This window comes from Volvox carteri, assembly GCF_000143455.1.
Source record: "Volvox carteri f. nagariensis unplaced genomic scaffold VOLCAscaffold_1, whole genome shotgun sequence".
NCBI lineage: Eukaryota > Viridiplantae > Chlorophyta > Chlorophyceae > Chlamydomonadales > Volvocaceae > Volvox > Volvox carteri.
This window is the reverse complement of record NW_003307545.1, coordinates 1410540-1534182: the sequence shown is the minus strand read 5'-3', so window position 1 is coordinate 1534182 and position 123643 is coordinate 1410540. Positions and strand designations below refer to the sequence as shown.

The 123643-nt window shown below is 56.6% G+C and overlaps 19 protein-coding genes across 19 annotated transcripts in view; 8 read left to right on the top strand and 11 right to left on the bottom strand.

The window, feature by feature from the left end:
• Positions 1–4115: 4115 nt before the first annotated feature.
• On the bottom strand, positions 4116–12596 carry drp3 (dynamin-related GTPase; the record flags this gene model as incomplete). Its single annotated transcript, XM_002945656.1, has 17 exons — positions 4116–4608; positions 4818–4897; positions 5348–5464; positions 5766–6143; positions 6541–6714; positions 7418–7589; positions 7763–7890; positions 8147–8211; positions 8242–8393; positions 8982–9043; positions 9383–9539; positions 9747–9900; positions 10154–10368; positions 10779–10874; positions 11510–11670; positions 12234–12320; positions 12513–12596. The coding sequence occupies 17 exons, from the start codon at positions 12594–12596 to the stop codon at positions 4116–4118; spliced, it is 2775 nt and encodes a 924-aa protein (XP_002945702.1).
• A 462-nt stretch (positions 12597–13058) lies between these two features.
• Positions 13059–18991, top strand: VOLCADRAFT_120167 (uncharacterized protein; the record flags this gene model as incomplete). The annotated part of the gene is made up of 11 exons (XM_002946014.1): positions 13059–13103; positions 13263–13341; positions 13585–13637; positions 14112–14231; positions 14614–14826; positions 15443–15550; positions 15967–16206; positions 16550–16733; positions 17014–17117; positions 17548–17715; positions 18965–18991. 11 exons carry the CDS (start codon positions 13059–13061, stop codon positions 18989–18991), a joined length of 1341 nt encoding a protein of 446 aa, XP_002946060.1.
• A 103-nt stretch (positions 18992–19094) lies between these two features.
• Positions 19095–22332, bottom strand: poa5 (20S proteasome alpha subunit E). Its single transcript, XM_002945655.1, has 7 exons — positions 22163–22332; positions 21996–22076; positions 21804–21917; positions 21292–21423; positions 20798–20856; positions 19893–20067; positions 19095–19662 (listed from the first exon to the last, which is right to left on the bottom strand). Exons 1-7 carry the CDS (start codon positions 22256–22258, stop codon positions 19570–19572), a joined length of 750 nt encoding a protein of 249 aa, XP_002945701.1. The 5' UTR covers positions 22259–22332; the 3' UTR covers positions 19095–19569.
• Positions 22333–24411: 2079 nt separating this feature from the next.
• psaK (photosystem I reaction center subunit psaK, chloroplast precursor) lies at positions 24412–25751 on the top strand. Its single transcript, XM_002946013.1, has 4 exons — positions 24412–24508; positions 24786–24851; positions 25076–25214; positions 25385–25751. The coding sequence occupies exons 1-4, from the start codon at positions 24461–24463 to the stop codon at positions 25477–25479; spliced, it is 348 nt and encodes a 115-aa protein (XP_002946059.1). The 5' UTR covers positions 24412–24460; the 3' UTR covers positions 25480–25751.
• Positions 25752–26128: 377 nt separating this feature from the next.
• VOLCADRAFT_120166 (uncharacterized protein) lies at positions 26129–32063 on the bottom strand. The gene is made up of 10 exons (XM_002945654.1): positions 31795–32063; positions 31025–31327; positions 30381–30492; positions 30064–30326; positions 28374–28517; positions 28174–28237; positions 27578–27840; positions 27289–27535; positions 26568–26620; positions 26129–26405 (listed from the first exon to the last, which is right to left on the bottom strand). The coding sequence occupies exons 1-10, from the start codon at positions 31960–31962 to the stop codon at positions 26199–26201; spliced, it is 1824 nt and encodes a 607-aa protein (XP_002945700.1). The 5' UTR covers positions 31963–32063; the 3' UTR covers positions 26129–26198.
• Positions 32064–35394: 3331 nt separating this feature from the next.
• VOLCADRAFT_120165 (uncharacterized protein) lies at positions 35395–44020 on the bottom strand (the record flags this gene model as incomplete). The annotated part of the gene is made up of 10 exons (XM_002945653.1): positions 35395–36143; positions 36556–36912; positions 38145–38444; positions 38792–38941; positions 39242–40723; positions 41032–41320; positions 41816–42058; positions 42542–42960; positions 43324–43482; positions 43958–44020. 10 exons carry the CDS (start codon positions 44018–44020, stop codon positions 35841–35843), a joined length of 3765 nt encoding a protein of 1254 aa, XP_002945699.1. The 3' UTR covers positions 35395–35840.
• Positions 44021–44370: 350 nt separating this feature from the next.
• Positions 44371–46304, top strand: VOLCADRAFT_109535 (uncharacterized protein). The gene is made up of 3 exons (XM_002946012.1): positions 44371–44491; positions 44589–44728; positions 45439–46304. Exons 1-3 carry the CDS (start codon positions 44440–44442, stop codon positions 45580–45582), a joined length of 336 nt encoding a protein of 111 aa, XP_002946058.1. The 5' UTR covers positions 44371–44439; the 3' UTR covers positions 45583–46304.
• Positions 46305–48737: 2433 nt separating this feature from the next.
• VOLCADRAFT_102669 (uncharacterized protein) lies at positions 48738–58438 on the bottom strand (the record flags this gene model as incomplete). The annotated part of the gene is made up of 18 exons (XM_002945652.1): positions 58037–58438; positions 57865–57965; positions 57674–57756; positions 57243–57286; positions 57021–57043; positions 56730–56884; positions 56235–56285; positions 55711–55862; positions 55334–55384; positions 54491–54614; positions 52856–52948; positions 51994–52013; positions 51533–51633; positions 51042–51169; positions 50266–50366; positions 49695–49842; positions 49077–49201; positions 48738–48995 (listed from the first exon to the last, which is right to left on the bottom strand). The coding sequence occupies exons 1-18, from the start codon at positions 58310–58312 to the stop codon at positions 48738–48740; spliced, it is 2034 nt and encodes a 677-aa protein (XP_002945698.1). The 5' UTR covers positions 58313–58438.
• Positions 58439–59878: 1440 nt separating this feature from the next.
• VOLCADRAFT_115641 (uncharacterized protein) lies at positions 59879–67356 on the bottom strand (the record flags this gene model as incomplete). The annotated part of the gene is made up of 15 exons (XM_002945651.1): positions 59879–59962; positions 60329–60475; positions 60805–60929; positions 61302–61409; positions 61715–61826; positions 62101–62171; positions 62561–62600; positions 63139–63243; positions 63764–63905; positions 64264–64311; positions 64795–64955; positions 65211–65299; positions 65992–66109; positions 66348–66483; positions 67334–67356. The coding sequence occupies 15 exons, from the start codon at positions 67354–67356 to the stop codon at positions 59879–59881; spliced, it is 1509 nt and encodes a 502-aa protein (XP_002945697.1).
• Positions 67357–69113: 1757 nt separating this feature from the next.
• On the top strand, positions 69114–73096 carry VOLCADRAFT_78678 (uncharacterized protein; the record flags this gene model as incomplete). Its single annotated transcript, XM_002946011.1, has 6 exons — positions 69114–69270; positions 69469–69615; positions 69974–70128; positions 70288–70528; positions 71300–71874; positions 72055–73096. 6 exons carry the CDS (start codon positions 69114–69116, stop codon positions 72394–72396), a joined length of 1617 nt encoding a protein of 538 aa, XP_002946057.1. The 3' UTR covers positions 72397–73096.
• A 1372-nt stretch (positions 73097–74468) lies between these two features.
• Positions 74469–82343, bottom strand: VOLCADRAFT_102667 (uncharacterized protein; the record flags this gene model as incomplete). Its single annotated transcript, XM_002945650.1, has 15 exons — positions 81843–82343; positions 81365–81454; positions 80963–81083; positions 80527–80634; positions 79959–80173; positions 79621–79632; positions 79328–79459; positions 78777–78914; positions 78390–78539; positions 77686–77995; positions 76768–77406; positions 76411–76472; positions 75777–75959; positions 75345–75381; positions 74469–74611 (listed from the first exon to the last, which is right to left on the bottom strand). The coding sequence occupies exons 1-15, from the start codon at positions 82179–82181 to the stop codon at positions 74469–74471; spliced, it is 2679 nt and encodes an 892-aa protein (XP_002945696.1). The 5' UTR covers positions 82182–82343.
• A 354-nt stretch (positions 82344–82697) lies between these two features.
• Positions 82698–86809, top strand: VOLCADRAFT_85926 (uncharacterized protein; the record flags this gene model as incomplete). The annotated part of the gene is made up of 10 exons (XM_002946010.1): positions 82698–82746; positions 83085–83277; positions 83494–83584; positions 83709–83819; positions 84211–84275; positions 84823–84949; positions 85253–85418; positions 85692–85840; positions 86040–86213; positions 86645–86809. The coding sequence occupies 10 exons, from the start codon at positions 82698–82700 to the stop codon at positions 86807–86809; spliced, it is 1290 nt and encodes a 429-aa protein (XP_002946056.1).
• Positions 86810–88614: 1805 nt separating this feature from the next.
• VOLCADRAFT_85925 (uncharacterized protein) lies at positions 88615–90763 on the bottom strand (the record flags this gene model as incomplete). Its single annotated transcript, XM_002945649.1, has 5 exons — positions 88615–88770; positions 89045–89286; positions 89598–89913; positions 90368–90534; positions 90694–90763. Coding segments are annotated over 5 exons (951 nt in total), but the record flags the coding sequence as incomplete, so codon positions are not given.
• A 77-nt stretch (positions 90764–90840) lies between these two features.
• Positions 90841–94398, top strand: VOLCADRAFT_78675 (uncharacterized protein). The gene is made up of 6 exons (XM_002946009.1): positions 90841–91706; positions 91952–92041; positions 92413–92612; positions 92941–93109; positions 93234–93384; positions 93565–94398. Exons 1-6 carry the CDS (start codon positions 91029–91031, stop codon positions 93861–93863), a joined length of 1587 nt encoding a protein of 528 aa, XP_002946055.1. The 5' UTR covers positions 90841–91028; the 3' UTR covers positions 93864–94398.
• A 41-nt stretch (positions 94399–94439) lies between these two features.
• Positions 94440–96198, bottom strand: VOLCADRAFT_115637 (uncharacterized protein; the record flags this gene model as incomplete). Its single annotated transcript, XM_002945648.1, has 5 exons — positions 94440–94558; positions 94868–94925; positions 95116–95208; positions 95467–95640; positions 95980–96198. Coding segments are annotated over 5 exons (663 nt in total), but the record flags the coding sequence as incomplete, so codon positions are not given.
• Positions 96199–98218: 2020 nt separating this feature from the next.
• Positions 98219–104771, top strand: VOLCADRAFT_115636 (uncharacterized protein; the record flags this gene model as incomplete). Its single annotated transcript, XM_002946008.1, has 14 exons — positions 98219–98281; positions 98400–98516; positions 99179–99268; positions 99543–99587; positions 99802–99912; positions 100333–100451; positions 100655–100820; positions 101966–102076; positions 102329–102377; positions 102565–102714; positions 103203–103396; positions 103649–103836; positions 104112–104247; positions 104571–104771. The coding sequence occupies 14 exons, from the start codon at positions 98219–98221 to the stop codon at positions 104769–104771; spliced, it is 1740 nt and encodes a 579-aa protein (XP_002946054.1).
• Positions 104772–105797: 1026 nt separating this feature from the next.
• Positions 105798–110947, bottom strand: VOLCADRAFT_85921 (uncharacterized protein; the record flags this gene model as incomplete). Its single annotated transcript, XM_002945647.1, has 11 exons — positions 105798–106016; positions 106183–106350; positions 106670–106861; positions 107194–107295; positions 107821–108057; positions 108206–108367; positions 109068–109383; positions 109803–109883; positions 110137–110227; positions 110470–110530; positions 110807–110947. The coding sequence occupies 11 exons, from the start codon at positions 110945–110947 to the stop codon at positions 105798–105800; spliced, it is 1770 nt and encodes a 589-aa protein (XP_002945693.1).
• Positions 110948–111720: 773 nt separating this feature from the next.
• VOLCADRAFT_120161 (uncharacterized protein) lies at positions 111721–114320 on the bottom strand. Its single transcript, XM_002945646.1, has 5 exons — positions 114167–114320; positions 114007–114087; positions 113465–113499; positions 113201–113306; positions 111721–112936 (listed from the first exon to the last, which is right to left on the bottom strand). Exons 1-5 carry the CDS (start codon positions 114235–114237, stop codon positions 112681–112683), a joined length of 549 nt encoding a protein of 182 aa, XP_002945692.1. The 5' UTR covers positions 114238–114320; the 3' UTR covers positions 111721–112680.
• Positions 114321–114826: 506 nt separating this feature from the next.
• VOLCADRAFT_85920 (uncharacterized protein) overlaps positions 114827–123643 on the top strand; it is a gene marked incomplete at both ends in the record, with an annotated part of 11280 nt that continues 2463 nt past the window's right edge. The window contains 15 exons of the mRNA XM_002946007.1: positions 114827–114995; positions 115264–115382; positions 115689–115791; positions 116113–116207; positions 116369–116565; positions 116691–117858; positions 118128–118256; positions 118636–119271; positions 119472–119601; positions 119917–120010; positions 120375–120501; positions 120625–122115; positions 122272–122320; positions 122612–123030; positions 123348–123643. The exon at positions 123348–123643 is cut by the window's right edge and continues 108 nt beyond it. Of these exons, the coding sequence (XP_002946053.1) occupies positions 114827–114995; positions 115264–115382; positions 115689–115791; positions 116113–116207; positions 116369–116565; positions 116691–117858; positions 118128–118256; positions 118636–119271; positions 119472–119601; positions 119917–120010; positions 120375–120501; positions 120625–122115; positions 122272–122320; positions 122612–123030; positions 123348–123643 (5222 nt within the window). The remainder of the gene's footprint in view (positions 114996–115263; positions 115383–115688; positions 115792–116112; positions 116208–116368; positions 116566–116690; positions 117859–118127; positions 118257–118635; positions 119272–119471; positions 119602–119916; positions 120011–120374; positions 120502–120624; positions 122116–122271; positions 122321–122611; positions 123031–123347) is intronic.

The window sequence follows — 123643 nt, the reverse complement described above, 5'->3', positions numbered from 1 at the left end:
ATCCCATTTCGGACCATGGTATGATAGGGATGACGGAGGAAATAGATGAAACCCTAAGCTATGCAAGCAGGACGACTCCAATGCGCGGGTGGGGCCACTGGTGGTGACGGTGACGGTGATGGTGACGGTGATGGTGACGGTGATGGTGACGGTTATGGTGACGGTGATGGTGGCAGTGATGGTGACGGTGATGGTGACGGTTATGGTGACGGTGATGGTGACGGTGATGGTGACGGTGATGGTGACGGTTATGGTGACGGGGATGGTGACGGTGATGGTGACGGTGATGGTGACGGTGATGGTGACGGTGGCGGCGATGGTGGCGGCGATGGTGGCGGCGATGGTGGCTGTGACGGGGGTGGAAAACGGTCTTGTCTTTTGCGCCGTTCCTGCTGTGGCCAGTGCACACAGCGCGCAGAGCTCACCCCTTGTCGCCGGTGCTGTGGCGAAGTACCACCGCGCCGTCGTGTGCCCGGTGGTGAAGGTCTTGATCTGCAGCACCAAAGCGGCGCTCCATACTAAGTACACCGCCGCCGCTGCGGAATACGCCAAGGCCCAGTCGGACGTCACGAAGATGCAGCACGGGATGCTGTCCGCCGGCGTGAGTTGCGGGAGCAAGGATTGGCGGGAGCAGGGGTGGTAGGTGTATCGCAGTAGCAGCAGTAGCAGTAGCAGTAGCAGTAGCAGTAGCAGCAGCAGTAGCAGCAGTAGCAGCAGCAGCTTTAGCGGGGAAAGGAGGGAGGGTCAATAGTAAGCGAGGTCAGTTCAGACCATTTAGCAATGAGGCTGCGTTGGAATCCTCGTGTCTTTGCATGAGTGCTTGCATTTGCATGGCACTGGGATAACCTACCGTTGCTGGGCTGAATTCACGCAAAAGCCGTTCTCGTCCCCCACTGCGTATCGCTGTACGGCATCCCAGTTCCGGGAAACATAGCCGTAGTTTATAGCGGAAAAGAAGGCCCCGAAGCCGTACGCCAGTACGAGCAAGCCTGCCAACTTGACGCTAAGAGCCCCCGGCACCAGCCATGGGTTCCTACAGAGAATGTCCGCTGCAGATTTCATTAGGGGGTTTTGTTCGGTAAGGGCCTTAAAAATGAAGTTAGGATTTCTCAGTGTGGGAAGCTTGGAAGCATGGGCGGTCAAGGTCATGGCCTTGGCGTTCCAGTGTCTAAGCAGGGGCGGAGGCGGACCGTAAACCAGGACGAGCCAGCCGCAGCTCCCACTGCCTTAATGCACGTAAGACACTATCTCCCCGCGTACCCCCGTAGGATGCGCATGGCCCCCGGATACGTCACCTCATTCAACCACTCAGATAACCAGCCATCCACCTACCCCGCTTCCTTCCCGCAGCTGCCACGCCGCCTACCTACCCCTTTGTCACCTACACACGCACACGCAACCACCACCACCACACACACACACACACCCCTACACACGCACCTGCAGTTGCCAGCAACTCCGAAGACGTACGCGCCCAGCGCCCCAGCCAAAGGAAGATACCCGTCGTCAGGATGGTGCAGGTCATGAGCACAATACCGGCTGGCCGGCCGAACCGGCCCTGGGTGAAGCACAGCACGGACATGCCGCATCCTGCCAACAGCGACCCAAGGGTGATAATGCCAAGCGTGGTCTGCATAGCAGCCCCAGAGGTTGGGTTCCATTAGTCGGTGACATTGGAAATGGATTTGGCTTGACTTGAATTCGTATGGATTTGGATTGCCATTCGGGTGGACATTAAGAAGTGCAGCGAGCAGTTGAGGTAAATTGGTCGTACAGTGCTTGTTTGCCTACCTACCCGCGGGAAGCGACTGAAAAGAAACAGGTACAGCGCCGACCAGATAAATGCAAGGCCCGCGGTGACCGGCAGCCACATGGCTATCTGTGCCTTAAATCTCCGCATGAAGGTGGGGTCGTATTCAGAGTCATTGTACATCCACGCCACTTGCTGAAGCACTCCCGTTACATCAGGCGCAGCGGATGTCGATCGGTGTGGGGACGTATGGAATTTGGGGGGAAAAGGTACGAGTGAGGATGCGAGGGTGGCAGACGTATCGTAAGGAAATGGGGGTAAGTGGAAAACAAACCTGAAGGAGGGGAGTCAGCAGCTTCATGAGGAGCTAGGAGCCGGGGGACAGGGCGACTAAGGGGGCCGAGCCGTGAGGGGCCGCACCTGGTACCTCCGCACATCGCAGGAAGTGCTGTTATTGAAGAACCTGTTACTGTAGAGTCCGGTATTGGGGTCCCTAGGGCGGTACGGGGGTGTGATCGTACGTGTGCAGGGGATTGTGCAACATTAAGGCTCGTGTAACATTAGTACCCGGAGATTTACTTAGGAAGCTCGCCACCTTCTCGAACTTACGTACGAAGGAAGACGGGAATGCTCCCAGCGAGGGTGAGCGCTGCTAACAGACAATACGCGATTGTCCAAAATACGTCACGCCGTGATCGCTTGTCTGTGTTGTAGTTGACTGCACTTGGATCATGGAGGTAGGCTGAAACGGACGCTGTATTAAAGCCGCCTTCGAACTGGACTTCGTTGTTCATAACGACCCAACCTGGTGCTAGGTAATTAGTAGATTAAGCTAAAGAAACTTTGTAATAAACGTTTAATAAACGCTTTATGAGTTGCAGTTATAACATCATAACCTCGGATTGGGCCTCTATCGCTGGTTACGGTTCCCTACGTGGTTACTTCACGTGTTTACTCTAATAGTTTTAGGAGGTAATCCCGGTTACGAGTGCTATGCTTTATTTCTGCTTGGATGATCAACTAGGAGCCTGATTTAGGTCTTCAACGGTCAGTAAATGGTAACGACAATAACCACTTACGGGGTGTTTCCACTTGGCCGAATTCGGGCCGCTGCGTGGAAACACCTCTCCACTAACCACACACAAAGTCAACATCAAAGATAATGCTGAAAGGTTAATGTGCGCCCAAGCGGAAACACACTGTTAAGCCGTAACCGTATTTCCGCAGTGAAGTTAATTTAATGTGCGTGACATTGGTCCTTGCTTTTAGTGTATAAAATGCAGGACAATGGAAGGTATCCTGCAGAACTTGAGAACTAAAAGCGCGGATTTCCATGAAGGCCATCACGCCCACCACCTGTTGTCCTACATTTCACTCTTCAGGGTAGGAAGTCCTTCGCATTACGGTCTGAAAATGCCAAGTGACGTCATCTTCGCCAAGGCCGCCGCTTCCCTTTTTTCCTATTGAATCGTCCGACAATTTACGACTGCGACGGGCTCGAGCCCCAAAGCAGAGCTGACCGCACCGAATTGGTGCCCCATCCTTACAAGAGGCGACAGCGCTTGATATCGCAGGACCACAACACCGTCACAGGATCTTCCACCACGACCAATGCGGCCACACCCGCCGCAACCCAACAAAGAGCAGCCCTAACGTCCTGGACAGACGCCGCATAACTGCCTATGCTGCAGCACTACTGCCGTCCGTGCCCTACCTATATCCGCTCGGTTCACCATGGACACAACACGTCCTTATACCCCTAGCATGCCCTTGACACCCGCCAGCCGAGCAGAAACTAGTAAAGTATTTCTCTGCTTTCTGCCTACTCTCACGCGCCCAAAGGCAACAAAGGTAAAATGATTAACGCTAAGGGCCAAACGTCTTTAATGCACTCCTCTCAAGCCTAACCGGTTTTCTTTTACCTGCCAATGCGGCGTGGGGGTACAAACGCAAAGGAGACTTACTCGCTGCGTGATGGCGCTTTTTCCTCAAGACAGGTCTAGTCACCAGACTTGTCTTACCGGCCAGTTTGCGCCTGTAGCCCAAACGAGGTAGCCGTGGCCACTGTGATGCTTTAGACATATGGATAATTAACATTTCTGTCCGTACCTGGCGGCCTCAACCTGCCCAAAACCTGCCTAAGTATGCACAGAAACAACCATCCCACTTCCATTTCCAATCCAAAACCATGCCACGCATTTACACTCTGCGTCCTGCGCACGCTCCGCTACACCCTTGTAACATGTCCCAATATAATCAGCAAAACGCCAGGGACTGTTCTCACTCTGGTTTGCAACCTCCCGAGCACTTCCGCGATACACTCCAACACGCGTCATGCGGGCTTCTCTTCCTCAAGCTTCCTCACTTACAAGCCCTCGAGCGTCCGCAGCGCTGTTGGCTGAAGCTGGGAGGTAGCCACAACCGCCATGTGCGCAGCCGCTACCATCGACTGGCTACGATCGATGCCGTCACCGCCGTACCCTGGGCTCCCAAAGCCGCCAGTGTACGGCACCGGCGGTAGCGACCCGTGCCCCGTGCCCATCACGCCGACACCGTTCCCAAGAAGGTAGCCCGGCATGCCCTCGGAATGCGTGCTGGCGGCAGCAGCGACGGCAGCGTCTGCCGCCGCCGCCACGGCCGCCGTGAACGGGTTGGCACTCAGCCCTCCGCTGCCGCTGCCGGCGGCAGCGGAGGGACCATTGGAGGTGCCATGGCCGCCTGCGCCCATCAGCATTTCGTTTGGCACCTCCTCTAACGCCGCCACTGCCGCCCGCAGCACCGCTACTGCCTCCTTGGCCGCAGAACGCCGTGCCACTACATCGTCGGCCTCGGTCAGCACCGAGTCAAGCAGGTCATCCCTGCAGCGGGGAGCGTGTGGCGGCAAGCGACATGGACCTGGACCGCAATGGCGCCTGCATGGTCGCTACCAGGGCCCGCATGACTCCTCTGCCCCTGTAAAGCGCACGACTCTCTCGCCACCAGCATCTCCCATGGACTCCCTGTTCCCCAATCCACACAGTCAAGGCGACCCCCATGAAGCCATAAAACCACGCATCCGCGCACCCACCTGTAGAGCGCCTTGATGAGATGCTGCTGAAGACCGCGCTTCGTATAGTGTACCATGAAGTGCATGATGGTCTTGGGGACCTGGTGGTGGTTGAGGTAGTTAGAAAGGGGAGGGGAGGTTGGAAAGGCCACACACCCCTTGGCGGAATAGGGAGCTCCGGACAGCCTGTCTATACTGAGTATAATCCGTTTGGGCTTCCTTCTTTCTTTCCTTCTTTCTTTCCTTCCTTCCTTCACGCCAAGCCTCCCCTGCAGCTGTGCGCCATCACGGATCCTGACGTGCACTCAAAAAATAATCACTATCGGCGCAATGGCAACGCCCGGCCGGTTGCCATGACGGTCAGCACGTCATTCGGTGTACGATGGAGCATCTCACCAACGCTTGGCTTTCCGCAAGGAGTATTATTGAACAGGTTTTTCTTATATAGATACATTTGGAAACATATTTTATCAATTTTCGGGGTTCCTAGATTTTGCTTGCCCCTGGAGAGAAGCGGTCTCCTCCAGTGTCCCGCGCTACCTCCCACGCACCAGGTCCGATAAGTTCTTCCGCGAGATGGCAAAGTAGGAATCCACCAGCCGCCGCACTACCTCCACCTCGGCCAATTCACTGTCCGTAAGCCGGGAGCGGCCCGACCCACCCGCCAGCTGTCGCCGACGCCGTGAAGAGGCCAAGGAAGAATGCGGTCAGTCATGGAAATACAAAAAAAAAACACAGGACCGCAACGAAAGACCCGACGATTGCTAATCCCAAGGGTTGCAAAGCCCCCTAGGTCTTGCCTTAGTGCTGCTGCTGGAAGGCTTCGTGCGGCTGCTCAGCATACGTCCCATATAGCAGCGGCAAATTCCATTAACGCTTCCTTTCCGAATCCCCAAACGTGATGCCGTGCTCAGATAAAAAATGATACCTAGAAAGGTCTTCCATTCCTTCCCAAGCGCTGTATCGTACCTGTCTCGCCAGCAAGGCAGGCAGCGGTCCTAAGCTCCCGCCCGCCGCCGCCGCCGCTACAGCCAGACCCTCGTCGCCACCGCGCCCCATGCCCATCACCATTGCAGACCCGCCTCCGCCGACGCCGCCAGCTCCACCACCGCCGACGCCACCCATCCCTGAAGCACTCCCACCCGCGTGCGCGCCGATGCCGCTTTCCGGCCGGTCTCGGAGCAGCCAACTGAACCAGCCCGATGATAGGGTGCCGGCGGCTGCAGCGGATGAGCCGCTGCCTCCGGCGCCCATGGCGACGATGTCCGACTCGCTCTCGCTGCGACGCCGCCGGCCGACCGTGGGCAACAGCATATCATCCAATGAGTTGCCTGGATCCGGCAGTCCCTGATTGCCGTATGGACATACATTTGCATGGCGGAGCACAGCGTGTTGTGTGTATGTGTGTGTGCCAGCGCGGCGGTGTGGACTAGCTGTACCCATGTGCTTGTTTCGCCCTCATGGACGCATCCCAAGCCATTTCGCCAGCTGCTGTGGCATCTGGAGAGTTAAAGCGGGTGGAGATTCCTCCCTTCCCAAATTCAAAATCCATGGAGGACCCAGACCAGGTAATGGATGCCCAGCCCTGCCTAAAGCCAGTGCGACCTGCGTGAGCCCCGCGCCGCTCCGGTCCGAGTGCACATGTTCCTTACGGCACCTACAGAGGCCTATGCGCCATAGCGAGTGCCACAACGTCCCCACAGCGCCGCACGCCACAATCACCGCCATCGCGGCAGGCCAGTACCTTGAGCCCTATCGCCGGCGAGGTCAGCCGGTTGCCGTTTTCCAGCGCCGTCAGGGCCTTGCGTGGCAGGATGCCAGACACGGCCCCGCCCGCGGCGCCGGCTGCGGCCGGTCCCGATCCCTCGGCCGCCTCCTTGCGCTGCCCGGAGCTGGCAGCCTGGCGAGCGGCGCGATCCTACGCAAGGCGTATGAACAGAAGAAGAAGGGACGAATGGAAGAAGGGCATAAAACAGGCTAGGATGGAAATCAGGATGAACACGGAACGATAAGAACAGGAGAAAACGTAAGGGTCCTGACGCACGGCAACATTTCCATGATCGGCGCCGTCACAGCAGACGCCGAGGCCGCCAAAGCTGCACCTCGGCCCGTATCTCTACGCCTTTTAACACGTTTCGGCCAAGATGTGCGTGTGTGGGGGGGGGGGGAAAGACGAACCACGAGCGAGTGAAGCCGCTGCCAGGGCATGAGTGTACCAGAAATAGAACTGACCAAAAGGCGTCCTTGAAGATGCGGCGACCTCCGGATGATGTAGTGAAGATGATGTCGGAGAACTACCTACCTAGCCGCCAAGACTATAAAAGCGCGGAAGAAAAGCAGCAATGCCAAGCCGTAAAGAAGTAAAGGTAGGTGTAGAGGCGGCGGAAAAGTAGTAAAACACTGCTGACGTGAAGCTGGAATAAAGTTTGCCGCCAGCCTGGCGGCGGCATTGACGAGGTTTGGCGAAGAACTGGCTGATTAGCTGGTAATATAAAGCTGGTGGTATGCAAGTGCTCCTCCCAAACCCCCAAAGCGCGCGACCGACCCGACTGACCCGACGTGTGTGTGGGGGGGGTGTGCGCCCGCTTCCCAGCATCCCCAATCCTACTCGCACTGCGCACCTGCAGCACCGCCCGGATTGCTCCGCGCCCGCCAATAAAATCCGGGTGGTCGCAGTTGATGTAGTCGCACTCGCACTCCACCAGCGAGCGGATCATGGCCTCCGCGGGGGCAGCTCCCGATCGAATGAAGTCCACGACCGCGTGAGCCAAGTGCCGTTGAAGCTGAGGGAACCTGCGTACGGGAAAATACACAAGATTGTTGAGAAGGGCAAGTGAAGAAGGTGGAGAAGGAGAAGGCGGAGATAAAGAAGAAGAAGAACGAGCGCAGCACGGCGCAGATTCGCAGGCGGCATGGGTGTGAGATGCGTTGCGTTGCGTTGCGGGGAACTGGAGAGGGACACGCACCGGGACGTCTCCAGCGGGCAGGCCGCCTCTGCAATGCGCACTAGCTCCTCGTGAACCCGTTCCTTGCAGGACAGCGACGGCCCCATGAGCTGCTGCACCGCCCGTCGCGCAAGCAGCTCAAATGGCTCCTGCGAAAGGAAATAAACGACCCATGGGTCATATCTCCATCACCACATAGAGTAAGGTAATGGGTATGGCCTTTACACACGCACATCACCTTCCCCCCCTGCACTTTAGGGCTAAGTGGCGACAGAAATTTCGGTGCCCTCAGCTACTAGAGCCGCCCGTCCACATAGCCCGACAATTCCCCTGCCTTTCCTCCCAAAAGCCACTGAGACGCACAAACACACATACCGCGCAAGCACGCCCAGTCCCCACCCCCACCTGCGGCACCATGAGGCTGCCCGACACGCCCGCCCCGTTGCGAATGACGGTCGAGACCTCCGCGTCTGTGAGGTCCCGGGCCGGGTCCAGCCTACCCAGCGCCGGCAGGAACTGCTCCGTGAACACTGCCCGCACGCGCGCTCCTCCGCTGAGCTGTTGGGCCATGTTGAGATCCAGATGACGGCCGTCAAGCATAGCGGCATAGCGCTCGGCATAGTCGCACAGAAGCTGCAGCAGGTACGCGCCCCTGGAGTGAACGTGGGGCGTGAGTGGCCCGAGGACACATGCCCAGAAGTTCATAAGTGTTCTCATAGGTATAGTAGGCATTTCCAACCCACACAGCAGACCTCCAAACAACCAAGCAGACGTACGGGGCCAAAAGCACGCAAGGAGGTAAAGCGAGTTGCAGAAGTTACTTGTAAAGGACAGCACGGCGCGGTGCTAGCCAAGGTGAGGTGTATGTGGGGCGTGGCAGGCGAGGGATTGTGAACGTGGGTGAGAGACAAGGAACAGGAGGCCTGGCACAGGGCGCTGCGGGGACGACAGCGCCCAGATGAACGAGTGGAAAATGCAGAAAGCATTCCATCATCCTCGAGCAAGCAATTCTGGGTCCACATATCAATTCCGGCAGCCTCCTCAATCCCTCAACGGTAAATCCGTAACCAGTAGCAAGGGCTGTACCAAGTGCGCGTCCCTCCCCTTAAGGGACGCCAATGCGACTTGGCTCTCCGCTATCACCCAACTAAATGTTGTGCCTTGTCACCGGGCAAAAGCCCCAACCCCCTCCCACTTTGGGCCTTTCCCCCTCCCTGCAGCCAGCCCCCGGGGGCCTCACTTGGCACTCCTGCTCTGCACAGGCTCCGGATCCCCGAGCGTCCGCAGCTCCCCTAGCCGAGCCTGCCGCAAGCCAAGGGGTGCGGCATGGGGCCACGGAGAAGTGGAGAACGAGTTCATTGACAGGAGGGAAAACTCAGAGACTAAGGGGCTGCTGGTTGAGGGGTATGGCCACGTACTTCATGGATTCCGCGCGAGACAGAGAGATAGAGCTCCAGCTTACAGCTCTGCGAGCCAGTGGCCTAACCTTCTCCAATTCTTTTTCCCTCCCCCTCCAGCGCGCTCTACCTGTCGTCCTTTCCCTCCGACGACAACGTCGTCCTCGCTTTCCCACCTCGAGCCCCTTATCCCCGCCGAGCCCTTCCCCATCTCCGTCAAGTCCCGCTCTGCCACCTCACCCACCTCAAGCGCCTCATGTATGCGGCGACGCAGCCCCGGCAGCAGCCCCCGGATGTGCTCGATCAGGATGACGTTCAGGCGACGCGCCAGGTTACCCACACCACAGTGCGCCGCCACGTCGCGGTACTCAGGATGGGACGCGAAGAAAGCCTCCTCGCGCCTGCAAAGGCACCCCGGCGAAGGGAAACAATGCATGTCCGGAAGTTAGCGTTGTTCCTTTCACGCAGGGTCAAGAACGCCAAGCTGGATGATGTAGCACAGTCTTCAGGGCTTGTCTTGCCAATCCCTACGCTACTTGGCCAGTAATATGTTGCAGCCCCGTGGTCACCATGAGGAAGCAACCATGAGGCCGCATTTGCGTACTTACTTCCTGCACTCGGGCATGGGCAGCCCCGCGGCAATATCCGCCTGCGCCCGGAGCACCACTCCGATGTAGCCCAACCGCAGGGGAATGTGCGCGTTGCGAAGGATGTGCGCGGCGTCGGTGCCTCGATCCATGATATCCAGCTTGGTAAGAACACCTAGCCAGGAAAGGCGCGTGTTGAGAAACAAAAGCCAGCAAAAACAAAAAGAGGTCGCCATGGCTGCGCGATGTTCTTGGCAACGCCAAGACAGTCTGAAATCACTCGAAATATTGCACTACATGCGTGATGTTTCGTTTCGTTTCATCCTCATTCCCAACCCCCATCGCACCTCTCACCCCAAGCCCATCCTCATCACCACACCAACCCCTGCCGCCTCTCCCTGGCCCTGGACATCATGCCAGTGCCTTACCAATGGTCCGCACTCCTTCAGGATCTGCCACTTGCGCCAGCTGCAGAGCATCCGACGTGGCCAGATCGACATTGGCAGGAGAGACGGCCAGGATGACGCAGTTGGGTCGTCGGACATACTCGAGCGCCATCTCCCGAATGCGCGCTTCAATGTCCCCTGGCTGGTCGCCCACTGGAATGCGTGTCAAGCCCGGCAAGTCTACCAATGTCATGGTGCTGAAGAGCGAAAAAAGGGACGGGGATGGAAGGAAATTGGCGAGGAGGGATGTAACTTCAACAACCGTGAAAAAAGGAAAGAGGGAGACATTCCCCTTTCAGTCTTTTCGGTGGTGCGCGGCGTATACGCGGACAGGAATGCCCCCCCCCTCAGTTTATCGCCCTGTTCAAAAGCCATGACACTTAATATGATGCTGTTGTCAACACTCCCCAACCGTTCCATCCATCCTCCCGTCCAAAGCAGCCCCAAATCCACAGCCTTCAACATAACCTTCAGAAGCGATAACGTACTCCAGCCCCAAATAGGACTCCAGGGTGGTTCGCACTTCGGTCTTATGCAGGCCGGGCCTTCCTTTCAACTCCCATCCCCCCAAGGTCCCCCCTTCCCGCGGGCTCCTTAACCCACGTACAGGACGCGCGGGCTGAAAATTTTGAGGCGAATGGGTTTGTCGGACACGTTCTTGTTGGCTCCCACCAGCCTGTCCGTCTCCTGCTGGATCTCCTGCCTGGGGACGTTGGGAGTTGGAGGATGGCATCCGTTGTACGGCAGAGACGAAGATGTTGGTGAGACGAACATATTTTAAAGTTAACCACCAACCAGGGCAACATGGAATCCTGGCTATCGCCATTTGTAGTGTGGTGATGTTTTAAGTGGGGATGAAAAGGCATTCCTAGAAACCCAAATTCCTAGAAAAACCCAAAACGGACCAGTAATGTGACGGGCAACAGACAAAAAGAGACAGACAGACAGACAGACTCCTGGCCACAAAAGGCATGAAAGACACAGGTAAGAGGCTAGCCGTCGGTTCTGCCGCCAATGCCGTAAATCAGGTTTGAAAAAAGGTTTCGTAGGCGGCCCTCAGGTCCCCGGTTGAACTGCTTCACCGTGCGCTGAACCTAGCAAGGCGAATGCTGGGAATGAAAACATGGGACACCTTAAGCTATATCCAGTCCCTTTTGTCAATATGCTCTTTTACTTCAACACATAAGCACGACGAGCTGAGTGAGGCACCGGGCATGCTTCCAAAAAAGCCAGCAATGACCTGACGGGCTAAATTGTGTGCGAAGGTAGCCCACCACCACCACATCTGATACAAGTCCTGTTCACAAGCAAAGCCTGCAAGGCCGCGCAGTCCTGTACCTGATGCGGTCGAAGTCATAAAACATCTTTCCAGGGGCGTGGAGGAACTCGCCCCACTCGGACGGCCGACCGGAGGGGCCTGGAGCGGTCTTGATGAGCTGCAAAAGCAGCGGCCGTCGCGTGACGATGTCATTTCCACGGGGGAGAAAGTCCCGGCCGACCTGTAGCAGGAACGCGGAAGGCAGGTGGGGGAATTATTAAGCCCGGACCACGCACATGAGAAAGCAAACCAGCCAGAAGGGATTGGGTTGTAAAGGGAATGGCATGAGCTGCCAAGGGAACGAGATGCGAAAGGATTGAGTTGCAAAGGTTACGGACTGGCTTCAAATAAGTACTGAGGCTACACCTCCCTGCGATGGAGCAGCGTGCACCAGTCGCAGGTACATAGAGCCTGACAACAACGCAGAGAACGGACAACGAATGTTGCCAAAGCGTATAACCAAGTGAAGCGTGTTGGAATCGTATCAATGCCCAGGACAGATTTGCCGAGGTGAAGCAGTCTGGAGCTGATGAGGTGGATGTAGAGCGAGAAGTCTCCAGTGTTGGCGCCGCGGGATGGGATGCGGCCATAGCAATAGCTTGCTGCCTGGCACAACCCCGTCTAGGCTCAGTGTTTATGTCGAAGGTGGATACCCCTTCTGCTTTGGGCACTGTTCGCATGTGAAGCGAAATCGGACGCTGGGGTTTGCCACTCCATTTGCTGGGGTTTGCACTCATCGCTTACCAGGGCCTCCAGAACGCTGCTTTTCCCGCTGCTTTGGCTGCCCACCACAGCAACTTGCGGCAGGTCGAGTTTCAGGTCCACCGTCACCTACAGAGCAGGCAAGACTGCAGGTAAGCTCATGGTAAGGAAGTCAGCTCATAGTAAGGAGCAATATCAAGACCCGGGAGGGAGCTTTCAGCTACTGCAAGGAAGTTTAAACATTTTCATAAAAGCGATGGCACGCCAGTCCGCAGTTTCTGCAAAACGTAGAGAATAGCAGCGCGATGGGTACTGACGCACTTGAGTGAAGATGTCTTGCAACTTGTTGACAATAGGAATTAAACTGTTCCCAAGGGTGTCGTCCGGTGATGGATCAGGCGCCATCGCTGCTTACACGTCGCTGGGCCCCGCTCGAACGAGGTAAACCCGCTAAAGCTGACGAAACTTTTTTTATAGTGCAAAGCTAAAGCTAAAGAACACTTTAAAAATGCTACACTTTCCTTTTTAAGGTGAGTTGATTCACCCCACCGCCCACTTGTAGGCTTCACCAAACCCGAAAAGGATGGGGTAACAATTGCCTTCAAATTTCTGCGTTGGAAAGGTGGATCACACGAGTAAAACAGAAATGTCGTTGCGCCATTTCAGGTGCTTGTGAAACCAAGGATTGCAGTCCGAGTGTCGGCCAACTGAACTCGGTACGGCAATGGTGGAAACTTTCTGCTAGCAGAATGTATGCCCAAAACATGACTTCTGATAAGTATATCTTGAACTCGTGGTATCGAAGTTGAGCTTGACGTGTCTCGCTCTTAATCGACAGTACCGACAGGGTCTTGAGCTTCCGCAAACATGGCTCCTCTTGACGACACAGTCAAGGCAAAGGTGCTACGGCAGGTCTGTCAACTCGCGTGGCCAACGTTGTAATGTCGCAGCGGCTTTCCGTGTCCCTCAAAAACTCTATACTGCTGCCGCCGGCTGCCGCCGCCTTGTTGTCGAGGCCAGCCGCTGTGCAATGCTTTAATTTACGCGTTAACTTCCTCCGGATGTTTGCAGGTCGAGTTTTACTTCTCAGACAGCAACTTGCCGAAGGACAAGTTTTTGAAGGAGCGCATGGCGGAGGACCCGGAAGGCTGTAGGTGCTCTGTGCTGGGCGTCGATTTTGGGCAGGGCGTCAATAAAGAATCATGTCGCTGTGGCACAGGCATACCATTTATTTGTGTTCCGCTGGGCTGGGCCGCTAACCGGGCAGCCAGCCCCAGCCTCCAGTCCAGCCGCGCTGCACACAGGCCGTTCACGCAGCCCTGCATGCCCCCGCACCTGCAGCTGGGGTTAAATTCCAGTACTTAAGCTATTATCGCGGTTTCCGGTGTTGCAGATGTCAAGCTGAACGTCATCATCGCTTTCCAGCGCATGCGCGACATGCTACAGGTACGGGTTTCGTATGGGTGGTATTTCCCCATGGAGCTTATCCGCCAGCAGCTTGCTGGCCTCAATGGGGCCGCCTGTGGCGTTGCAGTTTGGAAAAATTGGTTCATTAGCCCACCGATACAGACAGAACACGCTGTTGGGCGTCTTTTTACCATTCGGTGTTTGGGCCCCTATGTATTGCCCCGGCGAAACTGCACTACCAGCGCTCCTCTTGCCTGAGAGCTCTTTTCGATAAGAGACAACCTCTGCGGTTGTCTCTGGCAACCCCCGCCTGTGCTGCCAGGCCCCGTGACAAACCTAGCCCATATTCATATTTTAAAGGTGATAATGACAGTGCTTCAGTTGTTGCTTGCTTTGCAGGTCCTGAAAAGCCTCCTTGTACTGAAATAAGCGGTTATTTTCTACGCGAACCCTCACTGTCTACGCTCTTAATTGCGGATCTCTCACGCGAGCGAGTTGCGGGCTTCTCCGCAGGTGTCATCTGCAGATCCCGCGTCCGTGCCCGCGGAGGCAATAGAAACCGTGGCGGAGATCCTGGCAAACTCGTCTGCGCTTCAGCTAGACGAGACCAAGACGAAGATCAAGCGAACCACGGTGAGGCGAAGCGCACAGGACAACAACATGACCTCTGACCCTCCTGCCGCGTGCTCCTCTACTCCAAAATACCGTGTAACACTCCAGGTTCGCTGGCCCCTTTCGTTCGAACTGCCACATCAACAACGCTGCGGCCTGGCGCTTGGACGCCTGGAACGCAGACACGTTGCCATTTTGCGCCGCTGATATCTAGATATTTACGACGGGTTTCTTTTTCAAAGACTGAATTCCTCACAGTCTTTTGCCTACACCGCGTCTGTCTTCTAACCCAAGCGCCTTCACGCCCCGAAGTTTCCTTTGTTGTACCTTTGCATTGCATTGCAATGCTGGTTATTTTTTTATATGACTGCACCCACACCCACGAACATTGCATTGTTTGCAGCCCCTGGCCAACGAGAGCGAGGTTGCACGCGCTGTGGACGCCCGCAGCATCTACGCGCGGCCGTTTCCCATAGACACGAACGTAGACTCCATCACGGACTTCTTTACTAAACACGCACCGGTGAACTGCGTGCGCATGAGGCGCCACGTTCGCTCCAAGGCCTTTAAGGGCTCGGTCTTTGTGGAGTTTGCCAGCGTAGAGGATGCTGACAAGGTGGGGACCTGGTTGAGGCTGGGTGGCATATAGGAGAGGGAGGTGCAGGGATACCGATACAAGCAGAATCGACCTCCTTTTTTTAAAAGGAATAGTTTAGGTGCGTGGTAAGGGGAAGCTTGTTGATGGTTTGGAGTTGTGTTGGGCATTGGACATGGCCGAGCGGGCATGAGGTGATGTGCTAAGAGATTCTTGTTGCATCACGGGGCAATCAGCTGCGCAACATCCGGATCATTGCGCCGGATGACTCGCTGGGAGAGCCTTGCGCCCCGCCTTGGCCCATACAACAGACACGTCAGACTCTTTTTTTGTTTTTCAATCACCGTTGGTTCTCCGATGGTCTGCGGGTAGTCGTCTGCCTAAAGACAGGTGACCATCCCGCCTTTTTATTGTGAGGTTGGTGGCCAAGTAGCGAAGCGACTCCAGTCCACTGAAGCTCTTGTGCTTGCCGCGGGTCGGATGGATGTACACGTATACATGTCCGCGGCAGCTGCAACATTCCATCCCACCAAACTATGTTATTCTTCTTTTTCGTCAATCGTCTGTGCACACTTGTCGTAGTAACACCCCCCCCCCAAAACCTTGGGTCTCTCCACTTCACCCAATTCCCTGAAAGGTATTGGGTATGTCTTTGGAGTTCGATGGAGCACCCCTTCGAATGCAAAAGAAGCTCGAGTTCGTCGAGGGGAAGAGGGCTGCTCGGAAGAACCGCGCGGCTGGACGGGTGAGCGAGGAGGGTGGAAGAGTAGTCGTGGCTGCGTGTCTGCGTTGTTAAAGCTCTGGCTTGTTGTTAGGGTGGAATGGCCTTGGGAGAAGGTGTTTCGACTCTGGAAAGGCAGGCAGGGGGGCCCGGGCACCTCGTGACGGGGAGGGTGGCTGCCTTCGGGGCTTAGCTGGGCTGGGCCGGGGTACGTGGGAAATCTTAATATAGCCTACCGGGTGCTTAAGTCACAACTGTTGTTAGCAGCGACCCGTGAATGGAGATTGCTCGGGAGCCCAGGATTACAACTCGTGGTAAACGGCAAACACATCACAACCCCTGGAAATGCCCACAGAGATCCGCTTCCGTTTGCACGATGCCCCGTAAGCGTAGAGTAGCTCTATGCTCCTTTCTTACCTCAGCTATTGTTCTCTCCGCAGCATGACGGTGATATGTCGGATGACAGCAACGTCGGTCAGGGTCTTCCGGACGGTGTGGGCGGTGTGGTGGACGCCGACGGGGTGGTGATGTCCAAGGTGGGCTCCCCCGGGAAGCCATTTAGCTCCAGCCCCAGGGAGAGGCACGGAGGCCAGCAAGCGCATGGCCAGGGACGGGGGCAAGGCCGCTTCCAAAACCAGAATAATGCCAGCGGCAACAAGCGGGGGCCGAAGCGGAAGCAGGTGCGACGGGTTGGTCGTTTTGGCGAAGCAACCCTCTCAACGCTGTTATGAGCCAATTTTTGTGGGTGTTGCTCACCTATTCACAGCAAAAGGACAGATAGTACAGACCAGTAGTGTGGCTGTTGTAGGTGATCATCCGCGCAGTAGCCCTGTTGGGAACTTCGGGTTAAAGTTGGCGGCCATTGTTGTTGGAATCCTTGGGGTTAGCAGGTTAGATGACGCCATTCACACATCATTCGGGCCGCGTCAGGTTGCTGGATGTCAAGTTAACTCCCCCTTCCGCAATAATTATCTCTCGTCGTGGCGTCACAACTGCTTTGGGCATGTCACCGCGTGTGAGCAGGATGAGGAGCTGGAGTACGACGAGGGAGACCTCGGTGATGCCCCCGCTTCGAAGCGCACTAAGCCTCAACAAGGCGAGAATGGTGGCGAGGCGGATGAGGAAGCTGAGAACGGTCACGAATGCGGTATGGGCGAGGGCGAGGAGGAGGGTGGGGCCCCATCGCCCGAGCCCGTCTACACCCCAGGTTTGTGGGGCTGAAGCCTTTTTCAATGGAGGGATTGCGGGGCAGCAGTGTCAAGCAGGAGGGGCAGCGGCGGCAGGGAATTGCAACGCCTGGAAGCCTCCGCTTGATTGTCTGGGACGCGTTGGTCGAGACACTTCAACAATGACACCCCGCCGCGGGGTACACGCGAGCCCGAAGCCGATGGCCTCGATGGCTGATCAACTTAAGACTCGTGCGGACCTTGTGGGACTGCAGTAGTTGTTGGATCCTCCTGCGACTGAGCCATGGTGGTTTAACGCAGGATGCGTCGTGAGCTTCACACTTGAAACGGAGCTTCCGGAGCTCACAGGCCCATACGTCATTTCCGACATCTTTGGCGGACGCGAGAAGGTCAAGTACGTAGAGGTAGGTGAAGGTGGATGGGGATAAACAGGGCTGGCGTCAGAGGTTTCTCGCGGTGAACAGGACGAAAACTTTCAAGGGAAAATACGTTAATAGCTGTCAAGGGGATCGGTTTCGGTTCATTACATACATCGTAGGCAAGGCAGAGCGCCTCAATACGACCTGCTAATCATCGACATCGTATGTAGTCGTGGTGAGGAGTGGGAAGCAGTCTGTCAGGAGCATGTGGGATGTCAACAGCTCAGTAGCAGGTGTGGTCAATCTGGGGAAGGTGTTACGGTTCGTCGGTTGCATCGTTTTGGGAAGTCATCCCGTGTCGTGCATGTCCATACAAAGCATCCATGTGCGAACCGAAACTGCAATGAACTTTTGGAACTCGTTGTTCGTTGACGCCGTTTGGGTTACCTGTCGTGCACGTCGTCCCCTTGAGCAGTTGTCGGAGGGACGCAAGGGAGCGTACCTCCGCTTTGCGTCGCCAGAGCTCGCGGCGGCAGCACTGGCGGACTTTGAGGCGCATGACGAGGACTCTCGGACGGTTGCGGGCATTAAGGGGACTATGAAGAAGGTGGAGGGCGAGGAGGAGGCCAACTACCACAAGCGGGTGAGTTTGAGAGCGTCTTAAGAGTGCTCGTATGTGTTCAGGAAGGAACATCTTAGCGCTGTATAGGTTCGCGCAGTGTAGATTCGTGGAAGGGTGAGATATGTTGCGTTCGTCTGTTTGTCTGAGGCGGCGGCAGCGGGAGCAGGTAAGGACTCGGGGGATTCTTGTGGCCATGCAAGTGTGCGGGGCAAGCTGACAGTCCGGAGTAGTAGTATGGGGAAGCGAGAGATAGGACGTCTCCATACATAACTTTGAACTACAAAACACGCCACCATGGTTGGATTCCAGCACGACGCTCCTCCTCTTGCAATTTGGACAAGTTCTTTCTTCATCAGTTGCAAGTTATCCCACAGTTCAGTGGTCTGAAATCTATCTAAAACCACGTGGTGTTGGCGTAACCGAAATCAACCGGGTATTTTTTCCTTGCAGGCGGCGGCGGCGGCGGCGGCCAGGGAGGCTCGGGGCGGACGCGGTGGGGGCTGGGGTGGAGGCCGGGGCGGACGTGGGGGCCGGGGGTTCCGCGGGGGTGGTCGGGGAGGCTTCCGGGGCGGGCGAGGTGGTCGGACAGGCCGGGGAGGGCGGCATTGAGTGTAGCATGATGGTGGTCTTAATCTCGTTACCAGCCTTGGGTGGACGGAGGGGACGGTGGACGAGGGGACGGAGAGGTGAACTAGCGGTAACGACCTTGCGTACGCAGCCTCGTACCTTCAGCTTTTGGTGTGTCGTCGCATGTGTCACTTTTAGCGTTTGATTAGTATGTTCATTGGATTGATGTTGGCAGGTGGTTTGCAGCAGTGAGCATTTAGTAGTAAATACTGCTCTTTACGTTTTGTGAGGCAAAAGTCGAGATGCAGGAGGGAAGAGACAAGATGTGTTATTAATAGTAAGGGAGTCGAAATAGGGGGGATTTTGAATAGCCTTGTTAACTTGGCACATGATCCTGTGGATTAATCGCGCTGGGGTAGCGTTGTACGCAGACGTAATCCGTTATTTGATGAAGTTGTGTTGAAGCAGCCCGGGATGGGGGAAGCGATGCGATGGTGAAAGCCGTGAAACATGTGCAACATGTTGAAAGGACGCGCATATTTGCATTTCTCTTGTCCTTGGGGTTTGTAACTGCTCAGGGAGAGGATGATGACTTTGTCGGATGAATGCAGCATACTACTATATATAAGTTGCCAGTACAGTACGGAACCTATGCTGCAGGCCAACGTGTTTGTGAAATCCAAAATCTGTTCGCCATCTGTAGGTCATAACCTACATTAACCTACATTAATGTTGTACAAGAAAAATACTTGTGCGGATTGGTAGCTAGGGAGTCTCTGGAGGGTCACCTCGCATGGCGTCTGGCTGACTCTATGGATTTCGTAACGCGAGCTGACCTATCTAATTATCAAAGCCGGAGGCGCAGAGCCGCAGTTTCCACGCCATACTCAATAGATGGGCGAGAACAATCGTGGCAAAACTCAAACCACCATATCAAGAGCTGTATACTCGGCTCGCACAAAAGCCGCAGCTTCAGCACCCATTGACTGACTTGGCATATCGTGTCGGAAATGCCGCCAACCTCCGTCCACCGCCCATAGCGGATCCCAATGGAAGAGGTATCACAGCCGCCTTAAGTCACCTACCCCCATCCACTGCCAGAGACTTGCAAGCTTCCCATCGACGAACCCGCTTCCTCCACCATCGCGCTAGCAACAGCAGGCAGTCCTACCGACCTAGGGTTTTCGGGTTACAGAAGCAGCACACACAAACCCTCAAAACTACCCCAGATGGAAACGGCGAAGCTCGTTGACGTTCTCATCGCTTCCTCCTGCCCGCAACAACGTTACTAGAAAGAGGGCCCCTCTCTCAGAGGCGGCCGATGAGCGCCTGCACCTCGTCTTCCGTGAAGATGTGGTACTTCGGCGCAACCCTGGCCACATCCACGTTCGTGGCCGTCACCTGAAGGGCGCACCCAAATGAAAAACGAGTTTCGGGAAAAAAAAGTGGGCGAGGGAGAGACAGACGAACCACGGACCAGTGAAGAAGCAGATACCATATATGGAGGCCAGGAAAGGAGTAGTCGAGGAAAGGGGTAGTCGAGGAAAGGAGTAGTCGAGGAAAACGAAACGCAATTCACAGGCTGGCAGCGGGCTGTGTACGGACACCAGGCCAGGCCTTGCCTTGCCTACCTTCTCCTCCATGACCTGTTTGAGGGTGGACAGCGCCAACACCTCAGCCTCAGCTAGCGTCATGTCCGGCTTGGCCTTCAGGGCCTCCTCCAAGCTGGTTTGCGCGCCCTCGCTGCCGCTGCCTATAGCTTTGGCAGAATACTTGATGTATGTGCCCGTGGGGTCGGTGTGGTAGCTGCGAGGGAAGAGAAAAGGGCCCCAGTGTGAGACGTGTCTCGAGCAGGTCATTCAGCGCACCCGTTCATGACCCAATGCCCTAACTCCCAGGAACCTTGGCACACAGGCGCACACCCATGGGAAGAAGCTATCGGCGACAAGTGCGCGGCGTGGTAATAGGATGGGGTCATTGCAGCAGGTGCCTGAGCCTGGGGAAGGCCCAGTTCCCTAAACACATACCCACGCTAAGTTGGGGAAGGCCGGGCTGAGCGTGATGGTGTGAGCAGGTGCGTGTGCTGATGCTGAGGACGCCCCGGAACGCGGGGACTTGACCTTCACCGGTGTGCGAGAGGCCGTACTACACCCCGACCCTTACGCGACAGCGCCTGGTCAGCATAAGACCACGATGACGTCACAGTGAAGACTGCGCAAGGCAAACCCACAGACCACCTCCCATGCGCGTGCGCGTGGAGATTGCTACCTCTTACCGCCGTGGGCTTGCATTGCTACCTCCGTGCAACCTAAAGCACGATTCACGCAACTGCCCGTTCAGACACGAATACTGATCATAATCCATTGATTTTGCAGGGGACAGGAGCCCGACCGACTGATGTCCGCTTGCATACCGTGGTCAGTTACTGTCAGGCATTCGCCGCAAGTCCAGAGGACTGTGAAAGTCCCGTGAAGGGGTATATGCGCAGCACCAATACTTTCGGCAAGATCCCCAAAGTTCAAAATCTGTGACTTACAGGGAGGGCCCGTTGTCATCCCAACCAGCGATCAGCAGCGCGATACCAAAAGGGCGGCTCTGCAGCAGTGCAAACACAAATAAGCGACGAAATAAAGGACAAGGAGGGAGCCACAGAATTGGTCAAGTCCCGGAAAACCGCAGGTTGGGGGATGTTGGCAATAGTGATGGCACTCGTTGTTGTAAACTTCGTGCAAGGAGGGCCTCGCCCCAAGATTGTCCATTGGCCCGGCTACCACGCCAAAGCCCTAAACCATCAACCAACAATACACCGATCATCGATCCAATCGACCTGTGCAGCACCATGGCACCTGGAGCCTCCGTACGAGGAAGCTACCTCGCCAAGACAGGCAATTTGTATCCTCATGTATCCGCACCAGTGCGAGGAACGGCCATGGCCATGCTCGCCATTTCAGTGCACGACTGACGACGCACATAGTTTCGTAATGGCTCCTCATGCAGCAGAGCTAGGTCATTCATGCACTGTGCACTCACCATGCCGCCACCCTCGTCGGAACCCTCTCCAAATTGCAGCGCCAGATCACATAGAGACTGTGTCGTTGACTCCACTGGCATGGGCTCGTTGTAGGAGAAACGGTGTTGCTGTGATTGCATAGGGGTAAAACACTGGCTTGAGGCAAGAGCGCTGAACCGCCGGAGATGCGGTAGCCTGATCAGGAGTGCTGCGTGGGTTGCGTTCTTAGTTGCGCGTCGAAGGTGCATGTTGAGTGCTGGGAATTCGTTCAGTAGGCTGGAGGTGAGCAGGCATAGATGACCCGCGCGCCAGGAGCAACCCTCAAGATGCGATTTAGTGCCCATTGATACATCACTTAGTTGCAAGAGATCAGGATGCAGTTGGGCTGAAGTTTTCGATACGCGTGTGCGGGTATGTTGTACGTAGCGGCTGGGGCTGAGGGCTATGCCCCAACGTGGAAACCCACAGGCTATGAGGCATTATGCACAGACACATGCTTCCCTCTGAGGTTTCCCTCCATTTCAATGCTGACCTGGGTGTCCGCTCGTGCATGATCTATCAGCGTCTTTGCATCTGCAGTGAGCCCGCTCATAGCGCACGCCATGTGCTCGTCTATCTCCATAATCTTCTCAATGCTGCTCGGTTCCTGCATGACCGGGTACATCAACCAGGTGTCCAGGAGCTGTCGATGGGAAAATGGCTTTCGGAAGGATGCCTTCCTCACCAGAAGCGGGGATGTAACGCGTTTCTCCACAGCCAGAACGACCCCTTCCTTGGTGCAAATACCGATAGCTGTCGATCCGAGCTGCAAAGTATACAGGCAATACGTTTAACCTTCCCCTTGCAGGCCTGCCATTCGTTCCGTGCTGGATCTAACTTGCGCGCCCTGACCTTAATGGCTTCTAAAGCATACTCGACTTGAAAAAGACGACCTTCTGGGCTAAATGTGTTGACACCTCGATCATACTCACTTCGTGTGAGAAACATTGCGCTCACAAAGACTACAAATGAGAAGTATCCAAGGAACTACAGACCGCAAATGACCTTAAGTACAGGCTTATTACCGCATATAATATTGTTTCCTGAAACCAAAGGAATTAGGTGAGGGAAACAGCCCCGTACAACCGGCAACGCAATCGTACAAATGCAATACTCCGTTATACTGCATTTCCGATATAGTGGATGGCTCCACCGCGCTTAAGTTGCTTTTAACCTCCTCATGTGTTTCTCGCCAAGAGAAGCGATATTGTGTGCCAAATGATTGCGAACCTAAGTACATACAGAATTTCCGGTATCTAAGCTCCTATCAGATTTACTACTGTATTAAATAAATGGGGGTATAACAACTTAGAGGCGGGGCTGGAGGGTGGACAGTTTAGTACTGTGCATGTGTGCGTTCCAATCGATTAGTTGACGCACGACTAACAGAGACCACAGCAGCTCGAGTAGCAGCTGACTGAGCAAAATCAACACCCTTGTGATGTAAGTGGTCTACGTCTTTGCTGTCCATTAGTGGCGTCATGCACCGGAAAGTCGCCCAATTGCAGGCTGGCCGCAAGCCCTGACTTCTCTCTCTCCCGGTACACCTTTTACTTTTCCAGCGCCCGCCATATCAGGCGCCTACATTGACATATGTGATTGTGTGCGATATAGGACCCGTGGCCACTAGCCTGGCAGTCTCTACCTTCCCCGACGTTTCGGGGCACCCTCATCCCTCTCAGCCATGCCGACTTCTCCAAAGTCAAAAGCTTGTTAGGGTTCAGCACCCACCAGTAGCGCCCAGTGGAATCTGCCGGATCAACGGGGGCGACAACCCAGCTTGCATTCCTGGTCGATTCGCTGTCGAAACTAAAACCGGGTCCATCACAATCCATGGACATGGGAGCGCATTAACCCTCAACATATCGGCTGTGTCCGGAGTATAAGTGCCATCCAGGCTTGTTTGGTTCCCCACTCTGCTGACATGCTGAAGATCGTGTGGGATGTAATGCCCCTACCTCCGCTGCGGCTGTCAAACCCAAGCAAATAACCAGTTATTCTGGTCTCCTGATTCCTCCTAAGATCTGGATGTCCGAGTCCTCCCAAGAGTTGGGCAGGTGCTGGCTTACCCGGCCACTTTTCCTTAGCCGCTGCCACCAGCATATGCGGGTCTGTGGAGTTATCAGGATATAAGGATACCACACACTAACCTTGCTAACGATTATGTCACGCTACAGTTCACTAAACGAATGGTCCTTGTAATTCTAGCGCCCTACCAGTGAGGACTCACGGCCAAAACAATGGACGCTACGTGATGACATGACTCCACCTGTTTACTGGAGTCATAACACGCATAGTTCGTTTGGATGGCCCAATGTTCTGCTTTGGAGCCACGTGCATGCGCTAGCCACACAGGCTTCTCCGAAATTGGCAACTATTCACCCGCGCTGCTGAAGCCAAGTGGGACCCTACGTCGGTTTGAAACGTGGGCTAAGCTAGATTAAAATTGCCATGGCATTCATAGTACAACCGAAAAGGATGGAGTGGAAGGGACAGTGGCTAACGTCCGTTTCGGGGCTATGTAGCAAAGATGACTTTAGCTGCGCACCCTCGTGACAGGTCCAAGTGTGCCGTATCAGGCGCTTGAATATGTAATTATCATATTTTGAAAGGACAGCGCTCGCAGCTGCCTTGGCGCACGCCTACAGCATCACTGTGCAAGTAGTTTTGGGGCATGGAAGGAAATCGAGCCCCGACGCCTGAAACCTTTAAGCAAAAACGCGATGAACTCGTGAAATGGCTCTTTTACACAGGTGAGAAGACGCTCTTCAAGGAAAGGTGAATCACAAAATCTCTGCTTTCCATGGTACCACCAGTCTCCGTGTATGAACGTTTTATAATTAAGAAAACTTTTAAGCGGAAAGGAAGTAATGATTTCCCATAGGCGTCCAAAATAACGGACACATTCATGGGCCAGCGACACGATGCAACGTAAACAAAACAAAGTAACTTAAAACAATTACGATAGCAGCCTTATAAAACATAAAACAAATGCTGCATTTCGGTTGTTCACTTCACGCAATCACCAACCTTCAGAACCGCAGTTGTACGGCGGAGATCGCCATCTCTCGCGCGTCTAAAATAGCCGTCCCATTCCCAGAAGAAGCATACTTGCCATTTTCTTTGCGAGTATCAGTACTTATTGCAGCCATGGCCCTCGCCGTCCGCGCTAACGCCGCCACTGTGCGCCCTGCCAAGGTCAGGAGGCGTGTTCTCCCATAGCTTTTTGCGCGACATGCTGTTGTAGCCTGTATAGATGGTCGCTGTAGATTTTCCTAGCAAAGAAGCGTTTATTCGCTCTCTGCTTCCTGGCCTCTTGGACACCTGATTGCTCAGCTGCCTGAATGGCCAACTTATGTGTGCGCAGGCAAATCTGGTAACTGTATCTGATTAGGTGTCTTGAACGATTGTGTTGGACAGTATTTTAGAGGCCAATAGCTGATATTCTCAGTGCACTCAACTGCTTTCTGTGCAGGCTACCCGCCGCAGCGCCGTTGTGGTGCGCGCTGATGGTGGCTTCATTGGTTCTAGCACCAACCTGGTGAGTTGAGCCCTGCGGCAGGTGCTGGCCTGAGCTCATGTGTTCATCCCTTGAGCGATGGAGTCTCACAAATCCAATCTCAAGTTAGGACAAAATGTTTACTTTAGTGTCTACACTTCTAGTCTTTTTTTCCGGTCCATTTCCACGTCATAGCTTGACTTGTTAGCACTTCGTCAGCCCGATCTTCTTAGGCTATCGTGCCCTTGTAAACTCAACCCCTACAGATCATGGTGGCGTCGACTGGCGCGTGCCTGGCTGCTGCTCGCTTCGGCCTGGCTCCGTCGGTCAAGAAGCAGGCGACCGCTGGCCTGAAGCTGGTGGAGGGCAAGAACGCCGCTGGCGTTCTGTCCAACGACCCCGCTGGTCAGTAGACTCCTCCTCGGTCCCTTTAAAATGTACTTAATGCAGTGGTCCACACATCTAGTGATGACATGGGCTTTCTTTTGTTGCGCGTCTTTGCCTACTGCGGCTCTCGTTGCATATTTCTGACATTAATTTCTCACTGTGGCTTTTTCCCTCGCTTTCCCTTGCAGGCTTCACCGTCGTTGACGTTCTGGCAATGGGCTCTGCTGGCCATGCCATTGGTGCTGGCATTGTCCTGGGCCTGAAGGGCATTGGCGCTCTCTGAACATGAGGAGAGCTGCCTGCGCATTTTCGGTTCCGTCGGCCTTTGCTCGGCCGGGTTTTAGCATGCTTCCTTGTCGGCGATTTTGCCATGTACACTATCTGGTGCATCTAACTAGTCTTTAGAGTAAGTGGTGCTGTGGACGGGCTAAACGACCAGTGGTGCCCCTGCTGCACCTCCGTCTCTGGAGCGGGTTGCCCAGGAGAGAAGAGAGCATATGTTGACTTCGACACACGTCTTGACGTGGTCTTTTTGTAAAAACATTGGCTGTTCCACCGTATGTCCTCGTCAAAAGTGCAACGGATCTGGATACTGCGGCAAGACTGTCCTGGTTAGCAATGTCTACAGAGTGTGATACCTCGATGCCAGCGGGAAACGTGTCTTTACATATAGATGACCCGGGCAAATGTATATTTAATCATTTATATAATGGTGTATTGGGTCCGGCAGCACTAGAAACTCCTAACCAACTCGAGATGGTTAAACCATTCCTAAGACATACAAGTTCTAGCTAGTTTTATCTCGAAGATCTGGCATGTTACGCTCAGGTGCGTCGAGCCGCCACAGTAATGACATTGACCGCCCATAGACCACCCGGCATTTTCAGACGGCCCTCGCACTTGGGCGAATTATTTATCATACCCACACCGTTATACACAAAAGTCATTACAAGAGGAAATAATTATAAGTGTAACTTGAAAAAAAATGGAAAAGTTCCTCGTTTAGAACATGATTACTGAGAAATCCGATTGCGTCAAACGCCACAATATGCTAAAACGACCCGAGCTCATCTTATTACGCGCACGCTGCCCAATCGCAAAGTCAGGATACAGCCTGGCCGGGCTTAATCCTTTACAGTGTACACGGGTAAGGCCCTCTACTTCACGATCTGGCGAACCAGAGCTCTTCAGGTGCTTGGACACCACCCTCTGCGCAGCAGCCGCAGCAGCATGTGTATCACAAAGCAATGCCTAGCGAACTCCCGTGAAAAACGCCATCACCATGCGCGCCACGTGCAAGACACCCAAACTAGTCCTAGAAACCACGTTGTGACCTTATCATGTTGCCGTACTAACCGTGCAATTACACACCTCTGGTTGTCCGCTCTGCTCAGCGTTCCTAAATGCCAATGCGATGCAGAGTGCTACGGGTGTCAGAAGACCAAGAGCAAGGGGGAAACCAGGGCCGGAGGCGATGCTCAAACTACAGAGCTGCCTGTAATAATGGCTCACGTCTGCCTGCTCTCTCATCTGTATCCTGAAGACCTGTCAAGGAAGCTTGAAAGGACCCTCTAGTCAAATCTCAAATGCTCTCAAAGTATACATGCGCGCAGCATATCATGTAAATCCAGTGCCCGCAGTCAATATAAAACCCAGCTGTTAAATCCGTAGCGCAGTATCACTCTACAGTCCCCATACTACGAGTAATACATGCAACACAGTCGCACAAGGTTCCAATCACAATATTCCAAACAAGATCAACAACGAGGCAAATATCCAAGCCGAGAAAGTACAAAAACCCCAACAAAGGCAACAAACACCTAACCTCCTGGTCACGCTTCTTGCCCAACCTGCTGCTGGCTTCCTGCCCTCCTGCTTGCCTACCTTGCCGTTCTGCCCAACTATACCCCTAGCATCCGACGAGCAACCCGCCCCCGGATCCCCTCTGCCTGCCCATCCCAGCCATCCCCAGCTAGCCCCCCAGCTCCCCAGCGAGATGCCAAAATTGTTCACCCTTGCCGCCTCATCGGCGCCCTGCCTTGCCGCTGCACAGCGCCCCCGGGCCGGCACGCCCCTCCCACGCAGCTCGTACATGTCGTCCATGGCCGAGCGCGGCACAACGCCTTCATCCAGAGGTGCCCAGCGGGGTGTGTGTCGTCGTCGCAGCAGTTTAACCGCTCGCGCTCCTCAAACGGCTTCGGCACATAGTCATGGCCGTACGTCGTGATTGTGGGCACGTGGCTTGATGGCAGTAGCGGCCGCGACGCGCGCGGCGATCGCGACAGTAACGGCTTTCGATAAAACTCATCCCGGTACTCGGTTGCATCATCAAGACGGACCTTAGGGATTGGCAGAGGTGGATCAGCAGTCCAAGGTCGAACCTTCTTCTTCACATAGTCGGTATCGTATGTGCTGGCGCCGACGAAGGGCGCGGTCATGTTTGGATACACCGGCTGGGGGGGTTGTTCAAGGTCTGCGCGCTTTGCAGGGAACTGGACATTGTAGGTCGTTCTATCATCCAAAGGACTGTACGGAATTGGCACGTCGGCTGGACGTGCAGATGCTGATCGGCCTTTTTTAGGGGTGTAGTCTGCGCGCTGCGTGGTAACCCCGTAGAAGGGCATGCTGTCCATGGGCGGAGGCCCTGTGGGAGTGTATAACGGCAGGAGGTGCACAGGGGGATGGAGGGGTTAAAAGCGCGAGTCTAGGGAGGTCTGGTCCCTGGCCCCGGACTGCATGGAGGTTTGGATTTTGGAGGTTTGGTCGCGTTGAGCCGGGCATGTTGCTCCTAAGGGATTGGGATGTAGCTCCCGGCGATTCCGGGCATCTCTGCAGATCGCAAGTGGATGGAAAGAAGCAGCTGCCGTGACCCTTGTGCGGCGCTAACCGACTGGCCGACATGCCCCAGGCAGGCGTGCTGTGCATTTCCCTTCTCCGTCTCGAGTCTTGTTAACCCTCAATGCCACAGCTCGCTCACCTGGAACCCGCTTCTCGACATCGGAATGCTTTGGCGGGTAGTCCCGCTTGTATTGCGTGTTCAACTGCGAAGCAATACGTTTATTGTGGTGGATGGTGTCAGCAAAGCAGCTAGTCCTAGCTGCAAGATGTTACGGTCACATGCGTGACGACAGAAAGTTGACGAAACGGCGGATACACACGTGCCATATCGTCACCTACCGCATCGTCCGTCCACTTCGAAGCTCTATGTACGCGACACTTCGCGACATTGCATATATGACACCAATTAGGGCAGCAATCGCAGGATCCAGCTAGGCTGCACGCCTGGCAACCATGAGTCTTTCGTGTTGAGCGCGCCCGCGACTGCAGGACAACAGGCGAAGCTTGGGTTTTCAAGATGAGGGCTGCTGAAGCACAAAGGGCGACAGCACAAGTATTAAATCATGTCTCATAGCGTAAGAACTCAGGGTGCAGCCTAAGAAGATACGTGTTCCACCACCCTGCATTTCGCTCTGCTATAAGGCGTTCTACAGGCATTCGATGATCGATAATTGTAAAGACCTACCCCGGTCGATTTACGCATCTTGAATAACAAGGCTAATACCTCAAGGCGCCTCGCTATCGAGGCTGGAATAAACGACAAAATAGGATATGAAGAACAGAAATGAGCCAGCCACTATAAAAGTTAAGTTCTAAGTTACTGAGAAGTTCTGAGTGTTAGAGGCAAGCTTAGTACACCAGCTCGGAATGTCGTGATGCACCGAAACCACGGCTGCCAACGGGCGGGCGCTAGAGGTAGTTCACCAAGTAAAACTCCTAGTATCAAAACTACAACATCCAAAATAGCCTGTATTGATGCAGTTGTAAAACGCTTCTTAATTTTAGCATGGACATGGCGCGACCTTTAAAGTTCAAATATCAACGGTGTGCATACACAGGCCACAGTCACACTAATTAAAGCAACGAATCTGGCTTTGTAGGTGCACCTCTGGATGGCAGCAACAAGGCTGGTGCTTGCACTCTAGCCATGTCTACCTACATTAACGTAACTGGAAAGTGTGGCGGAACCCCATTTACATTCCCCTTTACCGTATGGTTTCTTGTAACATAGCATGCACATCTGTAATAGCCAAAACGCAAGAGTGCAGAAACTATGTATGAGTTACAAGTTACAAGTTCCACAAAAGTGCGGGATGCATCCGTTGGTCAATCACGGTCAATTGTCTTTCATGGTGTTGTCGTCCTCCCACGCTCGCCTTGGCTCGACGCGCCTGAGTGCGACATGCCTGGCAGACCTCCAAGAGAAAACTCGCCACAGCTAGGGGGGGCTTCAGACATAATAGGACGCACAGTAGCATAGAATGAGCAGTTACGGTGTCACACGCAACATAGGTTGAATAGCGCCCCCAGCTAGTGTTATAGCCATGAGGAGGTTGAGATAACACAGTTCTGCTTGTGACGAGGCTAATAAACCTGATTGCGTCCTCACAACAAAAACCCTAATTTAAATCAGCAAACATCCTTGAGCGACACGGTAACGGTGAGCAAGTGCTTGTCATGCAGGCCACTGCTCCACAGGTATCCAAAGTCCCCAACAGCCCCAAACGGTAAAGTCAAAACTGCATGATTAAAAGTCCGAAACCAGCAGCCTCTCTTCGTCAAAGTCCTCATCCTCCCACTCATCCCCCCCATACTCTTCCAGCGCTCCTAACCATCTGCCCTTGAAGCCATCCTTTTCCCCCCGCTCCAGCTCGGCCCCATCTCGTCGCTCCTCTCCCGACCCATCTTCCCACTCCTGCTCCTCCAACCCCGAACCCAGCCCGAACCCCCCAGCCCCCTCCCCACGCTGCCGTGCCGCGCCCTCCGCCCACCATCGGCTGTACCGGGGGCAACGCCGAACAAACTTCACCCTACTCTCGTACACCAACATCCTCACGGACGCATCACTGCGCTCCCCCGTCAGCACCAAATATTCAAACCGGTCTATAACCTCCTCACTGACAGTCAATATCCGCGACACCAAGGACAGCAGCTCCGAATCCAATTCCCGGCCTAGGGCACCCGCCGCCGGTGGCACCGCCGCCGCGGCGGCCGCTGCTGCAGCTGCTGCCGGAGCCTCCGGTGTCGCCACAGCTACCTTACTGCGCCGGCCCGGGCCGTTTTCGCCCTGCACTGCAACCGCAGGCGGATGGATGGTTGCCCCCAGGCAGGCCGCCAGCTCCACACCCCAGGTTGCGGCTCTCCTTAACGAGTAGAGCCGCAACCGAAAGATGTTCTCGCGGCATTGGGAGGGGTCCCGAAGCAACACACAGGGGTCGTGTAACGCCAACTGGGCGACCTGCACAGGCCAAACCCCACCAGCCGCCACGCGTGCGGGTTAGGTCATCGGGTCGGGTAAGGAGGGGGGCCGCGGACGGTTGGGCCCGCAATGCAGTGGAGTTTAAGGCAAGCGTCCTGCTCTCTCTCCCTCCTGCAGAAGGATAGAGCGCAGAAAGAAGAGCGCTCCACACTTCGCTTCGCAATGCAGTCACAGTCCGCAGTTACATTACAGATCACAATTCATTGTGCGCTCGTTTGAGTGACCTGGCTCTTGCGGCGTGTTGTCTCCTCCCGACTAGATAAGTCGACCACATCCAGACCACCGCAGATATCAACACAGAACAAAAGAAGTCAGCCCGCCGACGCAACCCAGCCCCAACCTCCCGGGGGAGTTCCGCAGCACAAGGCCCGATGTGATCTGGACACGTGCCTGATCTGACCTGGTCTGATCTAATTGGGCCGACATGAGAATGCACTCACCCACCCACGCAATCAGCCCGCCAACCAGTCCTGCCTTGACTTCCGAACAGCGCCCCCCCCCACACACACACCTGCTCCGAACTCCAACTCAGCGCCACGGACAGCTCCTGCAGCCGCCTCCGAACCTCCCCGAGCTCCAGGTCCAGGACCCCCGGGGCGTCCTCAAGCAGGCGAGCCAGGGGCCGTGCGGGGGCACAGCTGGGTGGCGTAGCAGCGGCGACAGCCGCCGCTAACGGGCCCGCGACCCGTGGGTCGATCGCTGTCAGGAGCTGTACGGCGCGCGATGCCAAGTCCCGTGGGTCGCGATCCAGCAGTTCAGGGTGGCGCTGCACGCCCACGTAGGCTGTCTCCCGGCCGAACAGCGCCACGAGCTCCTGCCTCCGCGGGTTCCGGAGCCAGGTATCGGCACGGCCCCGGGGTGGGTAGGTGTAGGGATAGGCAGAGGGAGGTTAAGGAGTAGGTCACGCGATACGTCGGTACGTGAATAAGGCCGGTTGGTAAGTAACGGAGTGGCAGTCGCACGGCGCCGATTCGACTGCAGCAACAGCCGCGGCAACAGCAATAATGGAAAAACCACCGTACACCTCCACAGTGCCTTCCAAGTATAAACACCACCACCATCATCACCATCATCACCACCACCACCACCACCACCACCACCACCAACAACAACAACAACAACAACAACGACACTGCCACGTCCTCCCCGCAAGTCCTTCTACGGTTTTCGTCTCTCCAGGCACTAAGATGGCACTGAGATATTTGCCCAAGCCTAATACCTCTCCTCTTTCCCATTCGCCCTCCCTCCCTCCCGCCCTCGCCCCCCTGTCCCTCACCCTACCTGGAGTCGTAGCGACAGCTCCAGGGGGTCCACGTGACGGCGCTGGTGCACCAGTGCAGCCCGAGGTCGCTGAGGCGAGGATGATTGATGTCGAAGGTGCGGATGGGGGTGAGGGTGAGGATGAGAGTGAGGCTCAGTTCCTTGCCGATGATTATCTATCGCAGCCATCGGGGGACCCGGCAGCTGCGGTGACGCCTGATTCGACGGGTGCGGCGATGCCTGTGGCTGTAGCTGCGGCGCCACTGTGCGTGGCACCGCCAGCGGCGGTTGAGGCGGCGGCGGCGGCAGCAGGGTCGCTCCAGGGATCCGTAGCAGGTGGGCGAAGGCGCTGGGCGGAACCCTCGCGCCGCCAAACGCCCGGCCAAACACCTCATCGAGGTCCAGCAGGTTGGCGGCCGTGAGCGCGGGGTCGCGGTCCAGGAACGGCATCACCGTCATCAGCACGTGCGTGGTGTCGTACGATGGCAGTAGCGCTGCGAAACGCTGTGCGCGGTCCAGCAAGAGCTGGGGGTCGTGTGCCAGGAGGGTCCGAGGACTGGACGCCAGAAGCTGCCGCAGCCGCAGGCGCGGGAGGAGAGGATCTAGCAGCAACAACGTGCGGGCTCGGTTTCGTAGCAAGTCGGCGTCACATGGCAAGCGGCCCTGGCACCAGTCAGGGTGAGGTTGAAACGCATGAGGGCATTATGGGCAACGTTTGGGGGTGGGGGCGAAGGTGGTAGGTGAGAAGTGGCTGAGGTGTTAGGGAAATGACGGTAGTGCAGGTAGGCGTCCCGAGTCATGACTGTTAGGTAGGAGGGTAGGCGTGAGGAGGTTCAGGTAGGGCAGAACAAGAATTGAAGATCTGGTACTGACGTCACCAGTATGACTAAACACACCACCACTAAACACACCAGGTTGGCGAGCATCAAAGTAGCCTTACCTTAGCGACATCGTCTAAGACAGAAGTGGCTGCCTCCTTCCCTATCTGCAGTTCTTCCCTGTAACGCAGCCAGAGCGTCTCAAACTGCCGCAAGGATGCAATGGATGGGCGTGCCGGGCGACGTTGCAGAGTCTCACGGACCGGACTCGGCCGTCCTTTCACATTGGGAGAGGTCTTTCGTCTCTTAGCCTTATGTCCCTGTTTGCCTGTCGCGGCACGTGTGCCTACATCCGGGGGCACCGAAGCCGAGGCTTGGCTCACAGGCATTTTTAGCCGGCGTTGGCATTGGAAACTAAACGTTTTATGATGCGGAAACATTTGGGCTGGAAGGAGGTTTGGACGCATCGCTCGGTCCCTCAGAGCTAGAGCATTTGAAGGCGTGCAAGACTCCCTAGAGCCACACTCGTAAGCCTTTTAATCCCTTGGCTCGCATTCTCGCTCATCATACAACACAGAGCATGTTCGCATCTTGTCAATGGGAGTATTCGGTTGTGAACGTTAGACGGTTTGCAGGCTTCGACCGCAACGCCGCATTAGGCTTGCCGCGCACAGAAGCCACAATAATGGGCATATAATTCGATTCTTCCAAAAAGGGGCAGTTTACGTGGAGCTCGCGTAAGGTGCTAAAACTTTTTGTAGCAACGATTACAATATTGCGCATTATCGTAGCTCATGATGCTAGTTACACAAACACGAGAATGATAAGGAACCATGTATTTGAAAAACAAGGGGAAAATCAGGAAAAAGCTCGAAAGAGCTGTCCCCACAAAGCCAACAGTCGGCAATCCCCACCTCTCACACGCGGCCATGCTACCAGAAGGTACCCACGTAATCAACAACCAACAATTGTAAGACTTACATATTTCAACAGGAACGAATCCAAGACGTCATCAATCACTACAACGACAGCCCCCACCAGTCCAACAGCACGAGAACTCCGCATCTCCGAGAGTTCCGCAACTGAAGACGCCGGAGTGGAGTGGTAACCTCGTCATGTTTTGGAACCGGCAAAATCGTGCCCATCTCCCTGTCGGTACGGCAGGATCGCCACGTGCCCAAGGAGATAGTTGTACGGTTGCCTTATACCACATCCGAGGCAGCACGACTGCGCAACCAGGAATACAACCCGTTTCGCCCTTCTCGACGGCGCACATCAGTCCAATACCGCATGGAAAGGAGTTGTTAAGAGCCCGCTGAGCTATCGGATATGTAATCCGTACCATGCGGCGCCACAAAAGGAAAATACCGCTAATAACAAATTATCACTAAGATCCTTAACCATTATAGCCATTTCGTTGCTAAAAGCGGAAGGAGGATATAAACCTTGTTTGTAACCAAAAGAAGGAAAGGCCAAAACAAACGCATGGAGAGTACAAATCTTCCACAGTTGCTTGTGCTTCACCCTCCAATATTTTCTACCACGTTTAAAGCCAAGGAAAGCACAACACCAAACCTGGACTCTAAATTCAACGTCGCCGTCCGTCGACGTGACCGCACGCGGATATACGCCCTCGCACAACCCTCGTATAGCCGTCCTACCGAAGTGCAACAGCAGCACAGTCCGCAGGGCAAAAATGTGGTACCCCAGTCACCGTCCTCCATACTCTCCTTGAATGTCAGGTTGCATGGCTACACAGCCGATACCATCAGATAAGAATCAGCCCCTTGCCCGGCGCAAGACACGACGCGGGCTGCTGCCCCTGCCGTCCCAAATTCTTACGTTCACGCCGCCTGTGCCATCGACGGTACAACATAGCCCCGGAACCCTCAGTACGGCAACGTCATAGAAACACTCTGCTCAAAGTGCCCTTATAGCCTCACATCCCTCACAAGGGTACAAATCCCAATGAGTATGAAATGTCATGAACCTAAGCAACCAAAGCCCATCCCTCACGGGGCTCATGGATATTCGGTGGGACGTGCCACAACGACGTGGTCGTCAGAACAGCATCAACCACGCCTCAACATCAGAAAACACTCCTCACCGTGCGGCCCGGGTCGGAAAGCGGCAGGCGGTCCCGACGGCAGGCGGCTGCCGGCAAGGACAAGGAAAACTACTATCCACTTGCAAACACCATCACCGAGATCGACATCCCTGCTATCTTACTCTCAAACCGTTCCATACGACAAGCTGATGCAACGGGCAACGGTAAACCATAAGCGAGGCAACAAATCGTACTTAAGCTGTGCAGACCACGGGAGGAAAGGCCGCTCAAGCGGCCACAATCCGCGGACAGATGTACGAACGCATACAAGTTCATATCTAAGTTTTATATGAAACACACGGACACACACACAGACGCATACATACGGACGAACATACAAGCGAGCATACGTATAAACGCGCGTTATAGACATACGCTACCATGTGCAGCTGGCAGCAGCCGGGGCTATGGCCCTTATTGCAAGCGCAGACGCAGCTCATATAGCTAACTTAACAGTACCAGCCACGCAGGGGTATTAAGCGACGGCGTAAGGCAGGTGAAACAACGCCTGTGCGCATTATACCCTGATCAGCACCGCAGGTGGCGTCGTGACATATCCACGACGCCCATGGCATTGCAGCACGCTTAATTTATAATCCATGACTAAGCGAAAACGGTGGCCATGCGCCCGCTCGCTCTAGGACGGCGTCGTCGCCCCTGGCTTTAAAAAGGCATCTTCAAGGCGGCAAGGAAAAGCAACCAAACTCTTTCTGAGGGTCATGCAACATAATGAAGAGCATAGCATAGCGAAGTTGTTACATGGAAAGAAACGTAGCTAACGCTGGTATTCGGAGTTGCGGCCCGCAGCTTCCAGGCTACCAAATGCGCGAACGCCATAATAAAGGTACGTCGACATCGTGAGAAACGAAAATGGGTTCGTTGGGGAGCTCGAGGTGATCCAGGCATATTAATATGAGTTGGCCAACGCGGATTTCCAAATATGCTGAAGATTGAGAAGAAGGGGGCATAGGGATCGTTGGCTCAAGCGGCGTCTCGCTTCCGCATGCAGATGCGCCAACATTGCGCGTCCGTCCGGTTCTTGGTTCCACCGTAGGTGCATACTTAATTACTCCTGTCCTGGTGGCTCCGGCGCGGGCGAGACAAGTTCCCGACGGCATACTTGACTGGGCTTGCAGTACCTGTCAGTACCTGTCTTCGGTCTTTGGTGCTGTTCCTACGTTGTTGCGCTCTTGCTGCTCTTGCTGGCTGCTTTGACTGTCTTTCTGTTGCAGCTGTTGCATGTGCTGATGCAGCTGCTGCTGCCGTCGCAGAACAACGCGGGCCCTGCTGCGCAGCACAGCGCCAACGGCCCAGCCAAGCGCCTGCATCCATATCGCTTGTACGACCGCCCGCTGCCGCCGGCTCGTCGCGCCGTACTTGTACAGCAACCGGCTGCCGGTAACAGCTTCAGCGAGGCGCAGGAAGACGTTGAGCCCGCAAGGAGCCTGCAAACACGCACGTCACATAAACAAGAACAATACAAGGATTTGCTGCTCCCCGGCGAGCTAGCTCGCGCGCTCATAGCAATCAGCATTGTTACCTCCTTCCTGTTCCTGCTCCTGCATGCTGTCCTGGTTTGGGCCGAGTCCAGAACTCAATACGGAGGCGCCTCTGGCCAGAATGGGACATACCGTCCGTTCGTCCGTCCGTCTGTCTGCATGGCTTGCTGACTGCCTTGGTCTGCCTTCCTATATGTCTTTGTGTTGGTGTCTACCTTCCAAGATTGAAACCAGGTTGCCTCCTGTCCGCCTGGCCACCAACCTGTCTGTCTGTCTATCTGTCGACACAGGTCAAGTCGACACACCAGGCCATCCCCACAGCCACAACATGCTCTCTTCGGCTCCCTCCCTCACCAACCTGATAGCAGCAGGAGGTTACCAGTACGAACAACACATAAGCCAGCGTCATCTGGGGGCCGTACGCGCTCATTTCAGAGGGCGGCAGCAGCGACCCCTCCCCCCCTTGGTAAATGCACCGCATCGCCGCGGCCGCCGCACAGCACAGCCAGTGCCATCTCAGCCCTAGCGGCGACGCCATCACAGCAGCCAGCACCGCCTCCAATACCGTCCACCACAGACGACCCGCGACGCAGCGCCCCGCCAAGCGGGATGCATGTAGCCAGCTCCAAGCTGCGATGGGCGATGATGCTGCTGCCGCAGCCGCGGCCGCGGCCGCCGCCATGGGGCATGTGGCCTGGAAGGATCCAAGGAGCGCCTGCGAGATGGGATCCCCCAGAAAACACGAGGAGGGGCTAGTGTGTTTAATGTCACATGGGGCCATCAGGACGTTACAGCCATAATCACCATATCACGACAGTTATAGCAGGGAAAGCGGTAGCCGACGCGAGGCGGGTGGCCGGCCCGCCCCACGCACTTGGTGGTGCCTTATCCAACCCGGTTCGCAGCCCGCCGCACCAGGACTGCACATCACCAACTCAACTCAACTCAACTCAACTCGCCCTCTCCGCCCCGCCCGGTAGCCAGCCAAACCGATCACTGTACCTTAAGTTGAGCCAGCAACTGGTAAACGACGATAACCACCTGGAAGGCCACCATCTGCGTGCACGTGCCCTGTGCCACGAACCTGGGGGAGGTTTCGTCACGAGGGAGTTTTTGGGGTGCACCGGTGTTGGGTGTCCGGGGGTTGAGAGCAGGATGGCGGCGAGGACTGCTTAAAGGACATAAACTGGGTGTGGTGGCGGGTAAGGCGGACCACTGGCGAATGAAGCAGATACCAGAGTTAGATGTGATGGTGGTGGATTAATGCCTCGGCCTCCTACGCAGAGGCCCCTTGGTGACGGGAGCGGCCTGCTCGGCTGGGTCACTTGGTTGGTACAGGGTCGCCCTGGTGAGACATCCCATAGGGAGGGTCCCCTCGCCTATGCTCTCCACACATAACAGGCACAATATATATACACACACGCGCGCTTCCTGCTCGCAGCTCGCAAGGTAATTATAACACACACGTGCGAAAGTAAGGATAGCATGATGACGGAGCGTATGCTTTGCCGCCCTGTCCTGTTCCTGTCCTGTTTTCCTTCGTTTCCCTAAGCTCTCCACGATGCCTTACATGTCGAGGTCCATAGCCAGGGGTCCAGCTCCGGTGTCCAGTCCTGCAGCGCCCTTGCCCCCCGATACTGCGGGCGACGTCATAGCCTTGCTTATTCCAGCCTGAAGTGCGGCCTGCCCGCACGAAGCTTCTGGTGAGGAGCTCTCCGAGGAAAAGGATGAGGCGACTACGACGGCTGCAGTGGCTGCGCAGTAGGGCGGCTCAGACGCAGCCGCAAATGGCTGCGTTGCTGGCGAAGCTGGTGGTAATGGTGGGTGCGAGCCCCCTCGGTGCATTCCTGCTGTGGCCCCTCTACGTCGCGGCACCCGCAGAGGCCGGCGCCGCTCCAAAAGGCACTCGCCCCACTGCCGCCACACCGCCATGCAGCACTGACCCACTGCCGCCAGCGCCGTCGCTGCTGGCGCGACCGCTGTCCGTACATCGGCCTCCAATACAACGGCCCATAGCCCCGCCGCCACTGCCATCGACCTGCCGCTGGCACCATTCATGCGGACGCGCCACGCCACCAGCGCCTGAGGATGGTTTCGGAGAATGTACGACAGCAGGGCTCCTGATGGCGACGTCGCCACCGCCAGAGCCAGCGGTGTCAGTACTGCAGGCGAGCCCGGGATCCGCATAGGCTGCAGCCAGGGCTCCGGCAAGCTGGCCGCAGCGTACCAGGACAGCACCAGATCCGCCTGCAGGGCAACACAGGGTCCCAGTCCGATGTGCGACTGCAATTCCCATACGAGAACTTGAGAGCTATACAAGGACGCAACAAGCCAAGAGGGTCGGGTGGCTTTCCCAGGAACGCGAGAGCACACACCACGGGTAGCATACATCCCAGCGACTACACGCAGCTTTGTGTGTTAAAACAGCAACGCCTCGCTAGGCATTTCATTTTGCTGGGGTGGGATCTGACTGTCAAGATTTTTAGCTCTAAACTCGTCAATATCCCACTTGCTACTGCACCTCCCGGCGGATGAGGGAGGAGGCAGCGGACATGCAACAAACGACGCAGCGACCTTGGCTGTTTACAACCCACCACCCGCGGTTCTCCAGAGGCTGCGGCCGCGTGCAACAGGGGCCAGCTGCCCTGCGAATATCCTGCGCAGTGCAGCAACACCTCCTCCGCTCCGAAACCAAGACGCTCCAAGGACGCCCAGATAAGCTCCGCCAGTGTGCAGCAGCCGTGCTGCAGTGAGTTTAATGGGGAAGGGAAACGGGGCGTGTCAAGGGCGTATAGCTTCCGGGCGGGGGGTTAAAAGGGGAAGACGATATTATAACACACCTAACAGCAAGGCAAGGGTGCAGGTCGGTCACCTAGGCTACAATAACTGCTCAAACGGACTGGAAGATTCAGGAGGGCGCGACGGACCCACTGGATGCGCGATATCTGCAGGCCTCTTGCAATCGACCTGTCTTGGCGCGATCTACCTATACCAGGTTTCCCCACTGCCAAACGAGGCAGGCGCGCATGTCACCGTTCGCTTACTCTCAACACCAAAGATAGCAGGCCTGTGCCCAGGTCCAGTAGCAGCACCAGCTGGCAGCCGACCCGCGAGCCGCCGCCGCCATGCACAGCAGTTGCCGCAACGGCTATAACGGACGCCGTGTGTGCACCGCAGCCGGCCTCTACCGACGACGCGGCTGCGGCGGCAGCCGCAGCAGCGGGCGCCAATCCCACGTGCGCTTTCCCTTTCGCCTCCGGCGCAGGCGCCGATGGCACCGAAAGCCGCTCAGCCCTAGGAATGCCTTCCAATGCATCGGAAAGAAAGAGACCCAGATCCACAGTGATGTGTTGGGCCACATTGGGGGGTTGCAAGCTCAGAAGCTCCTCCAGCTGTCGTGTCCAGCGTCGTCCTGAGGTCACATCGCCGTCGCCGCCGTCGCAACCGTGACCGCCGCCGACGGCACTGCAGACAGATGGCTGTGTTTGAGGTACGAGCAGCACTATACGTGCCATCAGGAGCTCCTGGCCATGCCACGCCGTCAGGTCCACAAGGAACGGCGGCGCGGCGCCAGCATGTCTGTCACCACCGCCGATCCGTCCAGGCCCCTGCTGCTGTGGCAAGGCGACGGTCGTCGGCCCTGCCTCTGCTGGCACGGACTCGTCCCACACCGTCAGTGCCCATATCCGACTCCGCCCGCCAGCTGCATTCCCTCTTTTGTACGACCCAGGTCCGGATCCAGATTCCATCCGGAATTCCGGTTCCTGTGACCAACGGGTCATGGCACCGGCGACGCTTTGATGTGTCAGCACCTGGCATACTTTGAGCTCCTTGCAGGGAACGCCGAGCGACTGGGCACGGAACACGACATCACAGTCGCCCCATGGGTCGCCTGTTGTCACTTCGTTACCGCAGTCACCACACGCGCCTGGCTCCACAGCTCCGGCGCCAGCGCTCCCGTGCAGCGGCGAAGACGACGTAACCGCGTCTGCCCGGACATGAGTATCATAGCGCTGGGCGCGGAAGGAGCTGGCAATGAGACCGCCACCACTACCATCACCATCACAAGTTGATGCGGCGGCGCCGATGGTGTTGCCCAGCTCCAGTGTGCCAAGCACCACATACGGCGTCCAGATGACCCATTCCTTTGAAGCGCCTCGCGCATCGAAGCCCAGGTCCGCCTGCGTGACTACATCCGTCCCAACAGCACCAGCGTCACCGCTGCTGTTGCTGCTACCAGGTGCATTCGATGCACCCGGGGCAGTCGGGCTCCGCTGCTTACTGTTAATGGGGCCCCCAAGATCATCAATGCCATGGCGGTGGAGGTCCTGGGCGTGTTGCTGGCTGCATGGTGGCAGCTGTGGTGCTTTCGCCGCCATTGCCGCACCGGCAGTACCCTTGGCCATAACACCGGGCGCCAAGGCTGCCGGCCTTGAGCCGCCATCGCCGAGCGGCTCCTTCAGCCAGCTACCATCAGCCTGGCAAACATACCTGGCACGGTGTCTGCGGCCATCGTCCGTAATCACCTGCTAGGACAGACGTGGCGGCGGCTGCGGTGGTGAACTTTGTTGGCCGGTAATCACAGCGAGCTGGAAACGCATCACAGAGCACACGTCTTCTCGTAGGGAACCTCTGGGTCAACATGCCTCGCCTTCTCTCAATACATTGCCTAAAATTACGCAGGGGCCGTACGCGTCCAAGCAGCCCCGACGAACTCTGGCCTCATGCGTCCCATGCGCATCACAGACCTGTACCCGTCTCCAGCGCCGTGGAAACACCCGCCACAAAGACCCTCGTAATTGTGCCGACACAATTCCCCCCAAGCCGCACATACCTGTACGGTAAAAGAAAAGCCGGGGCCGATTTCCTGACGGCTGATCTTCAGCCCAGCCAGCAGCTCCTCAGGCGTGGCAAGGAGGCTCGGCTCCGTGAGTCCAACCCGTGCTGCAGGCAAAGCCCCGGTTCCAGCCTCCCAGACAATAGCCCCGTCCGCCGCTTGCTCTGCAGCTACTTCCGCACCCGCATCCGCATGGGCAGCCGTGTGATGGTCCCCCTGCAGGCTGGCGAGTGTGACGGAGATGCAGGTACTGCGGCGAACGGCCGTGCTCAGAAGGCACCATCCCCTACGAGGGCGGAGAACAGGACGTGAGGGGTCGTCAAGGAGGCCGAGATGGAAGCAGGAGGTTGCACTCGCGCTGCCCAAATCGACTTGGCTTCTTCACTGTTGCGAAGAGGTGAGTATGCGCAGGGACGTGGATGGTCCCAGTCACGGTCCCGGCCGGTCAGGGGCCCAACCAAGACCCCAACCCGGTTTGAGTTCGGGGTGAACCCAACCCAACCCAGCCCAGCCCATTCCATCCAGTTCATGGATTACGATCATCAATATTATGCGCCAAGTGCATGCACCCATGAATCCGACCAACAACATCCTCGAACTCCAGGGAACGCATTCCACGTCAGCTCCAAATCCGAACCCACGCATCTTCTCTCCTTCAATCGGGAAGAGCACCATCACCATTATTACTACTACTACCACTGCTCAATGGTATTTGGGGACAGTCCTTCCGCCTTACGGTCCACGATAGCCCTTGCCGCGCTCCTTAGCGCCATTCACTCACTGGCCTGCAAACTGCCGCTCCAGCTCCTTCCGCCATCCGGGGGAAAGCTCGCCGGGCTGCACACCCGCAACATGCAGCTGCACGTGGGCGCTCTGCGCCGCGCAGCTGTAGGACATCAGCCGGTGCTCCTGTACGAGACGTAGTGCCTCGGTCAAAGCGACCGCGCTGCTGGACGCCGAGGGGGTTGCGCAGCTTGGCCGTGCGGAGCTGCTGCTGTGGCGCAACGGTGACGGCAGCGACGGGCTGTTTGTAAGTGGGGCCAGTGGGCGCAGTTTACCATGGGATAAACGTTCTTGCAGGGAGGCAAGGAGCCAGATCGAGGGATTGCTGACTGACTCCCATATCCGAAAATCCGTCTGGGTTAAGGCAGGCGGCTTTCAGCGGCTTTACGTGCGTGTATGTGTGTGTATCTATGTTGGATGTTAGGTCACTTTTCTCCTGCAAAGGCTATTTAACCCAGTAGTTGAAGCGCGCCGGCACATTAGGGGGTTTCCCTGAATAAAATAATCAAGGGGCCGGACGCGCGGGTTTGGGTTGCCTAGCAAACATGATAGCGTGGAATTTTGCGTTATACCTAATTGACCCAAATGGTTCTTTATTATCCTAGCCACGTGCCAGCAAGTAGGGTCGGTTCAGGTTGAATTCGATTTGGGTCAATCTCGGTGATGACCCGAATTGCGTGAATTTGGACCCCAAATTCACCCACATGGACACTTCATCACTCACCCCTCCATAGCTGCGGCTGATTCCATGACGGGCTGTGAGCGCCCTTCGTTGTTGAGCGCAAGTCTCGATCCACCCCAGCTGCCGACGTACGACGACCCAGTTCCGGATCCAAGGATACCTGTAGGTGGATCCAAACTTTGGCACTGAACGTTGTGTTGCCGTCGCCCCGCCAGCGTCTCACGCGGGACCCGTCTTTGTCCTTCCTGCCTTGACTGATTCTGCTGCCGCTGCTGCTGCGTGCCCTGCCCAGCAATAGATAAGCCCCCGGCTGCTCTTGCCCATCTCGCGCTGTGACCCTCGTGTTCCGCCCCCGATTGCGGCTGCTGCTGACGCGCGTGGTCATTGCCCGGGGTCGCCTTCAACCGGTGCAGCAGCGCCGCTGCCTGCAGAGCCATCGCGAGACCAGCGCCTCCCGCGACCTGTAGGTTATGGTAGGGTGAATGCCCATGGGGCCGACTTATGAGCCAATGCCCACAGAACTGACGCCGCGTCGAGCAATATGGTCGGAATGGGAGATGCCATCCCCAGGTGCCGTGCCAGGTGGTCATCTTGCCGTGACAGGTGTGACTACTTCTGTAAGGAAGCGTGCATTGCTAGCAAGGAAAAGAAAGCAGGGTTATCGCTGTCCCGCAATCGACATCTGGGTCGCATGAATGGCAGAGCTGCTCGCACAGCTGCTAGTACGGAAACTGCCAGGGCCAAGCTCCGCGTTTACTCATCGACAGAATTAAACAAGGTGTCCCCATCCTCTGAGCCCGTCGTCTACCTAGACGTCCACGCACCATGCACCATATCGCCTTGGTGACGGTGCCGCTACCCAACGCAACGCTGAATGCAACGACGCTGAGCGGCACGAAGCAGCAGCACGCCGCCAACGCCAGCAGCGGAAGCCAGGACGAAAACGGCACGGGCTGCAGCAGCGCTTCAGCGTGTGTCCAAGGCTGCCGGCAAGCGGGCAGGTGTAGAGGCAAGGCTATGCCGCACACGCCGTATAGCCCAGCGTTGACTGGGACTGAGGACCATGGCCGGGAGCCGTTTGGCGGAAATAGCGCCTGGCAGAACCCAACAGCAAGGGGCCAACATGTACGCGAACTTGGTAGAACGACAAGGTCAAAGTATTGATCTGACGTAGAAAGGCGGGTAGGGCCTTGCCCCAAAACGACAGCCCCAACAAGTGGAAGCGTGGGGCTGACCAGAACAGGTTAGGGAGCGGAATTTGGCATTATGTAACTGAAGATTGGAAACAGGTCCACAAGCTCAGCTAGCGTCAAACGCACAGAAAGGACGGGAGCGACACCCTTCACTACTATTGATCTGCCTTATGCATGGCAACCGCTATGTCACTCCGTATACACAGTGTAGACGCATCAAGGGCTTTACTTCGTACTCATTTTTCCTGGGCTCACAGTCTCTGACCTGACGCAAGATGACCAAGTTGTTGAACAGCCGATCGCTCACTGCGCAATAAACCGAAAACATTTCAGGACGCCGGAAGAGGGTGCATGCCTCCGTTTGCAGGAATAAGCATGCACTTAAGACACCCCATTTTTAGCTAAGATGCTTGCACAAAATGGCGTTGCAAGCAGGGGGCGACTCCCTCCATACAAGCAAATAAATCAGTTAACTTTAAACTGGGAGGCATCATTCATTATGTCCAAAATCGTCGAGAAATTGCTTAACGGTATCATGCAATCGGCCCCACATGTAGGCGAAGTGTTGCATCCAGCATGGCAAGGCACCTCGCACCTCGTTACCGTATTTAGGTCCCGGAGCCATAAACCGCCATCCATATTCTGTGTATGCAGAGAATAGGATAGATAATAACGTGACATTATTAAATATATTTAAAGCTTCCAACAGGCTTCAGGCGACAAACTTTTTCGCGCCTTCGAACAAAAATGTCCGCGCAAGGGACCGCTCTGCAGAACCACAACAACGAGCTTGTAAAATGTACGTTGATTTGAAGGATATTTGACCAAACAACAACTGTCTGCGGAGATGCAGAACACCGCGGCACAGGTCATCATTGCGGTATAAATTTGCGCAGGCATCGAGGACCTGCGCGAGAAGCGTGAAGAGATAATCAAGCAACTTCGAGAGGATGACGCAGAGAAGGCTAAGATAACGCAGGACCTTCAGATTCTGACAAAGCGCTTGGCACAAGTCAACGACTCTATCGCCCGTAAGGTGCGTACCACGACCACGTCAGCTGGAGGTCTAAGACATATGTTTCTGGGGAGGTAACCTGCTTAGTTGTCGGTGGTTCCAACTGTACTGTTGACAATTCAATCAGCGCAATCTTTACATCCTTGGCCCGGCATCCATCTGTTACCCCGTTATGGTACATCTATATGCTTTAGCAGGCCGTTGGCCGTGTTGGTTCTAAGTACCGGAACGAGGGTCATAAGCATACTTGGGACGTACACAACGTGGCAGCTGGGGATGAAAGGCCTATGGCGACAGCACGGGGATGTCGGGAGCATCCCTGCACAGATGGTGCTTGCTTGGTTACAGTGTTCTCGCTTAAACTGTGACTGTGGGCTTTAATAAGTCCACCACGGTTTCTCCCTGGACAATATCACACTGGACAGTGTCAAAGTCGTCTCGACAATCTGTTAGAAACATGTTGGTAGCGGCTGAAAGGTGTGCCCGGCTGCCAGTATTTGCGCTCTTACACTTCACTGGGCTCTAATTTGGGCACTCCTCTCCGTCCTGTGAACTGTGTATTAGGACCCGCTGTTTGCAAGCGCAAAAAACAGCGGTGCACTTAACGGAACTGCATCTACCTTTGTACGTTAAAATGTTGCCCCTGTGTGCCGGCCATCCCTGTATGCCGGCGCCCTCTTCCCTGAGCTCCTGTGCCTTCCTGTGCCCCATATAATGGCTGATGCGTACAGACGGAAACCAAGAATGAGTACGACAAGGTCATTAGTGAGACGGAGGCAGCCTATCTTAAGATCCTTGAGAGCTCGCAGACATTGTTGACCGTCCTCAAGCGCGAGGCGGTGAACATTGCGAAGAAGAAGCAGGCGAGCTCGTGAGATGCAGTACGCCAGCTCAATGCATTACAGCGTATTAGACATAGGTTGTTCAGCATACACGCATGGACTGCGGAGCACTGAGAAGCGCGCGATACATGCGGTCAAGCCTGGGGCAATTGGCCTTCATTTTAGGCGATTCGGTTAGAGGATTCAATTCAAAGGAACAATGTCACCTTTCGCGATAATATGGGGGTAACGGTGGCAACGAACTCACGTGTGCAATCGTTACCTACGATACTTACTTACGACTTGCGTGTACGGCACTGGACTGGAATGGTAGCTAGTGTATTCTCGTATCTGTGTAGCTAGCGCATCCTTTTGCCTGTGCTAACGTTTTCTAAAGTTTTCATCTAGTGCAGGTGCACTGAGAGCGCTTGACCTGAGGGGGTATTAGCCACAGACAGCACGTAGCAGTGTTGGCTTAACGCTGCTGAAAAGCTTGCCATGACCATGCATAGCCCCTTGTAATGACTGGTAGGGCACGTTATGTTGCTATTCCAGGGCACAAGGTAGACCCTGGCCACTGCATGATCACATGGATGTTCGTGTGTTAACATTAGTAATGTAAAGTAAACGAGGAGAACACGTCTTCGTACACTTTTTGAGCTGAGTCGAATTAGCCCCGACGCTGCGTCGGGGCTGTTGTTGGCCGTCAGGTGAACAGGACCGAGACTTTGCTCGTTTACTCTTGGTCCGGCCGTTTTTCGTACGCATGCTTGCTCCGGCAACTAGACCACTCGTACCCCTGGCACGTCCATTGCTAGTCCGTGGCCATCACAGATTGTACTTCGGATTACTACTCATGGAACGGTGCATAACTTCAGCTGCTGCACCAAGAAATTTGCGCCACAACCATGGGCAATGTGCGCCATTGGAGCAGCAATGTAGAAGAGCACTGTAACCACATCCATAAGTATCTAATGGTCACTGTACAAGGGATGCGAAACACCTTGATCCCCCTGACGAGGACCTCGTTGAGCTGTGGGGAAAATAAGCATGTCTCGCGGCCAAGCGTGGAAAGACTCGGGACGCAATCAAGATGTTGCCTTTACTCAGTAGTCAGGCCGCACTCGTCAACCTCTCGGATGCATGCGCGCGACATAGTAGCAGCTGCCGTGCCAAGGGTTGCTTCAATATCTACGGCCCATCTGACATAGCGCTTCCTCCGTCCCTACAGTTACAAGTTCCGCACACAAGTGCGGGTGTGTCCGTAAAAGCCGGGGGGGCCATGGACGTTGTATTGGTATTGATGCGGGTACGCGGGAGGTCATCTTCATTCTCCCTCGTCCGCTTCAGGGCGAAGCGCCTTAGCGCGACGTGCCTGGCCTCCCAGATTTCCGAGAGGTACCTGGCCAATGCCAGGGGTAGCGCCTCAGTCATAGTGGTGCGCATGCTGCGCCCCGTAAGGACTAGGTCACCATCATACTTAGCCCGTATGCTCTTGTAAGCGGGACATTCTTCAAAAACATGCAACTCATCTTCAACCGCTCCACAGTCACAAAGCCTGCAGGTACGCGCGGTGCGCTCACGCCCATTAGGTCTATTAACCTCTAACTCCCAGCAGCCTAACCGAAAACGCATGAGCACATGATGAAGTCGCTGGGGCATGGTCCCTTTAGTGTGCTCCAGCCAATCAAGACGCGCACCCCTTGACGGGGCAGCTCCCATCCAGTTCATATAGCGACACGCCTTGGCTCCGGTAATTCCTATGGGGAAGACGCGGGGGTCACCCAAGGTATTCGGGCACTCCCACCGAGCATCAAGCCGCTTGGCAAAAACCTTAAGAATGCTCTCGACTGGTAATTTAAGGGCAGGGTTCTTCACCCCGATTCGGGCCCGAACTTTTTCGAGATATTTCCGTTTTGCCCGAAAGGAAAAGTAGTGCGCCCCGGAGCATTCCGAACGGATTTTGGGCCTTTTAGAGCATTTTTCCGGGGACCCCACCGAAGCCTTTTGAAAGCTTTTTCGGAGAAAACCGAACGATATGTCAGCGTAAATTTGCATGTTTTCGGGCGCAGACGGGCCTGGAAACCGGGCTTGCCGTATAAGGCCCGCTTGGTCACCAGTAAAACAACAAGTACAAATGTGCATTGCGGCTGTTTCGCAGCTGTATCGCAGACATTTTCATACATCTAAGCATATGCATAGTTAAACATACCCGAGTCAACTGATGATGAGCGCCCAATCAAGGTGCCCCGCATCTCCCTCGGGATTCGCGGCTTCGGCAAGCTCGAACCGCCTGTTTGCCTTCGATGTCAGCGAACTTGACGTTTTTTAGAAAGAGTTTTCAGTTATGAAGTCTAAGATGGCCTTGCTTTGGGTAAAATCCTTGCTGAAATACCTCTCCCTGGAGCTATGTTCCAAAATAAAGTCACCTGTTAGTTCAGCCGTCCTAGCATATAACGATAGAATCCAGCTAAATTTTACCCCGAAAACCGCTTCAGACAGTTTCGGGGTACCCGAAAACACTCTCCGGCTGACAGGAAAATTATCGGGGAGGGCCCCGAAAGGTTATTCAGAGGGTTTCGGACACGGCCGAAATTTTTGGGTACCCTGGTGAAGAACCCTTAAATTAAGGGTGGTGTAGTACGATATAAGGTCATTACTGCGCGTATTAGTGGGGGGTTCCACTCCTAAGCTAGTAAGAAAGGCTAGTACCTTGCTTGCCCAACACTCAGTGACGCCCCCAAGTGCCAACTCCAGGTCAGCGACAAACGCCCGGTGACACAACGTTCCCGGCCTCTTAACCACGGAGTTCCAAAACCTAAGTACAAGATTGGTCCAATGGAACTGGAGTGGCCTCTGTGACAGCTCGCGATATAGGGAAACCATAGTCGGGCTCCTCGCCCCAACTACGGTTCGCATGTAAGCACGTTGTTCCTGGACCATGGGATTAGCCATAGCACCTTCAAAATTCACATTAATGAAGTCAGGTCCCCAAATGTATAAAAACTGACCCTACATGTATAAAAACTGACCCCATTGATGTTTCACCCGCATCGTTGAGTCGCACAATGGCTTCATCCGTCTAGCCCGCTACACCGTGCAATCCGCCCACCCAGACGCAGTCAACGCTCCCTACACCCAATCCTAGCAGCTCCCCCGTTCTCTAGTTGAGTTGCCTTACTGGCGCTGCCCCGGAACCAAGGACGTAGCTATACTCTCCCCCGCTGGTCCTCTGGCAGGTCCAGGTAGCGCAGCGCCAGGCACCTCTGGCGCCAACTGGTAAACACCCGCGCCGCCTCCCCCCCCAGGTCCGGCACTTCCACCAGACGATCCAGCCAGAAGATGGGCATGTGCTCCCTCTGGGGCCGTAGCAGCAAGGACTCCGCGTTCAAGGAGACCAGGTCCGCGTGCCGCACGGCATGGGGCACGGTGTTGCCAGCTGACAGCGGTGCGGCAGGGACACCATCCTGCGAGGGAAAGAGCGTAACAAGTTGTGACCCCGGCCTGTTCCGTACAGTTACAGGCCAACAAGGCCATAGGCCACTCACCCCTAACTTCAGTGTCGTTTCCGTATTGTGCGGAGCGTTGCTGGTTGCCAGCAGGTGATGGAACTCCACTGCCAACATGCCGCGACCCGTATCCATTCGTTCAGGAGAAGAGCTGCAGAGACAGTCTGAGACAGAGGGGTCAAGGGATAAGAGGGCAATCCATATCGATGGGCATGAGGAATGTCGAGAAGCAGGTGTCCGGGCGTTCCAGGAAAGGACTCTGGGGCGACACGAAGCGTCCGGGGATGTAGAATGTGGGTCCCTGAACCAGCCCAGTGGGCAAAGCCTTTTCTCGCTTGGTAAGGAAGGCCTTAACAGGCTTTGGCTTTGGGGGAGCCAGGCGGGAAGCGAGCGGCCCACACCGCATGAACAGCTGCGCAACCAAGCCTTCCTCTTGAGGAAAAGGGCATATTGCTGAGGTTATACTCCAGCGGCTGCAGTTGCAGATGCAAAGTCCGGTCGGATAGTTGCATATTTTTTTCCCCGGAATCCTAGGAGCGGAAGCAGCAGCAGGGGTAAGAAAGTTGGACCCAGTGCGCGTACACAATTAAAGGTGCTGCCGCCTTCCTAGATGGTAATAAAGCGACATGGGCATGATAGCAGCGAGAGTTTACTGACCGTAGTGCGAAAAGCCCGCCCACTCGCACTTCAGCTCCTCCAGGCTGTTACCGAATGGTTGCACGGTGTAGGACGTATCCAGGTACGACCATGGTACGGTGTGCTCCGTCACACGGCGGCCCTCCTTGCGTGCCACCTCCGTGAGCGCCTTCACGGCATGCGGGCCATTGGGGCCATTGGGCAAAGAAGGGGTTAAGTGGGAATGAAATCCAGGGCACATCAGGGATGGGAGGGACGGTTTGGGCGAAGCATGCCGCATGCAGCGGCAGGCGGCATGGGAGCAGCGCCGACCGCCTCCGGCATTCACGTCAGATTATCACATAGGTATCATGAGTGATACGATCCAAAGGCGGCGAAACGCCAGAATCGGTACAGCTTGCATATTGTCTTGCACATCAAAAGGTATCGATTCAAAATGCAGTGCAGCCGCACGGGTGGCGACTCGCAACCAAAGCATCCCTTGCTCCGACGCCCGCAGAAGCTCAGACTGCTCTACCCGTGAGGTATACTCATCTTTAAACTATGCCATCCCCGTCAGTTCCTACCCGCGGCTCAGCTCTTTGAAACTCACCCACTCGCTATCGCAGGGCGCAGCGGGCCACGCCGCAATGGCCCCCAACGCCACCGCCACCTGCGCCAGCCCCTGTACAGCCGCCACGTACTGCTCCTTGCCTGACAGCGAGTGACGACAGGTGGGTGGATGCGTGGATGGGTCGGGAGGGAAGGAAGGAGGGAGAGTAATCCAAACGCGCGCCGGCACACAGCAGGTGAAGAGAGAACCGCGGAGCAGGGTCAAGAATGGCGTGTGCGCGTGAAGTCATGTCGGGCTGCAAAACGAAGTCTACCGGGTAAATGACCGGGTACCGGGTAAATGAGCCGCCATTCTACCCGGCCAGCGGGGCCCCGTGCTTCCCGTCTTCATTGCCCCCTCGGCCAGGCTTGAAATCTTAAGAGTCCTAAGTTTTTTAAGCCCTACGTTGTTGTTGTAAAGCAGCTGGTGCTACTGCGTAAGAAAGGTTCCTTGCCCCAGAAGCCGTCAACACGCCATCAGGCATCCTCGCAACCCGCCGGCTACCGCACTACTCATGCAGACACTGCGCGAACTTGAAACTGCTGCTTTCAACGGAGGAAGCTGCAGGGGCATCTGCAAGAGGAAGCTGCCGGCTACCTGCAGGCTTGTAATGCGACCCGGCGCAATCCGTTCGTGCTTATGCGATATGCGCTATCTTTGCCCTGCCGCGAGGCGCCGCTAGGTGCGCACCACACACACACACACACACACATCAGCACAGGTCACACCGCATCACGGCTATACGACCTACATTGCGCGGTGTGCACCTTACTTACTAAGTCCTGCATGTATGACTCCTGGCTGGTATGCAATCACGGTGCGGACCTCCGGCACGGGGACGTGCATGTGGCTCAGGGAACAAGGCTGGTTGGCGATGTAAACTCGCTGCCGGCTCTTAGCCAACCTGCGGGAAGGGTTGGGTCGTGTGGTATCGTGTTGTGTCGTGTGGGTCCAGCGGGATGCAGGAGGGAGGGGAAAGCGCTAGAAAGAAAGGCGCGAGGTCACAACCCAGATGTGGCGGTCATGCGCTGCGGAAACATGGAGGGAAAAGCAGACCAGGAACGACGAAACTCTCTTCCCACCACTGGCCGGCACGATTGCGCACTGATTTGCAGGTATGCCCTGACGACGAATACGGGAACGGGAACCAAGCGTGCCGCAGGTCGGGACCGGAAAACAATGTCTGGGGTTTCACCGCAACAAATAACAGGCAATATTGGGTGTCAACAGGCCCTGTGGGCCGCCCTGCGGTCGCGAGGTCGCCCACCTGGCCGCTATCCGCCAATTGTACCAGCCAGTGTGCATGAGGATTATCTCCTTCTGGTACTCGCCAGGGAACAGATTAGCCCAGATGTGGCCAATCCCCACCTGCACAAAGGAGGGAGTTCAGTCGCCAGGCAGGGATGCAAGTAGAAAGTAGGTTGCGTCGCTGACATCAACATCCGGGGTTATGAAGCGGAAGACCGGCCCTGCACACAAAGCTGAGGGAACCCCCGTGTGGGGGTGTTGTAGCGCGTTATTAGCATTACTGAGCTAAATCGCAAATGCGATTAAGACATAACTTGATCGAGACTATGAGCAGTCTACAAACGTTTTGGAATACATAAAGTATTTCCTACTAAGGAATATAAAGGTTTTTGTTACTCTATAACCAGATAAGAGCCCAGACCTGGGCGGAGCGAGTCCATCCTGTGACTTGTCGGTTCTTTATCAACATTACACGCTAACCAGGGGGTAGTATGGCACTCCTTCAGGTAAGGGAATATAAGAGGGGGAAAAGGTTCAGCGCGGCATCGACGACGTGTTCATCAACGGATACCTCTTTCCCCGCACCCAGCGAGGGTGCACGTACAAGCCGTTCCCGCACCCCTACCTAGCTACTAATGATCGACTTCACCCACACTCGCTTCCACCGGCATCGCATCTCTCTTTCCCTTAACCACCTAGTCTTTGCCAGCACCCGCTCTCCTTGTTATACGCTCCCATACCTTCCGTCGAGCGTGGCCCGGCATGTTGCGGTGCCACCAGCCATGACGGCCCGTCATCCACCAAGTGGACTCAGCCCAGCAGCCCGCACACTCCTCATCGCTTACTGAGGCTCGCATAGGGGACAACGAAACCCATCATCGGGAATAGCAACAGTGGCAGCAGGGGCCGAAATCGCATACGGGTGTGAGGAACATAAACGAACCATGACAGCCGGGGATGGAAACTGATCGGATATGGAACCCGAGCGGCAGTTATAGAAACTATAACGTGTCAGGCACCGCATGCAAGCATACAGGACCAAGCGTCTGTCGCACACAATCGTCGCTGCCCCCATGAGCATGATATCATCCCCGTGCGCATGATATCATCCCCGTGCGCATGATATCATCCCCGTGCGCATGATATGATCCCCATGCGCATGATATCATCCCCAAGGCGTTACAGTACGGAAGGGCAAGACGCCAACTGGGTGGCACGTGCGCATCATGACGACGACGAACACCGCCATGAGTACGGGTGAGCTGAAAGGAACTACGGGAACCGCGACTAGAGCCGTGGAAGTCATGGCCGACGGATGGGACGGGACGGGATAGGAACTCACGCCGGCTCGCGAGGTAGCCAAACATCTCGGACTTGGTCGCCCTCGCCGCCTCCTCCGTGTTGGGGTCCTCGGGATCCGGCCACAGCTTCACACCTGCAAGAGAATCATCAGAATAAACAGGAATCAGTGCAGACAGATAGATGGTGCACATAAAAGGCAGATTCTGTCGCCACACGCGGATGTTAGGACGGATTACGGCCTTTGCCGCTCGGGAGTCCTGCAGGCTGGAAACAAGTTGAAGTCTGTTGCAAATGTTTTTTCACTGGTGCCCACATCCTGCGCAGGATGCTTGACAACGCCCTGCCTCGCCTGGTCCCGCTTTGGGTTCAATGCAAGTTGAGGGGGCAAGTTGCAAGTCTGGACAGCACAAGGCGCGTCACGCCGCAAGGCATGTTGTTGCCAAACCAACACGCCTGCCCTACCGCTTTACGTGGTCAGCACTCCGTGCTGTGGATGAAAGGAGAAGCGGTAACCGACAAAGCCAACATGTCCCATGGTTGCCTGTACCATGTGCACTAAATGCATGCAAAAAACCAGTCCTAACACGCGCAAAATCGTGTGTGGGGCCCTTGAGCTGTGAAAGCTTTCCAGACACTTTAACCAGATTTGCTAAAGCACTGCAGCACACCGCTCCGCGCACCTAGGTCCGCGTATGCCTGCCGGTATGCGACGGTGAGAGGTCCCGGTGTCCGGTTGAAGGGATACCTGCGGTCGGGTGCAGGACAGGAGGGACAGCCACCGGCGCTGTCAGCGCTACTGCTGCTACTGCTGCTGCTGCTGCTGCTGCTGCTCAAGAAGCAAGCGAGATCGCAGGAGGGAAGTACCGTCGCAGATAGGGCGCCAAGCTCATGCGGCTTCTGCCCATCATCGTTACCATAACTCATAACTGGAAACAGCGTTCACGAGCTCGTGGGGCCGCCAAGGGCCGAGGCCTAACCCATCCACAGCAGGTATAGACCACGTGAAGACGGGTGGAAGGTTCATCGTGAACAGAAGATAGAGAGAGACACACACACACACACAGAGAGAGAGGGAGAGAGAGGCGCATTCAGCCTCGTCAGCAACGCGGCGTCGCAAGGAGTTGTGCAGCTCTGCCCCGACCGTCCCTCTCCTTCCTGGCCTAGCCTAGAGGCTGTGCTGCGTTAGCCCAGCTTAACCTAAACGAGGCTTTTAGTCAAGCCGCGGAATCGCGGTGTGCTTATGTGCGCCGCCAACTCAACACGCGGCTACGCAACCTTGCGGGAATCCATACTCCCATCCTACCCGCCAAACTCTACGGGCCACTTCCCACCTGCGGGGACATGAAGGGAATGGCAGAAACGAGGCAAAGGGAAAAAGGAAAAGCAGCATTTTCTATTAAATGCCCGCGCGGCATTTCGCTGCGCAATGTATGACGCGAACTCGGAGGGCATGCGTGATAAGACGTGGTGGAACTGATGCAGTTTTCGTTTTTTCCCTTCCCTCTCCCAATTTCGCACGGCCTTACTCGCACCTAGCATGGTGCCTATAGCAGGGTAACTATAGCTTGGGACTACAGTAAGTCGGACAGAGCACGTGCGCAGTGTAGGGCTATACGGCCCTCAACCCAGAGCAACCCGATCAAACAGCCATATCGCCCCTCGCTCGCAGACGGACCGCTGTGGGGCATCCTCAGCATGGCGGTGGATATCTGCACCAGACTCCTCTCAAAAGTGGGGCAACTCGCGTTCATGAACCGCTCGCAAACCAGCTCGCCAAGCTCCCCCGCCACGGAGTATTTCTGCGGGTCCGCGGCGGCGCGGGGTGCGGCACAGGGGCACAGGGGCGGGGGCGGCAAGGGCGAGCCTAGCTAGCATATGCATGAAAAAGGAGGTACAGTAAGAGCCGCTGTGAAAGAATAGGTACAGGGCCCCGCCATGGCGGCGGAGGGCTTTGTCGGAGGGCTTTGTGGGAGGGCTTTGTCGGAGGGCTTTGTGGGAGGGCTTTGTCGGAGGGCTTTGTGGGAGGGCTTTGTCGGAGGGCTTTGTCGGAGGGCTTTGGTATCACTCTGACAGGGCTTTGGTACCGCTATCAGCTGCGAGAAGAGCTAAGCTAGTGTGTTGTGACCCCCGGAAAGGGACTGCCCCTCATTGGCAATCAATGGAAACTTAGATGACAGATATTTACATGGCCGTTAAGATCAGGCGTGTTGCCGAGCGTGGCAAGGAGGATAGGCGCGCTGTGGAGAGCGGACGCGCTGTAGCACCGAGAGTGCACGTGCGTGTGTCATAGCTTCGGCAGTGTGAGACGAGTGATGGTACGTGCGGTTTACTGTTTACTGCTATCCTCAAGCCACGTCATGCCGCGTCACATGCCCAACTGGGGCCTTTGTATGGGGCACCTGTCAAGGCTTTTGAGGCCTCCTCCCTGGACTGCCGTACGACCGCGTGGCCAAGAGCAAAAGCAACGACCCGTACCAATGCATGAAAGGCCCCCGGTCATAGCCGTCTCTTCTCGTACCTTCCCCATCTCCCAAGCCTCCATCACCGGGTCGTGCATAGCTCGAAACATCTGCAGCGGTGCAACGGAACAAGTCCGAGCGGGTAGGCAACTCTATCAAAGGGGCAGACAACTCTTTTTTTTGAAGCGGCATGGTCGCCTTAACGTTGTGTCACGGGATCTGGCACCCGCCGACCGGTACTTTTCGTAGTCGTGATACGTCAGAAATGGTATGGAGACGGTTTCCCAGTTCCGATTCTGTCTTAAGCAGTTTCTGCGGGGGGCGTGGCAGGCCCCGCGACCGCCGTGTCCATACCCCGCCCCGCACCGCCCTGGCCAGGTCGCCAACTGGATCCACCAACCCGCACCCCTAGGGCACGTGTACGGGCAGTACACACCTCCGGATTGGTGATGCCCAGGCGGCGATAGGCCGCCTCGTCGTTTGCGTAAAACGCCATCACAGAGGGGAAAATGGGGTGTCCCGCCACCGCGCTGTGGAGGCACTCCTGCAGTATACCTTGGTCGTTGAGACCCATATGCCGATGAGATTCTACATACAACACATCAGCACATATCGACAGTCAAACACATCAGGTCCCAACCACCCACAAAACAGTGTTCCCGCTCATTATCTCGTCATCTTGACATGAAAGATCTGGCATTCACGAACCAACGCCCAGATCATCCCCACATCCAGGAATCCAAAAGCCGTGCTGGAGGACAGCACCCAGTCCCAGCAGCACTAGCACGCAACACAAAGGCAGCATGACGCGCACAGGCGCAACGGCCGCGTCAGACCATTTAACCGCGACGACTTGAGTCATGTGGATATCGCCTGAATTAGCGTTCGTGAAAGCAGTCGCACATCGCATATATGTGCATATATGTGAGAATGTCGTATGTACCAGCTTGAACTGCTTACTGTAAACGGAGGAGACGGCTTGGATGGCGGAGTCGTCCTCGGCCCATCGAACTGCGGTTAGAAGTGACGCGTGTCCGGAAGGTAGTGCGAGGTGAAGACGGCGGCGCGCGGAGCTGGATACGGAAGGCGAGATACTCCCAAAGGCAGGGCCCACACATGCCCACATCTTCATTAGCACAGCGCGGACTGGTAGCCGGTCAGGAGGTGCTTATGGTTTATGGTTTACGGCGTGGAATAATTGGTGTTCGGCCCCGCCGCCCGCATGGCCCGGACCGTCGGGTGCTGGTATGCTTGTGCGTGTGTGTCCTGAGGCATCGCTTTCGTTATGGTGGGTAGCGTCAGTTTGACGACCTCCTGCTCTACGCACACAGTCGTGCTATACCGTACCTTCCATATCTGCTTCCATTCCGCTCGCTCTCCTTTCCGGTTTCTTTCGGGAAGCTTCCGAATCCGCTCACCCATGCAGCTCATTTACCTATCCATCGCCCCACGCACCCGCTCTATGCAGCGCCTCGAACAGCAGCCAGGCGATTGGCCCCGAGGAAGCTGCGTTCTGGATGTAGCTAAAGCCGCCGTTGAAGCTGATTCCCCACTCGTTCTGTGTGAGCATGTTGAAGTCACTAAGTGGCGGCTGCTTCACCCGCCAGTACCTGCAAGTGATCGGCAGAGGTCGCACAACACGGCCATCTGAGGACTCCGCAACAACTAGTCCCAAACAGTTACCATCACCGGCAGCGCGGAAAGGGCACCGTGCCGTTAACCGCCAGTCCAAGCATGGGTGCTCACCAGTCGTCAAGCACAAGCACATCCTGCGGACGGACAGACAAACAGACAGACAAACAGGTAAGCAACCAGGCAGAAGTCACGCGGTGCAGGCTGAAGGAGCGGGACCCTGATAACCTGCATGTCACCAAACATTCCCTTCCTTCCCCGCAGTCACCCGCCAACGCCCCTGACCCTAGGTCCCCTTCCGCCCGTTGTCCGCCCCTCCCCGTCCACAAATCTCACCGTGTCGACAGCCATCACATTGTAGCCCAGTGCGACGGCTCGACCTGCTTAGGTGTTAGGGTTTTAGGGGTTGCGGTTGTTAGGGGTTGTGGTGTTGCCTCGCACGAGATCGGGACATGAGCAGGGCGCCTGACCTTACGCCCACGAAAAGGAAGACGGGGAGATAAGGGGAAAACGTGTGGCAGGATAAACGTGTGGCAGATGGCCCCGAGTTTTTGAACGGTGCGGTGCCACAGAGCTTTACAGCTGGTGGCGGTGATTCCGAGCAAATGGAGTGAGTGTAACGGATACACGGCTGATCCCGCATACCAGCACGCCCGCATGCAGTGCAACCGTGAGAGAGGAAGGCCCTCTGGTTTGTTTGATTGGTATTTGGTGCTGTTCAAACGTAAAGGCGGCTGCAATAGGCGCAGCGGCGCAATCCAACCCACCAACGGTGAACCATTTGCGCCACCAGGCGGAGTATCCAACCAATCGGGCGAGGTATTTAAATTTTGTGATGTACTCCTGGCCACTGCGTACCGTGAATGGGGGGGGATATGGGTTGAGTTGGCAGGCGCCAGGGCGCGGCGACAGCTCCGGCAGCGTTACAGCGGGACGTACGACTTGCGTCCCCACGCACCTGGCATCACTGGTGGCATATGTTCCACAACTGATGGGGCCTTCATCAGGTGGCCAAGGATAAAATAGTCCCTTTAGATGGTGGCACTGAACGACCTCTTCCTGTGTACCGCCAACCGTAATCGCTAACGACTTGCTGTAGGCCAGCAGCGCAACTGAGGAGCTTCCCTTACCAAAACTGGTATAACATGACTATATCCAGCATCCCTAAACCGCGCTAAGGCTTGTGCGGCATCTGGTAGTCGGGTCTCCCCAAAGACGATGACCTCTTTTCTAAAATGAGTTGCCTCCAGTGCATCCTGCAACTGCTCAGCGGTATCAAGTGGCCCTATATAGCCTCTAACTTTGCCGTTTGAACAAAATCCACTGCTTTCGCACACACGGTTTGCGGTTGCGAGTAGTAGTTGCGTTAAGGCAACAAATAAGGTTAAGCAATTCCTAAATATCATTTTAAGTTCTATTACTTCCCACTTTATGCTTTGAAGATGGGTTATAACTTTCCATGCCTGGTCTGCGCAGTTGCAGACAGGTAGATTACGCAGTTGGACAGGAATCGCATTAAGGTTTGCAAGGCATATAGAAATGACTATACAGATGTTCATATACCGCGGCATCATCTACCGCATGGGGGCTGCGAAGCTCGTACACTGGTCCCATGGACCTATCCGAGAGTGGTCAATGCTGAAACGGTTTCAAAGCTCCAGACATAAGGCAATCTTGCATGTCATAAGACATACCACGCGCGTTATTGCTGATCTGGTTCTGATCCTCTGCGCTGGCTCGCATAAAACTCCTTCACTGCTCGGCCTACAGTCGTGTACGGACTAGCATCCGGAGAGAAGGCAGCAGCGAAACCCTGACATGTCTTAACCCCCTGCCATTTAAAGGATTTCTACCGCTGTGGTCTTGGAATTCCGTGCGCGGCTTACTGCGTTCGCGGCTAGAAGTCACGCTCCCAAAGGCTGGGAGTCCATACCGTCTGACCGCCCGTTCCTGGCTCTCGAGCGGTGTGACAAACTACTTTGCCATGGACCAGACAACCAGCGGTTTATTTTTTGTCCCTTCCTAACTTTCAACTGTGTGCTAACTGAATCTATATCTTAAGTAAGGCTAGCATGTAAGCCCCATAGTGTTGTGCATTTGGCGCTCGATAGGGTCAGGGCGTTGCAGACGAGCCGTTCGGGCTCCCCTGTAATAACTACAACCCAAACAGCCTAGCTCAAGGCCCATGCAGTGCTGGGCTCCGCTGCATTGTTGTAAACAAAAGACCATATCGGCCTCCAAATCAGCAAGGTTTCTCCATCCATTCATTCATTTCCCCCCAAAGCATCGACGGTGCAACAGGCAGGCTTGCCACTAAGGAGCCGTCCAAAGCTCCGTTGTCCCAGGCTCCGCCGCCACCCTCAACCCTCCCCAGAATGCGCTCTGCGGGGTTCTACAACCTCCCATCCTCTTAACCTAAAGCCTCCCATCCTCTCAACCTAAAGCCTCCCATCCTCTTAACCCAAGCCAGCAGCTCACCTACCACGCTTCACTTCCCACGCGGGACGCCTCCTAACTCCCAACCAACTATGCGTCTTGTCGAACTGTTGCCTCCCATGACTGAGCGCCCATCCGAGCTCAAGAAACCGCTGAAATCTTGCTGACGAACCCTCCGCATGCAAAGCTTAACCCCAACTGGGCTTGGCTGCATTTAGCTATGAGGCCGCAGCGTGTAGGCGTCCAACAGCAGCAGCAGCAGCGGCGGCAGTAGCAGCAGCAGCGGCAGTAGCAGCAGCAGCGGCAGTAGCAGCAGCAGCAGGGACAGTCCAACTCCCGCAAAGTTTACTGCAGCTTAAGCCGCTGCAAGAATAGCCGTTCTGCTGGTAACTGAGGCCACGTAGCCTTGAGATATACCCATGCTGTACTGCACCGGTGTCCGTACCATGTCGTCTGGGTTCCTATTTCTGTGGGGATATATATCTGAACGTCTTAGCTCGCGGGGTCCCCCGTAATAGCTGCCTTCATTTTCAGACCTACGGTCGTGCTTGCGCTCTTGCGACTCGCTCTGCCTCCGTGTCCCAACGGATGAGCGCCACGATGATGCTGTAGGCAATGGCCTGTCATAAAGACACACCGCACAACACCATAATCGAGAAAACACGAACACAAGAGCACACATAACACCGCACACCACCGGTGGCCCCTTGCCATCCCCTACCAGTATTACGTCCTAACCCAAACCCTGGGATCGATGCAGGGATGCGGTTAGCAGTCATCCATCCGTGACAAAAATACGCATTCATATGGCAAGAGTGACGCAAACTGAAGGTGTAAATCACACACACACACATACATACACAATTGGCACACGGACTTGCACAGTACAATACGGGTAAACCTTCGCGACGTAGCGATACACATACACACGCACGTATCCACATGCCTTGTGTACAATGTCCACCCATGCGGGTGTACGGACCCACCTGCAGCACGGAGCCCAGCAGCATACCCGACCACATCCCCACCACGCCCAGCTCCTTCCTGAAGCCAAGCCATAGGGCCAGAGGGACCGCGAGGCCGTAGAACACCAGCAGGTTGGTGTAGGAGCCGTGGAACTGCTTGCCGGCGCCCTGATGGATGTCGGTGTTGTGCGAGCGCAGGGGCCAAAGTACGCCAGCGCAGATGTACTCGCGCCAGCAAGGGCGTGGGCGACAAGTGAGGGCGGCGGCGGCGGCGGTAGCGGAGACGCGGATGGTTGAGCAAAGGGCCGTGCGGGAAGCGATGCATTCACAGTAGCAATGCATTTATAAACAAACGCGTCTTTTTTAAAAGCATTGGCCAGGGAGACGGAAGTCGCAAGATCGATACACGAACCACCCATCACCCCGTGCGTGCAACTCTCCCAACTGGCAGGTACGCTTGATTGTTCGATCGCTTGCAATGTCGGAATGCCGCGCACCTCCACGACGCCCGTCAGGATGGTCTGCATTCCGTCAAAGAGGTTGACCGCCGCCACCAGCAGCATCAGCGGGTTGAGGATGGACATGAAGCGGGGGTTGCGGTCGTCCGTAAACACGGAGATGACTACAGCAAGGACCAAGGCCAGAGAGACGAAAATCAGCTACCTTTGTCAAATTGGTAATCTGGCGCTTCGCTGCGAAGCGTGCGTTTTGGTTAGCCGCAATGGTTGATTGTAAAATGGCAGTTGTGGTGGTGTTCCGTTAAGTTTGTAACTGCCATGGAAAGGAGCAGCCGACCCCGCAATGGGCCACTTTTCATCCTTGTCCATCTGCACCCTCCCGACACCGCAGCAGTGCCGCCCTGAATCCGCCATCATTCCAACCCCCATGCATCCCATGTCAGTGAGAAGGTCGTCCATTATCACCCACCGCCACCCTCCACCACCGCCCAGCCTCCCTCACTCCTCCCACCTCCACCCTCCCACCATCCACCTACCGACGTCCCGGCAATGCGGTTCTATGAGGGCCACAGCGGGCAGGCTCCACAACAGAGGACCCACCAGCGCCGAGGCCACAGCTGCAGTGCGGGCGCCACGACCATCACCTGCCGCCGCAGACGTGCGGTGTGCCCGTGTATGGTCCGGTTGTCGCCATTGTCATTGCCATCCGTCAAGTTCGCCATGTCGCGTGATTGAGGAGGTATGCAGTCGGAGGACCAGGCATCAGGCAGCCGGTGGCGGGAAACAGCATGTAAAGTGGGACGCAAGCCAAGGAAGTAAACGCCAAGACGAGATGGATTCCCGTATTTGTAACCTTCGTGCATTTTACCTGCAACCGCGCCAACCGCAAGCCAAAACCCGCCACCCTCTTATATCTCCCGCCACCCCTCCTGCTCCACCACAGTCACACCTGCTCCCAGCTTGTTGCCCACTTGGGTACATGCCGTCATGCCGAAGGCGTTGAAGGGCATGTACATGACGGCGCAGGTGCTGAATCCCACTGAGATGGCGGCAACAGAGTTCTGGTGGGGCCCCGCGAGCGAGCGAAGAGGAGGGAGGGAAAAAGTAGGAAAGGATGCGAGAGGGCGACAAAATTGAGGCTGAGGATTTTTGTGTCGTCGAGGAATGCGGAAGGAGATGAAGGTGCTCAGCTCGGTAGCATGAAATGCTCCGTGCGGTGGTGGGGAGGATTGTCCGTATGTATCATCCACCAAGCAAAATATGAAACAAACCAGATCGGGACATGATGCCGCCGCCGCCGTAGCAGCAGCTAATCAGAGGCGACACGGAGCCTACCGTAGGGTCAGGCAGGGCTGCGGCGATGACGGTCATGGCGCTGAAGGCTGCGCTCTCCGCCACCCGCATCACTGCGGGAGCGACCCACGGGTCAGTTGTCCATATTGATTATAACAGGTCATCAGTAGCACATACACGGTGCCATGGATCGCAGCATGCATCCCCAGTCCACGGACAATGCATGCATGCACGCGTCCATTTCCACGCATGCCCCAGAAGAAGAAAAAGAAGAAGAAGCCGCTGCCGGCCGCCGCCGCAGCCGCGGGCTGGCTGTGCGGTCGCGGTCCTGTCCAACATCAACTCTGAGTTGCGTGTAACTGCTAGGTGAGCACACACTGCACTGCCATTGCTAGGGGAAGAGAGATGGAAAAGAAGGGGGCAGCCTTTCCATCTCTGGAAAACCCTAAAACCATTGATCGGGCGGAGTTCCCGGAAATTCCGACACCCGCCGATGCCCCACCCATCGCCGGATATGCCAAAGACGCCATTTGCCGCCAGCCCTGTCACAGACAGCAGCGGCGGTACACAGAGGCGGTGGTCTTGATGTTAATGTTGGTGTTAATGTAGGTGTTGATGTTGATGTTGGTGTTAATGTTGATGTTAATGTTGGCCTTGGTGTTGATGTTTGTGTTGATGTTGGGTTCATTTTGGTGTCGGGCCCTACAAGAGAGGCCCTAGCAGCGAAGAGGAGAACAAGTCGCGACAGAACGCATATACCTAATCCAAATGTCCAACAGATCCAGCTGGCTTCGCGAAGCGCTGCAGTGCTTACACGGTGATGCTCACCATAACTCGCAAGGCTTTGTCATGCAAAGGTGCGAAGGTGAAAAGGCACGCAATCGCAAGTCCAAAACACGGGCGTCCTCGTCATACACACATCGCCAGGAGGTTGGCATTGGAGCGCAGAATCCCTTTCTGTACTTTGCCGTTTCCCGCCGGGTAGATGGAAGCTGCATCCGGGACACCCAGAACTACCAGCACCATTTTACCATGTGTAACTGCTCCCTAACTGCTCTTGTGCTCGTGCGGGTGTTGTACCTTAAACACTTGAGACCAGACGCCTCCAAACACCCGGTGCGCCAGACCCGACCACACGATGTACGCGGACGTGAACAGGCAGATGTAGCCGTTCGTGGCACCCACCTACGTGTTGTTTTGGCATGCTGTTGGTCAGGCGCGTTGGTTAGGCGTGTTGGTCAGGCGCGTTGGTTAGGCGTGTTGGTCAGGCGCGTTGGTTAGGCGCGTTGGTTAGGCGTGTTGGTTAGGCGCGTTGGTTAGGCGCGTTGGTCAGGCGTGTTGGTTAGGCGCGTTGGTTAGGCGCGTTGGTTAGGCGTGTTGGTTAGGCGCGTTGGTTAGGCGTGTTGGTCAGGCGCGTTGGTTAGGCGTGTTGGTCAGGCGCGTTGGTTAGGCGTGTTGGTCAGGCGCGTTGGTTAGGCGTGTTGGTTAGGCGCGTTGGTTAGGCGCGTTGGTTCGGCGCGTTGGTTCGGCGCGTTGGTTAGGTGTACGAGACACGCAGGGGCGGTCCCGGACAGACGAACGACACAATGCCAGGGGAATGCCAGGTAACCCAAGCAAGCGTCACAGACTCAGACTCGGGGGACAACCAAGGCCCTGTAATTCCAACATCAAGCACGTTCGTACATCCGTACACGTCCGTACATACCGCCAGCGCGGCCCCTATGTAGCCCAGTCCTGCAGGGAACATGAGCAGGTATGTTGTGGCGACGTGTAGCGGCACAATGATCAGGGAGATGACCATCTGCGGCTTGGTGATGCGCTGGGCCACCAGGATGCGGTTAAGAGGTCTGCGGGCGGAGGCAGGTTGGGTTTAGGAAGAGAACCAGAGGACCCGGATGAGTCCCGCGATGGTGGGTATGATTGATGTGGCGGTGGGGTAGCCGGTGGCCTGCCGTGATTTCCGTACTCCTCTGAAGTCGAGCGGCAAGAGGACATGTAGTGGTGCCGCCACGTAGTGCCGCCACGACGATGCAAGTCAATGGAGAAATCGAACCAGCCCAAGAACGCGTACAGGTCTTCTGTGTCGCAACATCCTCATTTCGTTTTCCAGTACGCCTCTGTTTGCGCTTTTCCAAGCACAAATACAAGCACAAACACAAGCACAACAAGTACAAGCACAAGTACAAGGCCCTTCACGTCACGTACCTGGCCATGGCATCCAACCAGACGGCGGGAATAAGCGCAAGAATGTACCTGGCGGGTGATTGGGGAAAAAAGGGGAGGTGGAGGAAGAGACACCCCACCCCGAAAGCGGCTTTAAGAGGCGACAGGAGGATAACGACGAGAGTTCGAATGAACCAGATCCGAGAAGCCGCAGGACCTGAGGGAGGAGGAGGGAGAGGAAGAAAATCGGCGACGACGGCGAAACCCAGGAGGCAAGGGAAGAAGGTGGCAGGGTGCTGGGGCTGAGGCAGCGAGCAAAGCACCTCCCGCACATTCACACACCCGCCTTTTCCCCTCATTACCACGCCTCCTCCTGGGGCCCCCGTGTGGGGCAGGAGACACTCGCTTTCAGCTAATGCCCTGGTCATCTGTCAGCCCCCCTCGTCTGAACCCTCCGCTCCTACGCAACCTGCAGGCGGCTGCGCATCGTGGCACCTCCTACATGACCACCGCCGCTGCTTCCAGCACCACTACTAGCAACAGCTACAACAGCGGCCCTCCCTTCCCTCGTACTTGTGGGCAATGACCGCCATCTCGTGCTCCCTGCTTAGGTATCGAAGCAGGTGTGGGGCCGCCAGCAGGACCCCCGTGATGGGCAGGCAGTGCAGCCACAGGAACAGCAGCGTGCGCTTGAAGATAGGACCCAGAGCCCCGTAGTTGCCAGCACCGAAAGCCTTCACAGGATCGTTGCGAGGGGTGAAGAGGGGGAGTGGTGCACAGTGGGTCAGATGGGCGCCAGGTGTGGAGGGGAAGAGGCGGGGTGCTGACGTGATTGGCAGGTGGGGTGGGATCACGTTCCCCGCCCCGGGCCCAGGGGGCTATTAAGGAAATCCGAAATAAAACACCGTGGACTGGCCAAAGCTGACATGGTACTCAGCCACTAGCGCCACCACCACCATCACCCGCATCACTACCGTTGACTCCGTTACCTGGGGCGCCTGTGTGTCCAGTCCCCCGCAAAGCCCCTGCAACACGTAGCGTGCGGTGATGCCCGTGAAGGAGTTGCCCAGGGCGGCGCCTGGCCGGTCACACACGGGTCAGCAAATAAACGCAGCCAGGACACGTGCAACACGTGAGGTTTAATGTCCCGATGCAGTTGTGGCCCCTTCGCCACCACCACTGAACCTTTCGGGTGCGTGCGAAGAATGATGATGATGGTGATGATGATAGTGATGATAATTGTGATGATGATAGTGGTGCTGATAGTGATGATGATACTGATGATGATAGTGATAATGATAGTGATGGTAGTAGTGATGATGATGGTGATGCTGATAGTGATGGTGGTAGTGATGATGACGACAGGGGTTCGGTCCGTCTGTGGTCAGGCCCTACACTCATCTGGCGGCAGTGGTGGTGAGGAGAAGAGGGACTGGAGGAAGAGGGGAAGCCTGGACAGGGCTTTTTGACCGGATGACAGACGACATCAAAGTCATGGCTTGCTGGGGCAGAGCCATGTAAGGTGTGTGAGGGCACTCTTGTTAACGCATGCCTAAGTATACACAGTTAACGCATAACTATAACTATAACTATAGCTAGACACAGTGCCGACCAGCGGGTGGACGGGCGGGCTGCGGGCCCGCAGCTCCGTTACCCATTTTTTTGGTTGCAGGACAGAGGTCCGAATCGCCAATCTGCCCTTGTTTCGGTTAATGGGGACCCATATTTAACCCCCCATGAACACACACACCAACCAAAGATGCATTTCACCTGCCAGTTCCTTGGTGCCCAAGTGGCCCACAAAGGAAGAGCTGATAATGCTGGTGGAGTAGGCGGCCAGCAGGTTCAAAGCCAGAGGCCACGCAAGTGAAGCCTGTTCAAGCATATCCTGAAGAGGATGGCGCCACGAGGAACGGTGCAAGCAAGTTGGGAGTGCTACCTGCTATCTCTTAAGGTCATAGTATGACCGCAATCTTTTATTACGGCCCGGTGCGGGCTGTATTATGGTAGGAGACCATGCCCGGTATTTGCTGGGGGGCCGGTGTCCCTGCTCCCTGGACAGTGAGTCTGGGTAGCGCATGGTAAGGGGTGATGATGGTGGATGAGACGGACTAAGGCTACCAAACCTGCAGAATCCCCGTTTGCAATCGGTCTTTTTCCTCAGGAGAGTCAGATTCATCCTCTTGGAAATGTCCAGCTTCACCATCGTCCGCAGGCAGAAGTCGCTCCCGCAAGTCTTTTTCGAGGGATTCAACTTTTGGACTAGACGAGTCGGACATGGCACATGGAGATTTAATGAAGTATGGCAATATAATTAAAGTATGGCAATATAATAATCACCTAATGAAAATTTCTTGCATAACCATAACCCGCATCACGGCCTGTCAAGGTAGCGATGGAAGGTACAGCTGATCCACACCATGGGAAGCCTACCTATTAAGGTGTTTGTTCATCTTGTAAAGTGGCGGGAGTACGTTATCGTCCATTATTCCGGTAAACAACGGACACCTGTCTTGTCCATCAACCGCCATGATTCCTGTTTTGACAACAGACATCGCCAAACGGGTTATTTCTGGTTTCGGGAACGGGTCTATTCTGTCTTCCAGTAGAAGTTCTTCTACAAAGCCGCGGAACAAAAATGCGTTTTTGCATTAGTTTGACATCCTGAAAATCTGAATCCCGACGTCTAGCACACCATGGGCCGCATAACACCTTTCGTATGTGGCGCATGATCCTATTTCTGCAAGCCGGCCGGCTTCGGGAAATCTATTTCTGTTTTCGGGAGGTTCGGTACGACCCAAACTCCCGAAGCGTTTGCCGATGTGAGAAATCCACACTTTCATCTTGAAATTGTCTACCATGCAACGGAGCAGGGCGATACCATGCACTATCCATTAATTAATCTTTTACTCGTACACGAAAACCTTTTCGGTTCAAGAAACAGTTCCGAGGCCCCTTCCGTTTCCAGCTCGGCGGCCCATGCGCCATTTGGCTCGTCTAGTCCGTACAATCTCGCGAAGCTGTAACGTCAAGAACGTCACAACGAAGTCCTAGGAAGGATGCTGTTGTTGCAACCCTTCCCATTTATCCCTCCCACCATTCCTCCACACACCTTCCATTCCTTACTCCCTCCATACATGCCTCACTCCATGCGTAAACCCTTCCATCCCTCCCTCCATCCCTCTATACATCTCTCCCTTTATACATCCCTTCCCCCACCCAATGGCATAAAAGGGTCGATAACCGGCCGGTTTGCTATAACCTAACCGTTCGCTTCGGTAGGCCTACCGACATTTCGAGATAACGACCCGGAAACTGACCGGTTACCGTACCGGTCGGTTATCTTACTGACCGGTAACCTGTCGGTAACCCCCCAGTTACTGGGTCGTTAGCTCGTTATGTCGGTTACCCTGCTTGCCCGGTCCCGAAGCGACCAGTTACCGACAGGTTTGTTAGGGCTACCGATTGGTGACAAGCATCCGAATAAAGGCTCTTGGCGACAAATGCAGAGGGGCAACTGCCTCCCCGCCAGCGACAAGCAGCTTGTCGCCAGGCTTGCAGTGGCATACATAACAGCCGACTCTGTAAAAGCTAACCTTTAAATTTCTAGTTGCTTTGTTCAGGATGCGAATTTCCGCTCGAACATGGTGAACATCTCTCCTTCCATATATCCCCCACCAGTTCTTTGGGAGCGCTGCAGTAGCAGCAACCATAGCAGTCTCAAGGGTGTGAGGCGACCGCTAAATGTTGGTGCTGCGCTTGAGTCCCCCAAACAGAGGAGAGCCTGAAAGGCGAGTCCGCCAGCCAGCTCTTTGTACATCTTAAACTCAGACCACCCAAATCCCAATCCTTGGTCTGTCCCTGGTCTATGGATCATGAACGTGGGGCCACATTTCATCTATGCGCCAGGAATGCCTCCCGCCTCCCCATTCTTTCAGTGGTTAGCCATAAGGTGTGTCGCAGGGTTACTCCGGAAACCTTCCGCTCATCCACAACAGCAACATCGATGTGGCCTGACACCGAACCGAATCCAACCCAACCCAGTCCAGCCCCCGCCTTGGCCACCGGCACCTTGTGTCAGCCCGATGGTATAAAGCGTCTTTAGTTGGCAGGTATACTATGTAGGTCACCCAGTGCTCGTAAGGTGGCACTAGGATGAATTACTGCAAATTAACGTAAAATCCAATTAACGATCAACGCTTAGGAAACTGCCAAAGGCACCTTTTAATGCCTTACTTGGAAGCCGCTATCATTATTTCGCAAGGTGAGATGGACGATGCTGCTTTTGTGCATATATTTTACGCGTGCGGCTAAAAGTTCTTGCTACAGCAGAGCTGGCGAGAGTTGGGCTCGGATCGTGGCTGCGGAAGGATTCCAGTGATTTTTCTAGGTTACATTTATATTATCAATGTCATAACAGGAGGCCAGTGGATCCAACGGTTGCATCCACCAAATACATCTGGGCCTGGGCCCAGCCCGGCCCAAGCAAGTTCGTATCACAAATAAGGAAAAGGAAATCAGCACGCGTTACCTCCAATCATTAATGATAACGCTATGGTTTATAAGTCACCACAAGTAAAGCTTGGCACGACGGCGAGAAGTGACGTCCTTCCGTCCGTCTGGGTAACTGCCTTCGGGTTCCATGGGCCCCGGCCAGGAACGACCTGATTATGATATTGAGGCTCAGAGACTTACAAAAGCGATAATATCAATTATTGGTAATTAAGTTCACATGTTTCACTCTTAGGCTATTACAGTACAAGGACAAGGTTTTGATAATCGTCGGCCCTCGCTGGCCTTGCTAGCCCCGCTAATAGAAGAGCTTTTAGTGGTTGATTACCTCTGCTCAGATCCTCTGCCTTGTGCCATTTGAGGTTGCACTCGCTTCCGACATGGATACCGGAAGCGAGGTGGCACAGGTTGAATGCACCGATGTTCCCCAGAGTGAACCGATCAGCGAGGACCAAGTCCCCAACAATGCTGGCGGGTTCGTCTATACGATAGACGACTTCTCCAGACTAAAGCGCTTTGTCATCCTCGGAAGCAATGGTGAGTGACCAGGTCCAGCAGAATTAAGCTACCTGAAAGCAAGCATTTTGTGTGAAAATGCCATCCTTTCTTAATCTCTGCGTTTCAGTTTGACATCTCGCTACGTGGCATACCAATCGTCCGCCAACCTAAAACACCAACGACAATCTAACACGTGTCCCTATCTTGCCCACGGCCGCCCATGACTCCCACACGCAGCCAACAATTACTACGTCTCAAGCAAGGATTTGGGACTGGAGAACTGCGAGTGCGTTCTGAAGCTGCTTGCAGAGGGACATGGCGTGCGGGTGGTGGAGGAGGTGACTCGCATCTCCCGAGAAGGCCGAGCCCCGCGCCAGTCCACAGGTGATGAAGCGTCACGACCACCACCACCATCTTCACCACCATCGCAAGCCCTTTAAGGCCTTGACGAAGCCCTAGCTCCACATCTACTCGGACTTCGGATGTTAAGTCCTTAAGTCCAACATATAATGCTTTTGACATTGTTTACGCCGAATGCGTCTCACTTGAGGCCCACCACGGGTGTCGTACTCCCGAGGCCTAAGCTACAGTGAGCATCTTAGGCGTCTGAGGTTCATGCAAGGACAGATGACGTTACGGAGTCTGTAGGTCTGTCATGTAACCGCAAAACCCGCACCATGGCCCGTTCCTCACATGTTTCTCCCGCCCTGCCTTGCCCTCCCTACACCCGATTCGGCTGCAGGGATCATGGTCCTGGCCATATGTGCGCGTCTCGGTGACCTCGCCACCCGCCGGGCTGCACTGGCGGCTCTGCCCGCGGTCTGCCGTACGGCCTCCACCCTGTTCGAGCTGGTCCAGCGCTGCAAGGAGCTGGGGCCCGTGGTGAGGGCGACACGGGTGGGGGACGCAGCGGCCGACCCAGGTGCCGTACAGGCCTTCCTGCGGGGCTCCGCCGCGATCCCTGCCGACGCAGGTGACACCCACGCTGGGGCTATGGTTGGTGGTCGCAGCTCTCGTCCCGCGATGCACCTGGCAGGTGCCAGCAGAGGTGGAAAGGCCAGCTGGGGACGCTCCATGCGGCGCGCCATTGCGCTGTGGTACTTGGAAAAGTCATCGGCCGCCGTTGCGTATCAGGCGACTAAGTACAGCCAACGATGCGGCTGGAGCCACGTAGATCTGCTCCGCCTCGCACATCCCGATCCGGAAGAGCATGCCGCTAAGCGCCACAAGCTGCGCCTGGCGGCGGCGGCGGCGGCGGCGGCGGGGCAGGGCGGCGGCGCCACCGCCGCCATCGAAGGTACGGAACAGCGCCACAAGGGATCTGGCGATGCGTCAGATGGAGCTGACTCGGACTGGGTCCTGGTAAAGGAGGAGGGGGCGGACGCGGACGAGGGGGAAGGCGGGGCTGGTGGCGGTGGCGGTGCATCAGAGCTGGGGGCGTTGGTGGCAGCAATGGGGGCCGCATCGATTACCGCGGCGGCAAGCGACGCTGAGGAGGCCGCTGCCGCAGCGGAGGCTCAGCGGGTGGCGGACATGAAGGCCATTTTTGACTTTCTGACCCACGGGACTCTGCCAGGCCAGGCAAAGCCCGTGCGTTGCGCCAAGAGGAAGGCAGCGGCTGACGGCGGCGGCGATGGCGGCGAGGGACCCCCGGCTGCAGAGCAGACTCGGCCGGCAGTGGAAAGCGGCGCGGCCGCGAGCAGTGACGTTGCCAACACCGCCGCCGCCGCCGACACCGCCGTCGACGTGCCCATGTCGCCCCAGCAGACATCAGACGCTCCTCCAACAACGAATCACACAACTTCCACAGCGAACGCCGTCACCACTGCCCCCGCTGCCGCAGCAGATGCGCCTTTGAGCCCAGTCATGCAGTACCTCGTCGATGCGCATCGTCTGCGGAAGGAAATCCGGGCGCCGCCACCGCTGGTCAAGCCGCCGCCTGAGAATGAGCCTGGGCAGCTGTCAAAGCGACGCCGACGCGGTAAGTCAGAATCGACGCCAACGGCTGAGCAGGGGGAGGCGCCGGCACGGCCACCGCCAGATCCCGCCGCAATCGCCGCCAACGAAGCTGCCTGCGCCGCCGCAATCGAGCAGGCGGTGTCACTCATCCGGCGACACCGCTTCGGACACGAACACGTGGGTGACACGGCGCTGCTGCGGGCTCCGGAGTTGTGGGCCGCGTTTCTGGAAGTGGGCATGCCGCTGACGGCTCTGGTACGCAACTTAGGCCGCATGACCCAGATGGGCCTCATGGAGCGACCGGACTGCCTAGAAGCCGTCACGCGGCGCCTGCGGGACGGGCGCGCTCTGGCGGCAGCGCGTGTGCATCCGATGACCCTCTTAGAGGCCATGTGCACGTACCGGGCCGGTGCAGGCGCGCGCGGGGTGACATCATGGAAGGCCAAGGCGGAGGTCAAGCAGGCGCTGGAGGAGGGCTTTTACCTGTCGTTCAAGAATGTGACTCCCACCGGTCAACGCTACCTGATTGGGATGGATGTGTCGGGCTCCATGTGCTGTGCTTGCGCCGGCATGACATCCGTGACTTCGCGGGAGGCGGCTGCGGCGATGGCCATGACGTTGGTGCGGACGGACCCATGCAAGACGATGGCATTTTCGCACCAACTGGTGCCCCTGGAGCTCCAGGTAGACGGGGGAGAAGTTGGGAAAGGGAAGTGGCGACGAAGGGGCTGTGGGGGTTCTATATTATATAATATGTTGCATTATATTTTATTATATTTTTTATTATGGTGTAGTATTGTAATAAATATAATATATATGTATTACGTGTAATAAATTTCCCATCCTGTAACCCTCCTTTCGCAGCCCAATCATCGGCTAGAGGAAGTCGTGTCCCGCGCCGCGGCCATCCCAATGGGCGGTACTGACTGCGCGCTGCCCATGCTGTACGCCCTGGAGCGCAAGCTGCCCGTGGACGTGTTCGTTGTGCTAACTGACAACGAGACCTGGTTTGGGAAGGTCCACCCGTCGGAGGCTCTGAAGCGCTACCGGGCGGCCATGGGCCTGCCGGCTAAGCTGGTCGTGCTGGCGTTCAGCGCCACAAACTTCAGCATCGCGGACCCTCGGGACGCTGGCATGCTCGATGTGGCGGGGCTGGACAGTGCGGTGCCGCAGATCGTGGCAGACTTTGCAGCGGGTAGGGTGTAGGCTAACGCGGGGTAGCGTGTGGGCCCCCTTAATGGCGGGAAGGGTGTAGACTTTTGGAATACGTGGAGGATACCGGATATTGTAAGGGGGTTTGCGTTGTTTTTGATGGTGCAAGTGTAAGGCATCGTGGCGAGTTGGTCGCAAAGCAGGCGAGGGGATTTCGAGGAGTTACGCTTTTTGTCTGTCTCTACGGAGAAAGATTTCGAAGCCACAAACACGATGATGCCATGGCGTCTTGATAGACCTAAGTTTCGACTTCTATCGTCACGCCGTTTTGTTCGATTATAACGAAGCGTGCTGTCGGTTTGCGACGGGTATGATTTTCACTTGAGGAAGCGCTACCATTAAATGCTGGAAGCTTGGAACGGAAGCGTTTTGCGTTTTAAATCGTCCGGTTTTTTTTGTAAGGGCTTGCACGCCCGTCGTACTGGGAATGCGCGTGGGAGGTCGTGTAAGTTGGGATGACGGGTGGGGCGCGGCAGGGTGGAAGGATTGCAGATGGGAACAGTTACCGGATACGCGGAAGTCGTGACATGGTCCAGGTCGTAAAGCGGTGTAGTCCACATGTTGAACAGGATCAGTGGGCATAACCGAAGATCTTCACCGTTTTTTGTTTATGGCGCAGCTGTTGCCATCCATCAGCTTTGGGCAGTGTGGGTTAAAATGGTAAGGCCTTTGTGTGTAAGATCTGATTCATCATAATTCTTGTATCCATTCTCGCCGCGCCTTAAACGTGACCACTGGCGGGCCGGCACAAGGGCAATGTCCAGGGAATGACCGGACACCACCTTGGGGGCCTGGCAATCTCCTGTCGCCCTTCGCGCTGAAGTCTTGAAGCAGGGGCGGGAACATATAACCAAGACGCACGGTGGCTACACATTTGCAGTCTTTTACAACAGTTGGGATATATGTATTAATGGCGCAAATGCCTGGCCGCACAACTACGGCATGGCGTAATCGTGTCCGCGGCTGGCTTAAAGACACCAGATGCCGTTACCTATGCTGGATACGCCGCCTCTATCGCAGCATCGCCGCACATCACCAGCACACATCTCCCCCACCTGCGTCTTGCGTCCACATACTAAATGCGGTCACCACAAATCCTGTCTCATGAGGATGCACCACCCCACGACCCTCCGAGCTCCAGGCTTGCCCTCCCACAGCAGCCCACTTGCGTGAGACGCCAAACAGGCTACCAATGAGAAACTGGATCGGTCCCTAATACCTGGCATGCCGGTTGGTGGCTAAGGCAATGCCGTTGGGGTTCCATTATTGATCCCGCAGCGATACCACCGGCTTGCTAGCACTGACTGCCAGCCACTTGGGACCCCTCCTCCAACTCCACAACAATAGCAGCCACAGCAACGGAGAGCGCTATGGCTCTGAGCTGCGGAAAGATAACTGAGTGCGAATATGTTAAACGGAACGCAATCCTACCTTTTACAACCCTGGGAACTGGTGGCCTAGCAAACTCCCCTTCCTGCCCCTCATTACGCCTCACGTCACCTTTTCGATTCGCAACCATCCCAGAAACTCCCGTCCCAAATAGTGTCGGAGAACGCGCCTTTGAACAGGCTCTCAGCATAGCCGACCCTTAGTCCCACACCACAGCTTTCTCTCCACGAACATCGCGCCGGAAGGCTGCACGTCTGCAGCCATGCCGCGGCGGATAGCATCGCCAGAAAGCGGAGGAGCGCGACTGCCTGTAGGGCGCGTGTCCCTTCATACAACAGAACCGCTCTCACACATAAGCATATGCTTGTACGCACGTAAAACTCCTGTCAGATTTCTCACCCACAACCGCACAAGTGTAAGATGTTTCCTAATACTATTGACACATACGTACGCAACACGAGATAGCCGAGATGGCTAAGTTTCGGTAGTGGCCTTAGCGTGATGTAAGTCGCAGGAGCAAGACACATGAGGCTACGGGTGGCCTACGGGCCAGGGCACCAGGGCGGGCATGCGACGAACCAGAGCGTGTGAGACCGGTCCGAGCGTTGTCATTAATGTCAGCATCCACAAGCAGCAGCAGCCGTAGTAATAGTAGAAGTAGCGGCAGCAGCACTTTCTCAGAAGGCAGGCCGGGCCGGCGGGGGCATGAGGGCGCCGTAGGGCCGTTCGTGCGGCTGCAGAGGCTGCTGTTGTAACTGGTTGACGCGCGCAAAGATGCTGCGAATCTCATTGAGCATTTCCAGTGCGGTCAGGCCATTCACTGCATATTGGGGAAATGGGGGCGTTGCGTCGTTAGGTTGAGCGCAGGCAGAGAGGGTTGGGATAGGGGTTAGGACCTTAAGAAACCTCTCTGCGTTTGCGGGTCCGTACATAGGACACACTGATGCCCCCGGAGGTTCCGGGATCGAGACCTGTCAGGGTCGAAAATCCTTCCGATGGTGTAAGGTAAAAGTGTCCCTGTCGATGGACGGTGGTAACCTGTCCCTATCGATGGACGGTGGTAACCTGTCCCTGTCGATGGACGGTGGTAACCTGGGATAAAGTTGACTTGCGAGCTGACCAGGAACGCAGTTGTGTCGCCGTTGATCAGGCAGATTCCGTTGGATGCCGGTGGTGGGTGCTGAACCCGAGCGATCCACTGAGAAGTTGACTAGGGTAACTGGATGAGGGTGCCCCTAAACACCGGGGAAGGCAGGGTCTTCCGGGTAGCGGCCACAGGGTGAAGATATGAAACCCCCTGTCCCACGCATCATAGGACAACGCAGGGCTGGGCTGCAAGGCTGCTCCTGTCCTGAGCACAGCAGATAAGACCCCTGCACCATGCCAGCGACTGACGGCTTCACCATGGGCAATACGCAAGGGAACGATAGTCCCGTCACACAATACGACAACATGCGTCGCTGTCCCTTGCAGCACAGTGCAGAGCGACGGTAGCGCCAGGCACCAAGCACTTCTTTTTTAGTGTGCTGCCCAAGGGGCAACTCGTTTCTTACCCTTGCGCCAGGGGACCAGCTTCACAGCGCCTTGCTCCTGTAGGGCGACGAGGTGCCGGGCGGGACGGGATGTTCACGCCGAAGGACGAGGTATGATAAGCTGCAACGCCTGTCCAGTAGGACACCTGGATATCTACTAGAGTCGGATTAATTATCTAAAAGCAGATTAGCTAACTTATCCCAGTATCCCAGTTACTAAACGCCTATCACAAGCCACTCGAAACGCCAAGGTCGAGAGCGCAGGTGCGGTGTTTTTTATTGGAGGTGTTCCTCCGATGGACGTTACGCCATATGCCACAGCATCACAGGATGCCGCAGTGACTAGTGCTGTGTGCAATGCGCTCAGGGCACATGACCACTGCCCCCGAATCAGCACCGCGCTGCAGAGCGGTACTCCTTCCGGGTCTCGGCGGTGCCCTGCTTCCAACGTACCTCCATTTCCCGCATGGCTCTCCGCACGCGAGGCGCGTACTCGTCCACGGACTTGAGCATGCCCTTCCTCGAGCGCATCAACCGGTCCAACATTTCCGTTGCGTCGGACTGGCGCTTGGCCTCCAGGGCCTCTCGCAGGGCCAGAACGGTGGACTGTAATGCGGCCACGTCACGTTGCCGGGACTGCGGGTGTGGAAAGTGACGGGGACCAAGGAAAGAATATCTGGGAAAGCCGGCGGAGAAATCAGCATTAAGAAAAGCCGTGCCCCAGTGATAGGCTGTAGGGGAAGATGAAAATGTAGCGTGGACTGTAGAATTTCAAAGACGGGAAGCAGGAGGAGAAGCTGCGGCTGCCGTGGTGAAGGGTAGGATGAGGTAATGCGGAGGCGTTGGGCTAACTTGCTGTCTGGCTGCCCGGCCGGCAGTATTTTCAAGACAAGTGTTTACTTATGAATCGATGGATGCGTGGACGGATGTACGCATGGATGAAAGGGTCCGTGGACGAACTCCTTGTTGGCCATATGCATACATACATAAGTACATACACACAAAGCGGGTCACCGGTCAGTGCCGTGAGGAGCACTGCCGAAGAAAGCCTGAAGAGAGAGCCAGTAATGCGCCGCACGCCTCGTACCCGCAGCTGAGCATCCGCGGCGGTGAGCCACTTGGCCGCCTGGTCATGATTTTGAAACCGGTCTGCGCGGGCCACGAGGGAAGTGCGCCGTGCAGAGTCGACAAGGGGGCTTTCCTCAGGACATAACATATGCTACTGCCGTATACACGCACGATACGCATGTGACGCGTATACATGCCTCGATAATAAATCATGTACACAGACACGCCTAAACACACGCAACGCGATGGTGGACTATCCCATTTGGCTATGAAGCGCATGAAGTGTGAGACCCGGTCAGGGAACGACACCACAGCCGCACCGCATATCACGAGCGCCACACCAATATCAACCTGCAAGGCCCCCGGACGAGCGCACCGTTCAAGTCACGCAGGAGCGCGGCGGGGCAGCGCAGCGGGGCCAGCGGGTCAAGCGCCGACGCAGCTGCCAGCCAATAGCACAGCGTCGGTAGCCCCAGCGCTGCTGGACCGGGGCCCCACGCCACCGCTGGAGCAGACGAGGCCGCGCCGGTGGCGCCCAGCCATGAGCAGCTGCCGCCCAACCCGCCGCTGCCGCCGCCACCGGCCCCCGTGCCGCCAGTCCCGTGGAGGTTCTCAGCGGCGCCAGACCCCCGGCCACCTCCACCCCAGCCGGCGGCCGCAGCGGCCGCCGCCAAGCCCGACCCCAGGCCTTGACCTTGGGCAGCCCCAGACCAGGAGCCTGAGCCGGCCCAGCACCCGCTGCCTGCGTTAAGGCTGGCGCTGACACTACCACTAACGCTGCACGCGCCCAGCAGCACAACGTCGCTGGTGCTGCTTTGTGCGCCTTGACTGCTGGCGGTGCTGGCGGCGGAGCTGCGGACGAAAAGTGACCCATGGGTCGAAGCCACGCCCAAGTAGGCACTGCAGCCCGACGCGGCGGAGGCGCGCAGCATGGCGATGGCACGCTGGGGCCCCACGTACGGCAATGTAAGACGCAGGCGTTCCACTAACGACAGAGAGTTCAAAGAGGGGAAGCCTGTGCCGTAGGATATTGCGGTCAGGGCGGTGTGGCGCGGGGAAGGAAAGGAAATCATCCTGGATACACCACCTCTATGTCGCAAAGACAGGGGCAGGGGCAAAATGAGGGTAGAAAGCTAATCAGGACAAGCGACTCAGCACAGCCTTTTTTAATTCCACTTAGCTAAGTTCCATAAAAAACGGACAGTTCCGATATGGATACCCCATAATCCCTTTGGAACCTCTGCTCCCTGTCCTGCCCTTTCCAGTTCCCTAGCAGCGCACCCCAAAGCCTCACCCAGGCTGCCACTGCCAGGCCGCCCCTGCCCCGAACTTCCCACCGCCGCCGCTGCAGTGCCCATCACATCCCCCCCTTGTAGCCGCTGCATCCGGCGCTGCTCCGCCATCACGGGCAGCAGCTCGCAAGGTACCCGCATCAGTTCCGACACGCCACGCGATAGGCTGTCGATGTTGCGTGCGGCGCGGTCCGCAAGGTCGCCGTACACTTTGGGCAGCATGCGGTGCACGAACTCCTGGTTTGCGGGGTACTGCTGCTGCCACTCGGAAAGCACCTGGCCCAGAGAGTTGGTTAGCAAGCTAACCAGGCTCTGCCGATGCGGAATAACGGCGGTAATAAGGTAGGAAAAATTCGACGTTGGCAGTACGCAGGATGGGACGTGGTAGGCCAAAGAGGCGAAGCGGGCGGTTTCAGGGCGCAGATGAGGGCAGCGTGGAACGGACTGGAACGGTTCCAAGTTGGAGTCAAAGGGCGATGACGGCACCCCACGTCAAAGTCCTCGCAGCCTAGCCCTGAGGACCTAAGGACCCACTGAAGATCCCCTGGAGCCCTCCCCACCCCCAAAAAAGGGTTCCGGCCCCCTCCATTCCCGCGTCCATACGCGGAGACAGGGTCCAATGCTCTTGTTGTTCCTCTCAAGCGGACTTCCCGAATGCTGCCCGCATCCCTCCCACGTCTCCCGGCTCTCCCCGAGTCCCACACACCTCCAGCCTCCGTTCCTCCCGCTCCAGCTCGAAGGCCGCGGCCTCCAGCCTCCCCACCTCCTCTACCAGCTCTCCCTGGTCCTCCGCGTCGCGGATGAGGACATCGAAGGAGGCACGGCCCGCCCCCAGGGCGGCACGCACACCCTCGTTCTGTGGATGCATGCAACAGCGGTTTGTCACCAACACCGGGACATTAAAAATATTTGTCATTGGGTTTCAGTACAAGACGCCTCTTAGATGGGTAAGGTCGGAGGACTTCCACGGGCGGGACAACAGCAACCGCACCACTGCGTAAATTTTCAGCTGCCAATAAAAAAGAGTCGAAAAAAAGGGGGAAAGAGGTCAGGGAGGAGTATGCCCGGGAAGAGATAACGTGCCGTTTCGCACCTTGACCCTCGTCCTGACGGTCGGCTGGCTGAGCGCCTGCTTGACTGCGGGAAGCATCGCCAGCTCCGTCAGCCGGGTCTTGGCAGCGAGCACCTGGTTCTCCAGGCGACGAAGCTCCACGTAGCTGTCCACTTGAGCCTGAGGACATGACGAAAATGGGGGGTCGTAGATGGCTGGGTAAGAAGTGAGTGTAGAGCGGCGGCTGTGCCCGATAGTGGATTACGAGGGAGGCACGAGGGTGGAAGACGGAATTACGCCGGTAGCAGCGGTAGGGACATCCTGCTCTCCTATCCTGGTTACTTAATGTGTGGTTGTGGGACTTAATGTGCGGTTGCATCGTGCGTCTATTATCAACCGGTGGGCATTCTTTGCAATTTGTGGCTCCTACTGGCCAAACAGGCCACCCACCGTACGTCAACACCAGGCATCAGAAGCCCAATCCTTGTACACACGCCACATACGACAATTAGATCATCGACTTTTCTCCTGCCAACGTGCAGGCATGCTGGTGGCATTACATATTCTCTAAGGCTAACTAATCCGCCGCCCACCTGCTGCATTTTCCGTACATCGTACAAGGGGTCCACGGCCGCTCCTAGCGCCTGGCATCGTCGTCGCGCGTCTGCGAGCAAGTCCCAGCCGCCCACCAGCACCGACAGACCATTGCGAGATGATCTGGACAGCTGCACGCGCGGGACGGGTCGTATGGGCACCAGGCGGGGAACATGTGAGTCGTTCCTCGAGCCTCAACCCACCCGAGAGCTAGCATGACACCTCCTCAGCATGTTGCATCCGTGGGGACACCGTGGATTTCACACAAGGATGTCACAGGTAAGAGACCCACGTGACCCAGACCCTGAGCCGGGCGAGCATGTAGCAAGGGCGCACTCACGTGACCCCCGGCTCGCCCTGAGCTGCGCTGGGCGCTTCCGCCCATGAGTGTCAACAAGCATGTTAACAAGCATGCGTCTCTAAAGGAAGCGCGCGTTGGAGTAACCCCGGCTCTACCCCACGTCAGTCAGGCGAAGTATACACACGGAACACATGCTTCTTACCCAATGCGGTTTGGGTCCTAGCCGATTTGGGTCCTCACAAACGTCATTACATCGACCGTTTCATTGCGTGTATGCCTCAACGGGGCTCGTAAGTCGTAACACACCGACAGACACAGTTACGCCTTACCTGGCAGATTGCGTGCACCAGCTTCTGTGGCGGCAGCAGCAGAAAGGTGCTCAGCTGTCGCTGCAGGACGCTGCTACGAGGCAGGTGCAGGAACTTCTCCAGTTCAGGTTGCGGATTCGCTCCGGGAAAGGGTGCGCTCAGCGCTCCCGCGAAGGGGTCCACACCTAAGGGGTCGCCACCGCTGGTCAGCATAAGCGAGCCGTGCATACCGCCAGCTGCGGTGTAGCACAGGGACGAGGACAAAAGGTGCCAGCGTGGGTGCAGAGATGGGGCACACATTGGAGAAAGGTCCTGAAGGACATACGGCCCTTGTAAAGATTGCTCCGGCGCCTCTCTGAATGCGGCTTGGCATGCTTCATCTACCAAGCGCGTGTTTATGATGGTTGCTGTGGCCCTGGCCCTGGCCGTGGTCGTGACATGTCTGGTATGGCGAGACGCGACGGTGTAACTGCTAAACGACAGCAACAACTGCAGTGGATTAGGGTAGCGGCCGCAACCCCACTCTAGGGAAAGGAAGAAGAAAGGAAGGGAGTGGGAGGTAGGTCAAGTAGCCAAGCCGCAAGCTCACCTGCGGCGGCATCCATGCTCGCAGCGTTGAGTTGCATCCAAAGCTCCTGCTGCACAAGGGCACACATCTGCCCCACGCGCTCCACCGTGGCGCCATCGCCGCCAGGATCTGACCCAGGGGTCCGGAAGGGATCGAAACCGTCGGCAGGTAAGTAAATGCCCTTACCCCACCATGATTGCGCCTTCGCAGTGAAACGACTTAGACGTCATGGGAGGCCCCCGCCGCTGACCTTATCCTCCATCCCTGCTTTTAGGGGCTTATGCTGGCCATGGCCCCTCTGTGCTTCGGGCGGTGCGACTGATTTAAGAGATGCTGATGTAGGTTACGGGTACAGGAGGCATGTGGCCGATTGGGCACCCAGCGGACGGCACCCTGCCCAAGCCCTCATGTGGCAAGTGGCAAAGCGCTGCGTGTTCGCGTCTTCTAAGGAACCCACCTGCCTCGCCAAGCATTCGCGACCGCACCGCCTGAATCTGCTGCCGCTGTCGATATGTGAACTCTTCCAGGGAAGGACGCAACCGCCTGCTGCGATTGACGAGCAGCGCTAGTAGGTTCGCCTGCGCGAGCAGCGGAACAGGCGACGCTCCAGCCATTCTAACCGCAATCTCCACGTACACTACTTGATAAAAGGTGTGGCCCCGCAGGGCTTGGGGACAACTTCACCATGGTCCAGAAGCAATGAGGTCTGGGAAGGAACCTGCCCACTGAGAACCGCAACGTGCTGAGCCTGAAGCCGCTCTTCTCCAGCCCCTCCACCCGGCCCTGCCCCTCCGTTTGCCCCTCTGCCCCATTCCTCTGCTGGAGGTATCTCAAAGCCTCTCCCGGCCCTCTCGCCTACCCTCTCCCTCTGTTGCTGCTGCTCCAGCTGAAGGCGAGTCAGCTTGGCCTGGTCCTCCAGGCCGGCGCCCAACTGCGACCGGACTTGCGCCTGAGAGATGAAGGCACAGGGTGGCGAAATGCGCAAGCGGGTCCGTTGAGTAAGGGTCTCCTGGAGCCTAAGCGGGCATACGTTTGCGAGACAGGCAGCAGGAAAAGGCAACACGTCTGGATAGGAGCCTGCAAACATGTGCCCATTGGCTAGCATAATACTTGCATTTCGCTTTGGGAGCAAAGGTTGGGAACAGGACCAACACTTACAAGAAACTGAGCGAAGTCAAAACCCTTGTAACCCGGTTGCACAGTGCGGAGGTGCAGTGAAAACCACGTAACAACTCTTCTCGCAGCTGAGGGAAGCCTGTGTCGGGTTTGCGCCTCCCGAACCTGTGCTTATGAGGTTGGTTGGTACGCTGGGGACCTGTCGTGCACCTGCCACACACCTCGAGCTGGTCTTGTGCCAACTCCTGCTCCCGTACACGCGCCTTGCGCGCCTCTAGGCAGCGCAGCGCCGCTTGAAGTTTATGATCGATTGTGACTTCTTTTCCGGTCCGCGCCCCGTTGTCCTTCGCTTTGTTTGCTGCTGCCCGTAGCCGCTGGGCATCCTCGGCGCCATGGAACGCGGAGATAATCGCGCTGACTGCATCCCGGTTTTGAGGACGCAAATGACGAATAACTTGTGCTCTAGTTGTAGCTGCGCCCCCTTCTGCTGGCTGCCGAAAGTCCGTCGCCTTTCCAAGACGCAGCAATCCTTCAACCAAGGGGTCCCGATGCTGAACCATGACGCAAGTTCACCAAGCTCACAGCTGAGAGATGCAAGGCACTTTTGCTTGAAATGTTGATATGCAGAACAAGGCACCTATGCTATGCCGTTGGGAGGGGCACAGCAGGAGAAGCTCTTTTTGCAGAGCGAAGGTCATATTCAGCTGCGTGAGTAGCAAACATCTCCGTAAGGTTCATGGTCAAAAGAGTAACAGAACTATGTTCTAGGAGAAAGTCCACGAAAAGCTGTCGTGCTCTGATTGAATTACAGTTCATGGAATTCCCATTGCTGTTGCCTGGTCCGTCACCATAACCCGCCTATAGAGCAGGTATCACCTGTGCACCCTATGTAGCAGACAAACTTTACAAGAATGCACACCTACGTTACTCACCGTCGCATCGGTGGTCTTAAGACACCAAGGACATCAAACACTTGGTCTGAAAAGATCCTAAGTTTGCTCTTAATAACAGCATCAGTAGCGCTTGCAATTGCTTGCGTTGCAGCTGTCATGCAGAGCTTCCATCTTTCCGTCACGATGCGTCCGGTCCGGTTGGGCGCTAAAATAAGTGCGGAGAAAGATCAAGGTAGGGGTTTGCGTGTCCCTTTGTTGGAAACAGAACGGAAGGCACACACCTTAAGGTTCAAACTGACTGAGTGTAACTGCGCATGGCTCAGTTTTGCGCAGAGTTTTCTGGTTGTGGGTACAAAATGTGTGAAGGATTTTACGGATTGTATGGACCTCCCACTTCTCGTTGCTGCGATTGCAACAGTCTTGCGTAACGTTGCCACATCTGTCCTGCTGTCACGAACAGCCTATTCATACATGAGATGTAGCTAGTAGCGCCAGAACCTGGGAAGGCCACCCTGCGAAACGCTGAGCTTTTCCTGCGCACCTCCTGCCAACTCGTCCCCACCGGTGCAGGACAAGGACACACCGGGTCTGCAGACACGTCCTCCAGCGGGACGCAGAGTACTGCGAAACACACGGTTGTTGACGTTGTCCGGCTCCGAAAAGCAGCCAAAGTTCTGGATCCGGAGGTCATGGAGCAGGTGCCAGACACGTTCTTGAGCGAGGTGAAGAACCCCTGCTGGAACACCAGCAACGGGGATTTCAGGTATGCCATTGGGTGCAAGGTCAGGGCCCTGAGGAAACCCACATCAGATAACCACCGGCACAGGCGGTATGAGGCAAGGACTGGGCGCGTGCTGCTCGGGGTGCACATCAGAGGGGCAGGCAGGCTATGTGTAATCCCTGGGTCTGCGGCTTTACCCGTGTGTGTACCCCTGTGTAAGAAACCTCTGCTTATGGGCTCGCATGTGCATGACGGCAGGTGTCTGCCGTATTTCTACGTCACTGGCATGTTTCACGCGGGAGCGATGAGTATCTCGACTAAGCTTATGCAGCACCCGGACGTCGTGGTGGTAAGTGGCTGCAGGACTGGGACGGGGACGTGGAGGGAAGCGAGCCATTGGGAGGTGGTTTTGGAGCATGTTTTATCTCGCGCGCCCCTGCCATCGCCTCCAACGTCCTTAAGTGCACATGCAGGACGCATGCTCGGGGTGCCAATTCTGGGGCGAAGAGGGCAAGACGATGGCATTCTACCTAGATAATATGAAGGAGGCTCCTAAGGCCATTCGGCAGAACCCTGACACAAAGGTGCGAACCGCGGAGGCGTGGAGGGCGTTAGCCGATGACCAGGATTATCAGAGAGGATGGGGCCCTGATGCGGACGACGAAGTCCAAGGGAGCGGGCTGTAGCTGCTTGAAAGGGAGAGAGGATGGGCTGTCGGCCTCGCCCTGTAGCGCTCAACCCAGCCGAGGCGGGGCGATGGAATGGGCAGGTGTTTGGTAGGTCTACATGGTGTCCTCGATTCGCTGAGCCGCTATCCGCTCGTTGTATGCACACCCCCATGGCCAGAACATTCGCTCCGAGAGCAATAGTCGGAGGTCTTGGTCAGCATGCGCGCCTCCACGTATCTTGATGCGCTCCTGATCAGTGCTGCCCGCCCGCCCGCTCATCTGACCACTGCCGTACGGAATGACATAGGTCCTTATGGATAGCTCAGCCTCCACGTTCGCATTCTACTGGGCCGCGGCCGGTAAGGCCCACAGGTACGGTATGAGTGTACCTCGCCCCGTACGCTCCTCCCTTTGGAGCGTGGCGGAGGACACGGGATGGGTCGACCTACGGGTCAATCAGGGCGCCTCATTAGGGGGAGCGCGCTCTCGCTGATTGATGCTCGGGGGCGCGATGACTTTGTACCATGGCTCTTGCTACCGGGTTCCGTACCACCCTGGCTGCCGCTGTTACCGGGGATGCAAACAGCGACTTCCTAAGGACGGGCTCTCAAGAAATCTCCGCAAGTCCATCCTGTGCCCCGTCGTTTCCTTTCCTATATCTCGCCGCTCTGCGCTTCTTCTATCTCCCCAATCACCTCGCGCTGCCTGATTTTTTCCCACTTGTTTCTTAGTCACATTATCCATCTGATTCTGGGCGTTTCATTCCAACCCCACCAAAACCTGTCCAACACCTAATCCTAAACGAGGCATTACTTGAATTGGGGCGACGATGGAGTTGCACGCGCGTATGTGTTCCGTGTGTAGACCTGGCCCTGGTACCTTATTTCCCATATTTCTTGGCTGGTCTTATCCCGGATAGGGGCTATGCGGATGCCATGAAGCCTTGCTATCGCGCTTGCGTGGAGCTATTCAATACAGAAAAGGTTCCCGTGGGCACCTGCATGTCACAAAGGTGCTACAACACAAGCGTGGCTGCGGACAGTAAGGTAGGTGTGCTCAGGTGCCTGCTGGAATGGGAGGTTACTTGGCGGAGGTAGGTGACGGTGTTGCCGGCCCAAGTTATGCCGTAATAGTTGACAACATGCCTTAGGTCAGCTGCGTACTACTGCTACTGCTGCAGCAGCTCGATATTTGTCCCACAGCATGTGCTTCTTGCCTGGCCTTCGGACGGACCGGAATTTTTAACAAGGTTCCTGGTCAGACTTTCGTTAGTTGGCATTATGGTGGAGTCACCATTACATCGGACCCCTGGTGCTGCTTGCTGCTCGTAATCCGTACCCCTAACACAGCGCGCCACTGACGCGGGTATCGACTGGGAAACGGAAGCGCACAATCCTTTGCTGGTCCGCGCTGTCTACGGCGACAAGATGCCTAAAATGATCTTGGTCGCGCGCGACCCCATCGCCCGTCTCTACTCGGCCTTCCACGGCTACCCTCACTACCATGGGAAATATGGTGCGTCTGGGGGCAATGGCGGGGGGAGCGGATTTGAAGGATGGGAGCCACGGAGGAAACCGACCCGAACGTCGATTCCTCTCTCACGTTATAACCTTGGACCCCGGCTCGGTCCTCAAGGCCCTCTTCCTCTTCCCCCTTAGTATCTCGTAACTTTAGGCATCTCACTCCGTAAGCATTGCAGGCCGCACTGGCGCTCTAGCGATTTTGCCTAAACCCAGTAGGATGCGCTGGATAGATTTATTACAGCCCAGGGTTGGTTTCCCCCCGCAGGCAAAAGCAGCTCGGGCTTCACGGCATATGTAGAAGAGCAAGTGGCTGCCTTCCGGGCGTGCGCGCAGGACTTTGGGGAGGCTCCTTGTGCGCTGTACTTTGAGGCTCTGAGTCATCGGGAGGAGCAGGTGTACTTCCACGCCGACCAGGTAGGGAGGAAATGACAGGGGGCAAATTTGATGAATGGATAAGGCTCTTTTGAAGCATCCTTGTGCCGGCCTTCCTGTGTCTCATGAGCCCTTCTGTTGGTCTCTTCACCCCATCCTTTCTTTTAACACCCTTTCCTTTTTGCGCCTCTGCCCATCTTTCCGCTGTGAGCGCCTCTCAACTCCCCCCTACTGAGTGCAGCTCATGCGCGGCATGTACGGCCTGTTCCTGGAGATCTGGTACCGCTTCATTCCCCCGTCGAACTGGATGGTCGTGCATTCGGATGACCTGTTCCAACGACCCAAGGAGACCATGGCCAAGCTTGTGGACTTTCTGGGCCTTACGAAGGTCGACGATGCCACATTGACGCGCATGGTATGGTCCTTCTAATGCTTATCGGCGCGGTCGCACGTTATACGGCGCACGTTATAATGCGCACGTTATAACTCCTTGTTTTTCCGCCTCCGTGCTTCCCCATCGTCGCCCTAATGCATGGGCCACCAGTCGGCGAGCCTGTCGTTGTTTCTCTGCGATGGGTACTTGGAGGGGTATTATATAATGTTAATGGGCTGATCTTGTCACGGATAGTGAGGTCAGCATTCATTGCATTCACCTTCCCTTCCCTCAAGGTACAGCACGACATTGGGTGGTCCCGCTGCGTCCAGACACGCAATGTTAGAACCTCATTCCGCTGTTTGCCCCTCCCTTGAAACATATCATGCGTCGTTTGGTTTGATTGGATGGTTACCCCCTAACTCGAAGCTTCTTGTTGGTCCCGTTCGTTGGACTCCGCTTCGGCCCTGCAGGCCAGCGCCGGGACGCCGCAAAGCTTCACCAGGGGGCAGGAGCCCGTGCAGCCGCGGGCACGGCAGCTCCTCATGGAGCTATACAAGCCGTACAACACCAAATTAGCGCAGCTCACAGGCGACAGGCGATATGAGAAGTGGAACGAGCAACCTGCCAGTCATTAACCGGGTCAGGGCCTAGCGTCTTGCGTCTGCCATTGTAGGTAAGGTGTGTCCAATTGTGAGCAAAGGGCTCTCCGGCTTGCGGCTCGGAGAGGGCAGTGAGGAGGCACAGAAGGGCCCGGCAGCATGCAGTATGGCATGGCTGGTGGGCTTAGGCCACCTGGTGCCGCAGCCAAATGACGGCCGGAAGTTGTCTCGAATTGTAAGGGTGGTCTGGGTGAATGGCTTTTTGCGTGTCACCGTGTTTGGTGGCGGCAGGCAGTCCAGTTGAGGTTACCGTGATGTTTGACGTGTGCATATGTCATGATGCTACTATAATGAGAGGTGTTGAGGAGTCATCACCAGGCGCAAGGCGAGAGCTAGGCTACGTATCGCATATGTGCATATCGGTGGTTGGGGTGGCGGCGGTAGTAATGGTAAGGGTGGTGGTGTTAAGTGCAAATGTGCGTGATGGAGAGGAGCGTGAAGCATTTTGGGACGCTGCGCAATGTTCCGAAGGCCAGCAAGCTCAACCTATTTTATCGCTTGTGAGACAGATCGGATTATAGCGCCAACATTGAACGTAGGGGCTTCAGTCGCGATCATGTTAACCACATACGTGGCATCATCATCATCATCATCATCATCATCATCATCGTCACTAAGCAAGGAACCTGTGAAAATGATTGCGGAGAAAGGCAGCGGCAGCAGTGCCGCAAGCTATTCTTTTGCGCAGGGCAATTTTGTGACGGGGGTTATAGAAAAGCAGAAGGCATGGCGGTGGCAAGAGTCGAAGACAACGCCGGTTGGGACCGCGGATAAACTTGCGGACATGGGGTTTAATGGGACTGCGCGCTTTGGGACAGTGTAAGGAGGGTCCTACAGCCTGCCTAGTTCGACTTGGGCATTCTGTGTACATGCGACATAAAAAACTCTTGCGCGGCATTGCAATTTCACGCAATGTAATCACCCGGAACCTATGCAATCCTATTGAACGACCAGGATTCCTCCCGCATCTTCTCCCGGCTGTCCTTTGATGTCTCAATGCACTTCATCGTCCCTTCATATTGCGGTGCTTCGTTAGACCTTTTCGTTGGCTTAGACTTCCTTCTCTGGTAACGTATGTGCCGCTGCGCTGGTGCACACACGGCACACTGTTGCAGGGTCTGCATGGCATGGGTTTACAAAATAATTGCGCAGGGAACCTGGCAACAACCTTAGGTCCGAAATGGTTTTCATCTTGCCTCAAGACTAGGCGCTCCTCCTTGCAAGGAGGCTCCTTGCAACGGCGGCCCCACCCATATGGCAAAGCACCACCACTATATCCGACCCACACAGCCAACAAGCCTTTCATGTGCTCCTATCGTAGCCCGCGCCTAATCTGATATCAGCCAAAGCCACCACCTTCGCTTCGTAACCGAAGCTCTGCGGACCATCCTTGCACATCACCCGCCATGACGTCGCGTCACCACTGACCGCATCCTGCAGCCCAGTTAGGCCAACCGCCTCTTGCCACGGCCTGTCTTCGTCCGTCCGCATACTGCCTATCCACCCGGGCACAGCCTCGGTGGAGCAACTTGCAACACGTGGGAGGTTTGCTCCTTGCTGTCCAAAGCGCAAACTGTTACACCTCGATGAATTTTTCACTCTAGCGGGGGTCCACAATCCTACAACCCTCCTCGGCGGTCCGCACGTCCACCAGTCTCAACTTGCCTTGGCGGTTGCGTCCATCAACTTGGCACCTCATTGCAGCTCGCGTGCCTTACAGCAAACTCCCGGCCGTCGCGATGCAGGGCCCTTAGCCGAACACGCGATCCTAGCGGCAGGGGTCAGACCTCTGGTTGCCCCACGCCGTACTTTTGCTTGACCATCTCCTCCGCTTCCTGCAGCGTCCCTGCCGGGTGGATCAGCTGCCAGTCCACCACTGCCGCCATCACCCGACCTAGCTCGGGACCAGGCTTGGACCAGCCAAGCAGGCTCATCACCTGCGACGGATCGGGCGGGGGGGTTTGCACGACACGCACAGCGAGGCATCCTCCCTCAGCACACCCAAATGAATCGCTGTGCGTTTTGGCGTCAGCAGTGGCTACGTTCCTAAAAACCCCTAAAACCCTACACTTTCCAAACCTCCACCCCACGACCGTGAATTGAACCGTTAGGCTCTTCCCCGAGTCCAATTTGCAGTTTCCATGAAAACTCCCCAACCATCACCTGCCGCCGCAATTCAGACGAACGCCATTTTACAAACGGCTTCCGCACCTTTTTTCCGTCCATGAGGGGCTTCCAAGACCAGCACTCTGCCAGACCGTACGCCTCCACCGCGGACAGCAGCTCCCGAGCCATTTCCAGTCGCGCAGCGGCGGCCTCCTCCGACAACTCACCGCCTCCGTCTACGGTAGAGTCCTCCGAGCCGCCCGCGGATCCAGACCCAGAACTAGAGGCCGCATCTTTGCCCAGCGGTGCCGCCGCGCGCATGAGAACCACCGGTGCTAAGACGACGCCTGCGTGGAGTGCGGCATTGCAGCGTTGCAGCAGTCGTGGCGTTGTGGTGTATGCAGTTGGTGCAAGGTAGCCGAGTCACGATGCATCGATGCGATGACAATGCGGAGGGGCCGCGGGGCGTGGTGGGTTGGAGCGGTAGTACACACACAGGGCGCGGGCCAAGAAGCGGAGTAGGGAGTACGAGATCATACATGTGGTAGGTTTGGTAGTGCGTTTGGGAGCTCCTGCGCCATGTCCCCTCTTACATTGGCTACCAAGGACGCCATCCATCCCGCACGAAGCCAAGCCTCTCACGTGCAATTCCACTCACCAAGCTTCCAGTGCTGCTTTAGCTTGCGAATTGCTTGTCCAAGCATTACCCGGACATCCTGCTCGCGGCCCGGCGCCGCGTCAACGCTGCCGGCAGCGGCACCCTTGGACAGTACGGCATGCGCGGCCGCCAGCTCCGCCGCCGCATCATGCAGCGCCCCAGTCATCTCAATGTCCTTGACGCGCCACTTGATCGAGTCACGGATGAGGGCTGCGGTGGCGGGCACCGGCTTGCCCTTGGCGGCCGGCGCACGGAGGTCGCGCAGCGGCAGCAGCAGGGCCGCCAGCAGCAGGAAGCGTCGCTCTTCCTTGTCCATCTGTAGCGGCCCATGGTTGAGGGAAAGAAGAGCGGAGGAAAATGGGGAGCACCGATTCAGACACGACCCAAGGATTTGGGCACTGTGGGCGAATAATGGTAATGTCGGAATCCGCACCCGGGGTAGCTGCTGCTGCTGCTGCTGCTGCTACTCTTGCTGCTGCCAGCGCGACCTGATTCATTGGTATCCAGGACACGTCAACACCGCTGCCCGCTACCCGCCCCGACTGACCTCAGCTAAGCAGACCCACCGCACACTGCTAGCGCGACCAATACGCCATTCCCCATGCCAATCCTGGAAAGACCGTCCTGGTCCGCCGTCCTCACCCCGCAGCATTGGCCGGTGCATGGCCGCACAATGGCCCATGGCTGGGTCCCGGCCTGCTGTATGGCGTGTATGTTGTTGCTAAACAACGGCCTAGTGCCCGCACGAGCAAAGTGCATTTGACACAGACCTGCAGGCCCAGAGCACATGCGATGCCGTCCGCTGCTGCCATGGATGTGCAGCACGGCCCGCCATACGCGCTGCCAAGTCGCGATTGGAGGGAGGGCGGTAGTCCGAAGACTGACGTGAAGAGGCCCAGCCGGTGCAACAAGCGTACAGCGTCCACGGGCGAGGGGCCTGTGAAGGTCCGAAAGGGCCTTCTTGAAGTAAACTTCCAAGTGGATTAATGTAAACACTCTCGCGCGCGTGTGGGCGTGCGTACATGGGTACGTGTATTTCGCCTTTTGGAGAGCCTCAAAATGCGCAGCGTGCGTGTCAAGTACGAAACAATCTCACCGTTGAACATCCCCTCAAGTTCCGTTCCGACGCGCTCCTTACTGATCTTTGTAGCCAGCGCACTTCGTACCTACGGAATGCCGTACGACGTGCGAGGGTCAACACGTGCAAGTATGAGTCGAAACAGAAACTGGGGATACAGATGGTACTAAAACGGAGAAGAAAAATATGCTGAAATTACTTCAGTTGCCCCATGCGCACCTATTGGATTGGTAAAGTTGCGGATTTGGCCTTACGTAAGGTGCCCAAGGAGGTGCGCCACCTGCACCACGCATAGCTGCAATTCCTATTAGATTTGTCTGATACTTTGAAAGCCTATTTTCCACATAGTTTGCATGACCCAAACGGTTGGCAAGCGGCCCGCCGAAGATATGACGCAAGTCAAGTTGAATGTCAAATGGGGAAAGGAAACATACAACGATGTCGAAGTCGACGTGTCGCAGCCACCTCTGGTTTTCAAATCACAGCTGTTTGCGTTGACGGGCGTGCCGCCGGACAGACAAAAGGTCATGATAAAGGGCGCACTGCTCAAGGATGATGAGTGGGGAAAGTCCGCACCAAAGGAGGGCATGACAATTATGCTTATGGGCTCCGCGGAAGCAGTGCCAGTGGAGGCCCCGAAGAACATCCCGAAATTTGTGGAAGATCTGCCGGAGGCCGAGCAGGAACATCTGGAGACCAAGCGCTTTGGTGCCGGCCTGCACAACCTCGGCAATACATGTTACATGAATTCCACACTGCAATGCATGTTCGCGGTGCAGCCGCTCCGTGAAGCCCTCTACAAGAAGGCCTCAGGCGCTGGGGGTGACCCGACTGGCCGTCTTGTGACGGCCATCGCGGAGCTTTTCAAGGACTTGGAGAGCGGCGGCGCCCCCTTCCCGCCTTACGCATTCCTCGTGGCGCTGCGCGCAAAGTTTCCGCAGTTTGCCCAGCAAACGCAGGGCGTGTTTGCGCAGCAGGACGCGGAGGAATGCTGGACCAACGTCATGTACGCTATGCGCGAGAAAGTAAAGGTCCGTCAGCTACGGGAAGGACAGAAGCGGCTGTTCACTGAAACGATTCCCCGGTGGGCAGAGCAAGTCCATGGGACAGCAACGCACAGGGCCACACCCCTGTACGAGAGTTGGGCGGTGACAGACGGCCCTCTGTACGCAAGCATCCGATAGCACATTGCCCTACACAGTTCCCAATTGCGTCCTTCCGAGGTTGGCTGACGTCTAAGCCCATACGCCGCCCCTTGCACTCCTCCTAACCGCAGGACGAGGACGGGAACCCCGTGGTGGACAAGCTGTTCGGCATGCGGACCCGTCTGCGCCTCAAGAGCGACGAGTCTGCCGAGGAATTCACGGTACGCACCAAGCGGCCACGGGGGAGCGCCTCATTGACCCAATTCTCGAATGGGCTTTTCTCTCCGGGTCTTTTATGTAAAACCCCTCCAATAAGTCTCCACTCTGCTCCACAGCCTTGTTGCCTGGAATGTATGGAATGTATCATTGCAATTGCAAAACGCCATGCAATGACAGCAAGGCATGTATAATTTCTTCGCGCCCGACCCGTGCGTGCCTGACAGCGCTCGATATTCACGCAAGTAGCCTCCCATCATCCATAAGCTTCTAACCCCATAGGTCAGCCGCGTTCCGCCTGGCTGGTCAATTTGCGGTTCTTTAATAACATCTCCTCTGAACATGCATTGATAATGACAACAATCGAATGCCCCAGGAGGACGGCATGACGTACACGCTCAAGGTGAATATTGAGGAGAAGACGGCGCACGTGAGCGAGGGCGTGGCGCTGGGGCTCAAGGAAGAGCGCGAGCGCAGCAGCGTGGCGATGGGCCGTACTGTGGTTTTCCGCGGCGGAACGTCACTCACAGCCCTGCCGCCATTCCTTACGCTGCAGATGATGCGCTTCTTCTTCAGGTGCTGCTGCTTCTCCATTGTCTGCCTTATAGCGTTCGTTAGCCCTGTCGCAGCTGCTGCCTCTGCAGCACATGCTGCATTAGCGGCCCGAGCAGGACAGGATTGGCCTCCGCTTCCCGGGTCAGGTCTTAGGAGACCACAGCGCAAACCGGTGTTGATTACCTTGGGTTCCTTAATTTGTAAACCTCCACAGGTCACATAGCCTTCCAATCCATGGTTTAGCATGTATTCTCAGCTCACTCTGGCGAGAAAAGAAAAGGCGCAGCCTAAGTCAGGCCTACAACAGGCAAACCGTCCGCCCATTCTTTGCATTCCCCACTCTCGACAGGCGCGATAATGGCCAGAAAGCCAAGATCTTGAAGAAGATTCCATTCTCGCTGGAGTTTGACGCGTTTGAATTTTGCAGCGACGAGCTCAAAAAGGAGCTGGAGGCTCCTCGTGTCGCATACAAGGAGGCTCAGGACCGCGAGATTGAGGCCAAGAAGCTGGCCAAAAAGGTGGGGTTTGGCTGTAAGTTGGTGCGGGACCCTGGAATCTGCAACGCGACGACAACTTCCTTCCATGATTGTAATCTAGCACAAATCTCGAAACATTGCATCGCATGGCCTACTTTTTGCACAGGGCCCGGGTCCCTCGGCTGTCGCCACCGCCTCTGCTGCTTCTGGAACGCTCACCGCTGCCAACGCCGTTGCGGATGTGGACATGAAGGAAGCTGCGGTGGCGAGCACGAGCGCACCCACTACGTCTTCTTCCACAAAACTATCTATGACGGGTACGTTTACCTGCAAGGCGTGCTGTGATGTTATTGTATAACTACCTGCCTACAAATTGGGTTGGGAAGCGTAGTTAAGTGCAGCTGCCCAGGTGTGTGCACCTGCTGTCGTGTATTGTAACGCAATCCCTATACATGGAGTTATCGTTGGTGCTTCATCGCCTTTTGCTTCGCTTGCAGGTAAATATGAGCTGGTGGGCGTGGTGACACACAAGGGTCGAACGGCCGACTCGGGACACTATGTTGCATGGGTGAAGCAGTCGTCGGACGGTACGTGGGTATGTTTCGACGACGATAAGATCACGGTGCGCACGGAGGAAGAGGTGCTGCAACTCAGTGGCGGTGGTGACTGGCACATGGCTTATTTACTGCTCTACCGCGCCATCATGGTCGACATGTCGGGTGCTGTGCCCGCCGCGGTTTCGGAGGCAGCGCAGCCGGCAGCGGCTATGGAGACGGAGGGCGGTTCAAGCGCATAATGCATTTGCTAGTGCTCATGAGGAATAATGAACGGTCGGACAGGGACTCGTCTGACGATACCGAGCTGTTGAAAAACCCAGTTGGGCTAGGTGCCGGAGCCACAGGGTATCATGCACGACGCCTGTCACGGCGCACTAGGCAGACGTTTTGGTGATGTGGCAAGAGGGTTAGGTAATATTCTTGTGCAGCAACGACGCCATAACCGTTCTTGCACGTAGAAAGTTATCAAGGTACATTCGACGTTTGGTGGAGGAGAAAAGCGGCGGGTTAGCACTATATAGCAGTGAAAGTTTTGTTGGCAGGAACATCCAGGCATGTGTGTACATATTGTACAGTCAAAGATAGCCTCTCAGGAGGGCGGTTTTCAAAAGTAGCCCGTTCAGTCAGCGACCGCAGTAGTCACACGCCCTCCAGCCAGCTTTAGATGCGTCTGTGTTGAGACTTTACCCGGAATGTCCGATTCGCTATCTCATAGTTCGGCTTCATTGTTCACGTTTTTAGCTCATTTCTTTTCACTATGTAGACAGATGGCTGCTTTTTCGTTGGCGTGCGAACCGTCAGCCCCTTGACTAACGCTACCACCACATTAGCCCCGAACACACCTGCTCCGAGGCCGCTGCTTCCAGGATGTCCGGATGAAGTCGGAAGCCGAACCGGGTGCCGAAGCGCACTGCCCGCAGGACCCGCAGCGGATCTGTTGACAACATCCGGTCAACGGGCGAAATACTTTGTGACCGACATACGTATTAATCAAGCGCTGCTCACAACTACACATAATCTTGCGTTGCATAGAAAACCACACCAGCGCTTACGCTCACAGCGATAGCTGACCCAGGTTAACAAAGCGGCTTGACCTGGCATGAGGTCACACGGCCAGTTGCCGATAGGTCATCGGCTGCCACAGCATATGGCATCACAGAATCTGAACACCACATCGTGAAACGACCCGTGCGGCCTCCCCGGTAAGGCCTCCTAGGGTGTGCCAAACTCAATCCCCCCTCACCATCGAGAAAGGTCTCCCGTGGCGGCAGCGGCGTGCGAATTAGGCCGTCGCGCAGGTCCTGCGCAGTACGACATGGTACAGCAACCTTCATGGCGCGCGACAGCAGAAATTGAGCAATCCAGCCGATCACGCCTTTGACGCAAATAGAGCTTTTAACGAAGGTTTCCCCGGCGAAAGTTCCGAATAGCAGAGCATTGGGTCCTGCACACAAACTGCCACACGCGCAGCGCCCAATCGCAACCCCGCACCTGCAGTCCGCGCCCTGTGAGGTCCTCTACCACGCCGCGTTGGGTGATGTTGTAGAACAGCGCGTTGATCGTAAAGTCACGTCGCATTGCGTCCTGCATGCGGTCAGGAAATAATCACATCACACATGCCAGGATTCAGGAGAATCGAAAATTACCCGAATAAATGTGAACCTCGTCCGTCATAACGTTTCCGAATAAGCAACCTAGCATTCAAAGTCACACAGAAAATCCACGCGGAGAGAAACGTCCACGCGATTTCGGAGGATGCCTTGCCGCATTGCTATCGCGATACTTTCCTAACACGGACGCCGCAAGGTCGTACAGTACGGCGTGGTGCGTCGTAGTACGTACCTGCTCGGGCGTGCCAAAAGTCATGCTGGGGATGCGCGAATCTGCGGCATAGGTTTCGGAGCGCAGGTTGACAAGGTCGATCCACATCTCCCCGATCTTCATGCGCGCCGTCTCCAGGTGCTTGGACTGATCGGGATTGGACTGGATCACTGCGGCGTGTCTGGCCTCCCGGCCCTGAGAGCATGTAATGCGGCACGGCGGGGAGGGACGCAGAGGAACGCGGTACGGCGGGGCTCAGCCGTTAAGGATGGAGGAGCGGAGCTTCGCATGTTGTGCCGTGTGTCAGACGGCATGGGGCTTGAACAGATCGCCGGCGTGAGCCGGTAACACAACTGTTTGGGGGTTGAGTTACGCATACTTCCCCAATAACCCAAGCCCCTGTTGCACTGCTCCAAGAGAAAAAATGCCTTCATTTAAGTACTGCACTTCCAAGCGACAGAAACCTGGAACCAGCGCCATATTTCGCGCTCTACTGCGCCCCCACAAGGCCAGACCATCGTGCACCCATCCCACCTGTGATTTGAGATACTCATTCACCAGATCCGCGAAGTCCTTTCCGAGCATGTTGTCCAGGGCGATGTCGATGTCATCGCTGTCACGTCCCAGCAGTTTGTCACGCACCCAACCGCCGGCGCAGCGGAGAGAGGTATCGGCACCGGCGTGGCGCACAGCCGCGAGCAGCGTGTCGAAGAGCTCCTGTTCGCGCTGCGTCAGCGTGATGGTGTCAAGGACCTCCAGAGTGGTGGTGGTAGCAGGGGTTATGCTGCCGCCGCCAGCGGCCGCGCCGCTGGAACCGTCATTTGGGCTGGCAGACATGTTTGGGGCTGTAGAAAAGGCGGCGATAATAGAGGAAGTGGCAGTGGGGCTGAACGGGTGAATGCGGCTGGGAGAAGATGAGGGGAGAATGGGAAGGAGAGTGGACCTGATTGCCGAGAGGGCGGCAGACGGGTGGCAGGACGCAGTCGCGATGGTGGCGACGGGGCGGCTGATGCGGGTGCGGCGGATACTGTTGAGCGCGATGAGGTCGCTATTGGTTGCCGCCAACAAGGCCATATAGACCCGGCGGATCGGCGCAAGGCGCAACACCGATGTTGCCCCGGTAAGCATGCACGGCCGCGACCACGCGGCAACTCGTGCAGGGTTTCGATATGTTCAATTGGCAAATGATAATACCTCCTAGGTACAAAGGAAGAGATTAGATGTAAAGCGTCGTCAATTGACGAGCAAGCTACGTCAGTTAATCATCATGTCGTGTATGTAATATTTAGACTGCATGTAGACCAGGCATAGAGCTAAGATATGCAAGCACCATGCTTACTCAAGTACGTTTTGGCTGCCGTGCATGATGAGTGATCCGAAACCCGAACGTATTTCACTATAGGGAAGCAGTTACTGTCTGGACGAACGAAGCACATATATTAATTTATCTGTCTTATGGTTGACTCGCTGGGTTGTGGCCAAATCGTCGAACCTTCACGAAAGGTATTTCCCTATAACAGCTAGGATACGTATGCTGTCTATCTGGATATCGATAAGTCTACTGTTAACGAGTGAGATGATCCCCACTTAACTCTGAATACGTAAGGAGTGACGGTTGAGCGTCGCTTGTTCACCATCTGATTTGGCCTCCTGGCGAACATCACAACAGCGTCCCAGAAAGCTTGGTAATTGTGGATCAACATGCGCGGACGCCACCTGTGGCGTGTGACAGGTCCAGGTGCGGGATGGAGGTAGCCTGGCGGGCGTGCAGGCTTTAGTGGCCTGCTGGCCCACGTCGCAACACCCCAATCTGCCCCTTAGCAACGTATTTGTTCTGATAGTACAAGGCTGGTACAAGGTCGCCTCACCATCACACGTATGGAAGGATTGTTTGCGCATCCGGGGAACCCGTCACGCGCCCCCCGGGGCGACCTCTACACACTGATCCTACATGCCAACCCAGAAAGGGCAGCTAGAGGCCTAGAATTTATAGGACTGACCTTGTGCGGCCTCTACGCAGGTGTTGCTTCCTGGACGCTTGCCCACGGGTTAGCTTCCTGCACGCAATTGCTGGACCGTGCTGGGGCGGCCGCCGCTGTGGCTGTGGCAGCGGAGACGCCGGATCTTAATGCCGCGTCCCACAGCTCTCCTGGCGGAGCCGATACTCCTCCTTCATCTTCCGCTACGGCTTGTGCTGCTCCTGCACAGCCATCTGTGTCCACCGCCAATTGCATCGGCAATCGTCCTTCATCCCGTGCTGCTGCCACCGCTGCCGCCACTGCTGCCGGCCCTGCAGCCCCAATCCTTATTGGACCTACAACCAGCACAGGCAGCAGTAGCAGCAGCAGTAGTACTACCTTTAGGAGTAGCCATACCAGATCAATTAGCAACATGGCTAGCGCACAAACTGGTAGTGTAGCAGGATCTGGATCTGCATTCGGACGGCTAGCTGGACGCGGACTCGCTGCCTCCAGCGACCCCAGCGCTGGCGCCGGCAGGTGCGGCCGTGGCGGAAGGGGGGGCTGCGGCGGCGGCAGCGGCGGCCAAGGTGGCGGCCACTGGAGTGGATGGTGGAAGAATGCCGGAGCCGAAGCCGGGTCACATTCTTTCCGTGGTTTCGGAGCTGCAGCTGCGGCGGCAGCGGCAGCAGCGGCGGCCTTGACCGCTCCGTCTGTATTGGCGGATCCTTCCAGTGGGCAGGTGAAACCCGCAGATCTGTATATGTTCGGGCCCCGTGGTGTTGTGCCTGTGACAGCTGCATCCCACTACGTGAATGGACCGCTTACTATATTTGCTACTGCCGCTGCTGGTACTGCTGCTGCTGCTGCTGCTTCTGGTCGGCTTTATTAGCATAGCCGTCGCCTCCGCTGCTCCTGCTGCAGTCGATGCTACCGCAAATGCTATTGGCATTCTGCTTGATCTGCTGGTTGAATTTGTGCTTTTTACTTGGGCAGTCCTTGCAGGAAGCTGTGGCAGCTGCACAGGCTGCCCTTAAGATAGCATGGGCTGAAGTGGAGGAGGAGTTTGCGCGTGTGAATGCGCGGCTCCCCGTAAACGCGCCCAGCCTCAAGGTAGGACTAGATCGCACCAAGGTTACGGCTGATGTCATACTGGTGTGTGAAACAGGGGGGTGTATCTTCGCCCGTGGCAGCTACCCTGCGAAACCCTGCCTTCCCCGGTATTTCGGGGCACCCTCATCCAGTCACCCTAGTCAGTGGATCGCTCAGATTCCGCACCCACCACCAGCATCCAACGGAATCTGCCGGGTCGACAGCGGCGCAACTCCATTCCTGGTCGGCTCGCAGGTTAACTTTATCCCAGGTCACCACCGTCCATCAATTAGGGGCGCAATGCCTTCCACCATCGGAAGGACTTTGACCCTAACGGGTATCGATCCCGGGATCTCCCGGGGGCAATGGTCGCGCCTTACCAGTGGTGCCAAACCCTATAACCCTGGTGTGTTCATGTACCCGCGCTGTAACGCCTGCAAAGCGCCACCCGCGACACTAACTACCCACTGTAAGGCTACCCTACCGGAGGCCCATCGTGTGCGTAGCTCGGGTGCGGGGCCCTCGATCCAGATGCGCTGTTCGTGTTTTGTGTTGAACACGCCATGAATGTTAAATCCCTGATGGTGATGATGTTCGTGTGGGGGGATGGAAACACCGGCGGTGTGTCCCGCTCCGCTGCGCCTGCCCCGCGGACGGTCTGGTTTCGGGGCTGGGGCCCGCAGGGTGAGCCGCCGACGGTCAGCGAGGTGCACGGCGCGGTGGAGGTGGTGGTTCCCATACGGGAGGGTGCCGACGCCAATGCTGTGTTGCGGGTAAGTGGCTTGTAAATGCACGGTCTTGATGGGTACGGAAACATGCATGGAACATGTGCATGGCACCAGGGTGCTTTAGCTAACTGTCCTAGCTATCGTGCGTGCGTGCGCGGCATCCGACGGTGAGGAGGTGCATGTTGCGTGCTGTTACACGCACCTGGTCGCCACCGCCCCCTGTTCTCTACCTCGTACTGCTGCTGCAATTTACTGGTTTATTGTTGCTGTTAATGCTACTGCTGCTAGTACTGCTGCCACAACCACCTCCCCGCTGCAGGAGCTACGACAAGGTCTGGGAGGGCGCGGGAGCACCAGCTATAGCGTGAGTCGATGCGTATGATGGGGGGAACCCGCTTATGTGTGGATACGGCAGGTGGGGCCGGGCGGCGGGGCTGGCCTTCCTCTTGCTTGTCGCTTCAGGAACAGGAGCAGGAGGCCTACTAGTAAGGGTGCCCGACTTGAATAATGCTCCTCGTGGCGTTAGGCCCCGTGCGGTGCGATTATACGTGTGTGCCCTGCCGCTGGGGCGCGTGCAGGAGTCGGTGTACGGTGCTGCCCGTACAGTACGGATGGAGATACGGCAATCTGATGGCACGCTGCGTGTTATGATGTTCGTTCCTCCGCGGGGTGGCAGCGAGCAGGCACAGGTGCGTTGTGATCGCGGTGTGTGCCCTGGGGATGTGTGCCCTGGTGGTGTGTGCCCCGGTACAGGTCAGCAAGACCCGGAAGTAAGGAGAGGCTCTGGCAGCAGAGGGCAGTAAGAGGAGCAAGATGGGGTCCCGAAAATGGGTGTAAAGGAGCGATGAAGCTCCGTTGATGCCCACTTTACCGATGGGGTGTGTGGGACGGCCTGTTGAGTCAGCTGTCGGTTCTGTCCGAATTGATTGTGCCTTGCGTTGGCGTTTTCTCTTTTCCTCCCACTGCAACTAAACTTCCCCTTGCCCCTACCCTTACTCGGGCCGCATCTTGTTCATCTTGCGTGTGTCCCCCTCCATCCCTCCCTCCCGCCTCGGCTGTGTCCTGACTTGGCTGCTGGCTGGTGGCGGTTGGCGGTTGGCGGTTGCCAGGTGGTGGTTTCTAAGCGCGGTTCCTTCAGCGCTGAGGAGCTGGCAGCACTGGGTCGTGTGGTGGTGGCGGCCAATGTGACATTCGGATTGGACCAGCCGCCTAGGAGCACCAGTGCGCAGTGAGTTCGGAGGGGGGGAGGGAGGGGGGAGGGGAGGGGAGGGGAGGAGAGGGGAGGGGAGGAGGGGGGAGGCGCTGGTGGAGGCGGACAGGCGGATGGGGTACAGGTGGAGGACGAGGAGCAGGTGGAGAGGTCAGGTCAAAAAGAAAACGAAATCCAGAACCTTAAACCCTTCTATTGTTTCCGCCTTTGTTCCGCCCCAGGCGCCACGGCCTGTACGGCAGCATGGATTCGGATGCGAACGCCCGGGCCATGGAGTCCCTGTTTGAGGAGTTTGCCCGCAGCGCCCTGCACGGCTTCATGGTGGGGCCCATGCAGCAAATATTCGGGGAGCTGCAGCGGGGCATGGGCCTACCGCCCGATATGCGGGTACGTCAGAGGACAGCTCGTGCGGGGTGGGTGGAACTGGTTTGTGGTTTCGGAACAGTCGTAGTGGGGATGGGTGAGGGTGGGAGGGATGGGTGAAAGTGGGGCGGTGGCGAAGGGCAATGGCAAATGTTGGCCCTGCCTTGCTTAGAAGGAGATCGATGCGGTGTTGTATGGGGCCCGCTCGAGGGGGACGTCGTTGGGTCGAAGCGCCAAGGTGACGATGCAAGATGCGAATGCATTCGTGTGTGTGTATGCGTGCGTGTGAAGGCGTGTGGGAGGAAAAAGAGGGAAAGAGCAGTGGCCTAAACTCTCGGCTTGTACCGTGCCGTGCTGTTGTTACAGCAGCGCAGGGGCGTACGGGGCCTACGACCCATTCGCTTTTTGCTGTGGCTCTTAAGGTTTACCGGTTTATTCTTCCCCGCCAGTATTTCCCGCCGTAACACACGTGTATTTGCAACCCTACCACCACTTTATGTTGTCCGCCACCTCGAAGGAGGAGGACGACGGGGCACAAGGGGATGGAGGCGGCGTTGGGCCGGAGGGTGGATTCGGTTCCTTTGGAGGCTTTGGTGGTTTCGGAGGTAGGTAAAGTTGCTGGGTGGAGATCCCCGTTGGTTGGACGAGCCGGTGTGGGAGCAAAGAGTGGGATCACCCTCCGGTTCGTCAATCGTGCTGTGACGCTTGTATTTGACTTAAAGGGACTTGGTTATAAATGCTCAGACACAGGTACGCACACACATCTTGATCGCGGCTTACACACATCGCGGCTTACACACATCGCGGCTTACACACATCGCGGCTTACACACATCGCGGCTCACATCTTAAAATCGCACATTCAGCGAGGTCAGGAGTGTGGACTTGCCTGCAACCCTGCTCTCCCGCAAGATGTCGCATCCCTCATCGCAAACCCGAAGCGCAATGAGGGATGCGGCGTGTGATGCCATTGCGCACAATCCTTCTCCTTGGCCAGTGCGGGGCTCCCTAATGTGTGCCATTTTGCTTCTTTGCCACAACCCCCCTTCCCTCTCTTGGGTTGCCCCGGACCATGGACCATGGACCATGGCATTCCCTGTGCTCATAGGGCCCTTCGGCGGCGGCGGCGGCGCCTTTCCCGGCCTGCCCGGGCCAGCTCCCTCCGTACAGCACCGACCTAGGGGTCCCGGCGGCGGTGGCGGTACGAGTGCACAAGGCTACGACTGGGGTAGCCCCGCGGCCGCGCGCGCTGTGGAGCAGTTGCTAGCTATGGGTGCCCAGGTACATGGGGTTGGCGATGGTGACAGTGGCTGTGGCAGTGACAGCGGAGGAGGTGGGGGTACGTGATTGTGGAAGGCAGGGCAGCCTGGAGCTCCATGTCACTACCTCCTTCCTTCCCTAGGCTAGGGAGGGGCTTATCGGCTTAGCACACCACATTTACCATCCCTGTCGCACGTCCCCACCTTTCCTTGCGCACCCCTACCCCCAACTTCCCTCCCTCTGCCGCTGTTACTACTACTGCCCCCCCCCCAGGTGTTCCCTCCTGGTAACAAGGACAAGATGGACTGGGGTGTACTCGCAGGTGGGAGACGGGGCTGAGGTGGGGATTGTTTACTGCTGGGCGTCGTAATTGAAAGCTGAATGGCATAAGAATTTACGGCTTGCTCCTGATGCGCTTATGTGGGGTTGTTGTTGCCATAGTTTTATACCACTACTACGACCATTACTACTTTTATTACTATTACCATGACTACTGCCTCACCTTGCAGGCTACGAGGAACAGAAACGGACCATCGAGGACTGTTTGCTGCTACCGCTGCTGCGCCCGGACGTGTACGCCAAACTGGCCCGGGCCACAAGGAAGACCTTCGCCAACAACCGCCCGCGGGCTGTGCTGTTCGAGGGACCCCCGGGCACGGGTGGGTGCTGTGTGGCACTGAGTGGTCGTCCTGGCGCGCGCTCGCGCCAAGATGTGGGCGGGCAGGCAACGTCTAATTAGGACGCCTGAGAACGCAACAGATGGGGATCCCTGCTTGGTTCACGGAGGAGATGGGGAAGGAGGAGATCGGGGGAGGGCGGGAGCAGCGGTGGCGGCGGCGGTAGTTCACAGCTGGATTTGCTAAAGCCCACCTTCGCCGTGTACTCTGAACTGAGATCCGTGGCTCCAGCATTCCGCCCTGTGCCGCTGAGGGCGGGGAGGCCTTTGGAGGGTACCGACAAGCAGGAATAATAGAATGTCTCCGCGTGGGATGGTGCCGAAGACTGTTCAGTTTCCCAATATGCATCCGTATGCCACGTACCCAGATCGATATGAAAACCAGGACGCAACCCCCGCTCCTGCCTGCCATGCCGTATGGATTTGGGCCTGGTCCCCCCGCAATACGCCCTCCCCAACCACCGTGCACAGGCAAGACGACCAGCGCCCGCGTAATCAGCAGCCAGGCTGCCGTACCGCTAATATATCTGCCGCTGGAAGCCGTATTGTCTAAATGGTACGGCCAGAGCGAGCAGCAGTTGGGTGCCGTATTCAAGGCGGCGGAGGCGATGGGAGGTGCCATCATCTTCTTGGACGAGCTGGACGCTCTGGGTGGGAACCGAGAGGTGTGTAGGGCGGGCGCGGTGGGGGTGGGGGTGGGGAAGAGGAGGCGATGAGGAGGAGGAGGAGGAGGGGCTGCCTTCATCGTTTGTTTTGCAAATGTTGCAGGCAATGCAATTGTTGACAGTTGAAACTGTACGTGTACCTCCTCACCTCGCCTGACACACCTTTCTGTACCCATGTCTCTCTCTCCACCCTCCCTACCCCCTTACTCTCTGGACCCTGACCCCGCCCACCCATCCTGATCCCTGTTTTAGGCTGGGGGCTTGCACGAAGTGAGCCGGCGGCTGCTGTCCGTGCTGCTCCGGGAGATGGAGGGCTTCGACGCGGAGACGAAGCGCACCGTCGTCATCGGCGCCACCAACCGCAAGACCGACTTAGATCCTGCACTGCTGTCCAGGTTCGACCTGGTCATCACATTTGGACTTCCGGACACGGCATGCAGGTGAGTGGCGCGGTCCAGGTGCCGGGCAGGTAGGCAGGCAGGTAGGCAGGTAGGGGCAGCTTGGCAGCTGCGGGCGGCAAGACGGTAGGCGGCGCCCTGCACGCTGCGATACTACCTGACCACGAGGCCATGTGACTCCGAGATTTCTTTTCCAACATTTTCTGCTCCTTCTTTCCCTTCCATTCATAATCCATTCCTCTCCCTCCCTCCCTGCCCTGCTTTTAAACCTCCGTGCGTATGTATGTATGTGTGTCTGTGTGGCGGCGGTCCGGCAGGCAGCTGATTCTCCGGCAGTACGCCCAACAGCTCAGTGACTCTGAGGTGGTTCAGCTGGCGGAGCGGACTGGGGGCATGAGCGGCCGGGACCTTAGGGACGTGTGCGAGCACACGGAGAGGAGATGGGCGTCCAAGGTGGGTTGTCTAGCGGGGTTCGGGGGGGGGGGGAGGAGGAGGGATTTGGGAAGGCGGGAGAGCAGGGATGTGCTGCGCTATTGGAAGTCAGTAGAAAGTGGCGGCGATTGGGAGCAATTTGAGTGCAGTTGGTTTGTATGAAGATGTGTGTGCCTTGAGACTTGTGTGAGCCGTGAGACTTGGGCTTGGGACTTAGGATGTCCGTGCTATGTGCGAATATGTTGTTTTTGTTTGTGCTGGCTGCACCGTGTCAAAGAGGGCATCATTACCGGTCACCTCAGTCCTTTATTTCCCCTATCCTATCCCGCAACCTCCCTGCGTAGATCATCCGGGGGGAGGTAAGGGAGGAGGATCTGCCGCCGCTGGCGGAGTACTTGGCGTCAGCAGACGAGCGGGCCACTGCTGTACAACGTGTACAGCAACAGGCAACCGCTGCGGGCGCACTCAACCGACTTCTTGGTGCGACGGGTGCCGCGGGCGGCCGGGGCTTGCCGTCCTGGCTGACTGGCGGCGGCCAGCAGTAGCGACAGCAGTAGCGTCTGTCGTTGCAACTTTGCTTTTTAAGGCGACAGCTCTGTAGCAGCCTGCAGCTACACAGCAGCGCTGCTGTGGGTAATTGCGCTGTTTCGCGGTTGGATTGCTGTGGCGACTTTATGGCATGAGCCGACCCGTCGGCGGTCATGTACGCAAGCCGCGCAGTTATTTCTAGATGTCTAGTTGTAGATGCGGCCGTTTGTTCGCCCTCGGGTATTCATCATGCATGAAGGGTGCAGCTGATGTGTTGTTGGCAGCAGCGACAGGAGCAGTAATTGAGACGAGGAGCTTTGCTTTTCATAGGTGGTGCCACTTTGTGGTGTGGTGTGGCGTGGTGTGTTGTGTTGTGTTGTGTTGTGGAAGAGTGTGAGAGGGCCACGAGTGGACTGGACGCCATGTCCAGGTGCAGAGGATGCTGCTGCTGCTGCTTCGTCACGGACCGAAGCCGGGCTGGTCCTCTATCTAGCAGGACGGAGGGAAAGGGTGAGAAAGGGGAAGAGAGGGAGGACGGGAGGGAGGGAGAGCAAGCACGATTAAGCCGAACACGTCCCAGCGCACATGCCGCATAACCGCATTCGTTCCTCGCCGTGGCTACCAGAACTGGAGCTGCGTTCATGCTTTTACTAGCCTCGTTAATATTCTTGCGTCGAGTACCGACAATCAACTGCTGGGACGGGACGAGGCACAACGTGGGCAACCGTGTAGCAGTGCAATCTCAGTTTTCTGGAGTTGGGGTGGGGACGTGCAAAGTATGAAGAGACTGGCAACGAGACCGACGGGGGGAATTTAACACGCAATCCACGCAGGCCTTATGTAAGCTCCGGGCTGTATCCCGCTGTATGGAGTAGTCAGCGCCGGGCTGTACAATAACACCTCGAACAGCGGATTCACCAACCAAGTTGCCGCAGCAGCAAAGCAGCAGCATGAGCCGCGTTAATGGTATCAAGAGCTGTGGCTCGCGGAGGTAGCTTGAGCGACTGGCTCAAGGGGCCCCCAATGGCCGGCTCTCGACCAGGTCAAAGCTCCGACATCCTGTCTGATTCAGTCCTGATGCGGCTGCCGCAACCCGCAGCCGTTGTAGCGCTGCACGCAGCACCCTCCGCTGCTGCTACTGCGGCAGAGGTAGTAGCAGTGGCCGCGGCTCGCGCCTCGCACTCCCGCCTCCAGAACATCACCTGTGCAGCGGCAAACAGCGCTAGCAGCACCACGGCCAGAAAGCTCGGCTGTCCCAGTACCTGTAGCGCAGGAAGGTCGGGCGGGGGCCCGGAATCCCGCTCCGGGCAAAGACTGTTGGAAGGAGCCTGAAAGTTTGGGTTCGGTGGTTGTTTGGTTCGACAGGTGCCTTCAGTTAATTGGCTCGGCCACCCCTCCCTCGTCCCCTCCCGGACCCTGCACACCCACCTGTCGTATCAGGGGCCGAATGCCGTCCACTCCCACCACGAAGCCCACCAAGTTGGCGGCCATGAGCATCAGGATATTGACAGCGGCGGCAAGCGCGCAGACGTGGCGGAAGGCGGCGCTGCCGTGCCAGCGGCGTGCAGCAGCGCTCCGGGCCAAGGCCTTGAGTATCTACGTCGGAAGTCAGCACCAAATGGTATCTGAGGACACACGAAGAGGAGTTTGGCACCTATGCTGCTCTCCCCACTCAGACACACGCACACGCATAAACTGAGGCAACAAACAAACATACAGAGATACGCATGGTTCATCAACGGCATATCAGGGGAAAGTGCCGGAGGTGCGTATCGATCCCCTGAGTCTCATGAAGGCAAGTCAAAGAAAGCCAATCCCCACCTAGCACTACCTAATGCAACCCATACCAGCCATTGCTGGTAACCGTAACCGGAAAATCTGCCGACCATAACGGTATGCTGGGTGTTGTACCCACCATTTCGGGCGCCACAGCGGCCGCCATGAGCCATGCCCAGCTCAGCAGGCGCCACTCCAAGTCGTGCCACAGGGCCACGAAGGTGAAGATGACCCATACGTTGATTACTCGCCAGCGACTGCCCCCCAGTGGTATATACATGTACCGAACCAGCCAACGGTTGTACGACGCATGCCAGCTGCGCCAAAAACCCTGCAGAAGACACGTGTGCACACACAGGTGCCAAAATGCCTCCCCGCCAGCTCTCCTCCCCATACGCTTTATCCACAGTTGACTACTTCACTGCAGGCCCTCTGCTGCCGCAAACCCACCCACCACCTCTGTTACTTCGTTCTCACTTCATGCCGCCAAGCAGTACATACACATTCAACGTCGCGAAAAGGGGCAACACAGTCGCCCACCGTTGATATCAATAAAGAATGGAAAGTTAACGGATGGCATACATATTTACAGAGTTTGAATATCTATTCCCCAACGATGCCTTCCTTCCCAATGATGGGAAGTCAGCTGGGGAGCGCACGCACCTCAATGTCATAATTGTTGCACACACACCGCGTCATGTTCTCCGGCGGTACTATACCATCTGCTAGCGACGCCAGCCGGAAGAAGCGCCAGATGACTGTAAACTGCGGCCGAGGGGCCCGGGGCCGGGGGGGGAAGGGCCCGGGGAAGGGGAAGGGGAAGGACAAGAGTGCGGCTCACGGAGGATTCCCGGAGAAATCACACACGAAACTGACATATCCGCCAACCTGAGCGGCAACAACCTCAAAACGTGCCGCAAGATGGGCATGCGGATGGACAGAACGGCATAGAAAGGATAAAGGATACGGGAATACAGACATAGGGTTGGAACCGGCCGAAGATGTTAAGAACTGAAGGTACTGCTGCTTACCATTGACGGATGAGCTGAGGGCCTAACTCGGACATATCGGGGTTGTTTTGGGTACATAGAATTCGGTCGACTTTGGGTGGCAGGCAGTGCCTATTGCTTGCCTGTCTGTCTGTCTGTCTGTCTGTCTGTCAGTCAGTCTGTCTATCCAGATGTATATCTATCCTTCCGGCTTGCAACACCGCTCCAGGGCGGTGCGGGTAAACATCTGCGCATGCACACGGTACAATTGCGACGTGCGTACGGCACGACGCCGTCGTACCTTGAGCCACATGAAGACCAGCACCCAATACCCCGTGATGGCGTAATGCAGCGGTCGCGGAGCTGGGAACCAACCGCCGCCGCCGCCGCCGCTGTTGTCGATTTGCGGAGTCGCCGCTGCCCTCGCCGCCAGCCTGTCTAATACTCGGTACTTGGCGATGCTGTTGTACGGCAACGCGTGTGTAAGGCCCTCCAAGCAAGCCCAGGCCAGGGCGGCACGTAGCGCGTAGACTAGAACCTGTGCGGCAAGTGCAATTCAAACTCAAAGTTCTGCAGTCAAATCCTTGGCGGGCCAATTCCTTGGCGGGTCCAATCCATGAGGAGCGGCGACATGACAAAAGAGACTTCGAGCGAGAAAAGACAATTCTGGGAGACACGTATCCCACCTGTTGTGCCCCCATCAGCCGCTGCCTGCGGAGCATCCTCTGCGCCGCGAAGCTGTTAAAGGTTATAATGGGCCCGGCGATGTAAAGCGGCGGGTACATGCAATACTCCAGGAAGGGCATCAGGCTGTAGTAGGCCAACGGTAGGGGCGCCTCGGACAAGGCCTGAGGTGATGTTGGAAGGGAACACACAGCTCGCGGAATATCATAACGCAAAAGCGCGAGTAACAAAGAATGCGAGCACTCGACGTATAAATATTGGTATGGAACTTGAGCGCCTGGTGTACGAGCATTGGTACGGAAACCACCGGATTGAGACGCGCGTTAGGAGGGCGTCGGGTGTTGTGAGGGCGTCGGGTCAGTGCAAGCGCCCAGAGGCACTGCACCCGAGCGCATGGAGCTGTACAGCACTGTACGGTAAAGCATGGTGTACAAGCAAGGCTGGGTGGGAAATCATATGCGAGAAAGTGGGAAGTGAGCTGCTGTCAGCGGTGCCCAAGAGGTCCGAAACTGCTGCTGGAGTGCAGCGCGATGAAGTCATCGACCCGGCTGGTTGGTGCCCGGTGCTGGTGCATGACGGAAGGCCAGGATTGGTTCAGGACGTCCGCCTGCAGTGCTACCTTGCCGTGTGGGACATCATCGTCTCCCCTTAGCACATGAAAACAATCAACCGCGCACGGTTTATTTCCTTTGGTCCCCTTCAGAGTCAGCTTTTCGCAAGCGCTCAAAAACCAGCCGCCTTCTTGCGACGCCGCTCTCTACCCTGCCGTCCCCAAAGCTGCACTCTCCCCCCAGAACCCCCGTGCCCTCGAAGACAGCACTTCCTCCGGAGCCACCACCTAGGAGAGCACACAGCACACCTCACCCGCAGCTCTGCATCAACGTGCTGCTGCACGCCGGAGCTACCACCGTCACCAAACCTCGTTCCTCCGTCTCCTCCTCCACTGCTCCCGCCGCTACCACCAACGCCGACTCGCTCCCCTTGCAACGCGGCTTTCTGTCCGGCAGATGCGGTGGCTGCGCCCGCGCCGAGGGCGGCCGGCGAGGGCGGCCATATCCGTTTTCCCCCTCGCGCCCAGTGAAGGTCTGATGCAAAGGAGATGAAGCGGAGCACCAGCAGGTTGTAGTGGATGTGCCAGCGGAGGACGCCGCGGTGTCGGTCCAAGTGTGCGAGTGAGGGGCTGTGCTGGGATGCGGGTGGGGGCGCGGAACAGCAGGGCGGTGCGGGTGGGGTGGTGGTACAAGGCAGTGGCGGACAGCGACCAGGGAGGGCAGCGGGAGGTCAGAGTCAAGAGGTCAGAGTCAGAGGTCAGAAAGAGGGAGGGGAGAGGTCAGGCAGAAGGCAGGGCAGGCGGAGGGACGTTGGAAGGCTGTCGGTTGCTGCTGGTAGTTCCGCCTGTCGCCAATCCCACTAACTTCGTACTGTCTGACTGGTTTGACTATCAGCTGCTTTAATTCCGTATTGCTGGAGATCTGTGCAGGTGTATGTATGTCCGTGAGTGTGTTTCAGATCCAACCAGGCTTTCCCGGAAAAGAACACGGGAGCCCTGGATCTGATTTGGATGGGATTTGGATCTGGATCCTGAAGGTTCCTTCTCACCTGATCCAGGCGAACGGCAGCCCCTCCAAGAGCCTCGCCAACAGCAGCGTGCAACATGCATACACCCACACTCCTAACAATCTGTTCGAATAGAAGGAAAGGAAAGAGGACGAGGCGGGAAAGAGATGGCAGGCGCAAGGATAGATAACAAGGTGTGAGACACTCTCTCTCTCTCTTTCTCTCTCTCTCTCTCTCTCTCTCTCTCTCTCTCTCTCTCTCTCTCTTCCTTACGCACACACACACACACACATCCTCACTTCCTCACATACACAGATGACACGGTAACCGTATTGCGGCATTTGCGTTTTCCATATTGGATCTCAACTCGCCGTACCCGTAGGGTCTGCTGGCCATCCGCCTGCTAACTACGTACGCGCCGGCGGCCAGAGCAGCAACATATACAGCGCAAGCGCCGTGTAGGGCGCCTGCAAGACGGAGGCGAAGAAATTATATGCAAGAATCGAAGACAATGGTTGGGGCCGGTGGCCACTTGTCCATGGATCCCGCGGTTTGGGCAGGAGAGGTTTGCTTAAGGCTCTTAAGTGAACGCATACAGTCAGAAGGCGCCGATCGTCTATATTTAAGGTCCCCTGGGTCGCGGAGCAAGTCTCCTGTGCACTTGGAAGTTCGCGCCCATGGATCGCTGCTTTCATGCTCAGCGGCTCACACAGAAATGCCAGGGACAGAGCCACCAGGAGCGCCTGCCGGATGCTCGGAAAGGCGCGTGCCTGCGGCGGGAGGAGTCCGGGATAAACAGAAGGGGGAGAGCTGTTTGGAAAAAAAAGTAGGCAGCAGCGAGACATAGATGCGATCGATCGGAGGGGTAGAATGAGTCCCAAGCTGCAGCATGGCACCTTGCAAATGAGACGTACGAACGTCTGATTCTGTACATCGTATAGCCAACCGCGAAACCCAATGTACTTGCTGGGAAGCTCCCGCGGTTGGCTGTACGATATACGGAATCGGACGCTTGTACGTCTCATTTGCAAGATGCCATGCTGCACCTTGGGACTCATCATTGGGTTCCTATTATTGGTTCCTATGATTGCAAACTTGATGGTGAGCGTCATACCATTTTGGACAGGGTAACAAAGCCTGCCATTACAATGCAGAGCAAAGGCGCGGACTCGCGGAAACTGCGCCATTGATGGTCGGACAGGTCGTTGCGTCCGAGAAGCTGCCCCTCGTCCCGCAGGCCAGTGAGAGAAGTAACGGCTTGAATTTCTTTGGCAAATATGTAACCTTCACGTAGAACATTCCATTGGAGTCCCGCAACCAGCTGCATAAGCAGATTCGCAAGGACAACTATATTGGATGCGATGCGCCTATGTTAGCACCATGACATAGGTTACATACAGGGCGATACCATACCGCAAGGTAGGTTAATCGTTCAGCAAGCAATAAGCTTTTCACTCTATCCATTCTAGTTAACTACTGCAGCATCTCCCGAAAGTAATATACATAAAACAAGCATCTGCCACAGGCTTTCATACTGTGATCGACATCCATAACAGCTATTGCAACTGTTAGTCGTTGTGTTTCTTCGGGACCCGATGAGCCGGCTCCGAAACCGTATTTGGCGGTTGGACTTATGAAGAGTCGCTCTGGACGCCGTCGCACATGGGTCGTGCCACGAAGAGAGGTTTGCGCGGCTGTTTACTTTTCCATATTTTAGATAAAACACCAGTTTGGCTGAAGGGCATATCAAGGCACTTTCCTTGAACGGCAGTCGAGACCGGTCTAACAGCCCAATTACAGTATTGGCGGGACTGATGTTATTAAGTACTGACTGCCGCTCGTGAAACACCGATGAGCCCTTGTGATTACTTGACCGGGGTCACCCAGAGCCTGAGTTCTCTCTCCTGTGACTGCCTCTCTTGGCTCGAGTGTTGTCTTCGTCATGTCAAACGCCCGGCAGCTTTCTAAAGTGTTACCGCTTGAAAGAAGACTTTGAACACTTTACCGCTACCCTTTTGAGGAGCATCCTTCTCAGCAAGGCCGCTTTGAGACCTAGAATGCGGTAACCTTGTTGCCATATCAACCCGGATAATGACCAGAATCCCACTTGGCAACCGCACTTGGCGCGATACAGATAACCAAACATTCCTTCAGAGAGCTCCAACAGAGGATCATCCACCCGCTCGGCCGACTGTTCCAAGCCGCAACCCAACCGCAAAGTTCGGCTTGCCCTAGGCTCCCAACCCCCCAGTCCAACAATTGTTGATAAAATTTTAAAGCATTCGCCAATCCAGCACCAGCTATTGGGCTGGCTGGCGCACACTGCTAATAACCTATCAGTTAGCTTGTGCCTGCTATCATCATCGGCACAGAATCCCATTTCATTCCTAACCCCAGCAACGGCCAGTTTCAAGCTGCAAAACGACGCACACCCCTGCAGCGCCTGGCGTATGTCAATGAATTCCAATCCCATCCGTGCAGGAGGTCTGTATGCACAATGTATGCGGCGATGTCAGTCAAGTCAACAGGAACCACAGTCACTTGCCCCTACACACACATGTAACGCGGGGTTTTACGCCGCCCCAACCAAGGGAACGCATCGCCTCGCTCAGCGCATGCAGACCTCTGGGGCTCCGACCCAGCCACCAGCCTGAGGAAACGGTCGCATCCCAAGGGCAGCGCTGGACTACCATCGCGACTTACCTACCGCTCTAAAATTTATAATTCCAGTATCCCTTGCCTGTCCTCTCCACTTCATCGCACGAAATCCCTCCCTTGCGTAAGGCAGGCCCTCAGGTGACGTGCCAGCAGTAGGGCCTAGCATACCGGCCCTATTACATCCCGATAACACACTCTCATCATCACCCTCGTCATAGCTGACCGTGAATGCATGTAACTGTGTGCACGGTAGTTACTAGCTTCAATCCCGGTCCGGAGAAGGCGACCTAACACAGTTGTCATCTTCCCCGCCCTTCCTGGCCCCGTGCTCATCCCGACGAGGCGGCGGCGACGTCGACTTGGACGCGTCCCGTGGCCGGTCATCCTTGCCGTGCGGCGTGTCGGGCGACCGCGATCGGCGCGGAGAGCGAGACGGTGAGCGGCCACGGCCCCGTGAATACGATCGGCCACGCCCACGAGACGGCGACCGAGAACGACCACGCGACCGGGAACGCGACCTGTAAAGGCATTCAAATACGACCTCAAGTCTTGTTTCCGCAGGTAAGGGGAAAATAAACCGCTGGAATTAAGCGGTGGGCGCAAAGATGCACGTTGTAAGAAGGGCGAATAGACAATGTGTGCGAAACAGAGCGATCTTGCTCTTGACGTAATCTATGCTTAACGCCGCATGTTTCACAATGCCTGCATGGCAAGTGCAGGGAAGGAGCGCATCGTTGCGGCAGGATTACCAGTTGCATGTTTGTATGAACGCAAGCGCATACCTGACAGGCGAGGGGGAGTACTCAAACCATTTCCAACCAAAGAAGCGAAAGTCATCGCGCGTGGCCCAATCCACCTTCCAGGTCCGGCCGTCCATTCGGAAGCCATCTGCAAAGTACACACGCGTGTGGGAGAGGTAATTAAGCCATGGGTATAAATTGCTGAGGGATGAAATACAGGCAAAGCGCAAACCTGCAACGCATCCTGGCACCTTTTAACACAAATGTCGAGGGAGTGGAGACAAGAATACATTGGCCTGGACTTACCCATCTTCCGCCATGCTGCTTGTGCGTCCAGCGACCTTGGGAAGAAGTGGGAGGAGAAAAAATATTTAATCAATCAGGAAGGTTAAATGCCGATATTTCTCTGCTTGTCCTCCCTGCTGGCCGACGGCGTTAGACCGCTAGGCTTTTGTCAACCGAGTACGTAGAGAAAAAAATAACCCTCAGCTAGTATCCACAACAAACATCCAACAGGGGCTCAAATACGGGTTTCCAGTAACCGGCAAGCCCTGACATCACCGCCCGACCTATCCGCTCAGAGAAGTTCGTGCAGCTCTGAGCTTGGTCATGGTGGAACGGAGTGAGCTTCGTATTGGCAGCTGCGCAGCGGCAGGTTGCGCGGCAAAAAACAAGAGCGGGAACAAAATTTGGAAGTCCAAAGCCAATCACGCAATTACTCAAGTCACAAGAGGGCTGTTGGATGCGCGCAGCACATGCAGAACATATGTCACAATAAGATCACAAAAACAATCAGTAGCTCCTCCTTAGCCGCTGCGGCGCCGCAAGGAATCTTCGCGACAACTTACTTCTCAAATTCTATCAAAGCAAGCCTGTGCTTGCCATCCTTGACGCAATTGCGAATACGGCCATAATACGCGAACTCGCGCCTGCAGCGCAGCACCAGGAAAAGTTAAGAAAGCCTACAGAAAGAGCTCACACGCACAGATGTGAAAGCAGAATACTTACTCAATATCGCGCACAGGCGTGGTGCTGCTAATGTTGTCCACAATTACCGCATACCGGGACGTCTTCGGCATTTTGGTGAGAAAACGAAAACCTACTTTATAAGCGGTTTATGCAAACGAGCAGGAGTCCACAGTGTCTAACAGGCGTGACAACAAGACATTAGGTGATGTTCATAGAAACGTCTCAATCACCTCTTGTACTCCTGAAAATGATAGTCGTACGACATATCAGGAAAGAAATGTTCCGCCAACTCCAGGAAACGGTGTCGTCTATGGCATACCTTTATGCATAGGAACCTGTTCCTAAAGTCGTTCCAAGGTGGCTTTATGCGGCAAGCGTGGGACTGATACCATGAATTGAACGTCGATCACATCTAGTACGCAAGAATGAGGCTCCCCTGGCTACCGCCTCGCCATCCAGGTGTAAAGGCGGACCTTGACGTGCCTTTCGTTCAAGTAAGGCTAACCTCTGCGTTCACAGAGATCAGTTTCATGCAAGTGTTTTGTTGTGCTCACGCTGAGACCAGGATGTTTAAACCATTTACGTGGACGTGCACCTCTTGGTGGAACATTAAGTCTGTGGGCTGGTGGGGTTTCGTCCACATGCTGCAAGCAACGCCGTGCAGCGAGTTTAATCGCCGGGCCCCAAAACGTGCCACACATGGATATCCAGGAGACGCCAGACGTTGTGCACGTCCTCATACTTCAGTTAGCCCGCGGAGCATGGAGTACTCTGGCCCGCCTCTTGCAGCTGGCTTGTCTCACGTTGGACTTCAAACCGCTGCTGGCCCACGAGATGGCCCGCGCGGGAGCCACTGGCGTGGTGCTTGGTAGGTTGTAGTGGAATGCCGTAATTGAAGATGTCGCGTAATAGAGGGGGCACTTTTAGGGAAACCATGCAACCGTCCTGCTGCGCGAGAGCTGATAAGGTCGGTCCTTGCCTCCGGCTGTTTGCAGCCATATCCCATTACCGCTTTCTATTCGCTGTTCCTCAAATTTACTCCTGCATTCCCTGCCCAAATAATGCCTGGTTTGATGCATTTTGCTGTCGCGCTCCATTCCGTATCCGCCCTTCATCGCTTCTTCTCCGTGACCCAGACATCTTGTGCCAGGCGCCACGCCACCATCCGGTTTGGAGGTCGCTGTCCACCGCCGGGGCCGGGCTCCTGGCGGCCTTGGTCCGCTGCGAGGATGGAACGGAAGCAGCCCAGCCACAGGTACGTGCAGCAGTACCCCACACCCGGCCCACGGCACGGCAGCCGCAGGGGATTCTCCTTTTATCAGGACTGGGGACCGTGTGTGAAGGTGCCGTAGAGGACCTCCTGCTCCAGAAATATGTCGCCATGGGAAGGGGGTTCCTTTCCTCCCAGGTCCAACGTAATTCAGTCTTTGGGGTTCTACCCTCCTGGGGCATCATCATCCATTCGCCTGCGACTCATGTATTCACTCCACCTCATCCGTTGATGCACCACATGGTTGTGTGATGCGGCGCCGCGTGCTCCCGGCGCTTCGCACCTTGATAGGCCCTGCGGATGCTGCTGGCGATGCTCGAGAGCGACCTCACTTGCGGCCCCGCGCGCCAGGCAGTGGCGACCGTGCTGCATTGTGTGGTGGCGCAGCGCACGGGTAGGCGTGTGATAGGGAGAAAGCTTGATACGAGGCTGGATGCGATTGGATTGCCGGGACCTGCGCTTGCGTAAAACCTGGCGCGCTAGCCGCCATGTAGGAAAAAGCATGTTCCCGCAGGCCATCTGATACACCCCACCAAGCTGCTCCTAGGGAACACACTTGCTACTTGACGGGGTCCCTTTCCGCAAACCTGGTTTCTCAGCTTGTCGTGTATAAAGCTGTGCCTTGCTAGCAGAAGCCAAACCTCCTGCCATCATGATTTTACATGAAAGATGTTATTTCATGTGCCCTTGCGCGACGACGAATGTGCAAGCGCAGTGCACCGTGACAAGTTGCTGGCTGTCGGTGCGCTGCCTGTCCTAGTACGTGTGCTGGGCCGTTTGGACGTGCTATGTGACCTGGTCGCCGTACAGGTGGGTCAGCTTATGCTGGGGTACCGCTGGCGCGTGCTGTTGAAAGAGGGACGTTGGCCAGGGACTGTTGGCCTGCCGCAGGTGCTCCTAGCGGGTCGTGTTACGCCGCTGTTTTTCCTGCGCTGCTCAAGTTGCTGCTTTCCTTTTCGCAACCGCTACAGGAGGTGCTGTGGACTCTGGTGTACCTCACGGACGAGAGTGCGCTGGCGCTGGCAGGCGGAGGCAGAGGCGGAGACGGCATGCCTGGCAGTGCCGAGAGCCTGCAACCGGTGCTGGCAGAGCAACTGGTGCCGCTGCTGTTTTTGTACGCCATGCCGTGGAATAAGCAGCATGAGCATCTGGCGGCCCTTGTCACGAGGTGAGTGCGGGCGGTTTGCGATTCGGGTTGGCTGAATGTGGAGTCGCTGGGAGCTGCTAATATTGAGAAGTGAGATTGGGGCCGTGACGTTACCGAACCCGTGTGCTATGGCCCACACGATACAGGGCCCTTCATGTTCACGTGGCTGGGTACGACATGGGTAAAGACACCTTGCGCAATTCAGGCGTGCTGTCGGTGTTGGTGGACACCGTAGGGCGGCACAGCGCGCCGTACATTACCGCTGCGGAGGCTGCCGCCGCGCACCTACGTGGCCGCCATGACTACGACAGAGGCGTCACGGCCATAGCAATTGCAGGGGCATCTTGCGTCACGGCGGAACGTGGGATGCAGCAGACGGGCGCAGCGCAGGGGCCGGCCGCGTTAGCGAGCAGGGGGCACTTGGTACCGGCGGCGAGTCGTGGGTCATTTGCCGTGGGGTCTTCCCGTCCGCCGCCGCACACGGCCTGCCACATTCATGCAGATGGTGAGATGCTGCGGAACGGCACGACGGAGAACGGCCCATACGCTTGTGGCGCGGCCGCCGCGCTTGGGACGTGGACGCCGTGGGAGCGGCTGCTAGCCGTGTTGCTCATCGTAGGAATCGCACCGGCGATGATGCGTCCGCAGAGGCGGGGTCGTGGCGGCGGTGGCGGCGCGGCTGCTGCATCGGGACTCACTGCCAACGCTGCCTCTGCCGCTGCCGGGACGGCGCCGGATGAGGAAAGTGGCGAGCCCTCTACTCCTTCCTCGTTGCGGTCTGAGGGGCCCGGGGAGGACTACGGGGAAACCGATTCCGCTGCTGACCGCGGCCCAGGAGCTTCAGGGAAGAGGGGCAAGGAGCAAGGCCCCACTGCGAGCGACGGCGTTGCTGCAGCGGTTGAGCAGGTGACTACGGCGGATGCGTTGCAGCAGTTGGGACTGGATGAGGAAGAGGATGACGACGACGACGTGTTTGGCGGCATTGTACTAGATCTTGTCGCGGATTTACCGGCGGCGTTGGAATTTCAATCTTCGGCGGCTGCACAGCCCGGCGCCACTCGCACGGAGGCGGCCGTCGCCAACGGCGCGCGCCTTGTATGCTATGGTCTGCTGCTGCCTCTTCTCATCGACGCGGGCGAGGAGGCTGCGGCGGGCGGCGCGGGATCGGCAGCAGTGGCTGTCGGAGGTGCGCTGCTGCGCCGACGGCTGTGCCCACTTCGCGAGTCTCTTGCGACGCTGAAGACGATGTTATGCGACTGTGAGGCGAACCAACTGGCAGCGGCAGAGCAGGGTCTGGCGGTGCTGCTTGTACAGGTAAGAGCGGGATGAACGAATCCGCCCTGGTCCAGGAGGCGACTGAGGATACTGCAGACGTCGCGACCGCTTTATCTGCTTTGGACCGCTCGAGCCCTATGCAATAATTCCATTCCTATCCTAGGCCCATTTGGGCTTCATTGTAAATGAAGCCCAACCACCGCTGTCGCCAGTGTTTCCCCATTCCCGGCTCGCGGTCATTTCCCCGCTCGCCTTGGGTCATGTCTGAGGCAGCGTCCTCCTAAGCCCCTCTCCCTGCGTTCCTACAGCTGGTGGCACATGGCGACATGGGCTTGGCCTGGCAGGCGGCGGAGACGGCAGTGTACCTCAGCGGCGGGGCCACGGGGGCAGTGCTGGTGGCAGCGGGCGCAGCTGAGGAGATGGCGTACCTGTTGGAGGTGAGGGACTGGCTGAGAGACTGGCTAAGGGACTGGTTGGCTTCTGGAAATGTGGGCTAGTAACGGTGGTTGTGGCGTTGGTGTACTTTGGCTACGCTGAGTTAACCAAACAGCAGCAAAAGCAACATCGTGGCCGCATATCACGAACTTCCAGCGTCATCTGGGCTTAGGTGCAGTGCGCCCGGGTGGAGCTTTCTGGGTTGGCGACTGTGGCCTGGGACCGCATCCTCCATTACCTCTAGCGGCTCGGATATCCTCAACGTTGAACAGTTGCTCCTAAATTGTAAGGATATGTTCATGTTTACACTGCAGTTCTGTCGGGGTATATCCGTCTGTGACTGGCCATTTTGCCCGTGCAACACTCACCTCAACTCAACAGGAGAGCGCGGACATGCTTCATAGCTTGACGCTGCGGAAGCAGATTCAGGTGCAATGCAGCTCCCTAGCTCACGGCGACCACCATCACAATTATCACAATCATCGACACCATGCGCAACCTGTTAAAGGAGCCCAGCTGCCTCACCCGCGCAATAACCAGCCTACTAGGACATCCTCAACGGGTGCCGGCGGGCCAGGGGTGGCGGCAGCGGCCGCTGTCGCGGTGCCGCCGCTGCTGACCGACGTGCATGTGCGTCCCACTCGCAGCACTGGCGTTCAGTACAGCGGCGGCGCCCGGCCGCAGCGCATGTACCTTCTCGGTCGCGTCCCGCTGGACTTCACAACAAGCGGCAGCTGCTTCTACGGCACCCACGACGCCATGTCGTACTGCGACTACTGCACCCCCTCCGCCGCCATTCAAGTATTGCTCCGACTGATTGCCGCCAGGCCGACGGCGGCGCCGCAAGCGGTGGTTGCACAAGAGAACGCGGTCTGCCGCCGGTTTGCTGCTGCTGGCGGTATGTATGGCGTGTTGCTGTTGCTGCATCACGAGGCAGCTGGCGTACACCATTCAAAGCTGGCAGCTTCGCTGCTGACGCTGTTGGATCTAGTGTTGATCCACGTACCAGAGGCGAAGGTGAGCTGTTGAAATTCACATGCAACACGAGACCCTAATGGCCAACAACGCACCCCATGGTTGCCAGTCGAACCCTTTGCTGAGGGGCTATCTGAGGGGCTACGCTTTAATTTCCATTTCATTGTTGTCCATCCTTTCCTTTTTCCGTTTCTGGGTTTTCGCTCACTCGTTTCCGATTTCTGTTTATCTGGTGCTGCCAGGATGAGTTGCGTCTAGCTGGTGGACTGGGCGTCCTGAGCACCCTACTGGGCAGCCTCATGCGGCCGGGAGTCATGGATGTGTACCAACTGCGGGTGGCCACATGCCGGACATTGCAACTGGCGCTTCGAGGTACTCGGCGCGGTCCACCCTAATCGCCTTTGACAAGGCGCGGGGCAAAATGCTCGGGGGGGTTTCGTGGGTAACCACAAAATCTACGAGATTTGATGTCTGGTTCTGTGGCCTGTAATGGCACCACCTAGTTATCTGATTTGCTGCTTTTTCTTTGATAATCCGGTACGCCGTCTGGAGTCTGGGTCCGCTTCCCCCGGGACGTGATCGCGTTTTGGGTCCTGCCGTGGCGGCGGGATCATTTTCGATTTCCTACCTTCACCGCTTTTTCTTTCGCCATCGTATTGCCTCTTTCCCCTCCCCCGGCTTCCGCAGGCAACGCCGCCAACAAGCTGGCAGCCCGGGAGCACGGTCTGCTGCCGCTGCTGGTGTCGCTGCTGTCGGTGCTGTGGCAGCAGCGCAAGGCCAGGTGTGGTCGCTTGTGGTTTCGTTTTGGAGCTTTCCTTCAGATAGAAGGCAGCAAGCATGGTCTTGTTCGCTCGCCATCTGATCGTATTCACTCTGCCCCTGCCCTGGCACATCCCCGCCTCCAAGGCCATGGAGCCCTAAGCTGAGCTGCTGTCACCCGACTTGTTGCCGCCAGTGTAGGAGGACCTGCTGCGTGCTGGGACCCCATCCCACTACAATACACTACTGTAGTCCATCCCGCCGTCTCCATCCCACCGCTGAATGATTTCGCTGTCGATATTTTTGCGTTCTTGGATATAAATTCCCCATTGCAGTGTGTGTTTGACACGTTCTTACTGCCCCTACCTCACGACGGGGTCGTGCAGGTCGCGTGAGGTGGTGGTGGACGACAGCGGGCCGTTGACGATGGCGGTACTGGAGGCGCTTGCTGCAGCATCGCATGAAAGTCCTGGCACACAGGCAGGTATTGGCGGTAACATGGATGCTGAACAAGTGCTGTAATTGAAGGACTGTGTGTAGTGGAAGAATGATAGTGCCGGGAAACTCTATGTGCATGTTTATCTTGTCACTACTGTATGCCTATCTTTTCTGTGTCTTCCTTTTCCCTTGAGACAGGAAGCGCTTGTGGCTCTCGGTGTGCTGCATCCACTGTGCGACCTGCTTCTGGACGAGGGCCTCGACGTCGAGGTCCGTACAGTTGCCGTACGCACGATGACAACGATTGTGGACAAATGCCAAGCTGGCCAGGGAGGGGTGTTGGCCACAGGTGTCGTGAAGCACGCCGTGGCTTGGCTGGAACACTGCTGTACCGCAGCTGCCGGGGGTGTTACGGCAACTGGTCTTAGAGACGGCTGTGGCAGAAGCCACACGGCGCCACCTAACCTGGCGGAGCTGGCGGAGCAAGCGGCGGCGCTGGCGTCACTGCTTGGGGCGATGCTGCGGGGGAGCAGCTCGAACGCCAAGCCAGCAATTGTGTCGGCAGGGGCACTTGGAGTGTTGTTGCAGCTGTTGCGGAGCTCTGCTCTGGCTGCTGGTGGCCTGTCAAGCAGCAGCGGTAGCGACGACGTCATGGGGTTAGCGGCTGCCGTGCTGGCGACACTGGTTGACGGTGACACGGACCTGCAAAATGAGCTCGTGGCACAGGGCGGCCTGACGGCGGCGGCGGATATCGTACGTGACGGCGGCGCCGCAGCGCCACAGGCCCTGACGCTGCTGTCCGCCATGCTGCGCTCGAACACGTTTGTGAAGAACAATGCCCGCCAGGCAGGCGTGCCTGCGACGCTTGTTGAGGCGGTACGGCATTGCGGCCTCGTGCAGAGGGCTAATGCCGCCGCCGCTGCGTCGGCTCTGACGGAACTGGCGGCAGGTAATCATGCAAACCAGGAAGCAGTGGCGGTTCAGGGTGGCCTGGAGGTGACGGTCGACCTGCTGCGCGACGCGTTCGCGGCCCTGCCAATGACGGTGTTTGCCGGCGGCGCAGCTGCAGCCGCCGGAGCCGCAACGGCAGCTGCCGAAATGGCCGGAGCAGAAGTGGACGTCGACACGGGCGATGGCTTGGCCTACGCCTCCGGCAGCAGCACCAGCGCGACAGGTCCTGAGATGGACTCCAGCTCCAAGGCAGCGGCCGCTGCTGTAGCAATGACGGCCATGCCTTACACGGCGGTTCAGGCGGCTCAGGACACCGCAAGTGTAACGTCGCTGTCACGGCTGATGCGCGCTCTGCTGGGGCTTGTGTGCGCCTGTGTCGAGCTCAATGGCGGCAACAAGTCCTATATTAGGGAGCTTGGCGGCGTGTCCTTTTTAGGGGAGTTTCTGGTGGCAACTGCAGAGGTGTTGACGGCGCCGCCTCCCCCTAGTTGGGCGCCGTACAGCCCTCACCAACACGACCAATGTCAGAGTGGCCGTTGGGACCAGCGTAGCTGCCGCTCCTCAGCGGATGGGCACGGGGAGCGGGCCGGAGGGGAAACGGCAGTCGTAGCGGTGGCCGCGCGGTTACGAGATGCCGCGGCGTCGTCACGAGCAGCGCTGTCTCCCGCCGTGGCAGCGGCTTGCAGTGCGCTTGTAGCGGTGACGAGGGAGAGCAGCGCCAACCTAGCCAGGCTGGAGGTACGGGCGTGTCGAAGCTGTGTGGCATGGCTGTGTGACAGCCTCCTTTAGTGTAGGGCGTTGCTTTGCATGCTGTTGCCCTTCATGCTTGTTGCTGCCACGTCGTATGTTCATGTTGCGCTGATGTCGCAAACGTTGTTGCGCTCCATCTCTCAGGAACACTCCGGGTTGGCAGTTGCGCTGTTCAAGCTGCTGGTCGCGACAGGTGCGCCTGGGTGCAGGTGCAGGTGGGGGTGCCTGGACTGATGCCATTAACAACGTGGGTTCGCAGGGGATGTAACAAGGTACCCAGCAGGGCAGCTGAGCATGTGGAACATTTTCGTGCAACTAAATAGCGCCTCCGTTGCGTTTGCGTCTTGCATTTTCGATACCGTTTAATGCCCTTCAAGAACTCTCATTTTTGTTCTTCCCTTCCGTCCGGTGTTTCCTCATCTTATGTAACTAAGCCCCTTTCACGACTGCGCCTTTCCTGCGCGTGTTGGACTGAAACCTGCAGACGCGGCGACCTCCCTTGCAGCCGCGCTCGCGATAGAGTGGCTTGTGGTGCGCAGTAATACCTTTTTGGATGCCCCCGGTCGGGAGGCATTCGAGCTGAACCTCGTTGACGTGTTGTCGCTAGCATTGTACGTGCCGTATGCCCCGCTACCGCTGGTGCTGCCGTCAGCACCCCCAACGGACAACGCCACGGCCTACGCGGCATGGCAAAAGCAGCAACAACGGCTGCGGCAGGAGCCTTGGTTCATTGTAGTGCGGGCGTTGATGCCGGCGGATGGCCTGACGGCGGCGGCGGTCCGCGACGCTGCTGCTGTACTAACGGCCGTGGCGGATGCCGCTGACGCGTTGGTTGGGTCGCTGCCGAAGCGACAGCCTCAGCCGCAGCAGCAGCAGGCAACGAGCGCTGCAGCAGTTGGGAAGGTATGGTTAATAGGCCTGGGGCTTTCTGTGCGATTGCCTGTCTGGATGTATAGATGCACCTGTACATCTAGGTGGCCGCTGTATGGGAAGAGACTCGCAGGAAAGGCAATGTTGAACGAAGTGGGGAAAGTGCATGCGTCTGTATCAAGCAATTGCACCATAAAACATGGCAAAAATACGGTGACCAAAGGGTGTCGAGTTTAAAGGAGAAGATCATCTGAACGAAAGTGCCACGCAGATGGTGCCCTTGTCAATATGTCGACGAGAGTGGTGACGAACTTGTGCATGGCTGTGTGTACATTTTCGTCCCCTCGCAGCAGGGCCTCATGGCTACATCTCGCGGTTCACTGCCACCGCTGGAGACGGTCCCCATCGACCCGGTCGCATCAGATCACAACAGCGGTCTCATGGTCAGCAACCTGCTGGCCGGGCCGTCTGCGTTTGCAGCCGCCGCTGGCGTCGTCGCTGCCGATGCCGCAGCCGCTATCTCCGACACGCCTGGCAGCCAGGCCTGGTGGGCAAAGCTCGCTGGCTGGGCGGCCGCCGCCTTTCAACGCGTTGCCAACGGCGTGCTGCAGGGTGCGCCCACTGCCACCGTAGGCGGAGCGGCGGT

Excerpts from the sequence above, each read along its gene's own strand:
- poa5 (XM_002945655.1), bottom strand. The coding sequence starts at position 22,258 with ATGTTTCTCACACGAAGTGAGTATGATCGAGGTGTCAACACATTTAGC. Across the intron at positions 22,077-22,162 it reads ATGCTTTAGAAGCCATTAAG|CTCGGATCGACAGCTATCGG; the intron begins GTCAGGGCGCGC and ends TATACTTTGCAG. Across the intron at positions 20,068-20,797 it reads GATGACAACGGGCCCTCCCT|CTACCACACCGACCCCACGG; the intron begins GTAAGTCACAGA and ends CTTCCCTCGCAG.
- psaK (XM_002946013.1), top strand. The coding sequence starts at position 24,461 with ATGGCCCTCGCCGTCCGCGCTAACGCCGCCACTGTGCGCCCTGCCAAG. Across the intron at positions 24,852-25,075 it reads TTGGTTCTAGCACCAACCTG|ATCATGGTGGCGTCGACTGG; the intron begins GTGAGTTGAGCC and ends CAACCCCTACAG. Across the intron at positions 25,215-25,384 it reads TCTGTCCAACGACCCCGCTG|GCTTCACCGTCGTTGACGTT; the intron begins GTCAGTAGACTC and ends TTTCCCTTGCAG.
- VOLCADRAFT_120166 (XM_002945654.1), bottom strand. The coding sequence starts at position 31,962 with ATGGCTGCGATAGATAATCATCGGCAAGGAACTGAGCCTCACTCTCAT. Across the intron at positions 27,536-27,577 it reads CCGACTATGTGAAGAAGAAG|GTCCGTCTTGATGATGCAAC; the intron begins GTTCGACCTTGG and ends CCAATCCCTAAG. Across the intron at positions 26,621-27,288 it reads CGCTCGGCCATGGACGACAT|CACTCTGCATCGCATTGGCA; the intron begins GTACGAGCTGCG and ends TGACACCCGTAG.
- VOLCADRAFT_109535 (XM_002946012.1), top strand. The coding sequence starts at position 44,440 with ATGTCCGCGCAAGGGACCGCTCTGCAGAACCACAACAACGAGCTTGTA. Across the intron at positions 44,492-44,588 it reads CAACAACGAGCTTGTAAAAT|GCATCGAGGACCTGCGCGAG; the intron begins GTACGTTGATTT and ends AAATTTGCGCAG. Across the intron at positions 44,729-45,438 it reads ACGACTCTATCGCCCGTAAG|ACGGAAACCAAGAATGAGTA; the intron begins GTGCGTACCACG and ends TGATGCGTACAG.
- VOLCADRAFT_78675 (XM_002946009.1), top strand. The coding sequence starts at position 91,029 with ATGACCCAAACGGTTGGCAAGCGGCCCGCCGAAGATATGACGCAAGTC. Across the intron at positions 93,110-93,233 it reads CCAAGAAGCTGGCCAAAAAG|GGCCCGGGTCCCTCGGCTGT; the intron begins GTGGGGTTTGGC and ends CTTTTTGCACAG. Across the intron at positions 93,385-93,564 it reads CACAAAACTATCTATGACGG|GTAAATATGAGCTGGTGGGC; the intron begins GTACGTTTACCT and ends CTTCGCTTGCAG.
- VOLCADRAFT_120161 (XM_002945646.1), bottom strand. The coding sequence starts at position 114,237 with ATGCCGAAGACGTCCCGGTATGCGGTAATTGTGGACAACATTAGCAGC. Across the intron at positions 113,500-114,006 it reads GCTTTGATAGAATTTGAGAA|GTCGCTGGACGCACAAGCAG; the intron begins GTAAGTTGTCGC and ends CTTCTTCCCAAG. Across the intron at positions 113,307-113,464 it reads AGCAGCATGGCGGAAGATGG|ATGGCTTCCGAATGGACGGC; the intron begins GTAAGTCCAGGC and ends TGTACTTTGCAG.